This window comes from Sander lucioperca, chromosome 7, assembly GCF_008315115.2.
Source record: "Sander lucioperca isolate FBNREF2018 chromosome 7, SLUC_FBN_1.2, whole genome shotgun sequence".
Lineage (NCBI taxonomy): Eukaryota > Metazoa > Chordata > Actinopteri > Perciformes > Percidae > Sander > Sander lucioperca.
Window position 1 is genome coordinate 19,695,952 of NC_050179.1, and position 127,834 is coordinate 19,823,785.

General features: G+C 39.4%; 4 protein-coding genes and 2 long non-coding RNA genes across 12 annotated transcripts; 2 read left to right on the forward strand and 4 right to left on the reverse strand.

Moving 5' to 3' along the window:
* Positions 1–23,568: 23,568 nt before the first annotated feature.
* Positions 23,569–27,379, forward strand: admb (adrenomedullin b). Its single transcript, XM_031295285.2, has 5 exons — positions 23,569–23,749; positions 24,132–24,247; positions 24,854–24,982; positions 25,354–25,592; positions 25,908–27,379. Exons 2-5 carry the CDS (start codon positions 24,144–24,146, stop codon positions 25,949–25,951), a joined length of 516 nt encoding a protein of 171 aa, XP_031151145.1. The 5' UTR covers positions 23,569–23,749; positions 24,132–24,143; the 3' UTR covers positions 25,952–27,379.
* A 1,971-nt stretch (positions 27,380–29,350) lies between these two features.
* On the reverse strand, positions 29,351–53,640 carry LOC118495420. Its single transcript, XR_004897820.1, has 3 exons — positions 53,477–53,640; positions 43,945–44,065; positions 29,351–29,507 (listed from the first exon to the last, which is right to left on the reverse strand). It is a non-coding gene; the product is annotated as an uncharacterized LOC118495420 (long non-coding RNA).
* Positions 30,353–52,495, forward strand: ampd3b (adenosine monophosphate deaminase 3b). Of its 3 annotated transcripts, XM_031295286.2 has the most exons (17): positions 30,383–30,435; positions 30,477–30,503; positions 37,271–37,334; positions 40,680–40,902; positions 41,069–41,246; positions 41,731–41,896; positions 43,062–43,281; positions 43,513–43,642; positions 43,873–44,067; positions 44,420–44,551; positions 45,356–45,519; positions 45,975–46,101; positions 46,330–46,493; positions 48,052–48,172; positions 48,715–48,888; positions 49,960–50,070; positions 51,636–51,812. In XM_031295286.2, the coding sequence occupies exons 3-17, from the start codon at positions 37,277–37,279 to the stop codon at positions 51,810–51,812; spliced, it is 2,340 nt and encodes a 779-aa protein (XP_031151146.1). In that variant the 5' UTR covers positions 30,383–30,435; positions 30,477–30,503; positions 37,271–37,276. The 3 variants fall into 3 exon arrangements, with proteins under 3 accessions (XP_035858835.1, XP_031151146.1, XP_031151147.1); XM_036002942.1 differs by having other exon boundaries at positions 30,353–30,503; XM_031295287.2 differs by lacking the exons at positions 30,383–30,435; positions 30,477–30,503; positions 37,271–37,334 and adding an exon at positions 37,823–38,157 and having other exon boundaries at positions 51,636–52,495.
* Positions 53,641–57,403: 3,763 nt separating the features above from the next.
* Positions 57,404–58,591, reverse strand: LOC118495419. The gene is made up of 2 exons (XR_004897819.1): positions 58,255–58,591; positions 57,404–58,210 (listed from the first exon to the last, which is right to left on the reverse strand). It is a non-coding gene; the product is annotated as an uncharacterized LOC118495419 (long non-coding RNA).
* Positions 58,592–58,872: 281 nt separating this feature from the next.
* Positions 58,873–65,845, reverse strand: rnf141 (ring finger protein 141). 2 transcript variants are annotated; one of them, XM_031295289.2, is made up of 6 exons: positions 65,735–65,845; positions 63,278–63,481; positions 62,219–62,327; positions 60,902–61,083; positions 60,062–60,169; positions 58,873–59,911 (listed from the first exon to the last, which is right to left on the reverse strand). In XM_031295289.2, the coding sequence occupies exons 2-6, from the start codon at positions 63,406–63,408 to the stop codon at positions 59,761–59,763; spliced, it is 681 nt and encodes a 226-aa protein (XP_031151149.1). In that variant the 5' UTR covers positions 63,409–63,481; positions 65,735–65,845; the 3' UTR covers positions 58,873–59,760. The 2 variants fall into 2 exon arrangements, with proteins under 2 accessions (XP_031151149.1, XP_035858836.1); XM_036002943.1 differs by lacking the exon at positions 65,735–65,845 and adding an exon at positions 64,774–64,795.
* Positions 65,846–70,992: 5,147 nt separating this feature from the next.
* On the reverse strand, positions 70,993–120,193 carry mgat4c (mgat4 family member C). 4 transcript variants are annotated; one of them, XM_031295292.2, is made up of 6 exons: positions 120,058–120,193; positions 107,411–107,504; positions 97,387–97,470; positions 72,822–72,955; positions 72,425–72,572; positions 70,993–72,341 (listed from the first exon to the last, which is right to left on the reverse strand). In XM_031295292.2, exons 3-6 carry the CDS (start codon positions 97,412–97,414, stop codon positions 71,176–71,178), a joined length of 1,476 nt encoding a protein of 491 aa, XP_031151152.1. In that variant the 5' UTR covers positions 97,415–97,470; positions 107,411–107,504; positions 120,058–120,193; the 3' UTR covers positions 70,993–71,175. The 4 variants fall into 4 exon arrangements, with proteins under 4 accessions (XP_031151152.1, XP_031151155.1, XP_031151154.1 ...); XM_031295295.2 differs by lacking the exon at positions 120,058–120,193 and adding an exon at positions 111,937–112,146; XM_031295294.2 differs by lacking the exon at positions 107,411–107,504.
* Between the last annotated feature and the right edge of the window lie 7,641 nt (positions 120,194–127,834).

Below are 127,834 nucleotides of genomic sequence, written 5' to 3' on the forward strand. Positions count from 1 at the left end.
GGTTCACAGTGTTGTAAAGTTGAGGGCTGTTGGACCGCACCAATCAAGTTGTAATATTTTTTTAAAAGCATCAGTTACTGAAATAGCTACAAATAGCTCTTTCTTGTGGCCTTTTTTCCTAACTCTTTGGGGACCATTTTTACATGAAAGTATAAGGGATTTTTGTAAATATTTTAACAATAGTTTTTGTTATCCTTACTAAAGTTACACTGTATGAGGGCAGCATTAGTAGCACCTGGGGATGACATGTCTAATGTAAAGTCAATATTTAACAGTTATATGCAATATAGTTCTAAAATAACATGTACGAGAACAGGTTTGTAAACACTTTCAGAAATAGGGCGTTTAGCCAAAGTCTCACTCCAAACAAGAATGCTAACTGAAAAACATTTATACTGTGTTGTTGTACTGTACTCATCAGTGCCTTTGGTACTGTCGAGTGAAAATTATGATTTCTATATGTTTTGTTTTTTATATATGTAAAAACCTAAAGACTGAACTATGGAATAAAACATCTCAAATAACTATTGACTGTATTTGTCTTTAAATAAATATTTGTCACAGACAAAACACAGCAGAAATTTAAAATATTACACAAACGGTACAGCACAACCAGCCATGGCTACTGAACAAATCCACGGCCAGCTGCACTTGCCTTAACCTCATACGTTCACCAGAGGGTGCTACAGTGCCACAAACACCAAACCACTACAGAAAGCAGCAGAGAAGAGAAGAGAGCAAAGAGAAGTTCAGTATCTCTGATGGCTAATAACCGATGCATGGGGAGCCACACTTACTTTCAAACAGTAATTAATGTGTTAACTGATCTGGGGACAGAATAGTTATAGAGAAATGATGACTTAATTTCCATGACTTCACTGTCTAGACCTTACATTTTCCAAAATAAAGCTGATCACTGTCTTCTGTCCAGCTATGTATGATACAGACTATCTTTAGGGTCATGTGCTGTCTTATAATTGTAATAATGTGTAGCTCAGTTGTCATCCTGTTTTTCTAATGTCTCGTTGATAAGGGACATCAAGATCTGGTGCATGTAGGGAAATTTAAAGACAGAATGAAACATTCCTGCCAATCACAGAGACACCGCAAGTGTTAGATATACTTAGAATGAACACCCTGAAATGTTTTTTTTTATAAACGATTAATTGTTTAAATTATTTATCAAGTCAAAACATCAAATGTGAGGATTTGAATATCTTTATGTTCTGGACATAAGCGAAATGAAGACATCACATTGGGTTCTGAGAAAATTGTGATTTTGACGTGATGACATTTTTCACAGTTTTATTGTGTAGACTTACACACCCTAATTCCAATGAAGTTGGGACGTTGTGTAAAACGTAAATAAAAACAGAATACAATGATTTGCAAATATTTTTCAATGTATATTCAAGTAAATACACTACAAAGACAAGATATTTATTGTTCAAACTGATAAAGTTGATTGTTTTTTTGCAAATATTCACTCATTTTGAATTTGGTGCCTGCAACACGTTCCAAAAAAGCTGGGACAGGGGCATGTTTACCACTGTGTTACATCACCTTTCCTTTTAACACTCAATAAGCATTTGGGAACTGAGGACACTAATTGTTGAAGCTTTGTAGGTGGAATTTTTTGGAACAGTTGCTCAACAGCCGTTGGTGATGGCGCAGTGGATATGACACATGCCTTTGGTGTGGGAGATCTGGGTTTGATTCCCACTGCGATACATTAACCAATGTGTCCCTGAGCAAGACACTTAACCCCTAGTTGCTCCAGAGGCATGCAACCTCTGACATACATAGCAATTGTCAGTCACTTTGGATAAAAGCGTCAGCTAAATGACATGTAATGTAATTTAACAGTCCGGCGTCTCCATTGTCTTATTTTGCGCTTCATAATGCACCACACATTTTCAATGGGAGACAGATCTGAACTGCAGGTAGGCCAGTCTAGTACCCACACTCTTTCACTACGAAGCCACGCTGTTGTAACACATGCAGAATGTGACTTGGCATTGTCTTGCGGAAATAAGACATTTGGATGGCAGTATGTTGCTCCAAACCTGTATGTACCTTTCAGCATTAATGGTGCCTTCCCAGATGTGCAAGTTACCCATGGCTAGGGCACTAATACACCCCCATACCATCACAGATGCTGGCTTTAGAACTTTGCACCGATAACAATCTGGATGGTCCTTTTCCTCTTTGGCCCCTGAGGACATGACGTCCATGATTTCCAAAAACAACTTAAAATGTGGACTTGTCAGACCACAGCACACTTTGTGTCAGTCCATCTCAGATGAGCTCAGGCCCAGAGAAGCCAGCTGCGTTTCTGGGTGTTGTTGATATATGGCTTTCGCTTTGCATGGTAGAGTTTTAACTTGCACTTATAGATGTAGCGTTGAACTGTGTTAATGGACAATGATTTTCTGAAGTGTTCCTGAGCCAACGTGGTAATATCCTTTACATAATGATGTCGGTTTTTAATGCAGTCCTGCCTGAGGGATTGGAGGTCACAGGCATTCAATGTTGGTTTTCGGCCTTGCCACTTACGTGCAGAGATTTCTCCAGATTCTCTGAATCTTTTGATGATATTATGGACTGTAGATGATGAAGTCCCTAAATGTTTTGCAATTGTACGTTAAGAAACATTGTTCTTCAACTATTGGACTTTTTGCTCACGCAGTTGTTCACAAAGTGGTGAACCTCACCCCATCCTTGCTTGTGAACAACTGAGGCTTTTGGGGATGCTCCTTTTATACCCAATCATGACCAATTAACCTGTTCACCTGTGGAATGTTCCAAACAGGTGTTTTTTGAGCTCAAGCTCAACTTTCCCAGTCTTTTGTTGCCCCTGTCCCAGCTTTTTTGGAGTGTTGCAGGCATCAAATTCAAAATGAGTGAATATTTGCAAAAAAACAAAGTTTATCAGTTTAAACATTAAATGTATTTGTGTATTCAATTGAATATAGGTTGAAAAGGATTTGCAAATCATTATGTTCCATTTTTATTTACGTTTTACACAACGTCCCAAATTCATTGGAATTGGGGTTGTAATTATAAACTAGAAGGGCATTCAGGCTTGCCCTATATTTCAATGTTAATGCAGTGTGAATTTTCCCAATTAGGAACTAACTTTTCCTATTATTCCGTGCAGCACGAAAGGCTCAATGGTGTTTTAAGCCCCCAACGTCTCCTTCCAGGCAGCGCTGCGACTGTTGACTTCAAGGCACCTAACCCTAACCATAACCATAACCATAACCATAACCATTGCCTAATTGACTTCAAGGCAGCGCTGCGACCGTTGACTTCAAGGCACTTAACCCTAACCATAACCATTGCCTAATCCTAGTGCCTTCCAGGCAGTGCTGCCTGGAAGGAGACGTTGGGGGCTTAAAACACTGATAAACGCACGAAAGCCCTATCTCGCAATGTTGACAAAAGTGAAACATAATTGGTGTGTCCGCTCCAAACTTTAACGGGTTATTCCTTGGCCCACGCTGCAACCTTCCACCAAGTTTCATGAAAATAAGCCAGTAGTTTTTCAGTAGTCCTGCTGACAGTCAAATAAACCAACCAAAAAACAGACAAACCAAACGGAAAACATAACTTCCTTGGCGGAGGTAATAAAACAAAACGGTTATGATTATTTGATAATGAAAATAACTGTTACCTGCAGGCATTCACGTTTATAAATGTAGCCACACATTCGATGAAAGCTCTTAATACTTGATTCTACAGATATATTCAGACATTACCAAAACATTTATACTGAGCTCTAGTGACAATATAACCATATTATGTTAGTATGTAATGTTGTCTAGATTGATTTTGTTTTACATCAATATTGGAAAATATATTATTAACATGATGTTGACTTCATCTATACTGTCAAGACCTACCTGACCATGATCTCGATAAAAAAAAAAAAAAAGGTATTGGTTGGAGTACCAACTGGGAAGTTGATTGCATCTAGGGAACTTAGACTATACATAGCTGCCATTGATGAACTAAGCAGGTACATTATCAGACTACCCTACTAAGGTGCTTCATGCAGGTTAACTCAAACTGAGAATTAACTGGAGGCTGTGTTTGACAAAGACCTGACTGTCACGCAGTGCTTCACTGTGGTCAATCTGCAGGTCAGGAACCTTTCCTCCACTTTCAAGCACCCTGACAATGAGCATCTAATCCTGACAGGATTCACGTAAATGTCTTAACTGCCAGAATAGAAAAACAGTATCTAAGTGTTATGCAAAACAGACCACCTTGTAAAATCTGCACTTTTAGATTACCCCCCTTGAAAGATCCCCACTAAGTTAATTCACTCCATCCTCCCTCCGTATCGTGCAACCGTCGTTAATTTGAGTGAGACGGGACAGACCAAACAAACACACACAAAATACGTTCCCAAAAATCTGCAGTCCAGATGCGCTTGGCACATACCACAGCTGCACTAACATTGCTTTATGCAACAAGATGGCCTGTCATTAACGCCAAGTGCCGCGCCGGATGCGCTCTGTCAAAACCCCCCTCCACAAACCCCCAGCAGCGTCTGTATCCCATCATTCCTCTCTCTTTTAAACATCCTCACACTCATCAGCCTGAGGTTATGAGGCTTGTGGCACGCGTGCTGCATTCCTGGGAGGTGATGCGAAACAGAAATGCATTAAATTCCCGATCTGGAATCCATCGCAGGGGGTGTTGTATGTGTGAGAGAGAGAGAAAGAGAGAAGGGTAGTGGGGGGTTAGGTGGAAAATAAGGATAAGGCGGGGTTAAGGGGTCTCACTGCCCCCTCGAGTACCAGAGCATCTGAGATACAAAGAGTCTGAAGATGTCTAAGGAATTCAAAATATATAGGGTTTGAAAGTTTTAGGAATTCTGTGTATTTACAGCAAACGGGGTTCTCGGGAGCCTCAGGGCCTGTAGAGGTTTACGGAGCAGAGGGGTACTCTTGGGACAGTAAAATAAAACGCCTGCAGAACATATACCTTCCTTCACAGTATCGCATATGACAATTCATGGACCCCAGGGGTGTGATACGCGCGAATTAAGAGTTCAGGGAAGCATCTGGCGAGAGAGTAGACAAAAATAGCATATCACTGCGTCTTCACATTATAGATCTCTACGGAAGATTAAAAGGTCCCCGGAGAATTCCTGCAAGGGTCAACGACGCAAACAGATGTCCTCCCTCCTCCTCATAAAAATGAAAAACGCCGAAAGTGGGTCCAGAGAGTGAAAAATTAACAGCAGCATTCCACTTCACACCAACAACAATGACTATTACTGTAAAGAGCTGCTCTGCCTCGCTGGTGGAATTTATCCTTCAACCTTATTTTACCTGCATGTCATCCATCTCGTCCACCAGCACGTTTCACTGCATCGCCCTCCTGACATTTCACAACATCACATTAGAGTTAGATTTGTGTAATGTGGGACTTACCAATGGCTGAAGGTTTTAGTTTAGAGATTTCGTGAGGTTCAAGGGTGCAAAGAGACGGAATTTGGGACAAAGGATCTGGCTCCAATCAGCGCATCTGACTGAGGTTGACTCTGCACCCACAGGAAGGCCAAGCCCGAGGCCACAGCGGGGTAATCAAACCCATCTTTCTCAATTGTTCATTCCAGATATAAATATCTTTTGACAATGCAAAGAGCCAAGCTAAAGGTGAGCCGTGTGCCACTCTAACCTCCAATTTGTATTTTTACCCTCATAGGTCGGAGGTTACTGTGGATACATGTTAAAGTACATGCACATACCCACTTACCTACTGTAAATCATATGCAAATGCATGCACACACGAATACATCCACCTACATGCATGTATAGTGTCCACACCTGGATACATAAATGCTTACGCTTAAATGTATGACTTCATGAACATTCACGCCCCAGAAACACAAATGCAGCAGGGCACACAAATAAATACCTATAACTAAATGTGCTAGACATACAAAGATAATGTATTTTTTAATTTAGCCTGATATAATAATAATAATAATAATAATAATAATAATAATAATACATCTTATTTATATAGCGCTTTACATGGTACTCAATGACACTTAGCACATATAGCACATTAAAAACAGATAAGCAATAAAACCAACACATAAAACAAGCATATTAAAATCAATTAAAAAGAATAAAACCAGTAACTATCAGGTGAGAAATGTAAGACTAGTGTATGTGGAAAGCTAATCTGAAGAGGTGTGTTTTGATTATGAACAGTAATAAGGCAGCAGTGAGGTGACTGGGTGTCTATGTCTATGTAGTCCTACTCTATCTGTGAGGAATGCTTTACGTGACAAGATAGAAAGACTTCAAAAGTCAATGTCTCATCCTCTTCCTCCACCATGAACACAAAAGAATGTGTGGCAAGACGCAAATATAAAACACAAGTGTTTCTGTAAAAAAAAAAAAAAAAAAATCCCTACAACCCCCATGGACTGCGCTGCACTCCTGCCAGCACATGAAGTTATTAATTTTTTAGTGGAAACCGTCTGACTTATCATGACTGAGCCAAGTTTAGAGCTGGCATTCTACCAGAGCATTGTTTACCAGTATCCTACTTAATTGCACAGTGTATGAAATCATTCTAAAAATACTCGGGGTGCAGCAGGCTTAAAAGGAAGCATGTGAACGAGTCAGCAGAGCTCTTCTTTATCGGGTGAAAGGCCATGTGCTTGATGAGGCGAGGGTAGAATTACCTGCACGCTCCTGTATGATCATCCCTTCCATAAATACACACCCTCTCTCTTCTTCCAGGTTGAGTGTGTCATCAAGGTAAAACTGCAGCTGCTTTTTTATGACCACAAAGAAACACAACCTGCTTTGTTCTCCTGTCAAAAAAAGACTTAAAGGAGGGAATGAAACCTAATCTTAACTGTCATGATCCGCCTGAAGTGAAGACACTGGCCTGGAGATCCACCACCTCCCTTATTGTTTTTTTTTAAGTACCACAACTTATTCTTAACATCCTTCTGGGTTAATGTGAATTCTCAAATAAGAATTTGAAAAAGTAAATTTTGATAATGAGACACACCCAGTGACAATGTAAAACCCTGTCTGGATAAGCACTCAAATAATTTTAGTGCTGTCAGTTAAACGCGTTATTAACGGCGTTAACGCAAACCCATTTTAATGGCGTCAATTTTGTTATCACGAGATTAACGTTCTTTTTGACATAGCAAACTTTGTAGTTTTTTTTCACATGCTGTTGCAACAACTAGAAAACTAACGTTAGAAAAACTACACCACCACACCGGATCTAGCTAGACCGGAAACTAAACAACAGGCACGCCGCACACACTTGTTTGGGCTTGCGATGCGAGCTGGCCAAAGAGTAGTAGGCTAACGTTACGTTTTGAGTGGATGGCGAGCACAAGACGCCGAAATGGATGCCAATAAGTTTACTTTTAAAAAGTTGCCAAATGGTTCCGTTGACAAGACCAAAGTGATCTGTGTGTTTTGTCGTTGTGAACTGAGCTATCATCGCAGCACGTCCAGTCTGAAATACCACTTGATGGCCAAGCACACAGCTGATGCAAATTCTCCGCTGTCACGATGCCCCCTCGTCAAAGCCAGGCGACAAAAGCACAAAGCAAGCGATCCACTTTTCCATGTTGATAAGAGCATTAAAATGAGAAAAAATAATTGGACAAAAAGAAATCAAGGGACATTTAGAATAAATAAAAATGTGCGATTAATTGCGATTAATTGCGAGTTAACTATGACATTAATGCGATTAATCACGATTAAATATTTTAATCATTTGACAGCACTAATAAATATCACAGCAATTTTACGAGATTGAACCTAGTAACATTTCAAACACACCAAAAGTCTGAACTATGAAATATGGACAAAGAGATGTCTGTCTTTTAGCCTTATTAAAAGCACTATAATATGTTCACTCCGTGGTCTAGTATGTACAAAGAAAATAATCAGTTTAAATCAACCACGAAACACAATGAATGAGCCAACTTTAAGTTAAGATGGATGTATAAATGAATATCCAGCAAAACACTTTACTTACAGAAAGCCAGCGATCAAATTCCCAACTTACCGTCTGGTAACTGAATGCTTGTGTACTTTCAAACTAGAGCTGCAACAATTAGCTGATAAATCAATTAAATTCAATTGACAGAAAACTAATCTTAGACAGTTTTTTTTTTCAGTTATTTGATAAACAATTAATCGTTGTCATTTTCAAGCAAAAATGCCCAAAAAAAGATGATAGCTCAAGGTTCTCAAATGTGAACATTTGCTGCATTTCTTGGTCTTATATTATTGTAGATACATTTTTTTTTTTGGTCAAACAAAACAAGGCATTTGAAGAAGTCATCTTGGGCTCCAGGATATTGTGATGGGCATTGACTATTTTCTGATGTTTTATAGACCACGTGATTAAAATCAGCATATTAATTGATAACGACAATAATCAGTAATTGCAGCCCTATTTTGGACATATAAATATATATAAAATAGGCAGCAGAGTGCGCTATCTAATATCGATGAATGATAAAAGTGACGAAAAAATATTATGGGATATGCTGTGTGAAGTAGGGACGAGTAACACTCAAACTCGTGATGGTCATTAATTAAGGCATCAATGGCTAAATAAGTTTTAAGATCCATTACTTAAGAAGCCTGTGAGAGGACAGAGAACACTCCTTGTTCATATAGATTTTAACAACTTTATAGATCACCGCTGCTCCATCTCATCCACCAGGGGCCAAATATCCTGCAAACATTGAGGCTCTTTCTGTAAATGTCTTGTCATGCCTGCTTAAAGCCGTGAGGAACATTTACATAATTGACAAACATGTCTGAGTGACAAAAAGCCCCCACTTTAACAGACTGATAAAGCTAACAATGTTACGTATTTCATGTCTGAAAAGGGATCAACAAACCTCTAAAATAACTATTTGAAAGAGCATGTCTTAAAAAAGTAAATAAATTCCTCAAGTTACTCAATCCATCTCTCCACTTGAAATGAAAGTGATGAAACATGCCTTAAACCATAAAGTCTAAATGAGGACAAAGTGACAGTAATCCTTTGGCTAGAAAAAGTGGAGATTAACTTCTAATGGTGTGTCATACAATAATTTAGCTCACAAGATTGCCAGAGTCACATTTCAGAGCGTCAGAATCACTTAGCGGGAAGACTAGGGTGAGTGATGGCCAATGATGCTCGCCAGATTTAGGTTTTTGATCTACTATCAACGCAGCATTGGGCGAAGACCGTAGCCTTTCAGCATGCAATGCCTCTGTGACAGAAGATGACTCATGGCAGCAGAATGTGATGGAGAAGGAAACATCACTTGCAATTACACTGTTAACTTCACGGGGATAACTATAGTAAACATGCTATTTTCGAAACACGTTTATGGGCCACTTGAGGGACATCCATCTGTTGGAATTAGAGAAGACAATGTGGAATAAAGCCCCAAAACATCTTGGACATGTGATCTACGTTTGCTCTGCTTGTTGCCTTAGTACAAAAATAAAAAGGATAAACAATTGTAGACAGGGACCAATATATCCTTGCAGTTATACTGTATGTGAGTAAAGTTGTTTTTTAAAGATTATTTTTTGGGCATTTTAGGCCTTTAACAGACAGGACAGCTGAAGACATGAAAGGGGAGAGAGGGGGGAATGACATGCAGCAAAGGGCCACAGGTTGGAGTCGAACCCGCGGCCACTGCGTCAAGGAGTAAACCTCTATATATGGGTGCCCGCTCTACCAACTGAGCTATCTGGGCACCCAGTAAAGTTGGTTTTATTGACGAAAGACAAGGAATGTATACATGTGTACAAAGTGAGAAAAAGTTTAAATTAAGACTAATAACAAGATATATGCAGCAAGAAGATTGCCAGTTAAAATCCCCACCAGTAGGAAAAAAATCTACATGGTGACACCCCCCACACACCACCTACAGTACCATTAGTGCAATCAAATAACATGTGAAATCCCCAAATGTGAAGCTGCTCAGTGGTTACCATATTGAGTACTGGCTGTACTAAGCAGCTAATAGGTGTGAAATGTATTAAACAGGGGAAGCAGGGCGTTGCTGGAAAACAGCACAGCACTTGACTTTTCCTGAATAAAATGAACACTTTTCAAGCCAATTTGTTACGCAAGTCATTGTTTGTTAGCCTGACTCATACAGGTGTTATGATAGTAATTAAAAACGCTATTCCTCCACTGAGAACAGATTGTAGTGAGAGATTTCTTTAAATATTTAGGAGTAAGAAGTAAGATCGTTATTGTTTAACAGTACAAAATAAACTTTATATCTGTAGGTGGTTGACAGTGTTGTTGATCAATATGACATCTCTGCCAGGTGCTGAGATTTTTGGCTTACAAAATCCATTTTCCATCCTGCACCCCACCCACTGGAATTTCAGGACTATCCAAATCCATCCCAGGCGTATTTGTACTTTCAACGCAACAATGAAAGACGTAGTGAGAAACCTAGATCACCAGACACGACAGCTATAAAACATAAACATGTGTCAGTTGCAGGTCAAAAAGTAGATTTTGCATGCTCACATATATATATATATATATATATATATATCCACATTAGAAAATATACCCAAATATCATTGGGTTGTGAAAGCTGTGTCTAATGACTGTTAATACCCTTTAGACTTATTTAACCCAGAAGGAAACACAACACTGACTAAAGCAGCAATCAAAGGGAGCAGTGCCTGTGTTAGTGGACATAACTTCACTGTCGCTTACTGTACTCTGCTTTCAGTGGCAACGTTAAACACAGTTCACTTTGATGAACTAAACAATACCAATTTGTTGATTTTGTTGATTAATCAACAAAATATTACCTGTAACAATTTCATTAAACAATGAAATGTATAGTGCGTGACTATTTTTATGTTTACATGCCATTGCCAAATGAGTTGATACAAAGTTAATTAAGCTCCACAAAACTCTCTGTATTTCTCAGTATGGCTATGTTAGGTGTAGTCCAGCGACTTTCGCGCGCAGCAGCTCGAATGATGCATTTTACGTCACCGCAGAGAAAGGACAACAGCTTTGGAGATGAAGAGGACTGCTGCAACAGGTGAAGGCAGAGATGTCATTTTTTGGAAGTCCAAATCGAGTCTCAAGTCTTTGAGCTTGAGTCCAAGTCAAGTCTCAAGTCTTTGAGGGGCAAGTTCAAGTCAAGTCTCAAGTCTTTTGCCACGAGTCCAAGTCAAGTCTTAAGTCTCTGGCCATCGGTTCGTCCCTAACACTGTATTGTTAAATCCTATGAATTCATGAATATTTGCTGATTTTCCTACTCTTTCCTAAACTTTTATGATAGTGAACATTATATCTGGGTTTTGGTTGTGTTGGTTGAACAAAACAAGCAATATCAAGTCAAATTTGGCTCTGGGAAATTGTGATAGTCTACTCCAAGGTGCTGGAAAGGAGAGTTCGGCTGATCGTCGAACCTCAGATTGAAGAGGAACAATGCGGATTCCGTTCTGGTCGTGGAACAATGGACAAGCTCTTCACTCATGTATGCCCATCCGGTCTACATGTGTTTTGTGGATCTGGAGATGGCGTATATGACCGGGTCCCCCGGGAGATACTGTGGAATGTGCTGCAGGAGTATGGGGTGAGGGGGTCCCTTCTCAGGGCCATCCAATCTCTGTACGACCAAAGCGAGAGCTGTGTCCGGGTTCTCGGCAGTAAGTCGGACTGGTTTCAGGTGAGGGTTGGCCTCCCCCAGGGCTGCGCTTTGTCACGAATCCTGTTTGTGATATTCAAGGTCAGGATATCGAGGCGTAGTCGTGGTGGGGAGGGGTTGCAGTTTGGTGGGCTGGGGATCTCATCGCTGCTTTTTGCAGATGATGTGGTCCTGATGGCAACATCGGTCCGTGATCTTAAGCACTCACTGGACCGGTTCGCAGCTGATGGAGTGCCTACTCTGAGTAGGGAATGAGTCCTTACCCCAAGCGAAGGAGTTCAAGTACCTTGGGGTCTTGTTCGCGAGTGAGGAGACAATGGAGCGGGAGATTAGCCGGAGAATTGGCGCAGCAGGGGCGGTATTACATTCATTTTATTGCACCGTTGTGACGAAAAAGAGAGCTGAGCCAGAAGGCAAAGCTCTCAATCTACCGGTCAATTTCCGTTCCTACCCTCACCTATGGTCATGAAGGCTGAGTCATAACCGAAAGAACGAGATCCAGGGTACAAGCGGCCGAAAAGGGTTTCCTCAGGAGGGTGGCCGCCGTCTCCCTTAGAGATAGGGTGAGAAGCTCAGTCATCCGTGAGGAGCTCGGAGTAGAGCCGCTGCTCCTTTGCGTCGAAAGGAGCCAGTTGAGGTGGTTTGGGCATCTGGTAAGGATGCCCCCTGGGTGCCTTACTAAGGAGGTTTTTACAGGCATGTTCAGCTGGAAGAGGGCCTCAGAGAAGACCCAGGACTAGGTGGAGAAATTATATCTCCACCCTGGCCTGGGAACGCCTCGGGATCCCCCAGTCAGAGTAGGCTAATGTGGCTCGGGAAAGGGAAGTTTGGAGCTGGCAGATAGCTGGAGCTGAAAACACTGACAACATGAAAACTATAGCAAAACGTTTTTTATTTAGCTATACTAGCAGCATGGCATAATATCGGTCGGTCAGTCCACCCCTTGGGTCCACACTGAAACATTTCAACATTTGGATGGATTGCCTTGAACCTTTGCACACACAATCATGTTCTACCGAGAATGAATCCTACTGACTTTGGTGATTCTCTGGTCTTTACTCTAGCTCCACCATAAGGTTGAAATGTTTGGCATTTAGTGAAATATCTTAACAAATATTGGATGGATTGCCATTACAATTAGCGTCATGTTATATTTTTAAATTATCCAACCCACCACCATCAGCCAAACAACCGGCGAAAAAAAAATTCTTACACCTATTTTCCTTAATAAAAAGAAAAATACAACGGTACACCTTCTGAATTCCAGTTTCTTTCCTTAACATAACTAAGGCTTAATTGCCTTGTTAACTCATCGTAAAACACACTTCATTCAAACAGAAACAAAATAAAACTCACCAAAACCATGTAGGTTATTAGTCTTTCACATGTTCCAACAATCACCAACTCTCACTTGACGCGAGTCTGTCCCTGAGTCGTCTTGCTTAGCCAGACAATCTCAACACTTTCTCTCGATCGTTTTTCAGAGGCAGACCATTACATTTACAAAATAAAATGACAAAAATCGCCCAAAAAAAGCAATCGCCAATATATTCGTCCAATTGCCCAACCCTACTACAGAGACTCAATAATGACAATCATGGTAAAACTCCTGACTTTTTAAGAAAAACATGTTTTACACATTTCTGAAATGTCTTAAACTATCTGAGCATCTGGTGTATGATAAAGTTAAAAGGTATAAAACTGGGGGCGATCTCTATCTCACCCGGTAGAGTGTCCCATGTAGGCACAGTCCTTGGCAGCGGCCCAAAATTTTAATCTGACCCATGGCCATTTGCTGCATGCCTCCATCTCCCCCATTTCCTGTGTATCTATACTTTCTAATAAAAAAATGCATAAAAAAGCCCCAAAATAATCTAAAAAAAAGGGTATGAAACTATGGGTACAGTATAAACCACTGAAATTGTAACCATTTATCATCTGTGTTGATATCTGAGTAATTCATGAATCACGGAGGAGCAGCACCATTGAAACACAGACACCACTTCTTTGGAAAATACTGACAATGCTTCTAAGTGGGTCATGTCAAAGCAAAATGGTTAGAATGTTAACTAACATCTGTGGCTTAACAATGTGTTGAGATTTCTGGCTTTCAAAGGTTACTATCTGGTTTGTTTTGGAATAAAATGTCGCCCCCACCCCCACTGATATTCTGACACGCTACTCACATTTTTAACTGCCTAATAATGGAAAACAGTTCTACAATGGAGCTACTAGCAAATAATTTTAGCCTTGAATGATCTTAGTGTTCAAAAATCCAACACTGTCAGCTCTCAACACAGCATTAAAATGTGCACATTGTATGTCATCTTGAGGAGATTCACCTATGAGAAGATATGAGATCTGACGTGCGTCCTGTAGTACCCATCTGGTGTGCTTTTGGTATACACTTGGCAGAAGAGGCCAAATGGCAATGAGAAATAACTGTAACAAATCAGAAATTCAATATCCATAAACAGCAGTTTCATTCAGAATTCCTTCAAGATGCTCCTCATCCTGTCCGACACCCTGCAAAGCAACCTCACATTTTTGGGTCACTACTTGGGGCTTATGACAATAAAGAAGGGTTCAAATGTACAGACAAATTAAAGGTAAACCAACGTAAAGTTTCTTAATAAGTGTTGAACAGAGATGGGGACTCGAGTCGCACTTAAGTCGCACAAACAGCTGACTTCATACCTGACTTGCGACTCGACCCAAAAGACTTCAGACTTGACTCGGACTCGAGTTTTCATGCAATTATTGCTTTTTAAATTAAAATGTATTTATGAATTTCTATTTTCTTTTATTGGTGCATATACGTTGGGGAAACGTATGACGAGCTGCATGTCCCCTGCCCTTTGCCATAATGTGCAACGTAACGCATGCGCTATGCATATGCGCGCACTCATAAAAAATCGCACATTGCGTTTCATTCATTTTTTACACGTTTTTCTGCATTTCCTTTCCCTGCTCTCCTCCGTCTCTCTGTCACTTGTGTCTCGCTCACACACACACACACACACACACACACACACACACACACACACACACACACACACACACACACACACACACACACACACACACACAGCTCCTCCCACCGTGCGGTGTTTGGTGCCCCCAACGTCGCCTTTCAGGCAGCGCGGCAATGGTTATGTCAAAGAAGTTATGTTAGTGGTTGGGTTAGCTGCCTGTAAGGCGACGTTGGAGGCTTAAAACACCATCGAGCCCACAGTGCACACAGCGTCTGTCTCCGTAAAGGAGAGAAGACGGCTGGCAAAATTCACAAGTTCACGAAAGGTTGGTATCTATCTCGTAAACACCTTTACACAATCACACATTCACAATCACCGACCCGACTCTTGGCAAACAAGCGATTGCTAACTAGTCGCAAGTTTGCGTTAAATGCAGTTGGGTTGTCGAGGTCAAAACACTATATGTAGCAGCTGTGAATCAAATAAACACATTATAAATAATGTTATGTCATTTTTTACTCTTACACTGAATGTTTGCTGCTTCAATCCAGATGAGTATTGAAAAGTATTTTCCACGACTGAAAAAGGCACATGTTGAGGATAAGGACCAGCCTGAACCAGAGGTATCAGTCTGAAACACACACACAGTCCGACCAGTGTAATTAGTTATGTTAATAATTTGTTTACAATATTTTCAGGCTTCAACCAGTGAAAGACTCGGTCAGGGAGAGAGAGAGATAGATTCGTTAGGCATTGAAGTAGGAGAGGAGGACAGCATCCAACAGCGTGTCCTCCTTAGTTTTTGATACTTGATTGTTACGAAAATAAGTACCCCTCTCTTGATTTCCACTTCGACATTAGACATTTTTTGGAGTGAAAGAGACATTACATTTAGCATATATCATCACAGGTAACAAGCTAACCATCGCAAAGTGTTGTGCTAATGCTGGGAACAGGCACATTGTATCTTTATGGTTGTATCCATATGATGTGACAGACTTAGGTTAATATTTCTCCAGGTCCGAGGGCTAGAGGGATATGTTAAGTAGACCCCATAAAGTTATCCTACAACGGATTTTGATACTGTAATGTATGGATGGTAGCTACAGGACATGCTTTCAATTAATAAGATTTAACAATACAGTGTTAGGGACAGATCAGATGGCCAGAGACTTGAGACTTGACTTGGACTCGTGGCAAAAGACTTGAGACTTGACTTGAACTTGCCCCTCAAAGACTTGACTTGGACTCAAGCTCAAAGACTTGAGACTCGACTTGGACTTCCAAAAAATGACTTGTGAACATCTCTGGTGTTGAAACACCAGAGCAGTTTCAATGCTCATTGGCGTTGATTCACCAAGTCTCTGAGCTGGAGGGATGTACACAATTCTTCCAAAAGATAGTCCTTCATTTTGTGTTTTGCATAGATGGCCAGTAGGGCCCTTGACAAATTAGGAACTTCAACTTCGTTGCATCAGTTGGGTACAATGTCCCCAGTATCGCTTACCCCCTCCCCGCCTCAAACTCCTTCACTTTTTGGAAGTTTCAAAAAGCCCTAATCCATCACGCCAGTAAGTGACACTGGAGTTGGCTGGAAAAAAAAAGAACAAGAAATATGACACAAAAAAACATGTCTATAAGATTTCCTGTCATCTGCCACGTTACAAAAAAAGGAACACAAATGTCCTGCAGGGGCCATGGATAGATTGACCTTGATCTCTGTGCCAAAGTGAAGTCTTTGTTTGAACTCAGTCACAATGATACTGGAAGAGAAAACTGGACTCTCCACACATCCATCACTTGACACAAGATTTTGTTTATATTCTGACAAAAAGGTTATGCCCAGCCTCATCCTGCTCTAATGGACTAGTCTCTCAGGGCAGCTGTTGGGACACTGCTTTCTGAGTTTATTTGCTGGAATTCAAAGGCAAATTTCTTAGGATTCTCAGGTCCCACGTGGTGTAAATCTGAAACTCACAGTCATAAGCCGGGCTCTCACTGGGCAGGAAAAGCTAAATTTAGATGAGCTCTCGAGAGAAAACTTCAGAATTAACTGTTAGGGGTGTAAATCTTTGGCAGTCTTACAATTCTATTCCGATTCTTGGTGTCACGATTACATTCTCGATTCAAACTATGGTTGTTCAATAAAAAAGAAAAGGGGCACTATATTCTCTTACTCAAGTGCACTTTATTAGTTTTGGTACAAAGATATTTATACTTATGCATCAGACTGACATGCCCCACTTAAAAGCATTGTCAGTATTTTCCAAAGAAGTGGTGTCTGTGTTTCAATGGTGCTGCTCCTCCGTGATTCATGAATTACTCAGATATCAACACAGATGATAAATGGTTACAATTTCAGTGGTTTATACTGTACCCCCAGTTTCATACCCTTACTTTAAATCCTAAACTTAAAAGGTGTTTGTGAGAGGAGAAACTTCAAAATGATAATGACTAAACACGTCATCTGTTATGAACAGACAGCATATTTCCCTCTAATCTAATTAAAGCTGTGCTTTAAGGGGGAGTTAACATTATAGAAAAACTCAAATTCTGACTGTAAAACGCGGCAGTGAAATGGCGATTTATCCCTTTAAATGTGAATAAACGACAGTTACACTCACCGCCAGCAAATGCTCTTTCCGTTGTGATTGGTGGTATCTTGACAACTCGCCGTTACCTTGTTTCCTACAGACTGTGTTGATGTGACTTGTACATTACAGCTCAAACAGGACAGAGTAACACGGCGGATATTTTTATTTTTTGACGACTTAGTTAAGGCGGCAGGCGCGTGTTGTTAAGGCGGCCACCTTAACTGCAAAGTGCTGCGGGAAACCCTGTATAATAATAATATAAACAAGTACTGTAGATGAATTAATCCAGAGCTGTTACTTATATTGTGTTGCTAGCTTGATATTCACTTTTTTTTTAAAAATTAAATTGGAGTCTGAAGTTTAAACTCTTTTGCGGTCAGTCTGAATTGCTCTTGGCACGTCCTGTCCATTCATGTGTTACACGTGTAAACAATAATAATCTTTATTTGTATAGCACCTTACATTAATACAACACAGCTCAAACTGTTTTACATCAAATTGTGTGTAAACAAACACCAAATAAAGAGCTACAGTTCAGACTGTCCTGTTATTTCTCTCTGATCATGTTGGTCAGGAATACTTGGAACATTGACTTTCCCTTGGGCAAATTGATAGTTTCCACCTGTAATTGGTAAATATCTGGTCCTGTTATTTCCACACAAAACAACAAAAACTGTTATTTTCCATTGTAAGAGGAATGTTTGGGCTTCACATTTATCGTGTGCATTACGCTCACAGTGCATTTCCAGTTAGTGTTTCCTTTCAGACCCATGAAGAGCCCCTTGGTATTACATACCAGAGGAGCAGAGTTAATAAAATCCCTATAATTCATGTATTTCTATCTCAGTAATAATAAAAACACAGAATGAAATGTGTAGCTATGAATAGACACTGAATATCTAATAATATCACATAATGGGAGCCTGCCAATGTTGAGCTCACACAGTGCTCTACTGACCTGACTGTGGAAATCAACCACAGCTTAATCCGTCCCCTAACCAAACACCATATTGTCTTGATTACTTGTACAATGTAAAAGCTATTCTTTCAGCAACAAGTCAAGAAAAAAAAAATCTAGGTTTACTGATATGGATACAAAAACAATTTCTCAAAGCTATAGTGACCACCTATGGCTTTGATAGATAGATTTTGATCATGAGTACACTCTGTTTTGGAATAATGAAAATATGCAGCACAAGCATCTAATTTAAGAACGGGAAAGTATCATGTTAAAACACAGATCACTGAATCATCTTTTTGGCCCGTGAAGTTTGCTGTGTTGTTGCCATGACAGCTCTGTGTTTATCTTTTCAAGGCATCCAAATGCATTACTCATGTGCGTCTATAGACCCATCAAACCATTTTGTGCCACTGTGTTTTGTAAAGTCATATCAAAACAGATCTGACATTAGCAAAATTGCGTATAGAAATGTAGCCTACGGACAAGAGGATGATGATGATTGTAGGGGTTGGTAGTGGATGTAATGTGGGCTGGGATTGCATCAGCTGTATGCAGGTCAACACAAGTTGAAGGCAAAAGATTTAGAACAAACTGTGAAGGACTACCAGTACTTTTAATCAACTGTCAATTCTGTTTATCGGAAGATGTGAACGCTAATTATGCCTATTCTTACAGGGTTAGTTTATAAATTCCAGCAATTTGTGTGACATGGAGAAATCAAATGGTCATGCAGCACTTTAACGTTCTTACATGTATATTTGTTTTCTGGTGTCACAACAGCGTACAAAGAAACAAGTAATTAAGGTTTGAGGTTGTTCTTAAAGCTTTAGTGCGTAACTTTTTGATATTAATAAACGTCCGTTACATTCAAGCCATTGCCAAATGAGTTGCTACAAAGCTAATTAAGACTATCGGCTCCACAAAACTCTCTCTGTATTTCTCAGTATGACTATGTTCAGAAGATTGTGTCGTCCGGTGACTTTCCCGCGCAGAAGCTTGAGTGAAGATTATTACCTCTTCTGAAGAGTCCATCATGTTTTTTTTAATCCTCTCTCTTTCTCATGGGCGGGCCAAATTCTCTGGGCGGGCAAAGCAGAGAAAGGGGAGGTAACCTTGCTCCTTATGACGTCATAAGGAGGAGATTCCAGATCGGCCCATCTGAGCTTTCATTTTCTCAAAGGCAGAGCAGGATACCCAGGGCTCGGTTTACATCTATCACCATTTCTAGCCACTGGGGGACCATAGGCAGGCTGGGGGAACTCATATTAATGTTAAAAAAAACTCATAAAGTGAAATTTTCATGCCATGGGACCTTTAAAAGAGAAAAACCTAAAATCATCACCAATTTCTTAAAACTCTATTGGGTAACATGAGTATTTTTGTGCAATCGTGAGTTAGTTTATCAATTAAGTCAAGTGTATTTATATAGCCCAGTTTCACAAATCACAAATTTGCCTCAAGGGGCTTTACAATTTGTAGGACACACGACACCCTCTGTACTTAAACTGGGCCATGGATTCAAAATGCGTACACACTGGTTAAAAGCCTGCCAGTTCATAAACCTCCATTAATTGTTTAACATGTCTTATACTTAATGAAGAAAAAAATCTAATTTGAATCAGAAATAGATCAAAAGTGTAGACGTAGGATATAGAGGAGAGTGACTTTTTTTTTTTGTTTATTTGTTTGTTTTTGTTTTCCTCGAGACCGCAGAGGGTGGGGGGGTGGGAGAGGGTTGTTGTTCTTGTTCAGTTGTATTTGTCTGTTCTGTATGTTCAAAAAAATATAAAAATAATAAAAAGTTGATCTTAAAAAAAGAAAAGTGTAGTCTTAGGGTTTTAGATGTGATAGTGGCCATTTTCCCCCCAATACCTTACCAGACTTTCTGGGCCGGTCTCAAGTTGAATTCAACTGATGGGCCAAACATTTAGAAAGACTTCTAAATTCATCTGTTGCACAAAGCTTTCTAGTTCTTGACTATCTTAAGTAGGACTAATTTGCCATGAATCCTAGGTAAATTAAGACTTTTTTCAAAAACTAAAAAACACGGAGCAACCACGTCAAACCACGTTGCTCCGTTCACTCCAGCAGAAAATATTTGCCTTCTGGAAGAATAGTAGTTACAACATGACAATTTACTGGAAAAGTTCAGCGAAGAGTAGCATAAGATCTGAGAGATGGCTTCATAATATGGAAGGGCTCAGTACTTCTGCTAAATGGTTTAAGTTAAGGTCAACTTTGAGTCTTGAGATGAACTTTGAAGCAAACTGATGCATTAATCATTAAAAGTTTGGGAGTACTACTCAATGTCAAACTTAACATGAAATGTAATGTTCATTTTCAATACATTTCTAAAATATGGTGCCTATTGGTACTTTGTCAATTTCTCGTATTTCTGTAGCTAACAAGGAAGACCTTAATCAATGCATGTTAATCTTTACACATGCAGAACACACTACCTTTGTTTATAATGCTTGAAAGTTACTAGCGGAGGGTGTAAGTAGCACTTAGAATGATTTAACTGGTCATCTGGAGGTGCACAAGTTCAGTAAAAGCACATTCCTTTCTTAAATTTCCACAGTGCATGCAGTTGCCACAACAACACAGAGCTAATTTAAATATACTTAACCTTTTGAAGTGATTTAAAATCACAGATGGCTGACTCACATTTACACCCAACTAAACTGCCTTAAACATGCATGGCAATGATTGCACCATTATCACTCCCAAAACAACCATTTTTGAGACAAATATAAAAAAAAAAAAAATAATTAAAATTTAATCAAATCAGAATTAAGATTCACACTAACTAATAAACATTAGTCACGCTGTTTTATGGATTGCTGACTCGTTTATAATAGGGATGTCACGAGACCAGGTACAAAGTCAGTACCAAAATTCTGAAAACGTGACGGTACTCGTTTTTTCACAGTACCGTAGGTCAGTGTTGGGGAGTAACGGAATACATGTACCGCCGTTACGTATTCAGAATACAAATTATGAGTAACTGTATTCCGTTACAGTTACAATTTAAATAGTTGGTATTTAGAATACAGTTACATTGTTGAAATAAATGGATTACATGACGATACTTCTTTGTTTACCAAGTTTATTCACTCTCTGAATAAATTAAGGTAACTTCCATGCATTTCCCACAAGCCCCAATATGAAAACGAAAAAATTTGCTATTTGCGAGATCACTGATAGAGGTAGAGATGGAACCGGAACTGGCACAACAGAGCCAGGGCCGGAATGCGTTTCTATCTTGGAAATTCAAACAGCATTTCACATTAAAGACAGAACAGGGAGAACGAAATATAACTGTGCAGTGCAACCTCTGCTTGCCAGCAACCAACCTCCTTTCAGCATCCAAATGACTCCACCTCCAACCTGAAGAAGCATCTTAAAGTAAGTTATATTTTTTAATGAGCCAAGGGTAGTCGTCTGCTGTAGTTTTACTGGTCACCTTGCTATTTTATAGTTGACGTGCGACTTTACATTCTCCTATGTGCTGATTTACTATCCCCAGAGCTGTTGAAAGACTGACTAGCCCCGTTTGACATGTTAGCTAACGTTAGCTAAAATTAGTTTGTGGTAGCTTAGACTGCGGTTAGATTTTTGTAGTATGCAGTTCGGGACTACAAATACAAAAATCTATCTGCTTGTTCAGGTACACATTCAGCCAGTTGGAACAGAAGAACACACCAGAATAGGCCTGTTTAGTAAGCTGTATGTGATGGCCGCATACCTACACTTATAAAAATGCAATTCAATGTGTTAGTAATCCAAGTATTCAGAATGCGTTACTCAGATTGAGTAACGTAACGGAATACGTTACAAATTAAATTTTCGGGCATGTATTCTGTAACGGAATACGTTTTGAAAGTATCCTTCCCAACACTGCCATAGGTACAGGAGGATGCAATTATTTCGGACCCGACGGGGGCAGTATACGCCTACAAGTGTTCTAGTCTGCCGCTAATTGCTGAAGAAGAAGAAGAACGCCCACCAGCATCTCCGTTGCCGCCAAGGGGGTAAGTCTCTCTCCACAACGCATACCTCCTATTTTGATGCTAACAAGCAATCACCCGCCATTAGCATTCCATTAACTGCCATTCATTTTGGCGCCACTTTGACAGAGAATAACTTTACATCTGAAGCGTTTAAAGACTATTTGTCCATTGTTTATTTCTAAAGAAACACGACAATGTATAAAAGGCTCCATTACCTTGTATCTGACAATATGGCTCCATAGCAGACGTTTTTGTAAAAATAGGCTAACAATTGTCTCATAACCACACGACTTACTGTCGCATAGTAGAGGAATTACCGTACAGTACAGGAGAAGCTCGCAGGCAGTTTCGACTTACATTAGCTGTTGAAGTTTGATTACTAATGTTAACTAGCATTTTAGTTATCAATAATTAGCCTGTGCCTATGTTATCTCCTTACATATACCTACGCTCTCCGTCTCTGCAAGATTCAGAATGATTGAGATTTCTCTTGGCACAGCTACCAGAAGACTTACAACTTTCAGACAGGTTGCTCACGTCACATTTACGTCGTCTCTCTCAGTTGGAGGCTGCGCAGTAACACTCAGCCATCACCGGAAAAGTGCTTCTAATAGCCTTCACTGGTCTCCGTCCAGAGCAACGGGATCTGTTGGTCCATTTATTTTACTGTCATTGGTTGCCGCTCACGACAGCTTGACCGCAGTCAGCCTCTTGCTTTACCGTAACATTACATCTACAGCAACGGCTTTCCCGACTTCACCTGGACCTTGCAAACCAAAAGCCCGGTTCTATGTGAAAATCAACAACGGCAGAGAGAAACTTACTAACTAAACATGCTTGCTGTCTGGGAATTCTGGGTGAACTCATGGAAGACAGTACTGGCTGTGTGGTGGTGCCAGGCTTCGGCGCAGCGGGCTGTGGGTCCAGAAGACTGACGTTTTCTCCAGATTACATCTAAATAACGTTCTCCTTGCCCCCTCCACTCAACACCAAAACAGTGACAGAAAGCTGAAAAAAAAAAAAAGAGACATGAGACTGACCCAAACAGCCCCACCCCACCCCAAATATAAACTTATTAATGTTTAAATATTATTGTTTTTATTATTATTTTTTGTACACACCGTGGTATCAAGTTTGGTATCGAGTATCGTGTACTTTTGGTGGTACCGACTACTAAATTTTTGGTACCGTGACACGCCTAGTTTATAATCTCATGCATGTTTTTGGATGTAGTGTCTACATGTGGGGTGGGCGGGGTTGACATGAACTGTCCCACAGTCCCTCCCACTGGGTCTGGCATTCAGGTACAGCTCCCTCCCTCCCTCTATAAAGCCTCTCATGTTAGCAGTGTAAACTTCAGACTTCAACTCATGGTAAACTTGTTTACAACCTTGGAAACAACTTACATTAAGTAGTTATTCTTAACTGTTAAACAGCACACAACAAGCTTGGATGTGCATCAGAAATTATCTATATTAAGTTACAAGCTCAAGCCTGAGGTAAGTGATTTTTTCCACAATTTTGAGTTTCGTTCAAGAAATTTTAAGTTTAAGATTGTTTTTTAAAAGATTGCTTAAGTGCTTAACTAATTCTTCAGGTATTTAAGAATGTAAATTGATGTCCTGTGAAATTTGGGTTATGAGTTTGAAAAACCAGGAGTTGAGTAAAAATCTTCATTTGGATGTTTCTTCAATAACCTGCCTTACAAATCCATTACTACTGACTTGTAATTGACAAAGCAGCAGACTGTGAGTCTTAACTACCCTGTTGTGCAGCTACAACGGCTATTCAATGCTGTCTTAAACTAATCAATCACAAGTTGTGGCAGCAGTTCAGAGCTAACCTCCTAAATTTTATTTCTTTATCTTTACAACACTACAGCTCCCAGCCAACATGAAATTAGTCCTGCACACTGTCATCTGCTGCTGTGTTTTCGCCACTGTCCTGCCACTGGTGAAGGATGCCACAGGGGAGCTCAACACCAGCCTGAAAAAAAGGTGAGCTGCCTGATCAACAAGTACTCTGAGAACATTATGTTCATTTACAAAAAAAAGCCTCATCATTTTGTTCTTTAATATTCAAATCAGGTGCTCGCCCCAATTACTCAAGGGGCATTCATATCAACTTATGTCTGTTAGTAAATGAGAACAAATTAAGAAAATATCAGAGGATTTCAGTTTTGCTATAGCTTGACAGATACTGGATTTTTTAGGCCGATACTGATGGATATTTGAACCATATCGGTCAAACACAAAGAAACCATGTTTGATAAGGATCACCAAGTTGGTTACTACAGAACAGCGATAAAGATATGTTGTGAAAGGCATTTTAAACTGTTCTCCAGTGGACAAACTATGTAATAGAAACATTATAAATTACTTCAAACATGTCTTTGACCTTCCTGTACTACAATTTCTTGTTTCTTATTAGAGATAAATGCTGATACGGATATATCTGTGATAAGCTAACATCGGCCTATATATCAAACTGGCAGATCTATCGGGCAGGCAATTTTTGCTTGTGCTCGCATCAAATTATATTTTTTGAAAACAAGTAAAGATGATAATGCTTAATGATCCAACCTACTCTGTTCTTTGTGGCAGGCTTAGAGTATGGCTGCAGAGCCGTATAAAGAGAGACCTGTGCAACAGCTTATTGACAGCCAATGAGCAGCACTCTGATGTTGGACCACAGCAGGACGAGATTGCAAAAATTGTCTCACCTCCATCAAGGTAACAAGAAAAGTTGCATTTTGAGGGTGTTTTGCTCTCATTTGATGACTGACAGTGTAGAGATAGATAGTAAACATGGAGACAGACAAAAGTGTATGAAATGAGCTGGAGCTGGTGTGCTTTCCAACCATTAGGCTACCAGGGGACTCCCAAAGCTAATCTAAATGAATTAAAAATGAAATGTCCACCATGTGAGAAACAAGATATTTTTATGACAACTGAAGACAGTGGATGATTTATTCTCTATTGCACTGATAAATTGACATGCATTTAGATAAATCCTGATGATAATTTGGATTTAAACCTCAGATGTAACAACCCTGGAAATCAGCTTGAAAATAGAGCATAAATATTTATTTTTTATTTTCCAGCTTTGGGCTAAATATCAGACGCAGGAGGTCAACATTGACCAAATCATCCGGCTGCGTCCTGGTCACATGTTCATACCACGACCTGCTCTACCGACTGCACCAGATCAACAACAAGCAAAAAGAGGCCAATGCCCCTGGAGGCAAGCTTGGCAAAACAGGCTATGGACGCCGCCGACGCCGCTCACTCCTGGATGTCGCTCAACTCACCCTCCAGACAGGAAGACGGAGCACTGAAGCTGGTCAGCGAGTCCACAGACACAAAAGCACACGCATAGTGGCCTAAAGACAGGCATGGAAGTGCAAAGGAGAATCCTTGTTGGGGTTATTTGCTCACAGCAGATCAAGATAAGTCCCTTCAAAGGTTTTATTCCACAGCTTCATCTTTACAGTCCATCAGAGGAAGATTTACTCAGGTCACTCTGGATAAAAGCGAGATTTCAATAATAGATTTGTGCATGCTTAGGTGCAGGTTTCAATGTGTCTGAACAAGTGTTGTGATTTATGGATCAAGTCAGACCTGTGAAACTTGACAAGAATGTCCGTTTCTTCTTCAGCTTCCAAAGTGAGCTTGGCAGCTGAGATAGAAGACAATTCCTGAAGATCTTCTCTGAAATACCCATAAACTGAAGAGGAACCGAGGCCGCGACAGGGAGGATTTTGTCTGACATTACTAAGCCCCAAACCACATGCAAGATCCTTTCACAAGTGAACTTGATGTTGTGAACTGCTTGTGAAGTGCAATTTAAACAATATTTACTACTATATTAAAAATGTATAACTATCTGCTTGTATATAAGGATATATAAAGCTACCTTATATTTAAGTATACAACTATATTTTTATACAGCCAAAATACATATTAAACATCCCTCTTTCAAAAAAGAACTTGACTTCAATGAAGTATGTATCTTAACTGTGTCCTGTATTCATGTAAATTAAGTATCTTTTCACTGACTTATGGGTTATATTTTTGTAACATTATTGTGATGATTATACATTATTGGAAACTATTCATATTAGAGATGTTTCGAAGACATTGGATGTTGAAAGTCTTACATAGCAGCCTAAGAACAACTGCAAAGTAGTCATCTACTTTTTGGCTGTGGAGAGTGATGATGAAGTAGAAGTAAAAGTGTTGTGCTGCCATCTAGCGTTACAGTAGGATACATATAACAAATGCAGGCCAAGCGGTTTCAAAATCAACAAAGCATGCTAAATGTTTCATCTCATTTTAGAAATGTATCTGCTTCTTTATTTAAATGTAATAAATCCTAATTTACTCACAGTCCAGCTGAAATTACTTGACATGGTATTAGGCAACATGATTTATGGTCTTGTTGTGGTGAACGTGGCAGGAACTCTAATAGTTTTCAGCTGGCTGTGACGTCCTTGTTTTCAAAAAAATGTATTAGTGCTACAATGAAAAGAATTTGAAGCAACTTTGATGTTATTTGGTGACCTAATATCAAATATTCTGCTTGTGCACACAAGTGACAGTTTATGTGCCCTTTTATGTTGGTATATGTAGGAAAATATTAACTCTTGTGTTGTGTTGAGTGTTATAAAGTCTACAGTGGTGTACATTCCATTCTAAAAATAAGACATGGTTCATCAGCTGCACGCTCTCAAAGAAACACATGTACTGAAACTAAATTTGTACATGTTCCAAAAATTGTGTAATCACAGCATTTCAACAAAAAAATATTTCGGCGAAGAATTTAAGTTTTGATGAATGGAGAGAAAGGAACAGTGTGCTCCGCTTCAAATCAGGAACACTCAAATGACTAGAGCAGATAAAGAAATTAATCACTATGGAATTTGACCTCCACTGATAGTGTCTAGAGTGTTCACACTGTCCTGTAATCATTAATCTGGTTATTTTCATTAAAACATCTAAAAACTCCCTATTGGAATAACAAGATTACATAAAATGAATGGTTTATGTCAATGACTTTCTAATTTCTTCAAATGTAAATCAAAAGTATTTTCAGCAATTTTTGTTCGTAATAAAATCCAGTTTTCTGTTCGTTTCTTCTCTTTGTGAAGTCCATCCATAAAACGCAACATCTATGTCACTTTTTAATAACTAAAACAACATGAATGCAGCTCTCTTTAGAACAATTTAGGTCAACTGAACAATTCACCAAACACATATAATCTACAAGGCACCATTTAATACAATACATTTTCAGCATTTCTTAGTTCTTTATGCCAAGTGGGAGATATCGTAGCTCTCAAAAAGTCCAGATATCTCCTACTCATAATTAGAGGTAAGCTGATAAATCTGCCATGGCAATTATATCAGTAGATTTAGAGATAAGTAATCGTTATTACATTTGCACATTGCAGTACAGAAAAGCCAAACTAGGTTTGAGGTAATTAACTAAGGGTTGTCTCCATTAAATAGTTTGTCCACCAGAGAGCACTGACACAGTGATTATTCAACAGCAACGTATTCACTCAGTATGTATCTTGGTCACAATTATATATATACACTCACCTAAAGGATTATTAGGAACACCCTACTAATACCGTGTTTGACCCCCTTTCACCTTCAGAACTGCCTTAATTCTTTGTGTCATTGATTCAACAAGGTGCTGGAAGCATTCTCTAGAAATGTTGGCCCATATTGATAGGATAGCATCTTGCAGTTGATGGAGATTTGTGGGATGCACATCCAGGGCACGAAGCTCCCGTTCCACCACATCCCAAAGATGTTCTATTGGGTTGAGATCTGGTGACTGTGGGGGCCATTTTAGTATGGTGACCTCATTGTCATGTTCAAGAAACCAATTTGAAATGATTCAAGCTTTGTGACATGGTGCATTATCCTGCTGGAAGTAGCCATCAGAGGATGGGTATACGGTGGTCATAAAAAGGATGGACATGGTCAGAAACAATGCTCAGGTAGGCTGTGGCATTTAAACAATGCCCAATTGGTACTAAGGGGCCTAAAGTGTGCCAAGAAAACATTCCCCACACCATTACACCACCACCACCACCAGCCTGCCCAGTGGTAACGAGTGGTTATTTGAGTCAAAGTTGATCTTCTATCAGCTGGAATCAGTGGGCCCATTCTCCTCTGACCGCTAGCATCAACAAGGCATTTTCGCCCACAGGAGTGCCACATACTGGATGTTTTTCCTTTTTCAGACCATTCTTTGTAAACCCTAGAAATGGTTGTGCGTGAAAATCCCAGTAACTGAGCAGATTGTGAAATACTCAAACCAGCCCGTCTGGCACCAACAACCATGCCACGCTCAAATTTGCTTAGATCACCTTTCTTTCCCATTCTGACATTCAGTTTGGAGTTCAGAAGATTGTCTAGACCTGGACAACACCCCTAAATGCATTGAAGCAGCTGCCATGTGATTGGTGGATTAGATAATTGCATTAACGAGAAATTTAACAGGTGTTCCTAATAATCCTTTAGGTGAGTGTATATATATATATATATATATATATATATATATATATATATATATATATATATATATATATATATAATATAAGGGATCCATGACAAGATTGTATGTTTATGTTAATGTTAAGTGTTTTTTTAAAAGATGATAAATGTGCCACTAGTAATTTTTTAAACTCTTAAATATCAGTAATTGTATTAGACTTAATACTCCTGTGTCAGTTGGGCTATACTTATAATTACAACTAAAAGTGTGACAAATGTTTTGTCTAGTCATATGTAAGGTCTGCATAACATGTACTGAACTCCCATAGAAATCCCCGTTGTGATTTTAAGTGGCGCTCATTTACTTTGAAAACTTTGAGGGAGGAGGAACCGAGTCTTATACTAATTATACATCAGAGTATAATGCAAATGTTGTAATTTTTGTGCCTATTTTGGAGAGCCAGTAGAAAGCAACAAGAAACATTGTGGCTACTTACTGTTAGCTACTGTGTTTGTCTTTATTAAAATATGAAACAAAAAAATTGTAAAACAATGTACTTCTTTTTTTTTTTTTAAATATTGTAACAACAGAAAAGTTGAGGCATAAGTATACAAAATTCAAATTCTCATCCAGCCATTCAGGGGCCGTGAGAGAGACTATCCTAATGGAAGATTTTCCTTTTCTGTCCAGATGGGGGAGTTGTAGGCGTTACTCTGGAACCTCCTCAGCCCCAACTTGTATGGGATACTGCAGGTAGTCCAGAGAAAACAAATGTACCACTGATGTTTGTTAAGATTCATTACATTGACAATAATCAGAAGTAAAGTTATTGCAACTAAGTACTTAAAAGGAATTGGTGGCCTTGGTGGTTGGAGCAAACATAAACAAACATATTGAACATTAATATGAAATAAACAATAAATACAGAAACAAATATATACAAAATACCTTTTACCTATTTTAATAATCCCTTTATACCTCCTGCATCTCTCTAAAGGAGATGCGTCAGTAGGCCAGTATAATTTGTACTCTAAGTAGATGAGAATTCAAAGGGTAATTGAGAGTGAGGTGGGATTTACCTTCTCAACACTGCTGTACAGTTTTGATAAGGTAAGATAACTAGACAATGAAGTAGATCTGGCAGTTAATCATGAGTTGAATCATCAGTGATGTAACTAGGCACCACTGGGTCTTTCAGTATCAGATACCTTTGCCTAGGCGACCAAGTCAAGGTGAAACGGACCCTGACCTGTGTCACATGAGCACTAAAGTTAAGGCAAACTTTTGATGAATTCAACTTCCTTTCCTGTGAATGTCAACACTTACTTCTCTTTTTAAGTGGGTAGGGAAAACCCTGACCATTAGCTCAGCATAAAATTGAGATAAAAATGACTATTAATCTCTAAATAGTATCCGACACAGGTCCTTTATGCACATTATTGTGCAATCCAGAGATTTTTCCTGCACATACACCGTGAATAGACATAGAAGGGTGTGGCCTGTATAGTACATAGTTTCAATCCTTCTGAAAAAAGTGTCTGGTGCTAATACAAGCTTCCTCCAGCACTTCCTCTACTGCACTGAGCAACATTGATATAGATCACTTCCTGAAGTGAAAGACTAAACCGGCTGTGTGTCTGCATGCTAGAAGAGGCTGCTCTGACAAGACTTTGATCCTGTAAGGCCTAATAAGGGTCTCTACAGTCCCAAGAGGTGCCAAAATTGTGCACAACCCTCCAAACAGTAAGTACAATGCTGTCAAGACGATTATTTGCTTTAGCTCTTCTATCTATAGTCACATTTCATAATTTCTTATCACTCTCATATTCTTTAGAGCACTTGCCCTACTTTGTATGGTGTCATCGTGTTACTGAAATAGCTTTGTTGTGCTTTGCCTTGGCAAATATTCTAAGTAAATAAGTGAATATGCACATTTCTAATTCATTTAGAACATTTCTAATAATTACTTGTTTTCCAGATCAGAATAGGAATGCTAATTTAGAGCTTTTTTTCAGACCGATAGCTAGGGCGGCACGATATGACCTAAAATCACAATTAATTGCAGATTTTACCTTGATAATGATAAATGAACGATAATTAAAAAATGTTTTGCTACGGAAAAGGCAAATAATAGAACAGCTAGAACAGTCTGGTAAGTTCAGAAAAGTACATCACTTTACTGTAATGCAGCTTTTAAAACCAGTAAAAGACAACACTTATGTCATATCACAATATTAGGAGATCCAAAATCTAAGACGAAATCTAGTCTCATATCACAAAATCGATATAATATCGATATATTGCCCAGCCCTACACGCTGCGGGCCGCTGTGGACTTGTGTCAGTCCCACATGCGGTTTCAGGAAAGTGGCTGCATGTGTCCGACAATGCACAAAACATCAACACCGGTACAAGGCTACAGCTGTCCGCGGACACGGAGTGCGGAAAGTGTGTCAGAGCCTCCTGGACGGGTGAACTGAGACTCCGTATCCTGCTTCGGTCAACGGTTAATGATCAGTTAACATTTAATTTCATTGAGCTGTCTTTTGGAAGGCTGGCTGCCAAAAATCACCACTTACTAGCTAATTAATTAGCCTGACTTAAACGCTAGCTATCAGTAAACAGAAGGTAGTAGCTGGTGTCTGGTGTGTGCGCCAGTGCTTGTGTCAGTGTGTGTGTGTGTGTGTGTGTGTGTGTGTGTGTGTGTGTGTGTGTGTGTGTGTGTGTGTGTGTGTGTGTGTGTGTGTGTGTCGGCCCTCATAGACCGATCATTACCCGTTAATCAACAAGCAGACAACGGTGTCCAAATTCACCCGTCTGGGAGCACCACCCATAGCATGGCAAAAATGGGTTGATGTTCATCAGAGGACAGTAAAATGTATAGTGCACACTGATCAACATATTAGCCTACTTCTAACTGAACTAAAAACCCCATTACAACTTCAAAATTAAATACCTTTCTAAGAAAGTTTTACATTTCTTGGGAAACTATACACTTTTGCTTATATGGTTATAATTATGTTTAACCAAACATCTTGCTACAGTAGCCTTTGTAGGCGTTTGTGACAACTCTTTAACTTCAACTCTGTTTATAATTTACAACACAATTGTTAAAGGTCCTATGACATGCTGCTTTTTGGATGCTTTTATATAGGCCTTAGTGGTCCCCTAATACTGTATCTGAAGTCTCTTTCCCGAAATTCAGCCTTGGTGCAGAATTACAGCCACTAGAGCCAGTCCCACAATGAGCTTTCCTTAGTATGTGCCATTTCTGTGTCTGTAGCTATTGAGGAGGAGAGAGGGGGGGGGGCAAGGTGGAGGGTGGGGGCGTGGCATTGACCAACTGCCACTTTGCTTGTTTGCAAGCCATGATGTCTCTCTCTCATGGGCGGGCCAAATTCTCTGGGCGGGCAAAACAGAGAAAGGGGAGGTAACCTTGCTCCTTAGGACCTCATAAGGGGAAGATTCCTGATTGGCCCATCTGAGCTTTCATTTTCTCAAAGGCAGAGCAGGATACCCTGGGCTCAGTTTACATCTATCACCATTTCTAGCCACTGGGGGACCATAGGCAGGCTGGGGGAACTCATATTAATGTTAAAAAAACCTCATAAAGTGAAATTTTCATGCCATGGGACCTTTAACAAAAACAAATACACTCAGTCATGAATCATGACTCAGGTTTCCATATATATATGCTTAGTTATTTGTCACATTTTATATTGTGTATGGCCAAGATGCCACACAGCAACATTCCATTATCAGAACAGAACTTGCTATGGAGGTAGTTCCCATGAAATATAAAACCCCTTAACACGCATTTTAAGAGGAAGATAAGTCTGCATTACTGGGGGGAGAAGTCATCATAGAAACTTCTCACAGTTGTGTGTTGCCTATATGTTTTTTGTGGGTCAGAATGGGCTTTTGAGCAGACACATTAAGCGTGGGGTCTGGGGGAATTCAAGCAGTAGGTGACAATTCAAAATATAATGAATATAATGCAGTCAGACTCTCAGGCATTCTGTAATGCTTTTAAATACTCTTATCTCTGCTGAGTCAACACACGTAGGCATTATTTACTGCTCCCTCTTCTTTTGTGTCTTGTTTGGGGAAGTAACCTCTTTAAATGTTCATGTTGCACCTGTTCACATCAATTATGCTTTAATTTAATTTTAATAAAAAGTATTATTAATGCTCTGCTGATAAGGTAGTATCCCCTTCATAACGTCTGACCGACACAGAACCCTGTTTGAGACTCTCTGGATGAGACAAAGTTTAAGCGGCTGTGCGTTGCTCTTCATCGGAGTTTAAAAACTGAAACCAACTAACAACACTTTTGATCAAGCATAAATCCTACCATTGTGTGGCTTATTGTCAGCACAAAAGTTAGTTTCACCACCTCCGATAAAGTGCAGCATACAGCCACTTCCACAAGCTTATCAATGGAAAGCACATGCAGCGACACAGAGCTACAGGTCAGAGGAAAGATGTCACACTGCAGTCCAAACATTTTACAAGTCAAAATAACTGAAGGCGCAAATGCAATTTATCAAATTAGTGGTAGGGATAAATTTAAGGGAAATCTAAAAAGTGGTAGGGACATAACCCCTACAGTTTCTACCATACCTTCCGCAGTGTACTACTGTTCCACTAGCTACATGGAGATGCCAAAGGAGAAGGGGGCTAACACGGCTAAACAGCCCAAAGTGCTGGACAGCCTGACTCTGGACGGTAAAACTTAGATCCCCTTAGCGCTAGCTTCACAGCGAAGAGCTCAGGTCCAGTCAAAACAATGCAGCTAGCTCAGCACCACATGCGGCTGAAGCTGTGTAAAATATAGTTGCTATGGATGAGAGAAGAGTTGAGTGCTGGGAGTCAAAGACATTTTGGCACTGGTGATTTTCCTTTGGCGCAGGCTTAAAAAGTGTGGGGAGGCAAGAAATTCCTCTATGCAGGATCATCATGTTTACATTTCATGTCTGACAGAAGTGACTCATTTCAAAGATAGGACATGCAGATCTCCACATAAGAGAGGAAAGCTGCTCAGACTACCTCATCTGCCACTGTAGCAAGTACATTTTAGGAAAATGTAAATATCTAAAATACACAAAGCTGTTCACATTGATGTAGTTAGTACAGTTACTGCATGTCACTGTAGAGCCTTCAGATAGCAAAACTGTAACAGTGTTGTGGCTCAATGTTGTAATGTTTGGCTGTGTGTACAAGAGCCCTCTGAGAGAAAAAAAAACAGGAAGTTCCAAGAACAACAGAGCATCTAATGTGAAACCAACTGCCACCCTGGGTTTCTCTTTCGTACTCAAAATGGTACACTTCAGACAACTTACAACCGCCACTGTTTAGTCATAATTTAAAGTTTAAAAAAAGTTAAATGCAAAGCTTAAATTACATATGTAGGTCAACCCATTTGTGTGTTTGGTACCCACTTTCTAAATAATAGCCACAAAAAAACAACAGTCATGCTTTTATAAGACAAAGAACCAGTGTTCTGCTATACCTATAATGCTGTTCTTTCAAGGCCAGCTCTTTAATTTATGTTAACAACTTTAACAATAGACATTTCTTGATATTCCAGTTTTTTTTTACATTACAGTTTTAAAACAATGGGGGGACTATTGGGTAATTTCCTAAAGCAAAATATGCAGCATTGCAGAAAAGGTTTTAAAAAAAAAAGGTTTGCAAGAGAGATATGACAGTGGGACAGCCCTGATCCCTCGGGGTCTTAACGGGAATGGACTTCAAAAGTCTATAGGTGGACACTGCGAGTGGATCAAACTTAAAAGTTTTTTGAAAAGTCCAAATTAGTTTCTTAAGTCACAAAACAAGAGAACCCATCGTATTTAAAACAGAGTCATTAGTTCAAAACTCACTTCATAAACTGTTATTGTGTTAGTCTTTTACAGTGTAGAACATATTAACATTTTATAAAATGGACACAAGATGTACATTGGTTGCAGTTTTGGTACTATATTTTCACCTTGTGTCCTAAGATAAAATAAAATTCACCTTGACCTTAATTTCCTTTTTTATTACTGTTTTTACATTAAAAGGATTTGGCCAAAACTAAGATAATTTTCTGTTCCCAATGAAAAAAAACCTGTTTTCTTGATTTAAATAGATTTTTCTTGATACAATTAAAATTACATTTTTATTATCCAATTGTCTTCTGCTCCAAAATTCTTTAGACAAAAGCTATTATATAATTACATTATTGTAGAAAACAAATCCAAGTTCCAATATGAATCCAAATGTTCAAACTCAATATAAGTAGATGGATAAATGATTTGGTCAAATAAACACTTTTTCTCTGAATGTGTGTAATAGATGCAGTAAATTTCATGCAAAAAAAGTATTTCTGCTCCTGATTTTGACTTACTGAGAATGGCGTGTGTTGTGAGGAGACCTGAACTGCACTTTAATCTCCTTTAACTCCACTGACCTCCCCCCCCAGCAGGTCTATCATTACAAACACATGTTGCATGGGCAAGTGCTGTGTAAAGCCTCAGAATCGTGGCAGTTAAGTTAGTATTTTGGCAACTTAACACTACTGCAACACCAACATTTCTCACTTGCACTTTCCACCTGCACGGAATAAATCTGTTATTCTTACAACACTTGGCTCATTCTGCTCTCGTTTTATAGTTAAATATTTTCTCAATCTGAATTCTCACTCTTCTCACGACTTCAGCACCAGCCAAACTTGACCTACATAGGGAGCGGAGGACTCAATACCTTTTTGAAGTTCGAACCTCGGAGAGACAATGTCTTGTTCCATTGGTGGTTTCTTTTAGTGCATTTCCTGAGAAGCTAAAATATGGAACTGCCGTTTTTTGTGAATATTCTTTGTTCAGTGTTTACTATTGCACACGGTAATATAATCTGACAACCTTATAATTTTAGCAAAGATGATACAAATATTATTTTAATAGCATTCAGCAACTAACAGCTAATGTCAATCTTGGCCATAGGCACACTATCAAAACCTAAATGGAGCAGCAGTTGTTTGATGCTAACAAAATAATTGTCTTGACTATGAGGTTCTAAGATTTTATCCAGTATCATGTTTTAGTTTTTCAGAAAAGGGAAATGGAGGTTAACCCTAAGTGGTGCAGGAATTTTGACTTTATAAACACAGTCTTGAAATGTCAAGTCAATTTATGGCGTTTTTCCATTACATGGTACCTGCTCGACTCGCCTTGACTCGCCTTTTTTGTTTTTCTGTTAAATGGTACCTGCTCGATTCGCCTCGCCTTTTTTGTTTTTCTGTTAAATGGTAAGTGCTCGACTCGCCTTGACTCGCCTTTTTTGTTTTTCTGTTAAATGGTAAGTGCTCGGTTCGCCTCGCCTTTTTTGTTTTTCTGTTAAATGGTACCTGCTCGACTCGCCTTGACTCGCCTTTTTTGTTTTTCTGTTACATGGTACCTGCTCGATTTGCCTCGCCTTTTTTGTTTTTCTGTTAAATGGCACCTGCTCGGTTCGCCTCGCCTTTCTTGTTTTTCTGTTAAATGGCACCTGCTCGACTCGCCTTGACTCGCCTTTTTTGTTTTTCTGTTAAATGGTACCTGCTCGACTCGCCTCGCCTTTTTTGTTTTTCTGTTTCATGGTATCTGCTCGCCTCACTTTTTGTTTTTCCATTATGAAAAAAAGTACCTGGTGCTAGTTAACAGGTACTTTTTTAGTATCACCTCCGTCAAGGCTCCAAGCGAGCTGAGGCGATACCAAAAGGTGACGTGAAAACCTGCAGACTACTGATTGGTCAGAGAGAATTGTCACTAATCGCTGCGTCATCGTTGCTAGCGACAGACGGGGGTGTCCTGAACAAACCCGCCATTTTTAAATAGTTTAGCCAGCGGCAGCCTCCAGCTTCTTCTGCAACTAAATTTGTCTTCTGGCTGTGGCAACAGCCACATGCCGAGAATCAAAAACAACACACCTTCGACGTTCTTTGTGTGTGTCGCGTTAGGTCACGGCAGTTTCCTGCAGCGTCGCTATGACGACTAGCCACGCTTGCATCACACATGAGGCGGTACTAAATCTGCAATGGAAAATGGAGGACGGGGGGCGACTTCTAGCTCACCCAGTTAGAGCATGCACCCCATGTAGGCTGAGTCCTTTGCAGCGGCCTGGGTTCGACTCCGACCTGCGGCCCTTTGCTGCGTGTCATCCCCTCTCTCTCCCACCTTTCCTGTCTGTCCACTATCACTATCTAATAAAAGGGAAAAAGCCCCAAAAAAATAATCAAAGAAAAAAAAGAAAATGGACGGGGCACCACGGCCGAGTCGAGTCGAGTCGGGCCGGGCCGAGCCGGTACTAGCAATGAGTAAGCGCCAATACTGTACCCCTTTTCAGCCACTTATGTACTACGTTACTTTGAGCTGGTAGCGATTCAAATCTACAAAACCAGTTAAGCTTAAGCATTAACCTCTAAGTTACTACTCCACCACTAAACTGTGGATTACTCCAATGTTAATTCAAGCTTGCTTTCTTTCAATACAGATCAAAATGAGGAGAAGGGATACACCCCTTTGCAAACAGCAGTCTACACCCTCCTTTGGGAAAGGTGAGTAAATACTACAGTGTAGAAAGTTTAAAAAAAAATATTGGGAGGCAACGTTTCCCCCCACTGTTTTTGGGGGCACCTTTAAGAAATAGTAATTAGCGCATAAAGTTGCTGTTTTTTTATGTGAAATGAGCCCAGATTAAAATGCATACAGTAATCACCACCCTGTGTCAATAATATAAAGAAACAAAAAGCAAACATATTGCTATTATCAGTGCATTTATATGTAACAGAGCTGTTTATGTGAGTGTGCTGGAGAGATGGAAAGTCAACACTGACTGTAGCTGCTTGGGGTTTCAAATCTACTTTCCCAGGGCTGTCTTATCATCTTTGAGCCATAGCATTACATTCCCTCCTCATTGCCCCATCTCACAGATAGCCGCTCACATGTTAGCAGCCAGTTGTGACATATCAGCTTGGATTAGCAGCCCATGTTGCCATGATGTTCTCAACACCCTAAAATAGCGATAGAGAGGGACACTCAACTCAATGAGCAGCTGCATAATATATACACAGGCACTGGACCACATAAACAGCCGAGCAAAGCCTGACTGAGGCAGTCGGAGTGAAACCTCAGAAGGGAAGCATCGTAGATCCGAGAAACATACAGACAAAAGACCTGAGGAGATACTTGACAGTGTCCAGAGGTTTCCAGCAACACAGTGTTCTGAGACAAGACAACAAGTGGCATATGAAAAATAGTGGAACCAAAGCTAAGAGCTAGGGAGTCTAAAAGAGACAGAAGCAGACACATGAAAGCTGAAATACTTGACTCAACAGGCAGAGGCTGAACAGCCAAACATGGCCAAAAACACAGCAGAAGGTAAGAGACAGATAGAGCATCCTCTACTGATAATTGAGCTGTCGTGACACTGAGATTCAATGTGATGTAATATATTCATTGTCTACGGTCTGAGATTTGATGGACGATTCACTTTCTGTAGACAAGTACACCAGCTTTTAGAAAAGTGGCAGCTGAAACAAAGGGGTAAATACACTATAAAAAATGGAGTATTGTGAATTAGTAAAGCATTTTATTGAGGTAAGCATTTTATATTTTAAAACCACAGATCGGCATATTAATGGGACTTTTACTACGCGTGTTAAAAGACCCTCCCGACATATCCAGACTGCTTTTGTGGATCAGGTTTCTATAATAGGTGGATGAAGGTCAAGGAAGCAGCAGCTGTTCCAGTAGAGTGTACACATGCTGAAAGGCACGTCAGGAATGCAGCTAGGAACAGACAGAAGAAGTTGTGCCAATGTGAGGGCAACTGTCAATGGTGTCATCTGTGAAGGCGCCAAGATCGTTCAAAGTTTTCAGACAGATTGAGTTGCATGTGAACCACTTAGGACGGTGAGTATGCAGCAGAGAAGTTTGCTATTTGATACAATGGTACAGCATATCCTGTCTTGCACTTGTTGATTCAAATACCTTCACGGTGTGATTGATGCTGCAACTGGTCAAGTGACCTACTCTGGCTGCAACTTTAATATTAATAGCAACAGAGATGAAATGGTGATCAGAATAGCAAAACATCTCCACTACAGATGGGATGTTGGATAGCAACAGCAGTTTTCACACCAGAGGGAAGCAGGCGTAGCTAAACAACATTGCTGTCCTGATGAAAATATGAATTCACAGGGTCTCAGGTTTAAAAATAGGACCCTAGTCCCTGCATTTGGTATGTAAGAGAATCAGGTCAATATAAATAAACATTGCCTTTTCCCAACCAAAATGTCAAGAGAACCAAAACGCTGGTATGCTAATAACTGCCGCTCTAACAACAAGGTCAGACATTCCTTTTCCATTTACAAATTCTTTTCTGCAGATTCTTTGGGAATGTTTACTAAGTCTGCTGTTCCAAAGCTGATCTGGTTTAGAGTTTCTGCAAACACACAACCTTATAAATTGAGATGTAGAGAAAAATTATTTTGACTGACTTACTATGAATATGGCAAAATGGAGCAACAACGAAAAGCATGAAAACTTGATGAAACTTAATATAAACTGGCAATCAACTGTGAACCAAACTTGCGGCTCCAAATATAGCAGTCATCAATGCAGATACATTACAAACTCATAACCTTATATAGCACCTAAACTGCGTGACAATGACATGCTATTGGATTCAAAGCAACTAGATTGACTCAACAATCGATGCACTGTTTCACGTCAAACAAACTAAAACCAGTGATGCATAAGCAGACAAATAACACAGACTGTGGAAGCAAGATCTTTTCATGTTTTTACTTTTCTTTATCTGTAAAGTGTCCTGAGATAACTTCTGTTGTGGTTTGACCCTATAAATAAAATTGAATTATTTCTAAGCAAGGGTGACCCGTAGTCGGCAAGGGGTTGCGAGGTCACACTGCCAGACTAACACACCTGGGACAGTGATTAACTGTGTTTACTGTAACTTGCCTGACACGTTGGCAGAACATGTAGCCACTCAAGACGTGTTTACTGTTGAGTTATTTGCAAAACGTGCCAAGTTTATTCCTTAACCCTCGCCAACCCCAACCTCATATTCATAGGTCTCATGTTGGTATTTGTATTTACTGTCATCACTAGGTTAATGTTATTTCACCCTCAAGTGCCATATTTCATCACATTTATGAGATGAAATATAACATGTTAGCAAGTTGCTCGGATTCATGTTATGGGAAGTGTAATCTCAGTTTCATGTACACAAACTGTAACATAAAACTACTTAAGTAACTACTGCATGAATTAGGATTCCTTACCAATTACCTTGTAATCACAAATATTCCACAATATCCCAATGAAGCAAGCATGTCATTTCTGTAATTAAATTTTTGCCCAGCACAGGTGAAACGGAGTTTGTGGATTTTCTCTTTTCCATTAAATTGCCAAACTAACAAACTATCTTAAAAACAAGCATACTGTAGCATCTGGTCCCGCACCACCAGGCTCAAGGACAGCTTCATCTGGCAAGCCTTAAGGCTTTCTCTTAAGCTCATCACACTGTCACTTTACCTTTATATACTTTTACTTTCTGTTTTACAAACAGTTTATATATATATATATATATATATATATATATATATATATATATATATATATATATATATATATTTAATGAGCATTGTTGGAGGGAGCATGAGACATTTTCATTGACAAAGACTGCTTTTCTGGAATTGTTGACTTTAAACTGTCAAGCATGAACTATGTCATTTGGCATAACCCAGCATTCACTGTAGGCCTGAACAAGATGATGCTCTCTATACACTCTATACACTCTATCAGAGATACATTTTTTAGCCCAACCTTTTTTGCCAAGAAAAAAAGCCTTCACTTAATATTTTTCTCGACTCCCTCAGAAATGCCACGGCTTTTCAAAAAAATGTCAATGAGTGAGGTGGATGAGAGGGTACGCCTGCGAGCAGAGAAGGTCTACGCCTCTGCCCTGCAAGAGGAAGACACCAAGGATGCTCTGGCACTGTTCAACGTGCCGGAGGACTGTCCCATCGGTCTGCATGAGGACAGGGAGAGGTCGATGCAGAAGGAACTGGCTGCGCAGCAGTCTCAGGAGTCTGCTAAGAAGTAGGAAATGGAAATGTTTGATAAAATATGCCTCTCATTCTGCACATCCTTTGAATCCTAAATTTCCCGAGCAGCAACAGAAAATATTCCCAATGTTTTGTCATGGATCTTTGGCAGATGTGAGCTTTTAGTTAGAGAGTAATCTAGTCCTCCTGTGTGTTACTAGGAAGAAGATGTTCATGTTGAAGCGTTCGCAATCAGTATCTTTGCAGATACCGGTCGGTGGTGACTGGGCCCGGTCTGTGGTTTCCCCAATGCTCTCCGAAACCATACTAGAACCTTTTCCCCAAGAGGACTTTCCAGACTTCCAGAGAGTAACCATCAGTGGAGATTACTGTGCAGGGGTAAACAGGATTAACCCTCCAGCCCGTTGACGCAAACCTACACATTGAACATGTAACTGTAGCTACACACATCTCACTACACTCACACACAAAGTGGGTACCATCAATAAAAGTGTCTGTACACAAAGAACATTTAGACACGCAGCAACCAGACAAGAGAGACCAAGACTAGTGCAGTGCCCCTTTGTGCCTGCTTTCTTAAGGACCAATCATCCAAACAACCTCGCACTTGACACTGCACTTCCTTGGGTCCTGAGCAAAACACCTGCCATGACATGGACTACGTCAAACTGCAGGCAAAAGTGGCCCAAATCTGAGTCCATATGTTAACACTAGAAAGAGCATGCATTTAGCTGTGTATCATAGTTGTAATGAATTATCATATGTCTTAAAAGGAAATTAAAGGACAGGACTTTTGTCTTTATTATTTCTTGGTGAATAAAAATACCAAACTTTAACTGAAAATTTTCCATGACCTTCACAGATCACAGTAGAGGATTATGAGCAGGCAGCCAAAAGTCTGCTTGGGGCACTGTTCATAAGAGAGAAATACTGCAGACTGGCCTACCATCACTTTCCCAGGACCACTGCCCGATTCCTCCGCAACGCCCAAAATGAGAAGTGGAGGGAGGAGGATGAGATTATGCCAAGTAGGGGTATTTATAGAACTAATTTTCCTCAATGGAAAAACGTAATTAAGTTTTTTTTTCCAGTATTTTACTCTTGCACGCTTAATAGAGTTGCGACAGGGGAGAATCTATTTTGGGAGCCCGATTCCAGGAGTTAAGAGCCCTATTCATTTCCCCCATTGACAATGTTACGTGACTAACAGTTGGAGCACTTCTATGGCTTTCAATCATTCAACAGCCAAAATCTGTAAGATTAGTGGTAAAATCTTGGTTGGATTAGGGTAAAGATTGTGATGTCTTAAAATGGAATAACTAAATGTAGCAAGTTTATAAGCTCAAAAAAGAAAAAGAAAATGTTTACAAAGATTATTTTTATTTTGGGATTTGCAGACAAAGTGATACTAAACACTCTGGAAAGCCAACTGAATTTTGAACAGAGAATATAGAGGAACTGCTTTGTTCCTCAATTCTTACCATGACTTGTAAAACGTTAAGCAGCAGCAAGTGTAGTTTGTTTAGAATAAACAGATGACCGAATAGTTAGCGAATAGTTAGCATAAGCAACAGAGAAGAAACTTCAACAACTAAATGAACAAAGCCTACGGATACTTAACGTGGTATTTTACTGGCAGGAGATCTCAGGAACACCACCATAACCTTGTCTCAGTGGCAAAGATGTAAGATGTCAAAAAGAAGGAGTTTAAAGTGGCAAAACTGGTTTCACGTAATAATTTCACAAACCTGACTGGAACAGTAAATTCTACAATTCAGAGAACAGTGACTTTTTAGCATTAATGTCCCGTGTCACACGCTGTTATTTATACATAAAAAAAAAAACCTGCCCTTGTGCAATTCATAATGACTGTGTGCAATACATTAAGACTAGGTGCAATAAATAACCACTTGGGCAAATTGTGCTACTGTCTGTAGAGAATGACTGGGCTACAATAATATTGTAAATAGTCTTTCAACAATTTCATCATCGTGAAATATTTATTATGATACACATTTTTAATCATGATAATGTAAATGTATGTATCAAGTATGCTAATGAGTATTTGATTATTTCTCTAATGATACTGTTTTTGTCCATACAACAAGCCTATTGTAAAGCATTCTCTATAGTTTAAATGACTATGATTATTCCTCATTTGCCATTTTGTTTATTTCCTCCCATCGTCTGTAGACATATGGCCTTTCCCTCATGAAGGGGAGGACCCATACTCCATGGAGTGTATTCCTGAGAACCTGAATTACGAGCTGCAGATGAAGGATGGCATAGTTCATGTTTACGACAATACCGAGGCCCTGAAACAACAGCAGCCTCACAGCCTCCCTTATCCCGACCTTGAGACCTTTGCTATAGACCTGAGCCATGTCCTTGCAATGATATGTGACGGCCCAACGTGAGTACACACACATTTTAAATATTCTTAACATCAATAGGTCTACACAGATTGTAATTGATATTTCACAAAACAAGTGTGAATAGTTTTCCCTTCCTGAACTGTGGGGGCAGTATGCCAGGAGCAGAGGATTAGTAAGCAGCGTGGTGCTAAAGATACCTTTTTAATTTAAATCACTAATTTAACATTTTCCAACATTAAATGTTTTGCTGATATTATGTTGCTTTACAGGAAAACCTACTGTCACAGACGGTTGAACTTCTTGGCTTCTAAATTCTACCTTCATGAAATGATGAATGAAATGGCAGAGCTAAAAGAGCTAAAATGTGTTCCACACAGAGACTTCTACAACGTCAGAAAGGTTGGTTACAATTAATAACTTACTAGAAACTCTGTACTAAAAGTGGTGTAATACAATTCATCTGGCCAACATTGCTTTGGACTGTGCTTTTACTCTGAAGGCCTGTTTTACCACTGCAGAATTTATTTCTAACTTTAGGGCCCTCAGTCTAAATAAACAAGTTGATAGATCCACTGTAACATGTCCAATAGTTATGCACATTGTCACTGTCTGCTCTATGTCAAACACAGGTGGACACACATATACACGCTGCTGCTTGCATGAACCAGAAGCATCTGCTGAAATTTATAAAGACCTCATACCAGACAGAGGCAGATCGTGTCGTCTTGGAGAAGGGCAGCCAAAAGCTCACACTCAAGGAAGTCTTCAACAAGCTTAACATGGACCCCTACGACCTCACCGTAGACTCTCTGGACGTGCACGCTGTAAGAACAAATTATACATAACTGTCAAAGATCTTAAAAACAAACAATTCCAGTAACATTTCCGCTATACAGTCATACATCAGGTAATCACATAATAACTCCATGTGCCTGCCAAGAATTCATTTGTCATTTTCAAATAACTACAGAAGATTGCACTAACCTGTGCTTACTGACACAAGGATGCAATTATGGGTGTTCATGCATTTCATATGGTGTTATGCAATCATTTTTATGTTCCATGCAAGGTCCTCATAATGTGTAACTGAAAATAATCAATATAGTCACTTTGTTGGAATGAGAATGTGATCATCAGTACACAACATTAACCCTCTCTCACGAATTACCCTCCTAGGGAAGACAAACATTTCATCGTTTTGACAAGTTCAACTCCAAATACAACCCTGTTGGAGCCAGCGAACTGCGAGAGATTTACTTGAAATCAGACAACTACATAAAAGGAGAATACTTTGCACGTCTCATCAAGGTGTAGTATGAGTTTAAGTACTAACATCACTTAAAGGCCCTGCATAACAGTGTTTTCATTTATCTGGTCTTAGATTACTGCTCAGGTTGAAGTGGGATAAAGCTAAACTGTAATTATGAGAAGTCAACGACGAACAATAATGAGGGTCAGTGAGATATCAATGAAGTACAGTCTGGCATGGCATGGCTTACTGGGACAGAGCTATTGTGCTTTTCCTTTCAAAATGTCTGCAGTGAAAAAGGCCTATTGTACAACATTTGTAAAAATACCTCTATGGGTGAACCAAGTTGAAGTTTAACTTTAATTCAACTTTAATTCAACTGTTATTTAACTATTTAAAAAAAAAAGTTTTTACAGGATGAGAGCACACAAAGAAACAACAAAACATCATGAAAATAAAATCAAAAGGGCATGGGTGCATAATACATTTTGTAGTTTATTTAAGAAAGAATTTCTCTTTCTCCTCCAAACATATGTGTATGCTAGTGTAAATGTGGTTCAACTTTAGTGTATTTTGTAGAGATATACCAAGGAATTGAACCATCTGTCATAATTGCTTTGGGATAGGTTGTAGTTATCTTGCACCCACTGGTGGCGAACTACTGAAATGTTACTGGAGTACATGCCGTTTCTTTCATGTCTATGTTTCTTTGGAGCATAAAGTACACTTGCTCTGTTGGTATTTAGAAATAACCCTGATGGGACAGAATTAACTTGTTATCTGTCCATTGTGCCATTACCAATTGTCACTTCTGCTTTATTAAGAAACATTTCCAAAGTCCTGTGGTTTGGTGTCTGTTTTAGGAAGTGGCCAGAGAGCTGGAGGAGAGCAAGTACCAGCATGCTGAGCCCCGTCTGTCGATTTACGGCCGCTCTGCCAGCGAGTGGGAGAGCCTAGCAACCTGGTTCATCCAGCATAAGGTCCACTCACCAAACATGAGATGGATGATCCAAGTCCCCAGGATCTAGTAAGTCCTCAGTGAAAACTAAGAGATAGCAGGCACATTCCTTACGATAAAACAAACATGGTTCTATAAACACAAAAGGGTCTGGGTCCACTTACATTTGATAGTAAGCCATATATAAAGGTTACTAATAAAACCAATGTTTCATCTTCCCGATTGTTACATTGTTTCCTCTTTTAAATGAGTGATGAAGCTCAGATAGTTTCTTAAGTACTAACATTTTTGAATTAAAACAAAAATATCTGTGTTCAATTTTGCATTTTTCCAAGTCATAGATTAAGAAATCCTGAGTAGATAAATTCTAATGTCACTGTTGCCAAAACGTTGGCTCTAAACTTGTAAACTCACAATCAACTAAGGAATAATCACATTACTCAATAGACTGTTCTGAATAAGCAAACAAATGCTAAAATGTTTGTATGGGAAGATAAGTTGATTGGATTCCTTTTGTCTTGCAGTGACATTTTTAAGTCAAAGAAATTGATACCACACTACGCCAAGATGCTGGAGAATGTTTTCCTCCCCCTCTTTGAGGCTACAGTCAATCCGCAAAAGCACAAAGTACTACATGTATTCTTGAAATACGTAAGTACTTTCTTGAAGGGTGAACTCTGTGACAAACATAATATTTTGAAAGTGAAATAGCAGCCATATCTGTTAGTTTTGCCCTGATGATTCAGTGATATTTCGTGACACTTCTTTGGGAACAGCCTGAGCACACAAAAGTTAAACTACATATTTTTTGCACTGATGAACAAACATGCATGGTTGTGTAATATCCGTTCCTCAAATGTGTTGACATTATCTTTGTAGGTGACAGGATTTGACAGTGTGGATGACGAGTCCAAACACAGTGACCACATGTTCTCTTACAAAAGCCCAAAGCCTGAGGAATGGACCACAGACGACAACCCTCCCTACACCTACTACCTGTTCTACATGTATGCCAACATCATGGTGCTCAACAACCTGCGCAAGTAAGACCTACATGTTTGTGTATGCATCAATCTTGCAAAAGATTTCCAGAGTGGTTTTATGACATCAAATGCTAATCCATTTAACACATCAGAGTTGTGTTGCTTGCCAGGGTACAATAAAGTCTTCCTGGTAATGTACATGATTTTAATGGGCCAGAATTTAGCCATCTTATGCCTTTTCCAGTCACACATGGGCGGGGGAATTGATCGTGTGGTGACCTGGACAGGCTGCAAGTTAAGGCCCAGACACACAGAGCCGACAGCCAAACATCGGCAGAAAAGGCAGTTGGGCTGATCAGTCTCTCCAAATTGTGTCAAAAAAGTGCCTCGGAACACACCAAAGCGACGAGACGTAATACGTCTCTATAACAGCAGGCGGCGCTAATTTGTATTGTCGCCCAAAAATGAAAAACGGCAGCTGATTGGACGAACGCGTCACGTGGGTCTTGTTTCTCCGGAAATTCAAAGACAGACTGTCATGGCGGCTTGTTCAGAATATGATCTCATATTGTACTAAAATAGTTCACCGAAACGTGTTTCTGAAAACATTTTAAGCGAGAAATAGGCCATGCAGTTGCTGAATCTGTCTTCATTTCAGATCAACAAAGGTCAGTTTAAAAGATTTTCGTCAGATTTTGAGAGACTCTAGTCACGCTCATTCCGCTCCCCGTTTCCGGGTTAGCACTCTACCAATTTGAGTCCGACTGCCGGCAGTGCCCGCCCCGCCGATTATACATGTCAAATCGGCCAAAACGAAGGACGACGGCCCCTTGGACGGACGACGGCACGGAACACACCGAACAGACTCGAGTCACTGACCTCGCCAGACTGTCCAATGGCCGATTATCGGCTCTGTGTGTCCAGGCCATCAGGCGAAATTCAAACTAGATCAGGTGCTGCGGCGAAAACAGCAGTCGTCAGATTAATTTGATTGTAGGTAGTCCTTTTAGGCTGCGGCGGTGGGGGCCACAGCGGGTTCTAAAAAAAACACAGCAGCCTGCGGCAAAAAGTTAAAGCAGGTTCACCTTTGGAGAAACCGATGTCATGCTGCGGTGGCCAATCACATAACCAGCGATAAGACCAGACACAACACAACGGACTGGAGTGTAATGTTATGTGTCACATGTAGTCACCTAATTTGGTATGTGCAACAGTTTAAAATTGTTTAAAATCATTTTGATGGACACCCACATCCTGGTTAATTATTAAAAGTAAATTTGTTTTTTAATCTGTTGATGCAGACCGAAAGTAACTCATAGGACTAGAAGCATGGCTAAATGCTAGCACCATGGGGATCACAATGGAAACACAAACAGGCAACACCCCAACGCACAACCCTGCGGCTAATCGCCCCGTCTGATCCTATGTGAATTCCACCTTTAGTGGTCTGACATAGGTGAAAACTCATAGTTTCCAGCCTGATCTGCATGTTTTGCATATGTAATAAAGCAAGAATGTAAACACCAGTATTGTTAAAAACTGCTATGTATTGTTGAAAGGGTTTTGTCTCAAAAGTTAACAAAAGTACACACTGCCAGTATCATTTGTCCCTCCCCAGGGAGCGAGGCCTGAACACCTTCCAGTTTCGTCCCCATTGTGGCGAGGCCGGCTCCATCACCCACCTGGTTTCCGCCTTCCTTACAGCTGACAACATCTCCCATGGACTCAACCTCAAAAAGGTGCAGTCCTGAATTCATACAAGGGTTTAAAACTCAAGGTCTCTTGAATGCTGGCAGCTCAACATGCTGAAAATGTTGTAATAAATGTTCCTACTATAATAGTAAGTATAATAATTAGTGGAGTACTATCTTAAGGGTTTGCTTGTTCAGAAGCAAGCATCGCTTCGGCATCTCACAAAGAATGCAGTCGCTGGCTGAAAATAGGACAAGGGACCTCATCTTGAAACGCTGTTGATGTATTTATGAGAAAGGCAATGTTCACCTCAATTCTGATCTTGGAAAAAGTCACTTTGATTTATGAACACGCTTAAATGTGATCTGCATTTCTGTAGGTGGCACTCTTTTCTTTGTTCAGACATGGTGGCCAACACTGTTCATACTTGCAACACAGTACTGCTGTTTATTATGGAAAATGATTATCCATTGAAAATTAGCATATTATTCCTTTAACGTCAGATAGCGAATTTTTCTCCAGTAACCCAATTAGATGATACATAGCATTACTCATTACTTTGTTGTCTACACCCCATCCTCCTCCCCAGAGTCCAGTGTTGCAGTACCTGTACTACCTGGCCCAGGTCCCAATCGCCATGTCCCCGCTGAGCAACAACAGCCTGTTCCTGCAGTACTCCAAAAACCCTCTACGAGAGTTCCTACAGAAGGGCCTGTGTGTGTCGCTGTCCACCGACGACCCCATGCAGTTCCACTACACAAAGGTCAGAACCACTTGAAACGACAATAGATCATTTAACTATTTTCCTCACCGCCAGGATCACTTTAATCACCAATTACAGCGGATAAAAGGATGTCTTGGTGTCAGTACGGGTGGGAATTACCAGAGGCCCCACGATATATTATCACAATACTTATGTCACGATACAATATTATTGCGATTTTATACATATTGCGATATTCTGCGATATACTGCAATTTGTTACCGTTTTTCCTCAACTTCAAATTGTGTCCCTAAAGGAAAACTTTGTCAACATCTGTTTAATCTGTGCACCATCTAGTGGACTGAAAAAGCAATTGATTTCATTATTCAAGTACCAAAAAGTTAAATTCTCATCTGCAATTTATATAATAAAAGATCCGTGTAGCGATACAATATTGCCACGGAAAATATCGCGATACTATGCTGCATGTACCCCCCCCACCGCTGTAGTCAGTTTCTGTATTATGTGGTGCAGGGGTAATAGGACCTCACTTAATAAAACATGATTTAATACATAGTACGTATTGCTGCAACAATGATTATTTAATTAATCTGCAAATTATTCTTTTGATTTATCAATTTATCGTTTAGTGTCGATGAAATGTCAAAAAAAGTCAACAAATAGCAATATAGCAATTATAATTTGTTTTCACTATTTTGGCTTAAATAAATGACTAGGGGTGAATAGGGGGGTGTCGAGACACTCAGCTCACGAGACAAAGCAATACATGGCATTGGGTTCACGAAAAGGAGAAAGGATTTTAACACTATTTCAAAGAAAATGTATAGTCTTTTATTCAAAGTCACAGTCTCGTGGGACGAGATGTCGTCCCACCTCTAGAAATAAATAATCAATTATCAAAATAAGTGCTGGTTATTTTTCTGTCTGTCGATCGACTAATTATTTCAGCTCTAATAGTAGGGCATACACAAACAAATTACTCTCATACAAATCAGCCATACATATCCACTTTTAAAGTGAAACAAATTTTACACCAGATCCTCAAATATACTTTATCTGTAAATGTTCTTGGTGACAATTTATCACAAATATTCCTTCTAACCCTTTCAGGAGGCCTTGATGGAGGAGTATGCCATTGCAGCCCAGCTGTGGAAGCTGAGCACCTGTGATTTGTGTGAGATAGCCAGAAACAGTGTGTTGCAGAGCGGACTCTCACATGAGGTAAAGTCTAACTTTTTTAGCTCAATCAGTTCAAAACTTCTTTTTTTGGGGGGGCATTGGAAAGGGGAGAGAGAGGGGGGAAGACATGCAGGAAAACCCAAGGGGGTAAGCTTCTCCTGACAACGCGTAGATCCTATGGCGCCATTTTGATGCTAACAAGCACTCACCCCCCGTTAGCATCCCATTGACTGCCATTCATTTTGACAGCGAATAACTTTACATCTGAAGCGTTTAAAGACTTTATTTGTCCATTGTTTATTTCTAAAGAAACACGACAATGTATAATAGGCTCCATTACCTTGTATCTCACCTTATGGCTCCTAGCAGACGTTTTTGTAAAAATAGGCTAACAATTGGGTCATAACCACACGACTTACTGTCGCATATAGAGGAATTACCGTATAGTACAGGAGAAGCTCGCAGGCAGTTTCGACTCACATTAGCTGTTTAAGTTGAATTACTAATGTTAACTAGCATTTTAGTTAGCAATAATTAGCCTGTGCCTATGTTATCTCCTTACATATACCTACGCTCTCCGTCTCTGCAAGATTCAGAATGATTGAGATTTCTCTTGGCACAGCTACCAGAAGACTTACAACTTTCAGACAGGTTGCTCACGTCACATTTACGTCGTCTCTCTCAGTTGGAGGCTGCTCAGTAACGCTCAGTCATCACCGGAAAAGTGCGTCTAATATCCTTCACTGGTCTCCGTCCAGAGACACCTGTTGGTCTATTCTATATACAGTCTATTGGAAAACCGTCACAGGTCGGACTCGAACCCTGGACCTTCTGCGTCGAGGAATAAACCTCTGCATATGTGCGCCCGCTCTACCAACTGAGCTAACCGGCCACAAACTGGACAAACTTTAGACTGGAGAAATTGTTAAACTCCTTTTCTACATTTCTCCTATTTTACAGTTTAAACATAAACTCCTCAGTGCTCTCTGGTGGACAAACTACGTAATGATGACACTGTTTCTAAATAGCCTCAAATAGATTTCTGCCATTAATAGTTTTTTCTCTTGTCAATACAAATATATCTGTGATAAGCTAATATTGGCCCATCCAAATTTAGTGGTTGGCAGTCTCACAATCGTTCCCTGAATGAGCCAATTACTGTAAGTACACAGAGTACATTATATTAGCCCCACCTGCATTATAATGAGAAGCACCAACGTTATCCAACGGTCCATAAAATCTTTAAACTATATTATAATATATAATATATACTATAACTCACTATAATAAATCTAACTGTTAATAGTATATAATATAATAACGATCTAAAATTAAATCTTGTCGCCCGAGCTCATGGAATAGAATAGAATACACTTTATTGTCCCTGAGGGAAAATTTGTCTTGGTCATAGTGCTACAATATGTTGCTTTACACAAACATGTAACAACGAAACCATTCTAAAATCGACATAAAAACAACATAAGATCAACAAATCTTAGGACATGAAGGGCACATACTGTATGACTGTATAGACAATGCTACTGAAAACATTTTCACGTGTGCAATATCGGCTCTACATATTTCTTTTTTACATTTTCACCCTACAGGAGAAGAAACACTTCATTGGTGCCAACTACCTACAGGATGGACCGGAGGGCAACGACATTCGGCGGACAAACGTGGCACAAATCCGCATGGCCTACCGCCATGAGACACTGTGCAATGAGCTCAGTTTTCTAGTGGATGCAGTGAAGGCAGATATTGGCAATAACCCACCTAAGTGATTTACCAAGCCAGCACAAACTGTGCCGGAGTATGTCCTCAGGGATAAAGACGCATAGGTTAGACGGCACATACAGTACATTTTTCTTATTTTACATATTCTTGTAAAACTTTTTGACTCAGATTTAAAAAAAGAGGGTTCTTATGATTTTATGTGCCTCGTTTTATTGGGATAGAGATTTATTTTCTCATGAAGGGTGTGAAGTGCACTTGTGGATTTGGATTTATGAATGAGCTCTAGCCACAAAACCTGATTTGGAATTGACACATTCATTCAGAAGCAGAATATAAAATGATTTTTACTGAAAAAGAGTTCTTATAACCGCAAAGTTGGCACTGCTTGATGAAAGTTTTCCGTCACTTGCATTTATGCATATTACAAAGGCCTTTATCTGGACTATAGGTCTGAAATGAAATGTACTGTAGAAAAAAGAAAAATACTAATTTAAGGCTACCGTCAGATTTGCCTTTTTACACTGAATTCAGTAAATTGCATGATTTTATCAGAAGTGAATGAGAGGCCAGGCAAATATTCAAAGACGGGAGAGCTTTGTGGTGAAATCAGTATCACAAACCTGTTTTACTTACAAATATGAAAAGACTACCTGATAGTTATTTTCTTTAATGTTTGTCATTTGTAATTTTACATATGTAAATAAAGGCTGCAAAACAGTCCACAATGTTGCTGCATGGCTCTTTTTTTAACTTGTGTATATCCATTCAATCATTTCATTGTTTAATTGCATCACTGTTGGTATTCTATCAAAACTGAAAAAGATAACCGACCAATATTTAATTACATGTTGAGGGGGAATTTTCACATTCAGGTGAGAGCAGGAGAAACTGAAATAACTTACTGTATATTAAAGAAGTATTTTACCGCTAGAGAGAGGGTATAAAACTGGGCTGTCTTTGCAGTAGAATGGCATTTTAAAAGATTGGTGCTGCGTGACCAGAGAAAACTGAGAAAATGAGCTGTGATATTCCCTTTCGCTCATAAAAACCTACAACTACCAGAATGCACTGGCCTGTGAGTAGGGGGGAGATCTGGGCACTGGTCAAATGGAGGGAAGTTTAACATTCATTTACACATACTACTAACATTATTACAAAGTTGGTAGAATATCTATCCCTTTAAGTGTGTAACGTTACTTTGGTTCTATAAGAACAAACAGTTGTTAACATTAAATTAATTATGAATATCTACCTAATGTCCACGTAGCACACATATTGACAAACATTTGCAGAAAGTAGCTTAAGATTTATTTTGGATGGGCAACCTGACACCAATTCAATATGGTTTTGGAGCTAACGTTAATGTTAACATCAGCAAACGGGTTAATTAAATTGGCGTTAACGTTAGCTTACATCCGTGTAAAAATATATTAGAGTATATTCCATTTGTTTTACACATTGGGCAGGCAAAACATTAAGAGTAGCGTTAGCTCCTGTAACATTGGTGGCTAAGCTAGCTACTAATCAATTAGCTAGGGAAATATACTTTCGAAAGAAGACACTGCTGGTGCTAATCAGTGCAAGCTGTTTTACGTTAGCAGTTAGCTAGCTTAGCCCTGGGTAAGTTACTGCACAGTTATAGCTACAGTAACGTTAGTTCGGGCGTAGCTCGGTCTTATAGTGCTAACGTTACATAGCTACGTAAACTCACCCATTTCACGTAGTTAATGTTCATAAACGTTGATACATTATAATTACAAATCACCGGAGGGGAGGTTAACGTTTACTTCTCAGCTACACATCAGGAGGTAAAAAAAAGTCAATCGTCGGGGTGTACGGCATGGATGTATTAAGAGAACGGTGACGGTGTACATTAATGTATTAAGGCAGTGGTTTTCAACCGGTGGGGCCCGCCCCCCTGGGGGGGCGCGAGTAGGCTACAGGATGGGAAGGATGGGAGGAAAAAAAAAAAAAATCACGTAATGTAATGTAACTACACGTCGCTCGGTCGTGGCTGGGTAGCGTAGCATTTCCTCCCCGACTCATTTCCTGGTTCTCCTTCTCCATAAACATGAACTCAAGGAGATAATTAACTTTTCCTGCTCCAGATTTCCCACTGTGGTCAGAAAGAACAGAGGAGACACTTTGTTTCTCTCACTATGACTCTAGAGTCGGTACTCGCTCTAAAGCTAAACGCCGTCACTCTCTCACTTCTCCCTCAACCACCCACACACACACACACACACACACACACACACACACACACACACACACACACACACACACATATATATGCCGGTTCACGCACACACCAGTGCACAAGTATAAACATCAGGCCACTTACGTAGGCTACGGAGAAAGCTCTGTGTGGAGCCTCCGCACAACTGTAAAACAAGTCATCCTCCTGGCGACTTTTCTTTGTCAAAAGTGACTAGCGATAAATCTAGCGACTTTTGCTGGTGTTATTGGAGACTTTTGTGGTGTTTGGAGACTCGAAAACACGTATCACTCTGCAGTTATGTGCTCAACGAGCAGCGGGTGCTGCCGTGAGCCCCTCCCCCGTCCAAAAGCCCTCACAGGCAGTGTTGCCAACTTAGCGACTTTGTCGCTAGATTTAGCGACTTTTCAGACCCCCTTAGCAACTTTTTTTCAAAAGCGACTAGCGACAAATCTCGCGACTTTCTGTAGAAAAGTCGCCAGTATTGTCCAGCGAGCACGCGAGGTATTTCTCTCCTATAGCCGCCTTCTGTTCTGTGACAGAGGAGCAGCGGAGCAGCCTCTCCCCTCTCTCCTCATGTGTAGCAGCACTGCGCACAGTGTGCAGGTAGTTAGAAGGGGAGGGGGGGACAGGGTGTGCGGGTGCTGGTGTAGGTAGGAGAGACAGCGGGACGCGACGGGAGAAAGACTCCGCTGAGCTGGCCTGGCCCTGGGCAAGCCAGCCTTCTTTGAGAATTCTTTATCGATCTTTTTCCCTCCCTTTGTAGAATAACATTTTTTTACTTCAAAGATAGGCTACCTAAGTAATAATTATAAGGTAAAATAAATTCATGTATTGAATTTGTGATTATTTGGCTAAAGAGTTCTATTTCTTTTTATCTACCTTGCTGACAAAACCACTAAGCTTTATACAAATGATTGCGTAATGACGTCGAAAATATGCAAATGAGCGTATGACGTCATCAAACGACTTTTAGCGACTTTTGGAGCTGGTGCTAGCGACTTTCATTGGAAAAGAGTTGGCAACACTGCTCACAGGCGGTCAGTCTCTCAGTAGCCTCGCGCAGCAGTCCCAGCCTGCAGAGAGGAGACACACACCACTCCGCGTCCAGGCTGCACACACACACACTCGTCACATCATAGCCTCAACTTATTGAAAACACAACTAATCCACATCCAAATTATTTCAAAACCAAACAAAAATAGAGAGATTTCTAGTGAGGACCAACAAGGCAACCGACGCACCACCAGCTGCAAAAAAGCTTTGAAGGTACATTGAAGCATACCTGGCTCAGGTCTCACATTAACATCGCCTACCTGCAAGCTTCTGTCAAAAATGCAGATGATATGCTACTACTGTTAATACTGTTAGGCCTAGTAATAATAACAGTAATAAAGCATGAATTCATATCAGAGGTCTGGTGCCAATTCCCAATTATAGCAATAGCCTAGTAATGATAATAGGCCTACTCATGATAATAATAATAATAATGCCTGCAAGCTCACATTAGAAGTCTGGTGCTACTGCCAATTATAACAATAGCCTAGTAATGATAATAGGCCTACCTACCGCTACTGATGACAATAATAACAATAATAATAATAATAATAATAATAATAATAATAATAATAATAATAGTGTGGGCCTAAAAATAATAGCCTAGCCTAGGGCTGGCTATCTATCTATCTATCTATCTATCTATGCAAGGTGGTGTAGTGGGGGTGGCGCCGGGAAGGGGGGGCCCAACTGCAATGAACCAGCTTTGGGGGGGCCCAGCTTGCAAAAGGTTGGGAACCCCTGTATTAAGGTGAACGATCATGGATGTATTTAGAGAACGTGAACGATAGGCGAATTTGTGTTTCCTAGGATGGCAAAGGAATGTCCCGCCCTATTCTGCCTTACTCTGCCTCTGATTGGCTTACCCTTACCCTAACCCTAACCAATCGCACTCCTCTTGCCTAAATTTAACCAACCCAACCAAAGCAGGCATCAAGTCCTAGCTAGTCAATCAGATTAGAGTTTAGATTCTCGGCCCGAGCCCGACCCGAGCCAGACCGGACCTCGGGTCGGGCTCGGGCCGTTATTTTCCGCCACATCCTCGGGCCGGGCCGGGCCCGAGCCGGACCCTTGATCAACCAATTTTTTTTTTATCCATTACCTTATTATCCTATTTGGGTGGGGAGAAAGCTATGCCATAATCAGAAATATTATAAATATATATATATATATAGGCTATATAAAAGTAACAAATGTGTAGCCTACAAAAGTTAGGCTGCAGTTACAAAATGCAGCACTTCATGCGCGGAGTCTCCTCCTCTCGCACGCATCACACCGGGAGCTTGAAGATGTAAAGAAAAAAAGAAAAACAGGAGAATTAACTTTGAGCAAGTGTGGAGGAAAGTCGGAGGTATGGAAGAAGTTTAAACAAGTCGTGGGCAGTGACAACAATATGTTGTTCATCATTGTTTCTTTTTTTTTTTACGTTTCTTCATTGGGATCCACTTGCGATCCGTTCCATTCTAAACAAACAGCGCAGTTTACAGGCTTCGTCCTTGTTGTATTATTCTAAACAGATTTCTGTAGTTCAAACAACTCTGAATTGTAGTTGAGAACGTCAGTTATAACGGCCCACGTATTAAAAAAATTGTCTGATTTAAATCGGGCTCGGGCTCATAATTACAGTTAATGTGTCGGGCCGGGCCGGGCTCTGACGCAACGTGCTCGGGCTCGGGCAGGTTCGGGCTTGATTTTTTGGGCCGATCTAAGCTCTAAATCAGATGGAGAGTAGGGCGGGAATGCCCTGCCATCCTAAGAAAACATTTTTGACGTACGTACACCCATGACGTTCTCCATGGAAGCGCGGGACTTTCATTAAAGTCCATCAGGCACGTTCAAAATCAAATTTTTTTAATTCAATTAAATTTTTGTTAATTTATAAAGTTATTTAATTCATCGATTTATTTCATAATCTTGTTTTTATTGCTTCATATGGTTTTCTTATTGTTTTATTTATTTAATTTCCTATATTGTATTTGTATGCTGCTTAGACTTACAGTATTTGTTGTTTGCAAGTTTTGTATTTGAAAGCATTGAATAAAAAAAACATGTTCAAAATCAAAGACGGCGCATCATTTTTTTCCTTCCACACCATCAATGTTCTCTTAATACATCCATGGTCGTAAACTCTATTACAACAACAGTATTAATGTTTCTTTTAAAAACACAGTTTAGACCGTTTTAAAGTTGGGTCCAGCGGTATCTTCTTACTCAGTTTCCCCCAGTGTTGCCAGTATTGCTTAATATATTCTTGCATGTTTTTTAAATGAAATGGATACATTTCTTAATAATCAGTAATACAACTTGTTTTTAAATAAATTCAGGAAATAAAAGGCATCCTTCTTTCAATCAAACATAACAGTCTTAAAGTGCAAAAAGTGAGTATCTCTTTATTAAGGATAATACAGTATGAATCAATTCAATTTAAATACGGCTCCTTCCATTCAGCAAACTGATGTGTGTATGTAGGATCAGATGCTTTATAGTAATCTATTATGAAAAAAACATTTTCTCATTCTATTACAACTTTGTTTCATACATTTTGAATGGACCACGCAGTAATGAAGAAAGTCTCCTACGGCTGTACATTTTTGGTTGTACTGCTAAAAGGATTAAAGTGTCAGATATTTTTCACCACAAAGATAAAATCATCTGTTGTTGTAGTGCACAAACACCAAGACAGCTACAGTGAGTTTTCAAAGTGTGATTTGTCAGCATCTACAACCAAAAATTGCTTTTGTTCAAATTTAAAATTCACGTTTATGGTCCATTAAATGAAGATAAATCAAATATCTATACAAGAAATGGCTATTCTGTAAAGTTAAAAAACTTAAATTACTTTAGTCTTGAATAATTGTGTACGTTACTGTCTCATAATTGGAAAAATCAGTTAAATGATCTAAATGTGATCAAATGTGAAACTGATTAACTCGCTGAATGTCACACAACAAAACTCTAAATTAGCATTCCATATCTTTACAACTTTAAATAATACATTAGATTTCAGTAAAATAGAAATTCATCACTCAAATTAAAATTATGCTCAATATATTTTCATATTTTTTTGAAATAGTTCAGCATAGATCCAGTCCTTATAAATCACAACCACAGTCCTTAAATTAAAAATGCTTCATGTGATTTATGTGATCTGGAAATCAGGTCGAAATACTTCTTTTTTAAATAAAACTATTTTGTGGTTTTAAATTCTATGTTACTTTATTTGTACATAATATAAGAGTTTATTTGTAACTAAAAAGCCCCCTATCTCAATAAATCAGTAAGTTTTAATCATAGGCATGACAGAGCAGAGCAAAACAAAGACAAGACTTGTCCTTTTGGGAGTGTAAACTAAAAGTACTTCTACAGCAATCAGATTACAATAACGTTAATACAATAACTGTAAATTTAAAAAAATATGTACAAAGTAAAAAGATGAGAACAGCATGACAAATAGTGGTAATTTCCATCAGTGAAGACACCACAGCAAGCCAAGTCATTTTAAATTATATAAAACTATTTAGTTCTGTACACCCAAAAGACTATAATTTGTGTGTGTGTGTGTGTGTGTGTGTGTGTGTGTGTGTGTGTGTGTGTGTGTGTGTGTGTGTGTGTGTGTGTGTCTTCAGCTGCTCCCGTCAGGTTCTGAACTGGATCAGAACATCAGTTTAGAACAGGTTCACATTACACGGCTCATAAGGCATGTGGGATATAAACATGCAGGGTTACATTGCACAGACGACAGAACAGCTTTACGAGTAAGAAGTAAATTTGGTTTTACAGTTTGACCAGAACATTTGTGTCTTAGATTTGCACTTGAAGCACGACATTTTTTGGGAAAAAAACACTTACCGGTATTTACTTTCTGGCGGCGTTAGATGACAAGATTGATACCACTCTCATGTCTGTCGGTTAACTATAAAGCTAGAGCCAACAGCCGGTTAGCTTAGTGTAGCATAAATACTTGACACAGGGAAACAGCTAGCCTGGCTCTGTCCAACGGTAACAAAATCCACCTACCACCACCTCGAAAGCTCACTTCAATTAACACGTCATAAGCTTGTTTGAAACTTTGGTTCTGGTATGGTTAAACAAACAATGTACATGTTAATTAATTAGTGAGCTTTAGAGGTGCTGGTAGGATAATTTGGTTACGCTTGGACAGAGCCAGGCTTGCTGTTTCCAACTCCCCATTTCCAGTGTTTATGCTGAAGGAGAATAAGCGTATTCTAGAAAATGTTGAACTATTCATTTCAATTTCAGGACTATGAATAGATGAGCCATACTTATCTACCATTTCTGAATATGAGGTCTTACCTTAATTCACCTCCTTTGTCCCATTCATATCAACATGATATGAGGATCAGGATTCCTATAATAAAGTGCCTAGTTTATCCCAACGCAAGTCTTCCCTTCCCTCCCATGTTGGTTAAATTAACCCAAAGATTACTGTAGGACCTGTACTTTTGGTTATTATGTGTGTTAAATTATTAGATTATAATTTATTATATCATTTTACAAATACTGAATTATAACTTCAGACAACGTTTTATCACACAAAGTTCTCATTAAGTACCACATCTACAATACTTTGGTTACAAAAAGCATTCTGGGATTTTGTTTAGGACTTAGGAAAAATCTCTTCCTCAGTGAATGTGACATTTTGTGTCTACTTGGTGCGGGTCGATTTCTCTTGTCATCTAATTGGCCCATTGTGTTGTGTGTTAAGGCCTGTGTGGATGACCCGCCTCATCAGCCAAGTTGAGTATGTAGCCAGCCATGTCGTCCTCTGTGGGGAAATCAGGCATTACCCATGATTCATTGGCAGCAGTCACTTGCAAGCGACATATCGGACAGTTTCGGCTCTGCCCACTCCTGCAGAAACAGAAAGAGAGAGTGTAATCATTACTGTTAGTGTTTGTTCATATCATGGATAACTAAATTGTCTCTAGGACAACTTAACATGATTTACAAAGCAATAGAAGATTTATTGAAATTCGTTCAAGCTTTAATCCATCACCTTACCATTTATCAATGCACTTCTGACAGAAGCTGTGTGCGCAGGGCAGAATAAGGTCGGCCTTTCCGTCCATGCAGATACAGCACTCCTCCTCATCAGTCAGCTGCTTCACTCTGCATGAGCACACAAAAAAAGATATATTTTCAATTATTTTCTAAGGAGTAGGGTATCCACTTTTTCCAAAAAAATCTTATTTTAGAATGAAATGCCTGATGTTGGATGAATCTTGATGGCTTACGATCAAAGAATTTGCCTGAGAAAAAATATCTTTCAGTGTTATAAAATGACATGAAAATGCAAAAAATCTCCCTTCAGCCCCCTCGCTCCTTCTATGGATGGGAATTCATCCAGGGGGATAAACATTCATTCTGCTGCAAAATAAGTTGTATAATCCATCATTTAAGTCACTTTGGGACATTTAAGAACCCTTTTTCTGTCGTCCAGCAGCACTGACCTCTGTGGTGAGTAGGTGAAAACTGCATTAATTGATTTCTTTAGCCACTTGGGGGCTGAAGCTGAAAACACAACATTGCATATTCTCAACCCTATGAAGTTGTTATGCTAAATGTGTCCAGCAGTCTGATTGAGCAACATTAGCATTCATTTGGAGTTGTATTTCTGGCCCCCTGATGAATGTCAGTCCGATATTCACTCATCTGTTTTTGGTATTCGCCAACTCCTGATGGAAATGTGGTGGCCATTAATCAATATGTATGTGTGAAACATTGAATGTAAATTAAACTGTTCATTTCCAATAAAAACTCATTTAAAAGGAAAAAGATACATACAGACATGGAGTCTGTTTCTGACTGTTTCAGGGACCACTTCATGTGCACCTACAGTACCTGCCCATCCACATGCTGGCCTGGCAGGAGTCTGTGGAGGGGAGCTGGGCAGACGGGCCCTTGGTGGCGCCCTCTGCAGACAGCACCTCAGCAGCCTGGCTGGTGATGTCACGGTACAGTTGGATGAACTGGTACAGGTTCATGATGCGTGATGCTTCCAACATACCATTTTCCTTGTTGATCTGGGGGAAGGCAAAGCCAATTACAGTATCCTGTATGTACGTCCACATGCAGTCACAATCCTACACTGTTCTTAAATAGTTGGGTTTAACCAGTGTGGGCTTTTGACAGATAGCACAAGTGTTAACTCAAGCTGCTACATCTTTAGATTTGGTGTTTTCTATGTCTAGAAATTCTCAAAGCACTGTCAATGAAACCATCTGAAATAGCATTCAATCATCCTGGGGCAGTAAAACATGGTTAGGTCTTTCCATGGACAATCAGTGTAGTATTAAAATAGAGTAGAACAAAACTCATAGTTGAGTTTTGGCTCTGTTTGGTACAGTTTGGTTATAGCTGGCATGCAAATTATCCCTTAACTGCTCCATAAACTCAACAGTGTGTTCCCATTAAAATTAAATTGCAGAGTGACTCAACCACAATGAGTACAAGTTGAATACTGAGGGAAATATGTAATGTTTCTGCCTGCAATAACTTCATACCCCCTCCCCCCCCTTGTCATCCATGAAGAAAAATACTGACTCGTGTACAGAGAGAAAGTATTAGACAGGGCTGCTCATCTTGTGATACGAGATACCCTAAAGGCTTTGGTTATAATTTTTTAGCAGCCACTGACACTCACATTTTTACAGGCAAATCCTACTAGATTTATTGCAGTGTTTCCCTTCACACCATTTCTTTTATAGATTCATTGTTTAAAACAAGTTTTGAGATCGAGCCACAACCTCTCAGATAATAGACAATAAGCAAGAGATAGCTCATGTAATAAAAAGATCAAACTATAGGAAACAAAAAAAAATGCGGTCACTGAAACTGAAAAAAATGAACAAAGTCAATAGCCAAGCTCAAAACAAACATATTACTATATTTAAAAATTCTAATAGGTTCTAAACCTGTTTCCATTTATTGTTTGATTCTAAAAAGACCAACATGCATGGTAAAGGTACATCTACAAACTAAACTGGTGTAACCATATTAAAGAGACACACATAAACTCAATAATATTCCTGACCACACTTTCTCCCACATATAATCAAAACGTACAGGTTCAATTTCTCCACCCACGTAGGTCTTTCACAAAAAAACAAATGTTTTGTTGGCATGTGATGCGTGTACAAAAAGTAATTTTGGTCTCACCTTGGTACAGAGCACCCTGACAGCCACCTTCCACAAGGCCGTGGCATCGGATCCTGGCTCAACCTCAAACAGCAGGTGTTTCTGCTGTCCTGAAGCTAGCTTGGCCGTACTGAGAGAGATCCAGCAAAAGAGAGAGTGTACGTTCAACTCAATAAACCATTTTGCATCATTTTTACTGTAGTTAGCTATAAACACAGCTACACATGCAAACGCACACAAAGTAACATTGCTACATTTAGCTTTTTCCTAAATTTAAAGTATGTTTCTGACCATAAGTGCTGTATGTTGATTATTGTGTGCACTCTGCAGTTTCGGTGCTGTTCACACACCCTGAATCCTCTGCTGTGAACTGGGCTTTATAGAGTCAATACAGATCTAAAATATGGATTGGTTCAGATCGCAAACCTGCAGATTGGAACTGGATATTCCTAGAAGGGATGATAGACTTCTTAACCACTTACATTATGCTGCATAAATGATTTTATTCAACTTACCCAAATTGTATGTGAGTTTCTTCTGTCACACAGCTGAGAATAACTCACTTTAACCATGTTTTCCTGCCTCTCAGTTACTATCTCTGAGAGCTAGTAAACAAAAATGAAATTGACAGAAGCAGGGATTGGTGTCTGGGGAATAAGATGAACCAAATCCTACTGGAGATGGTGGACTAGTACTGAAGCTAGCTGTGCAGAGTTTATCTCTCAGTCAGAAAGGTGTACCTACAAAGCCAAAAAGAAAAGCATTCATCCACCAGCCAAATTCTGGTAAATATGCAAGTGGCTGGTAGATTTGCTTCACTCACCAGCCAAAAAAAACAATGGTAATCTATTGAGTGGCTGGTACAATTTGAACATTCACTAGCCATTTGACTGGTGGACAGAAAAGTTGATTTTGAACCCTACATTCAGGTATTCTTCGTGAGATAACTCAAGTCAACATTCCTCACAGTCATTTGCCTATACCTGTTCATTCCACTGTCCCTCGACTACATCAACTGGAAAACCGCTGTATTCTATTGTATCTATTATTCCTATTTGTCTGGTACGGACTGTGACTTACACTTCGTTAAGTTCGGCCACTCTTGCCAGAAACTCCTCGTAGGTTAGGTAGCCGCTGTCCCGTACCAGTCCGGCGTGTTTCACCAGCTTCTCAGGCAGATGAGTCATCTGACCTGAGAGCTGCTGGCCCATCCTGGCAGCAGCAGCAGCAGCACTTATGAAACAGCACTGGCAGAAAGCTGCACCTCATTCAGTTCTGCAGAGCCTGGTGGTAAATACACAGTTAAATGGTCACTTGTTTTGTCAGTGTGTGTGTGTATATATTTATTTCCCTGAGTGACGTCAATCTAGCATTTACTCATTTAATATTTTATTTGAATCACTGAAAACATAGATGTGATTGAAACGTCTGGAACCAGGCTAACAATCTACAACAGAGTATCTTAAACCCGACTGCTCTCTCATCAGTCTGTTGCTGTGTCTTGTAGAAATAACCTAAATGCCACACAATTGTGAACCAAATTTCTCGGTCATTTTCAGCTTTTAAAGCCCTGACAGATGGTTATACAAATCTGACAGAAGGTGCTAGAGAACAGCAAGCATGAGATGCAGTATTGTATTACAAATATATAAAAAGTGTCAATATTTACTTATGAACTTAAGATGTGTATTAACAGATTTGATTTGCTTACTTTAATTAGTATTTAATTAGCATATTAAACTGGAAAACAAATTTGCAAAACCAATTATTTATTTCAACATTTTCTGATGAAAGTTAGGTCCGGTTATAGCTGGCATGCAAATTATCACTGAAGTGCTCCATAAACTCAACAGTGTGTTCCCATTAAAATTAAATTGCAGAATGACTCAACCACAATGAGTACATGTGGAATACTGAGGGAAATATGTAATGTTTCTGCCTGCAATAACTTCATACCCCACTCCCCCTTGTCCTCCATGAAGAAAAATACTGACTCATGTACAGAGAGAAAGTATTAGACAGGGCTGCTCATCTTGTGATACCCTAAAGGCTTTGGTTATATTTTTTTTGCAGCCACGTACACTCACATCTTTTCAGGCAAAACCTACTAGGTTTATTGCTGTATTTCTCTTCACACCATTTCTTGATAGTTTCTTTCTTGTCTTTATCGTAACAGCTACAACCTCTCAGATACTAGATAACAGTCGAGAGATAGCCCATGTAATATAAAGATAAAACTACAGGAAACACAAAAGCTTATTTAAAAATAAACAAAATTCAAAAGTCAATAGCCAAGCTCATAACAAACAAATGAACATATTAAAAAAAAAAAACATGTCTTGGTCAGTGTTAACTTAAAAACTCAGGAGCAGCACAACTCATTTCACATAGGTGAAGAAGATTCGGGAGACCTTGATGAATTACACAGGAGCATTTGATGAATTCCCAATTGAGGAGAATGTATAGGATCACAGTACAGTGTCAGTGCCATCCCAACTTCTGAAGTCCCTGTCTTCATAAAAGGTGTATTTAAACTCACAGGCAAAATCAGCCATGATCAAAAATCATGTGTTTACTTTCTCTATGGCCTTGGCAGGGTGAGCAGCACTGTCTTATACCGCTGCTCCGTCTCCCGTCATCTATGGAGGCACAAAGTTGAAGTACTCCTCTGCCTGAAAAAGGTTATGAGCTTATGTTGGACACTGACCTCAATGACACCTGGGTACCACTGTCTCAACTCACATAGCATGAGTTCATAACAGTCAGAGTGACTGAACTTAGATCACATTACACAAACCAAATGACGTTGCCCAGTAACTGGATAACATACTGCATGACCAAAAAGTATGTAACCCATATTTGATTGTTGAACATGTCCCATAAATATAGGCATTAACAATGCTACTTTAACAGCCTCCAATCGTCAGCGAAGGTTTTTTTCTTTGAGATTTGGGGACCTGACTGCAGGGATTTGCTCTAATTGAGCCACGACAGCATTAGTGCGATAGAATAGTGACGTTGGGTGATAAGACATGGCTCAAAGTCTTACGCTCCACTTCATCTTAAAGTTAACAAATCTCAGTAAAACAATTTAAGCTTTAATCGTTAATGGGAACTCAGATAAACAACCGAATACACAAGGGAACTTCTTTCCCTTTTCCTTGCAAATGCATGACGTACTCGCAGGAGCTGGACGTCAACTGTATTAGCTAAATTAGCATTGTGTCATAACGTCCATCTGACCAGTAAGCTAAACGTTAAATATTTTACCCGTCACTCTGGTGAATTAGCAGCATTATTTTCTTTTAAATACACGTTTAAAAACACACATCATTGTAGATACAATCCACCAACAAACCGCAATTCAAACACGACTTGCTAATACAGCTAAGCAACAGCGTCATACTTGTCAACAGGAGCCGCACCACTTTGCACTTCACTAACCATTCAATAAAGCCAAAACCTCTCTAAAGAAAGATACGAAATGTAAATATGATCCTAGTCGTGATATGAGAAAAGGGAAAGTTATTTTCTTACCAAACACTCAACATTAGACGTAGGAGTTGACGTTCAAACTTCACCGACGGTTTCCCTGTTAGCTTGTTGACACAACACGGGCGCTGATTGATGACGTCGTAGTTTTATTTATTTATTTTTTATTTTTTTCATCTTTATTGCAAATCAAGTACAATGACAAATTCCAAAATACATATTTACCAGGGGTTAGGATGTACATAAAATATGAAAGAGTAAAAAAAACTAAAAATACTTTAAATAATTTAGCAGTTCATGCAATTAAGATATTTACAAATATCAAGAGTCTTTAAGGCTTTAGGGTTTGTAGAGTGCTGAATAGTTTGTACTTATTGTAGCATTTCATTCATAAATATTTTAAATAGAGGTGTGAATGTGAAATTTTGCCGAGATAACAAAAAGATTGATGATGTAATACTGTTTATGTTCTAGAATGCAGACATCATAAAAAACCAAACAGCACGACTTTGTACAACAGAGAAAAGTTGACAGAAATGTTACAGCAGATATTTTGGGCAAAGTCTTTCCAAAAAGTGACAGTATAAGGACAGCTCCAAAATAAGTGTATGGTTGTTTCACGATCAACTCCATAGAAAGAGCAGTCAATATCAATGTCATTTTTTAGTCTTTCCAAGTAATGTTTAGCTGGATACCAGCGATGAAGAAGTTTAAAACAGACAACTCGATGTTTGTTTGTGATTAAATATCTTGAAGGTAAGGTCCAAAATTTTCTCAACAAGATATTTGAAACAAATCTTCCCCAGTAATGGGTAACATATGGGATGGTGACAATGTCCTTTTGAAAGAGGGATCTGATCCTTCTGTTTCGGGTTGAAGAACTCGATAAAAGACATATTTTCCCTCTTATTCTGTCATTCAATGACAACAGACAAGGAGAAGTGGGTGGTTCAGTGTTGCCTCTAAATAACATCATCACACCTTTCGGAATGGCATCCATTACAATAGCAAACTCTTTTGGGGTGACAGGGATGTTATACTGTAGAAGGACAACACATCAGAGTAATTAATTAGAAGACCATATGCATTGAATAACTGTTTGACAAATATAATATTATTGTTAAACCAACTCTGGAAAAATAAGGATTTGTTTTTGAATAATATATTCCTGTTATTCCATATCAGATACTTATGCGGAGAGAAACCGTGTTTGTAAATAAGAGACCAAGCTAACAGCATTTGTTTGTGTAAATTAGCTAATTTAAGTGGTACATTTTCAATGTTGTAATTGGACAGAAGCAAAAAGGGACAACCCCCTAATTTAGAAAACATGTCATTTGGAGTAATATTCCAAATGGATTCTGGGTTACACAGACATTTTCTAATCCAGTTGACTTTAAAAAGGTATAGTTAAAGGGGGTAGTAAAATCTAAAAAGTTAAGGCCACCAGATTCAATTGTATTCATCATCAACAGTATTTTTTTATATAATGGTTTTTGTTTTTTCCAGATAAACTTAGCATTTTATCAATAGACTTACAAAAAAAGGAATCAACATTTAAAGCAATTGCAGCATATATTAGCCTGGATATACCTTCAACTTTTGTTAATAAAGTTCTACCTCTTAATGACAAGTCTCTCTGGAGTTTTATTGATAATGGGGATAAAGTTCAAATTGTTTAGTTTTAGTTATCACAATGCCTAAATAAGTTACCTGAGACTTCACGGGAATGCCATATAACGATGTATGTTCACACTGTGTAATAGGATAACAGTGTAATAGGATAACAGCTCACACTTCTTAATATTCGGACAAAGGCCTGATACTGCAGAAAATAATTGAATGTGCTGAATTGCAATAGGAATTTGGTTTGACTCTTTCAAAAAAAGTGTGGTGTCATCAGCCACCTGACTTTTAGTAACCTGTCTGCCAGCAAGAGAAATACCTTGTATAATACTTTCATGAATTAATGTGGAGAGGAGTTGGGCAGCAAAGAGACATAAATAAGGAGAGACCGGACAGCCTTGACGAACGCCCCGCGATAACTGAAAACGGGGGGAGGTACGATATTTAAGTTTGATTGAAGAATTACTGTTAGAGTAAAGTGTTTTAATTAAGTTACAAAAATAGTTACCAAAACTAAATTTGGAAAGTGATTGCTAAATAAATTTGTGTTCTAAGGAATCGAAGGCCTTATAAAAATCTAAAAACAGAATAAAGCTATTATCATTAATCAGTTCAGAATAATCTTATAAATCCAGAACCAGTCTAACATTGTTTGCAATATGCCTGTTTGACTTAAAGCCAGATTGTGATTCGTCAATTATAGAGGCTAAGGTTCTTTTAATTCTATTGGCCAGAATAAGAGCAAGTATTTTGTAGTCATTATTTAGCAAACAGATAGGGTGCCAGTTGTCTATCAAAACAAGTACATCTTTTTGGGGTTTTGGAATGAGAGTGATAAGGCCTTGTGTTAATCTAGGCAGTAATACTCAGCAGCAATACAGCACATTCAGAAAGGACATTGAAAAGAAAAGTGGTCAGTTCATTAGAAAACTGTTAGTCCGCCAATGCCTGGAGATTTGTTATTTTTAAGTTTCAAAATAGCATTCAAAACTTCATCTTGAGTTATTTTGCTGTCACAAAGTGCGCTATAGTCTTCAGAAATTGTTTTGCAAGTTTTAATAGAGTTAAGAAGTTGAAACGTTTCCTCTTCTGAAAAATTGGAAGTATAAAGTTTGCTATAAAACTCTTAACAAAAGGTAGCAATCTCTTTGTGATCATTCACAAGCTTACCATTCATTTTTAGAGCATCTATGGATGAATTTTTTAATTTGGATTTTTCTAAACAAAAGAAATAAGATGAATTTTGCTCACCTTTCTCCAGCCACTTCCTTCTTGATCTCACAAAAGCCCCTTGGGCCTTCTGTTTATAGATATCTAACTTATTCTGGCATTCACTAAGCTGCAGTAACTCCTCCTCAGAAAGGTTTTCAGTAGTCTCATTAGATAAAGACGCAATTTGAGTCAATAGCCTGTCTTCTTCAAGTCGTCTACGTTTGGTTAAATTGCTACCATAGGACCTCATATATTTTCCTATTTCAAATTTTAGGAGCTCCCAATGTTGACTAAAAGACTTATTCCTACAGGCTTCTTCCCAGTGAGTCTTAAGTATGTAATATCGCTTATGACTTTATCATGTAAAATAAGACTATTATTACATTTCCAGCACAAGGCACCAGAATATAAATAGTTTCTTTTTTATGTTGATTGTCTGTTAGTCCACAACGTTTGCTCTGCTGCTCATACTACAAATACACACACTACAAGAATAAGAACACAGATCAATGCTTTTTAAAAATGATGGTTCTGTGATGGTTCTTTTTCTCTGTGCCATGGTACTTTCTAACTGGAGTGCAAATAGTTTACCGTTCTTTTTTTCTTCAAAGTGCAGGATTTGATGGGAAATTGATTCATATTACATATTGCTGCAGGAGGTCGAGGAGGCAGCAGGTGGTAAAAAAAAAACAAGAGGAGGTGGAGAATATAAAGAGTAGAGAAATAGGATGAGGGGAAATGCATTTGAAGGCAGGAGAGGAGATCAGGCCACCTAGGGACAGACATAAAGAGGATGATATCAATTTCAAAGAAGAAAGGCATCAGAGTAAAAGAAACATCTGATGCTTCCCAATGAAGTGTTAGAGTCTTAGCAGAGTTACATAAGTTGGGTGTACTTAGTTATCTGGCAGAAAGTCTATTCTCCACCTGAAAACTCATTTGGGTTTGGCTCTCTCTGCAGCCAGGCCATCTGGTTTAAACTGGCGACCACAACGCCTGAAGGGGACACACATAGAGAAGAGGCTGCAACACAGATGACGCCTATAACTCTATGAGACCTGATGGGAACAGGGACACTATCTTAGATTGAATTTCTTCTGTTTATTCTGTATACACATCTGTTGCATGTCTGTTCATCCTGGAGGATGAATATGTCCTCTGTTGCGGTTCCTCAGGTTTCTTTCTTTTTTTTAATAAATGTTTTATTGTGGATAGATTTCCTTATCCGAAAATAGGGTTGTAGCTGTACAGATTGTAACACCCTTTGAGGCAAACTTGTGATTTTGAGTTATATAAATATAAAAATTGGCTTGACACGAGGAGTGTAAAGATTTGAGGCATTTTATTATTTGTCATCATCATATCATTTATTTATATTTGATTTAATTGTTGATTTATGAGCGTGTTTATGTGTCAATCTGTGAAAGTACCAGTAGGTGGCAGCAAAGGACACCAAACAAAATTAAGCTGAAGTCAGAGACACGGCTGAATTAGGAGAGATTCTTTTAATAAATCAGTTGTCAGAGCCTATGCTAATCATGTATATAATGCAAAATATAAAAGTTTTTAAAATGAAAAAAAATAATGTGAAGCTGTTAACAATGTCAACAGGTTCCAGCACCTTTAATACCAATACTTTAATATCTGTGGTACTTACCTTTGTTCAGCTTTCTTGTCCTCGTTCTCTATTTCTGTGTACGTACATGAAGAGCAACGCAAAGTTAGAGTAAATTCCTTGTATGTGTTCACAATTTCTTGGCATTTAATTCAGCTGTTTGGCCGCCCTGTAAACTCCAGGTTCCCTCAAGAAATTAAAGACATCAGTGGCCACTGGGCAGCTATTTTTTCAATCCAGGTTCAATTACCTTCACTTTTTTAGGAATCAAGATATAATAATAAGATGTTGCCAGTTGATTGTAGGAGTAAGAACTTACATGACACAGTTCACTCATATTAAAGGATTTCTTTTAGCATATTCTCAAACCTTCGAATGGGAGATACTTCTTCTAAATCATTTTCAAGTCCTCAGGCTCGCTCTACCTCAGCTGCTCACAAGTCCTGACAGAAATATACATGAAGACAGTCTAATGAGCCATTACAACGTTTCCTCCTTGGTTCTTTCCTTTCATATCTTTTTTGTTAGATTGTGTATAATTTAAGATGTAGGAAACCATCCTCCCATCCACTGTCCCATCCGACACTATGTAAAAGGCAGCTATCAATTGAGTCTGGGTGAATGGCTTCGTAAACTTTTGATCACTGACAAAAAACTGTAATTCAAGGCGTCTGTTACCAGGTTATAGAAATGTAAGAAAACAGAGTTAAGGTCAACGTTTTGAAGCTTGGATCCTTTGCAATGTCCCTTTAAGGTGCTATGACAAACAAACAAAAAAACAAGAAAGCAGCCATGTATGAACAATTTTATAGACAGATTTAGGAAAATGAACATACATATAAAGGCTCCATACTGTACAGATTTGTCATTTTAATACATCACATTGAAAACATACAGCAGATCTCTAAACAACCCAAGAAAATATGGATTGCTTTGAATCCCTTTAACACCTATTTCCCAGAAGTAGTCCAAAAAGAACTTGCATCCCAAATCAAAACTGTACATAAGGATGATAGTTTAAAAACTTCCTCTGTTACTTTTTAAACTGACTCACAGGTTGTGTGGTCCATAAACTGATAGTTCTTATGATGAGCCATTCTTTCTGACTGGCAGTGACGACGACTCGTACACACTCAATGTCAAAGCCGATCTTGTGATCCACATTGCTAACCTCGATGCTTCCGCCTTTAAACTCTCCTAATGTGATGTAGGATGTACACTGCCTTCCCTGTTTAGTGTCCACAGACTTTTGTCCGACTTCCAGAGCTCCGTGGTGAAGAATGTCATTTTGTCTGTCCTCTGTGCCCGTCAAAATTTTAATTCTGCTGATTTTAGTTGATTTATTAAAGATTATGACAAAGAAGTCTCCCGTGCATGGAGGCTTCCCCCAGAAATATTCATCAACAGTGCTGTAAGCCTTGGTGGCGTCATAGTTTTCAAAGACGTTGATGTTTGTGAAGAGGCTGGCAGGAGGGTTGTCAGGGATGTCTATGGAGTCTTCCTCAAAGTCGTCGTCTTTCAGCTTGTTCTCTGCTCCTTTGTAAGAGGAGTAGTAGCCCATGTGCTGGAACAGCGAGGGCTTGAAGCGGATCACGTCCTTCTGGGCCAGCAGACCCCTGAAGTGGATGAGGAGCCAGTCGCAGGGCATTTCCTGGTAGAACATGAGGAGGAAATGAGCCAGACGGGGCAGGTCTCTGGAGTGGTACAGCTTCCCGATGTAGCCCAGCTTGGAGAACTCCAGCATCACCCAGTAGGAGCCTTCTCTGGAGGTGATCACCTTCTTCAGCGCCGTCAGGAAGTTCCTGGAGCAGCGCACGTCATCCTCTAACATCATGTAGAAGTGAGAGAGGTTTGTGCAGAAGTTGAGGAGGAAAGCGTAGTCCACGTTCTGCTTAGAGCGGAAACGGACCCGGTCCTCCGGGTCGTTGTAGTTCCTTTTTAGCCCGTCCAGAGACGGATAGTACTCCTCTGGTGCCTGGATCACCAGGAGGCGTCCGGCTATGATGTGGTGGGCAAACTTCCTGGTGATTTCCTGCACCAGGTTCTCACACCAGACCAGGTCGAAGTCTGCCAGGTGGACCACAACTACAATCTCTTTGAGTTCCTCGTAACTGGACTGATCAAAGATGGATTTGATCGTCTCTAGTAGATAATTCCCCTTTTTCCTCTTGACAGACGACAAACCAATGGTGAGATACTCTGTGAACAGAAATCACTTTAGTCACTTCATTCTGGAACAAAAACTAACGTCGTAGTAGCATCACTTGGGTGGAAATACCTACTTTTGCGTGGCAAAGGAATTCCCGCAAGGTAGCGATACGTCACATTAATAGTCCCAGAGAAATTAGACAGATCTCTGAATCTGTGGATGTATCTCTCAGAGTTTGCAGGATGCATCAGTGTGTCTCCCAGTTGTCTTTTTTCAGCCTCCTAAAATTACAAAGAACAAGAACACACTGATTCAGTGGTGGAGGAAGTATTCAGATCCTGTGCTTAAGTAAAAATACTAATACCACACTGTAAAAGTCGTTCACTGGAAATGTGAATTTGAAAAAGAATGTAACAATGTTACCTTCACCACTAAGTAAAAGACAAATGGCAAGAGTAATGATTGGACATTAAGCATTCAAAGACCACCATCACAATGTTCAAGTATCAATCTAAGGGGAGAAATCTCACCAGCACATATCCATCATCCATGTAAAGGTTGAAGAAGAGGAGGAAGGTGATGAGGAAGCCGAGGAAGGGGAACATGGATCGTTTCCTGAAAAACCTCATCTTGTCCATGGACTTCCACATGAGCCTCAAGATCACTGCAGGAAATCAGATATAAAACACAGAGTTGGTTATCAAAACATGGATGGAGATAAAAGACAACGATACAAAATGACCCAGGTTCATAATATCAAATATGTCAAATATCGGCTTCTTTAGCTGCTAAATGCTCCATTACGTTCACTAGCTAGTCGCTAACTGTGTTAGAGGGTGAAAACTTTTTCAGGACTCCCGCGGGAATACCGTGACCCGCGGGATTCCCGCAGTACGGGAGTCAATTTCACTGTTGGTAACGTGATAGGGATTGAATAGAGCATAGAAATCAACGAGAGCGGGCGGGAGCGGGCCGGACGGAGCCGGAGATTAAATTAAAAAATGAAGCTGCAATGCGGTGGGTGCGCCCAAAGATTGCAAGGCATTTCGTTTTAGAAAAGAGAACCACTTACAACTCACAATACGTTTGTTGGCTACTGCTAGCCGCAGAATAGCCTATCAGAGCAAGACAAAGCAGCTGCCCTGTTCACAAGCCAATCAATCAGCGTCAGCGACTACACCGAGAGACGGCAAAATGGATTCTGGAAAGAAACTGTTGCAATTGAAAGTGTCATCGAAGGACCCCTCAATCCATTTTCAGGAGCTGTGAGAAGATCTCCGTTAGGAATTACGTAATGAAATTGCTTAGGCCTGCAGTGGGGCAGTCACGTGATCGGTATATGACGGGAGTATTTTCGTGGGCTCGGGATGGGAGTTTTTTTTTTGTTGGAAGCAGGGTTGTTAAAGGCCCTGAACACACCCACACAGGCGTTTTCAGTTAATTTGGCTGATTAGAACTCTTCCCAGGACTGTGTGGGTGTGTCTAGACTGATTGATTGACATCTTTCTGAGTCTCCTGTTAGCGCACTATGAGCCATGCCTTTTACATTACACACACTCATTTGATCCATTGTTAATACAAAAATATCAATTAGTGCAGTTTTAATTAAAAGAATCAGTCGCAGCCCTGAAGAATCAATCACAACACTGGATGGATATTCATCTTTAATTGGGTCGTGATGAGGTGCTCAGCGTGACAGATGTGGCCATCAGCACTGACACAGAGATACAGAAGGTTGATTTTAAGATTTATCATTGGATTAAGCAGAATGATGGCTAATCATGGATCATTTTGGTCGTTATTCTAACTGCCCACAAGGGGAAACGTCAGTCGTCTGTTCAGTTCGTGCGCAGCAGCATGCTGTTTGAAAACTTAATAAACACCAGTGACATCCCTTGATAGAAAACAAATGTCTCCAGTCGTGTTCACTGGGATATTAACTCATGGTGTTGACAGTCTTTTAAGTAAAAAAAGAATTACCCTGCTCACTATCTGTCCTATTTGGCACCTCATCTAAGAAACTACTGATCCTACGACAGCCTCCCTAATTCTGATGTTGCGTAACACAAAAACGAAGCCTTCGATGTGAGAAACCGTGAGCTCCCCAGTGACAGGGACAATTATGGCAGAGGCCTGTGCGGTTGCCACTGGGCCCAATAACTCAATAAACAACTTATTATTCATTGTGTTATTCATTGCTCGAGTTCCATTTTAGGGGAAACCCCCCCCCCCATCTACCATCTGCCAGAGAAGTAAGCCATTTTGTGTTTCTGCCACGAAAAAGCTCCACCTGAGAGATGCAGCGGCAAGAGTAAGTGGAAACACAGTGACAGCTGTGAGTCAATATTATGACATTTCTCACAAAAACTACCTCTAAACACACCCACACACCATTATTTGAGATAGCAGCCTGCAAAATCAGATGTCAAGACCACGAAAGAATATCTAACAAGGCGAAAAAATGGCCACATTATTTGTCTGCGAGAGAAAATACTGCTAAGAAATTAGATTTTTGTTTGCTTTCTCCGAGTGAATCTAAACAACAAACAAGCCTCCCATAGGTCACGTACATTTATATGGAAATGAGGCTAGGTCTATGAATAAATAAGCACCATTTGTTGGGTCTGTTTGCTTTAGTTTAAAATGCTTCTCTACGCCAAGTTTATTTTTTTATTTATTTTTTTGTCCTCCCAAATTTTTAGCGTGTGTGCCCCGTGAGCTCATTTCTACGACTGAAGTCATTTTAGATTAGAGCCAGTAAAATAATAACAGGTAGAGAGGAATACCAATGAGTTTCAGCATGAAAGATTGTTATAAGTCCTGTAGGACGGTTTATCTTTACGAGTGCACATTAACAACAGTCTCTTCAGAGCAGAGAATGAGAGGAGATTTGTCCTGTCCACTAATCTTTTGTCTTATAAATGAAAAAAGGAAATTACAGCAGTACTTAACATTAACACAAGCCTGGTTCTTTTGGTCTACAGGTAAATCTCCTGGATGACAACTAAAGGAAATAAAATGAAGTGGAATTGGCTGATTCAAATATTTCCAGTGTCTACATCGAAGCAGCTTCAACAACAACTTGCAGGCAAATTATGTTTATAGGTACAGACTTGTTCTAAGACATTGGAGCACTGCAGCAAATTTGATTAAATTAGGGGCTTCTACTCACTTAAATTGCACATTAAGGCTGCCAGCAGTCACACGCTCTGTTTATACCGCATCAGAAAGGATCAGTCTGAAGAGCAAAAAACTGCACAGCCTCGTTTCTTTTAACTAAAAATAGAATGAACCAAGTCCCTATAGCCCTAACCATATCTTAAACATAGTTAATTTATCATAACCACTTCTTTTATCCCCAGCTTTCCCTAACTGTAACTCTACTGTGGTTTCCATCCGCAGATATTATTGAAATCAAGAATTTTAAAGAGCCACAGATCCAAAAAAACGAATGGTCAAAATTGTTGCAGCCAGGGCCGAGATGGCGACAGGATGCCATTTATTGTGTATTAAAACGCAAACAAAACAAGTCTACAGTCATGCTAGCAGCTCTTTGAGGCTGTACTTGTGGTGCTTTGATGCTAACGCTAGCAAGGCAACATACTCACAATGAAAATGCTAACATGCTGATATATGGTAGGTAGCCAAATTGTTTACCATGTTCACAAGCCTTTTCCATGTTCGTCTTTGTTTATCATGTTAGCATGCTAACATTTGCTAATTTGCCCCAAAACAAAGTACAGCTAAGTCTGATGGGAAGAGCCACAAAGGATATTATACAACTGTTTTTTTACAAGCTGAGTAGTACTACTCGTGATGACTGAACTGATCTTCATATATTTAATCAGTCGAGTTCCCCTTTAAAGGCTTTAGCATTAGATGTAATCAGGGGTTTTTGACTATCCAATATCAACATTTTTCATCCATTAATAAACCTCACATTGAAAATAAATCTGTCAGGATGCAACAAAGACCGAACCACAGCTGAGAACAAAGCAGGACAACCTCTTTCTGCTGTAGTAATTCTTCACATTCATAGATTTTCTTTCAACATCCCTGTCAGTTCGTATTGGAAACACATCCTTAAAATGAAGATTAACAGCCAAAAAGTATGATTTGAGCAGTAATTTGGAAAATTGACAGCCTGCAGTCTGAATGACAGTTAGAGGAGACAAGCTTGCTGCTGCAGGCTTTCAGAGTCAATAACTAGAACTGTGAACGTCTGATTGTAGAGTGATGCTTTAAATTCAACAACTTGCATCAAGGTGCCCTTCGGCAAGGCACTTAATTCCAGTTTGCTTCAGTAGCAGCAGCAAAGTCTCCACCAGTAAAAGACTGGGGTGGTTGTACTGGGAGGCTCCCAAGTGTGTAACTGTATGAAATGCTGAAACATTGTCTGCTTTCTCAGCAAAAACCTTCCCTGAATAAATTAAGAAATAAGAAAGATGGATGGGATACGTGTTGCTGCTGCGCCATGAGACTCCACAGTGATACATCTATAGGACAGCTGGCACACAGTATTGACTCAATGAACACACATGAACTTTAGGTTAAACCTGTGGTGACTGTTTTACATGCTTCTTCTGCTGTGAGCTCAGTAAAGAAATTCACCAGAAATAGTTTTTAGCCATGTTTTTCATTCACACTCTTAAGGCAAAAGGCACTGGTGGGCATCATAGCATCCGGCAGAGCGGGGTTGGGCTACTTCCCAAAGACCCAGGTGGGCAAGGCCCAGGGCAAAGAGAGACACCGTCTACTCCAGGAAGAGATCCTAGCAGGTGTGGAGGAAGAGCGAGTGAGTAGGGCAGTGGGTCTCTCCACACCTGGGGAAAAAGTGAAACCCCTTCCTGTCTACTTTGCTCTGGAAGAGGCTCTCTAGAACATCTCCTCAGTAGTTGCCCAAAGGCCCTTGCAGATGGCCGCTGTCGTTGGCGCCACGACCAGGTGCTAAAAGCAGTCGCTGAGAGCGTAGCTGCAGCCATCAGCACCAGCAAACACCACCACGCTCCAAAGAAGGCAATATCCTTTGTCAAAGCCGGAGAGAAAACCAGGCCGACCAAGCACTCCATCAGCAGGTCTCCTCTACACAGCCTCTGACTGGCAGCTGCTGGCTGACCTGGGAGGCCCTGGGAAGAGCATATAGACGAAGCCAACGAGAGGAAACGCACATAGTACCAAGAGCTGGTGGAGAAGTGTAAAGACAGTGGCTGGAAGACTTTTTTATGAGCCTATAGAAGTCGGCCGGGGCGCTCACTGTGCAAAGTCCTCAACAGGTTGGGCTTTACAGGAGCGGCCAAGAAAAGGGCCATTAAGTGCGCAAGTGGTGCCGCAGAGAAAGCCACAAAGTGACTTTGGTTGAAAAGGGCTGATCCGTGGGTTGCTGCTGGGACGCAAGTCAGGGGTGATCAACCCTGGCTGGGTCGTATGGGAGAGGGTGTGTGATGTTGCGAGACCCGAAACACCTGATGACCCCATGTCACATCACTGAGGATGCGTCCCAGTGCATCCAGGGGATGTTTCTTGCATAGTTTAGATAACTGGTCGATCTGTATGAGGGACAGGATTTATAAAAATTAGAACAATGGTGACAAAGGTATATTTGAATTGTTACATTTCCTCAAATTCTCCAATTTGTTTGAAAAAAAGCACAAGATAAGAATTTATAATCCAACGTTTGCATTTTTTGTAAGCATTTATCACTTAAAAGGAAAAGCCTGATGTTCTATATTTTCTTATTGTCAACAAATCCCATAAATAGACCAAAACCGACAATGTGATAGTTCGTCCTTTAATACTTTCAGACATCTTTACCCTGTCTGTGGCTCTCAGCCCCAGGTCCATGTGTTTCTATTGAAGACACACATTTAACAGATCATAAATATGTGTTTTTTTTTGTTTTTTTTTTAAAGGCTCAGTAATTTCCTAAAACAGATTGACACTGTAGTCTTCAGAAAACTGTTTCTTAAACAGGAGTCAATGGTACATTTGTTGGGGACTATTTTCAGCTGCAGATTAATACACATTTGGTGCTCTACTGAGTATTTCTGGCAGCACAGTGTATGTGGGAGTATCTTTTGACATTTCAAAGCAAATATATCACTTTATTTGTGCTTTCATCGACTTCTTTTTACAATTTTGTTTTTGTGACTTTCATTCCTCATGATTCTGAACACTTCATTCATGTTTTTTTTTGCTGTCATTTTATCTTGTTGTGCTGTGTAAATGACATAAAAGTGAAGGTTTTATCTACCTTGTATGAATAAAAGCAGATTGAATGAGTGTTTTTCCTTCACAGTTCTTGAAAGTTCAGCGCCCACTGCATCCTGAACAGTAATAATGATTATGCCTCTCTGCAGTAAGATATTTTGGAGCAGATCGTATAAGGATCGCGGCGTTATGATGTGATGTGCTCGGGAATCTGTGCCAAGGGCTGTTAATGGCTTTTTTTTTTTAAATCCCCTCAAGTTTATGAACTTCACACAGCCTTGTGGAACTCTGTGAATATAATTTTACACATATAATGTACATCTTGGACACTATATCCAGCTATTATTCTCCATCTCCATCCTGCCTCAGAGGGCCTCGGGCAGAGAGCTAATGTGGGTCAAAGCACTGACTGCTGAGGAGAGCCCATCCTCATTACAGTCACCACCACTGGGGCTGAAAAAGCCTTTCATGTTCCTCTTTAACCTGAAAGGTAAATACACTCCAGATGCAATTTACATGCACTGCAGGCCTCCTGCACACAAGTGTCACACTTCAGAAGCAGAGAGTTGAGTCTGCTTAGAGCTGAATACACCTTTAATCACGAGTAGGCTACTGTGCAGCTACAACCGTGATCATTAATTACTGAGATCTGAATATAAAAAAATATAAAAAAATGGTCATGATAATCTGAGAAGGTTTAATGCAGCAGTAGCTTAAGGGGTGAGGGTAAAAATTCAATACAGCATAGTATTGCAATATTTTCCGTGGCAATACTGTATTGGAAAATAGATGGCATGTATTGATCTTTTATTATATAATAAAGTGCACAATTTTATTTTGAAATAGCAATATTATCGTATCGTATCATTATCGTCATAGTATCATATAGTGGAGTCTCTGGTGATTCCCACCCCTAAGTAGTATTAGAGACGGTTTAGAACCGAGACGCACCAACTCAGAGTGGTTTTCTTTTCGGTCCTCGGCTGAACCGGATGTTGTTCTGTCCCTCCTCGGTGAAGGCCGTCTCAAAGCTCTTATTTCGTCCCTGAGGACCATATACAAACTGGGAACTATATTCTCAGAAGGCGAAGCACTGCAACTTCTGCTACTTGGGCGGAGTGATTTGCTCGCAGCACACGAGAAGCCCCATGGTGAGGAGCAGAGAGTAACAACGGTGCTTTTCAGGTGTTGCGCTAATCACTCCGCCCAAGTAGCAGTGCTTTGCTTTCTACGAATATAGTTCCCAGTTTGTATACAATTAGAAGACGGCTGTGTCCCATGTGACCTTGTTATTTGTACACGCTGTGACAATATACACATCACAACATGTAAACAGGAACATGTTGGCGTTATTTTGTCACTTATTGGGAGCAGTAGGCTAGTTGGAGCCGGTTACCTCCAGGATCTGTGCTAAGCTAGGCTAGCGGTGGGTGCGCCAGACAGAGTTACGACACGCACGGAGATGAGAAGGGTATGTATGGACTTATCTCACTCTGGGGGTTACGGTGAATAAGCTAAAGTCCCAATAAGTCGGCGTGTTCCTTTAAAGCTGACCCCTTCTGTTTGGGTTCACTTCTGGTCAAAATAACCACAGCTTACCAGTTTGACAAAGCTTAGTCTCCAATCCTGCTACTGCCCTGCATGTTTTAGGTATCTCCCTACTCCAACACACCTGATTCTAAATGATTTGTTCATTATCAAGCCCTTGACAAGCTGCTTGAAAATGAGCAGATCAGTCAAATCAGGTGTGTAAGATATACCTAAAACATGCAGGGCAGTAGCTCCCCAGTCACCTCTTTATTCAGACACACATCCCATCGTCTATGTTTTCTTTTTTTCTTCCTTCTGTGCAGAAATGAGGTACACGTTCCTCCACAGACGCCATGTTTGTTTACTACTGTGGTCGATGGCGATGGTTACCATTTGTGCCAGCTGGGCCAGACGTTGTCATCTGTGTTTGCGTACTTGCAGCAACCATGTTTCTGCCCATAGTGTTGTTCCTGACCAACTACAGAGTGGTTGTATTTTATAAGCAGTATTGGATTTATTCTTATTTGGACATGATGCAAAATGTCAGCATTTTGTTTGAAGAACAAACTGGTTTTGGTGCAACATTGAATGAAGATGTTTCTTATTACATGAAGCCTGTGTGATATAATCAGGAGCCCCAGAACAGCCACTAAATGGACTTTGTGGTTTGCAGTTCTGAACTGCTGTTTCCAGGGTCAAGAATGAACTTTGGACATTTCATTAATTTAGCAGGACACACTGAGCCTGTCTTTACATCACAGAGCAGAAAAGCTTGTGTTTAAAATTCAGCGTTAATCTGCACACTAACACAGCTCTGCCTTTGGCTCATTTCCCGACCGTTTCTAAGCTTCCTGTAACAAGTAACATGAAAATGTAGGGCTGTTATGGTCACGGTGAATCCATATGCAACTCAGAATAATAATGAAGGAAATGCTTTCAAAAAATGCAATTAATCTCTTATAACATGGCTACTCAGTGCTTCTAATGAGATGCCATTTGAAAAAGCCTGTGTGTCGAACAACAGAGCCATTTGGTAAACACTATTGTTTATTTGCCTGCTGACATCCAGACAGTGTATGAAGCGACACGGACCCTGCTGAGTGTTTGTTTGCATGTGTGTCAGAGTTTGTGGGTGTGGCAGGAAAACAGGCAGCAGGAAAACTACTGATGTTGAAGTTTCACTAATGAGAACGTGTTGGCACTGTTTGTTCAAATATTTTTCACTGATTTTAATTGAATGAACTTTTAACACATATCATTTTGCTGATCTGAACGTAACAAATATTCACATCAACTAATGCTGCACATCTTTAACCTTGAGTCTTTAATTTCAGGTGGAGAATGTTTACAATGTTTGATTATATTTGTTAATAAATGAGAAGACAATTAGACTGAACAAACGATTTATGGAACACTGAATAATGTGAGTTAGCAAAATGAAACAACATCATAGTTAAATGGCTTTAACTATGATTTGATTTGAGTGGAACACTTGTTTTAGATATATTATTAAATTGAGACTGAATAATGAAGTAAAACAAAATGCAACTCAGTCTGAATGTCTGGCATGTTTTCATTCAAGCACCTGAATACACGGTTTTCTCCACAATTTTTACCAGCTAGCCGCTAACTTCGTCTGTCTGCTGTTTGCTGCTGGTCAGGTTGCTTTTATCAGACTTTCCTGCTGTAGCTGGAAATGGCAATGCGCTGTGAAACCAAAACAATGAGATGGAAGGTGCTATAAAGCTCTGTAGAGCTGAGGGACCTACAGAATCAGAATAAAGGCAAATACAGAAATCTCTCAAGCCATTGTATTGATGTAACTTGGCATATAATACTTTGTTCCTCTGTTACTGATACAACAGCAGGTTTTCAGGGTTTTTAAACAAAAATTATTTAATGTAAAAAATCTATGTACCGTAATAACGGCTGTTGTGAGTTTGATTGAGGCACTGAAATGCAATCTCCCTGCAAGAATTAAAGTGGATGCACGGATCCAGACTCAGAGGAAAATGTTAATAGAGTTCAGAGGGAGCGGGCGGCAGAATCTTTAGCGAGTAAACAGCATTTCTTCCAGAAGAAAGCATATCTGTTTGCTTCAAGCTCAGAGTTTTACCGACTGCATCTCTGCCTGGTTCGATGTGTTTACTTATTCATCAAGGTGGACGGGGCCAGCTAGTTTCTTAGACTCCAGCAGTTACCCTGTTCCTGCTGTTGGACAAAAGGGGCAGACCCCATTAAAAATGCATGGGAACAGGCACGGCCGCAAGAGCTCCGTCAAATATTCATGCACCAACGCTGCATGTTAGGTTGTGGGCATGCAGAGCTGATGCTACGCTCTCAGCAAAGAGAGGATTGAAGTTATTTTTTTTTTTTAAGATTATTTTTTTGGGCTTTTCCGCCTTTAATGTTGACAGGACAGCTAGGCGAGAAAGGGGAGAGAGAGGGGGAAGACATGCAGGAAATACTCACAGGTCGGAGTCAAACCCTGGACCTCTGCGTCGAGGCATAAACCTCTCAGTATATGTGCACCTGCTCTACCAACTGAGCCAACCCGGCCACGAGGGGATTGAAGTTGATGCAGCATTTTGTATTTGTTGCGAAAAGTTCTTCAAAAAGAAGTGGTTTTGCAAGTTTTAGCCAATTCACTACAAATCATTTACACTTTTCTTTGTATTGAGCATGAGCAGATAGGTTTAAAGGAACAAAAACAAAATCATTTTTCAAAGGTAATGACGAGCAAAGGGCATCTTTCAGCAAAATGGAAGTACAAAGTACAAAAATAAACTTAGCAAAGTTTCACAAAAGAAACCGATTCTCCCTAAACATCCCACAGGTTGGAAATAAACCAGATTAAGGTGGTTTAAAAAATGGCAAACAGGTCTCATTTAAAGAAGTACGCAAGTCTCTAGGGGAATCTGATCTTTTCCAATGTAAAATGTTAAAGAATGTCTTTAAGCCAGTCATTAAAAGGGAGGAGTACTTTAATTTATGTTTTCTTTCAGTGAAAACCAGTTAGCAGATTCTTGAAACTTGCTTGAGTGAAGTCAGCATTATATAAGTTACATTCTTCTTAGCAGTGTAGAAGAAAGCAATATAATAACTGTATAGGTAATACAGTGCAGACCTTTCTGCAAATCAATTGTCACCTAATCACACAACAATAATGTAACATTGACAAAAATCAATGTAGATTGACGTTAGTTGCGACTACACAACTCTCATTTTTTTCTGCCATGGAAATGAATTGAAATCAGTGAATAGACACCAATGGTGGTCAGAAAAATAAAACAAAAATCAAAACCTGATGGTGTGGAATCAAAAATGGCAATCAAAAAGACTACATGATTTATAGTTAAGGAGCTTAAAGTTGCAAACACATTGGTATGGTCCTTTAAGCAATCTGTGGTGTCTGAGTGTGACAATGGATGGCCAGCTGTCCTTCCCTGTCAACATCGCTCGATGGTGTTTTAAGCCTCCAACGTCTCCTTCCAGGCAGCGCTGCGACCATTGACTTTGAGGCACCTAACCCTAACCTTAACCCTAACCATTGCCTAATCCTAGTGCCTTCCAGGCAGCACTGCCTGGATGGAGACGTTGGGGGGCTTAAAACACCGATAAACGTCAACATCGCTGCAACAACTCAAACCTGCAGCTTCATGCTCCACATCAGGAGAATATGTCCATTTCTCAACCAGAAGGCAACAGACTACAGGTTTTGGTCCAATCTCTTGTCATCTCGCAACTACACTACTGCAACTCCCTCCTGGTTGGTCTGCTTGCATGTGTCATCTGACCTCAGCAGCTCATCCAGAATGCAGCAGAATGAAGTTCTCCCACTCTACACCGCTCCTCCGCACCCTGCAGGCTACAGGTGGCGGCTCGAAATCGACTCAAGTCACTGTGTTTAATTTAATTTGTTTCATTAAATATTTAAACAGTCCCTCCAGGATTTCGCGGCTTTTTTGAGATTGTTGCAGCCCAAAATGCCTGATTTTGCGGGAGCTTTTGTAAAAAATTGCAATACAAGTTGCAATGTCTTTTGTATTTTTGTTGCAATGAAGTTGCGAGAGACAATAAAAATTGTAACAAAAACATTTTTTGGGTATACTTCTTTAAAAATAAAAAGGAAACTTGTTTCAGGGAGAATAAAACTACTCTGGGCTGAGTTTTCCTAGGAACCTTACCAAAAAGGCTCAGGATGCTGCAAACGTTGGTATAATATGAAAATGGCTGGTGGATTTAAGACAAAAAATAATAATTTATTGAATTAATCAAATTTGAACATATCTGTCAGTGGCTTGTTGATCTTTACATTGTTAGTTAATTTCCTATCCTGGCCTGGGACACACATTCATATGGTTTGATGAAGTACTTATTGGGGTGGCCTCTAGCCCACCCAGTAAGAGCGTTCGCCCCATGTAGGCTGCAGAGTCCTGCAGCGACACGGGTTCAAATCCGACCTGCTGCCCTTTGCTGCGTGTCATCCGCCATCTCTCTCCCCCTTTCATGCCTATCAACTGTCTCTATGTAATAAAGGGAAAAGCCCCAAAAAATAATCTTTGAAAAAAAAAAAAAAAAGTACTTATTGGACTTTAACTTATCATTGCACTTACAATAACGAGCGTAGCTGGCGACGTACGTGTGTTACGTCAACTCGTTCTCACTCCCGCTTGGTCAGTGGCCCTCAGAATCACATACTGACGCAAAGTCTGGCACGTGGGACTGCTATGCTTGATTGAAGTTGCAGGAAACTCTGGGTATTGGTCAAAATTGCGAGTCGCACAGAATTCACGGTGATTGGTTGAATTCACGTGAATTGTTGCGAGCTTGATTAGTATCATCATTTTAGTATTTTTAGATGCACTCCCATACAAATTTCATTTCTAATTCAATTTGAATTCAATTTTATTTATATTGTGAAATTCTAACAATAGTTAATCTCAGGACACTTTACAGATAGAGTAGGTCTAGACCACACTCTTTAATTTACAGAGACCCAGCATATTACCACAAGAGCAAGCATTTGGTGCGACAGCGGCGAGGAAAAACTTCCTTTTAATTTTTGGGTGGTATCTTCATGGTTTTATACACTTATATAGTAAGTCGTTTTGGATAAAAGCATCAGCTAAATTAATGTAATGCCATGTAATGAATGATGAAAGGAGTATTTCCTTTCTCATCAACACTGTTAATGTACAGCGATAGAAAGTTCAGTAAAGAGACAGAAGCTATAACTAATTAATTAAAGTTTTTTTCTTTGGCAGCAATGATTTCTTTTGTAGTCGAGGGAAGACAATAAAATCACAGCGGGTAGGCGGTGATGCAAGTTTGAGATCTAACATTTGATAGCAGTGAAAAAACAGCAATTAAACAACTGACATGAAACAAACGATCAGCTGTAGAGACCTGATTTGTAAATTACATCATATTGGTGGCAAATTGCAACAAGTTCTTAAAGCCCGAGACACACAGAGCCAATAATCGGCCGTTGGACAGTCTGGCGAGGTCAGTGACTCGAGTCTGTTCAGTGTGTTCTGTGCCGTCGTCCGTCTGAGGGGCCGTCGTCCTTCATTTTGGCCGATTTGACATGTATAATCGGCGGGGTGGGCACTGCCAGCAGTCGGACTCAAATGACCCATCTGATTGGTAGAGTGCTAACCCCGAAACGGGGAACGGAATGAGCGTGACTAGAGTCTCTCAAAATCTGACGAAAATCTTTTAAACTGACCTTTGTCGATCTGATCTTCAGCAACTGCATGGTCTATTTCTCGCTTAAAATGTTTTCAGAAACACGTTTCAGTTAACTATTTTAGTACAATAGAGCTCAACAGTCCCGCCCCTCCTCTGAGAGACCTTGGGTTCCGGAAGTAAATTTCCCATTCATTTCTCCCATTGACGTCTGGGAAAATCCGTATATAAAGAGTTTTAGACCATGCCTTAGGCTAACCAGATGCGACGTGACTCATAAGCATACAACGTATCATTTTGAGTAAAAGAACGAACAGAAAATCCCCAAAAAGTCAAAGGTACAAGACTGTGTACCTATCGTCATCTCAGAGCGAAGGAACTACTCATCCCATAAACCACCGCGCACTACTGAACAAAGGAAGCTAACGTTAGTTTAGCTAACAGCTAATTTGGCTAACCGCTAGCTGAAACAGAATGTAATAACTTTAAAAGACCCTCAAAATAAACCTGAAAATAACCGTTAACATATATAACGGCTGTTACGTCAGCTGTAGACTGCTTTACCCAGTGTTAAGTTTGAGTTAACGTTATTTTAGACTGAATTAAGCTGTCAGCTAGCCGTTAGCCGAATTAGCTGTTAGCTAAACTAACGTTAGCTTACCGGCAGAGGCTAACGTAAGAAGCATGACACACAGATCGTGATTCGTGCAGTGTCGTAAATCCTCGTGACGGATCGTGCAGGCAGCAGAAATCGGGTACTGACACCCCCCCCCCCCCTCCTCACCAGCATGAGTTCCACCAATCAGAGTCATCACTGTGGGATTGTGGGATTGTTCAGGATTGTGGGTAATGGAGTACTTATCCAAGACATCGCGGATAAAAGACATTTATCTCTAAACAAGGTTAGTGCCCCATGATTTTTGGCGTCTATATGAGCATATACAATCGCTTAGTGATGTAGGCAAGCTGGTTTTAAGTCTACCATCGACGGTTGCAATTTTATGGCTTATACCGCAAATGTCAATGGAGAAATTGCATTGTATTTTTACTTCCGGAACCCGCTGTGGGCGGGACTGTTGAGCTCTATATGAGATCGTATTCTGAACAAGCCGCCATGACAGTCTGTCTTTGAATTTCCAGAGAAACCAGACCCACGTGACGCGTTCGTCCAATCAGCTGCCAGTTTTCATTTTTGGGCAACAATACAGATTAGCGCCGCCTGCTGTTATGGAGACGTATTTCGTCTCGTCGCTTTGGTGTGTTCCAAGGCACTTTTTTTGACCAACTCGGGGAGACTGATCAGTCCAACTGCCTTTTCTGCCGAGGGTCGGCCGTCTGGTCAGCGTGTCTGTAGATTAACACGTTCTTTTCACCACTATTTATAGCATAACTATTGCCAAAAGTGATGACCATGTTCCTCTGTTAGCAACTGTGCTTCTCCACCAAAACTGTGTTAAAGAGTCTTTAAAGCTATAATGCTTAGTTTGAGGAATTCTAAGTTATGACAACACTGTTGGGGCATCCACATGACACAAGCACTCGGTGATCATGCACCACCCCCACCCCTCGCAGTTAGTAGCGTTTATCCCGTCAAATCAAGGAGGAGACGGAGGATTAAAAAAGGTAAGGTAATTATCTGGTAATTTTTGTCCTCTTTGGCTCTAAAGCTAAATGACATGAAAATGGTGACGTAAAACCAAGGCTGTAATCAAGTCCACCTTTGTCGAGTCCAAGACAAGTCTAAAACCAGGACTAGTTGAGACTAAGTCAAGAATAAGTCCAAAAAGGTTCAAGTCCAAGTCAAGACCGAGTCCACATGAGAGACAGTCAATACCAAGACAGAAAAAAAAGAATCCTCTTCAAGACCACTCACTTACCTGTTTATAATTTATGTGATGAGAGAGACAGTATCTTCTACTTTAAGATGATAATTTTGCTTTAATATTTGTAATAATCAAAAAGACACACTAGGATCAAATTAGGCTATATTATTTACTTAAAATGTAAATGTTCCCATTCTTGAACTTACTATTTGTCCTGAAGGATTCATAGTACAAAGTGCTTGCTGACATTGTGTCTGTGGCCAAAATGAAAATGATTGATACCTGATGATTGAGGTATATGATGCAGCCAGGCGTATACCAGGCGACCAATCTTGATGCCTGTTCTAGATGGATTCTGAATCAAACTAATACCTGTTTTCTGAACGAGCGTGCTTCATCAATGGTTTTGTTTTGAAGGAGGAAGTTACTTACAAAGTCATATAGTGCTGGACTCGGTCAAGACCAACTAGAAAATTTGGCGAGTCCGAGACAAGTCCAAATACCAAGAATCCGAGACAAGTCCAAATACCAAGAGTCCAAATACCAAGTGTTGAAGACGAGTCCAAGACAACAGAAAAGTGTCTTGAGTCCGGACTCAAGTACTACAGCCCTGGTTCAAGGTTGATCCAATGGAATGTAGCTGAGCAGAATGTACTTACAGCTTGTTTATTTTCCTTCCAGGTTTATGATTGCTTACAATAATAATTTGCAATATTGTCCTGCTTATTTTGGAGCTCCCATCAGTGAATTAAATAACTCAGCATAGATTCAATGAAGTTTTTCCATGTGTTGTTCTAAACACCAACGTGTCTGCAATATCCTTTCTGGGAAAATGCCTTGCAGGTTATGATTTGGTGCAAACAGAAGAAGTGGGTAGCTTATTTATTTGTTATTGGAGGATTTATTCACTACAGGAGCATTTTCTTCAAATGTGACTTAACTAATGGCTAAAACTGCAGATGAAAGATCTCACCATGTTTCTCTCATGATTTTCCACTTTCTTCTGTAACCACTCAAAATCATAGTGTAAATGTTGCCTTGAGAAGTGAAGCATGCAGTCTGTGAAGTTGTTGGATTGATGAATCCATTCAGCCTCTTGTAGGTAACTCTGATAGATAGATAGATAGACACTATTGATCAAATCATCCTAGAAATTAAATATTGATCATTCGTCTGGAAAGTGTTTACACCAGTGATTTGAAGTTACTGGAAGCAGAGGTTGTTAAGCTAAAATGAATTATTTTTACATAATTATAGAATATTTCAAAGATACAATTTGCAGCAACTTTGACTTGTTTTATTAACTGCTAACAAACTGCAACAACATTAAAACATCCGCTCCTAAACTTGAAGCAAAACACGCATAGTGGAGTTTAGACAGGAAGAGAAGTGTTTCAAGATAAATCATTTAATCTCCTGAAAAACATAACACTGATTGCAACGTTGTTTTTATGCTTCAAAAACACTCTTTGCTTTGATCATTTATCAGTCAGCACAACACTGCTGACAATATATTAAATGTAAGTGATGCAGAGAGGGTCCAGGCTTCAACATTAGAGCAGAAATATGGTTTGTCTATCACAATATGAGATTAAGGGCCCTATTTTAACGATCTGAAACGCAAGTAGCTTTGTGGGTGATCTCTGCTATTATACTGCCGGGATAAATTACTCTTGCGCCCCGGCAAATCTAAAATGGGTTGGTCTGAAGTAGCTACATCACTCATAGGTGTGGTTTGGGCGTAACGTGCAATAAACCAATCAGAGCGTTATCTCACATTCCCTTTAAAAGCAGGCGCGCTTGTTCCATGACGGATTGCTATTATATTGGCGGATTTGCTAGGCGCACGCCAGGAGCGATTCACAGCCGAGGAGCCCGACGTTTGCTATTGATTTTTCTTTTTCTCAAAATGTAAATAAAGAAATGTCACAAAAACATACTTTCCGATGTTTTGGGCTCACTCTCACTGAATCATGAGGTTATGAATGCATGGTGATATTTTTGCAACGTAGTCTAACATTAGACCGAGATACCTCACTATAGATGATGCAGCTCTTCTGTCTCTCCTCTCCCGTGCTGCTGCTGGGACATTTGGGTTAAGTGGCATCGGCACATGCAGTTCAACATCACATCTCCTTAAGTCCTCTAATATTTCCTCATTTATGTCATCAACACATCCATGGTTCATGGAGATGTTGTGTAAAACAAAGTCATATTGTTCCTTGTATTTATGTATGGTTTGCAAAAATGGGAACTGCTGGGTCTGTGAGATGAGAGAAGCAAAGTGTATCCGCGGTGTGCACACTCTACATTACGGCCAAGCACGCGCCCTTAAAATAACATCTGAATAACGCACCACTGACTTTAGACTAGGTTTTTCCTGGTCTGTGGCGGAACTGTTTTCTGAAACTGCAAAATAGCACTAGGGAACGTTTGCGCCAGAACACGCCTCCTCTTTTTGCTGAACCGCCCTGGGAGCGCAAGTTCATTCCCTAATTTATCGACGTGAGTCTGTGGAGGGAAAAGTCCGCTGTGCGTCGGGTACAAAATAGGAATGATATATGCGTCGGTGTACAAAGTCAATTGCGCTGGGTGCAAGATAGGGCCCTAAATAGTTTGTTTTTAACAGTGGTGGAATTTTTTCAGATCCTTATTCAGATCCTTTGTAAAGTACTACACTGTGAAAATACTCCAATACTAAGTAAAAGTCCTGCATTCAAAACCTTACTCAAGTAAAAGTATGTAAGTATTTTCAGCAAAATGTACTTAAATTAAAACTCTCATATACTCATGGTTTTACTATTACAATATGATGTTTTTGATTAATGTTACTGCTGCATTAATGTGTATGTTGTATTTTTCAGCTGACCCAAGAGGCTTTTTAAAAGACAAATTTAGTGGAGTAAAAAGTACAGTATTTCCCTCTGAGATGTAGTAGAGTAGTAAGTAGAAAGTAGCATGACATGTGTCACTCTGTCTATTTGAGGCAGCCTGTCTGATTATTATGTAGTGTTCAGGATCGGCGGTGGCCCATGATGACTAACTCACTCGGCTTTTTTTCCCCAGGTTTGTGTGACGTCAAAGCCCAACTGAATGGTGGAGAAATCACAGATTTGGGTGAGAAGCAGTTGAAAGGAGGTGGGTGGTGTGGTGTTTGATGAAGGCAGTCATTTTGAGAAACATGGTCACCTTGGAAACGTTAATAGCCTTTGGTAACATTTTCTTCTTGTGTTGATTTATGCAGGGAAACATACTCAGCGAGGTGCCCTAAACGACCAGCAACTAGAGGCAGGTGCTTTGCTCAAAGGCATGTGAGAACATTTCAAAGCTGACAAAGAAACAGAGATAGAAAAGAGTTGTTTCTGTGTTTCAGTTTGTCACAATTCTCTCTGCTGTTTCACACACAGGTTTCAGATCCATTAAGTTTTACTGATGCTGGCTTCACTTGGCGTGCTCTGACAGACAGTAAAAGGAAGTTTATATGTTGGAGACCTACTGCATGTGAGTGTTAGTCAGCGTGGACTGAGCCCAGCAGTGGAAGAACTACTCAAATCCTTTACTTAAAAGAAAGAATTCCTGTATCTGTATTTCAATGTAAAAAATAAAAGTACTGATAGTGAAATACCCTGTCAGTGTGTTAGATTAATACCACATTAATAAAGTGTAAAGAAATACTGAAAATACCCAAAACTGGAGATAAAAATGACTCCAAAGATATTGGAGGCATGAGAGTGAAGAATGTTGTTTGTACAGCTCAGATTTTAATTTAAAAAGAAAAGAAAAGGAAATACATAAGGAAAAAACATGGGCAGAGGGAAGAAAAGACAAAAACAACGAGGCAGGACATGAAAAGATAAAGGATGATGGAAGAGAAGGAAGAACATAAGGGAATCCAATTAAAAAGAAAAATGTTTAGGGATTTTTGTTTATCTCATGTCAAATCAAAGTTTAACTACAGCCAGTGTTGGGGAGTAACGGAATACATGTACCGGCGTTACGTATTATACAAATTATGAGTAACTGTATTCCGTTACAGTTACAATTTAAATAGTTGGTATTTAGAATACAGTTACATTGTTGAAATCAATGGATTACATGACGATACTTCTCTGTTTCACGAGTTTATTCACTCTCGCAACTCCATGCATTTCCCAGAAGCCCCAATATGAAAACGAAAAAATTAGCTATTTGCGAGATCACTGATAGAGGTAGAGATGGAGCCAGAACTGGCACAACAGAGCCAGGGCAGGAATGCGTTTCTATCTTGGAAATTCAAACAGCATTTTACATTAAAGACAGAACAGGGAGAACGAAATATAACTGTGCAGTGCAACCTCTGCTTGCCAGCAACCAACCTCCTTTCAGCGTCCAAATGACTCCACCTCCAGCATCTTAAAGTAAGTTATTTTTTTAATTTGTCTGCTGTAGTTTTACTGGCTTTGCTATTTAATAGTTGATGTGCGACTTTACATTCTCCTATGTGCTGATTTACTATCCCCAGAGCCATTGAAAGACTGACTAACCCCATTTGACATGTTAGCTAACTTTAGCTAAAATTAGCTCGTGGTAGTTTAGACTGCGGTTACATTTTTGTAGTATGCAGTTCGGGACTACAAATACAAAAATCTATCTGCTTGTTCAGATACACATTCAGCCAGTTGGAACAGAAGAATACAACAGAATAGGCCTGTTTAGTAAGCTGTACGTGATGGCCGCATTCCTACACTTATAAAAATGCAATTCAATGTGGAAGTAATCCAAGTATTCAGAATACATTACTCAGATTGAGTAACGTAACGGAATACGTTACAAATTACATTTTTGGGCATGTATTCTGTATTCTGTAACGGAATACGTTTTGAAAGCATCCTTCCCAACACTGACTACAGCTAATATGGTTCACTTTTAAAAATTTTCACATTTATGCAAAAAGTCAGATAAGCAAACATGTATTTGCACTTGGTGTATGTTGTGGCCTGTTAGTAGCCGGTACAACCGTAAGGCTAAGGCAGTTATTAAATCCCCTAATCATAATCATTTTACTAGTACTACTTGTGCAGTGACAACATGTATTTTCCCAGTTGGGCTGTTGATTTAAATCAGCACCCTTCTACTTTCAGCTCTAATTCTGGGAACATAACTTCCTGCATTTCCCTTTGCATTTCCAAAGGATTGACATGGTTCTGATCTACCTGGGTGGAAATGTGTGTGTGAAGCACTCTGACTCATTAATCATTCATCGGGCAGAGGAGCGTCTGCTGAGAGCTGATTCTTGGCATTTAAACGGGAGGGAGACTACAGTAAACACATTTTCGGAGTGCTGCTCTGTGGTCCACATATAATCAATTCTCCTGTTATTGCGTTTCACTTGTTGTGGGCAATAGGGTGAAGGGATATGATATCATCCACTGACTTGCCAATAATAAAATTCTATCAGCGAGAAAGCACCGGGAGTGGGGGGGGGGGGGGGGTACCGGGAAGTGTCAACCTAGTCTGAACCACATTTACAATAACAAACAGCCCTCCTGTGAGAAGTCAACAATGCCCCAAGGTGAGACGCTTGCTATTTGTCACTCTGGACGCATGACAATGTGTGTTGGATAAATGCAAAATATGTGCTATCCGCCCACGGGTTGAACTGAGATTTCACATCTGAAATGAAACTGCCTGAGAAATACAGAAGTCATTACATATTCTCAAAGCACATCACTTTCTCTCAGCTCTACAGGAACAGGGGAAACCCATGTCGAAGGAGACAGCAGTGAAAAGGGTGCAGTCTCTTTGCCACTAGTTTGGGAGGTGCATGTGTGGTAAACAAAGAGATTTACTGTAGAGATGCAATGGAATATGGGGGGGGGATGTTGGTCTCCATGGCGACAAGTGTGTAATGGAAACATCAGTGGCATTGAGACGCCCAGAATCTTTGTGACTCTGAAACGATCGCTGTAAAATCATCCCACAGCTCAGCTCTGCAAGGAGAGCTGAGAGGGGGAAGGAGAGATGTCACAAAGCTCTGACGCTAAAATTCTCCCAATTTTTGTTTCTTCCACGAGACGATGGTCCAGATATATGATAATTAAGGAACGCAGAGCACAATTCACACTACAGCTGGACATGACCCAATTCAGATTTTCTTTCCCCACTTATGAGGGTGTTAGAGAAAGGGAGGATTTGAGACAACATGCGAACAGCATGACGATAAAGAAAGCCGCATCGTCGTCTACGTGTGACATGTAGTTGAACGTTTGGATGAGAACATTTTACAAGTCCAGTCAAAAGAAAATGCCTCTCTCTTGATGTACAGTATGTGCAAACAATTAAAGCTTCACATGGAAGAAACAGTACTTTCACTAAAACTGAGTGGGTTTGGCCATCACTTCTATTGGGATAACGTACTCACCATAGTAACTACTAAGATCTGAGAAATAGTAATTGGACTGCATTTATAAAGTGAATTTCTAGTCTTAGCGACCACTCAAAGCACTTTACACACTACAGGCACCATTCACACACTTGTGGCCGAGACTGCCATACAAGGTGCCACCTGCTCATCAGATAAACATTCATGCACATTCACACACCGATAGAAATAGCCAATGGGAGCAATTCGGGGTAAACAGTCATGACCAGTCGAATGACGAACGCTGTGCAACCAGTAACCAGTAACATAGCTCAAGCGCGTCGTTCGTCGTTCGACTGGTCGTGACTGTTTTCCCAAGATGGCGCCCGCCTGTATAGTGAACGGTACTGTCTTTATAAACTACCTTTTTAATAAACTGTCTGTACACTTACAAAGTTCTCAATGCTTCGGTTTACATAGGGACCCTCATTATGCTACCGTGGAAGTGTGGTGCTATTTTGAGCCTTGTTAGTGGTATAGAAATAGCGATTTTTTTTTTTACTTTATCCTTGCTCTTAGCTACGGAGACGTAGCTAACGTTATGAATGGACGCTGTTCTGACTTGGGTGCCTGGGTCTGATATGGTCTGTTTCCCGATGCTTCATTAAACTGCCGTTAGCGTCGTTAGCACCCGGCACTGGAGTTAAGTGCTGGCCGGGTTCGGATCACTGTAGCTAATGATAGTGGCTTGCTGCTAGCTGGCTGGGAGCTAATGGTAACTATATGTCCCGGGGCTGTTGTCAGCTGTCATACTGACTGATGTCTCTCTGCGCTGGGGGAGTGAGGCAGACTGACCGGGGTGTGCTAGCTGGCTAAATTAGCATTAGATTTGTTGTCTATCTATACAGCTAACGTTAACTTTACTGGTGAACTTATTCGTGTGTTAGCCCAGTGCTGTTATCTGTGGTCAAAATAATCATACTACAAATAACTTGAGCGTGTTGAACGATGTTGTAACCTCATTATGTTAACGTTACCCACCAAGCATTAGCATTAACATTAGCTACTTGTGAACCAGCACATTGTAGTAACGTTAAGCTGGATCGATATTGAAATGTATCAATAAATAAGGTCTCTGCTGTATTACTGTGTTGCAAAGTTGCATGTAATTCATCACAAAATAATGCTGGGTGGCAAGAAAAAGCAGTATTACGGTTACGAGTATTTCTTTCTGTGACATTGTATGGTTTACAATTACTCTCAAACGTATCATCTGGGTGGCTGCCTGTGTTTTGACGTAAGTTAGAGGAACCAGAGGGGTCAAATGTTATAAAACGCCACTTACAGGCAACTAAAGGAAATGTCCCGTGTCGAAAATAAAATAACAGATTTCTCTGGGTTTGAAATTTAGAGGAAACATTTGGGATAGTGTAAGAACACAACTCAAAAAATATATATAACATAGGTGTGGTCGTTTTTAGACATTTTAATGCAGAAATATTACATACTTTAAAGCCTTGGATGAATTGAAGCCGCCTTTCCTGGTGGAGGAACACAGTTTTTCTTTTTTTTTTTTTTTTTTTTTTTAAATATGTCTAGAATAAGACTATGCATAGTTTAAATCAAAATTAAAAAAATATGTAATAAGAGAAAGTAACAACTTCAGACAACTACAAAATCAGACCAATGAAGAATTTTAAATAGAATAAAGACAGCGTAAAATCCAGAAGAGAAACTAATAAAATCCAGTCGACTTCAACTACAAAAAGGAATAAAATATTGACTACAAAATCAGACCAATGAAGAATTTCAAACAGAATAGACAAAATAAAATTCAGACGAGAAATTAATACAATCCAGTTAAATTTCATACCCTGTCAGACGTCTTTTTAGTGATATTTGCATGTTCCTAGATCTTGGCAATTATCTTGTTAAGCACCACGTTATTATTACCTAAGGTACTTAATTTTACCTTAATAATCTATGTTGTGTTATATTTGTCCACAATACTTTTGTCTGCACTTCAGAGATCATGTTTGTTTCACTCTGTTATTCTTCCATTTTCCACTTGACATACAGTCATAATTTTGGTTATCACCAACTTAGGTGTAAATTTGGAAGCAGTGGAAGCGTGGAGGCTTTTCTTACCCTCTGAACGCTTCGTGACATTTCTGTCAGCTCATATTGATGTCAGATATTTATTAGATACAAGCAGAGACGTAAACAGTGATCCAAAAAATCAGATAGGAGTCAGAAATTTGGAGACGAGCCCGAAACCCCATGTTGTGAATGTAGCCCGAGAGTGCAGAGCAACAAAATCATCATTACTCAGGTGCCTGCCAAGAGTGTACCAGAGAAGCTGCTACTATAAGATGAACATAATAGGATACTAATAAATCCCCTGGAGATCACCGGGAGTTCAAAATGATGTTTCCCAGAATGCTCATCAATCAGACGAGCGAGAGGCTGACTTGCTCTTGGAAGGCGTTCTGTTTCAGCACAGCTTCTATTTGTCTCGTGAACAACCCACACTCGTGTTTTTCTCTAATATCTTAGTTTGATGTAAATTTGATGACTAATGCTACATTCTTTTAGAGCTTCACTGTTACTCAAACTGGCAGCACTTTCTGTCTTGTGCTGGTGTGGACGAGAAGTTTAGGTTTGTATATTCACTGGTGTTCTTGTACTTCTTTAGTGGGTTACTTTAATGCAACTTTGAACCATATGAGCGCCGTGGCTGGATGGCAATGTGGGTTGATCAGTTAGGCCACCACTCAGGTCCAGACTGAAATATCTCAACAACAATGAGAGGGACTGATATGAAATTTTGTGCAGACATTTATGTCCCCCAGAAGATGAATCCAACTTTGGTGATCCACTGACTTCCCCATGAGGTTGACATTTTTGGTTTTGAGTGACTGTTGAATGGATTGCCATGACATTTGGTACACATATGAATGTCAACCTCAAGAGGAATGGTAATAACTTTAATGATCCCTTAACTTTTCCTCTAGCGCCACCATCTTGATGAAAAAAATTGCAGTCTGGCCCAATCTAATGACATTCCCATCAGCCTCAGTTCGTTTTACTATACTATATATTTTTTGCACATTCTGCACACAATCCATTCAGCCTCTTTTTTCTTATGTTAAACAGCTATTTTGAATATATTTGTTTCTGTATTTATTGTTTATTTCATATTAATGTTCAATATGTTTGTTTGTTTGTTTATGTATGCACCACCTGATTCTGATTTTTGTGCTAATTAGATAATGTTAGCATGCTAACACACTCATCTAAGATGGTGAACATGGTAAACATTATTCCTGCTGAACTTTAGCATTTTAGCATTGTCTTTGTGAACATGTTAGCATGCAGACGTTAGCTTTTAGCCAGCAAAGCAAAGCAACGCTGTGCCTTAGTTTTATCCTTATTTAGTCACTTTTGTAACTGTTTGAGAAGTTTATCAAGTTTATGCACAGAAAATCTTTAACATCCACTTACTGGCTTTGTCTGGGGCTTTCAAACACATCTCGCCGTTTCCTCAGCAGGTAGAGTTTTCTCACTTGTCAGTCAGTTGACTTAAACCTAAAAAAAAGAAAAGGAAAATCTGTTTTTATCCAAGAGGATAAAATAAAATTTGATTGTTTCCACTTTGGTCCTCAAAGACAAAAATAACTTGACATGATAAACTAAGCACATTGAATAGCTGGATAATGTAAAACGTCAGCAATTAATTGATAAAGTATCAGCATTGAGGTGGTATTCAATTATCCGGATTGTACTGTATTAACACTGCACCAACCTATTAAATGGAGCTCTTTGAAACGTTCCATTATCTGTGAGTTAATACATGATTAGCTGCTGTAAGCCTTCCTGCTGCAGAAACCAAATGTCATTTATGCCATTAAAAAATGTAATCTATATTAAAAAGGCACTTTTCTGGATGGAACTTTGTTTTTTGTGTTCTTAAAAGGATTAGTTGAGGACAGTGCTCAGTCTCACAGTTTCATCCTTCTAAGTGGAGATATGGATGTGCTGGGAAAAACAAAACATTTTTGGTTTTGTTTGTTGAATTTCTCTCTTGGCTGAGAGCAGCAGCAGCTCTCTCCGTGACTGTTTTTATTTACCTAGAAGAAGCTGTTTTGATGAGAAGAGAATAGGAAACCGAAAAAAAAAACCTCCACACAAACCTCAGCTTCATCAATTAAGATTTTTAAGCCATCTGAAGTCACTCTCATTTCCAATCTTAGGACGGCATGCCTGCCTGGAAGAATAATGAGAGGCTGACTCTGCCAGAGGTTTACTCCGACTACCAGCATAACAATTCACTGCAGGAAGTGTAAACAATCTTTCCCTCTGCTCTTCAGATCAATTCTAATTTTGTTCCTGAAGTCAATATGCTTCTCATATCCCTTTTTTTCATCAGCCACCGTATTTATCGGACCTTTGCGTGCATGCAGAAGTTTAAATCAAATCTCATTTTCTGACTGAGATCATATCATCATATACGATGTACATTGTTTCATAAAAGTGTTTTTTTCCACTTATATTGTCAGATTGGAGCTGACACCTTTTTTGTTGTGATAATCTTGTCTGGTCCACTGGGAGACTGTGGCCCAGCACGTAGAGCAGCACTATTCAGAAGGTCGGTGGTTTGATCCCTGGCTGTAGAGCGCCTTTCCATCCACCTGTTTTTATGCGCATTTTCAATTTGTGCATATAAAAAACCTTAGTAGCAATGGCAGAAATTCAAAAAGAATCCCTCAAAATATCACAAAAAAGTTTTTACACACTGAGGTGAAAAAGTCATTATTTCGACAACACAAAATATGCAACAAAGTGCAACGTAAACCGACTTAGTAAATAAATCATGACATACAGGAAGCATATGACATTAACATCCACAGAAGAGATAAAACCATCAGGCATTATCACAATATATATTATGTTCTGCACTGAATTGGATAGACCTACAACCAATCACAGCAATGGAGACGTCACAGAAGCTGCAAGTCAAAGGCAGAGGCTTTGACAGAGCAAAGGCAGAGGCAGTTTCCGTGTCATGCGGACGGGTGTGGCAATGTGTATACATAAGTGATCACGGTTCTCTGTTCCTCTTTTAACATTAATGCGCTGTCGATATCTTCTATAATAATTCTCCAGCGGCAGCCATCTTTGTTGTAAACGAAATCAACCCAAGCGCTCTTTGATGACATGGTTGATTACGTTACTGTTGATCTTCTGTCCATCATGGTATAAAGCCCGCCCTGACAATTTGATTGGTCCGAACAGCTCTGGTTCAAGTCCTCAAACTTAGCGGGGCTAAGTTTGGCTGGCATCCAGGCTAGTATGTAGCTGCCTGCTGGGACACTTTAAACACAGCAGCAGCTCATACTTTGCATCATCTTACAAACGAGATGTTGAACAAAGCTTACAAAAAAATAAAAAATAAACTATTACTAAACCTACAGGTCCTGTCAGTTTAATATGTAATCTATTTAGTAATAGTATGCATTCCTGCTGAAGCTGACAAAGGAAAACTATCTTCTGCTGTAATGTGGTTATTTGAAACTACTGTTTTACTTTTTTTGTTGTTTTTTTTGTTTAGTTATGCACTGGAGTGGTAGGAAATCTCAGCATATTCAGTCCACTTTCAAAGGCTGCTGGGAGGAATGTCATCACCACAGACTGCCCCACCTACTCACAGAAACAATAGTTTGCCCAAATGAAACTATGGTGTCAGGTAAAGTCACTGACAGAAAATTGTCTCCTAAATCTGCTTGAAACTCTGGAATGGAAACCAAATTATCTCCAAAAAGTGAGCACTCAATCTACAGAAAGCTTCACATTTGACCTTTGTCCTCCCTCATCCCTTTGGTATAAAAAACTGGCTGGGAAACTAAACATGCATGACGCTGTGTGCAGTTTACTGACAGCTATAGCTGTGAACCAATTCAAAGACTGTATCAAGGCCGCACCTCTTGAAGAACAGTTTTCTTCATGGAACTTGAAGGCTGAGGGAAACAGCTTCAAAGATGGCAAAACTAAAGGTGCATTCAGGCGCAACTCATACACTTGTAAGGTCAAACATTTCCAAATCTATCAGCAGGAAGTGGCCCTGAAGCAGTAGAGGTTGTGATGGTTTACTGCAACACATGATGGACAATAGTTTACAGGTTAGGAATAAATACTGTTCAGTATATTGATTTAAATCATTTCAGCAATGTGTTTAGGTTGAAGTGCTCACTATTGGCTTCAATACAAGCAGCAGCAATAGCAGAGATGAGAGAAAATACAGAGCTGGCTACCAAGTTAGCAATTAGCTCACCAGCTACAGTAGCTTACCAACTAGCCCTATGAGGAGCCACTGTGTCACCAAGCTTTTAGAACTTACATTTTTCGCATGGACGAGCAACTGTCACTTGGTGCTTATCACACTGCAGTCTGGGTCTGTCCGAGGTTTCTTCCTAAAAGGGAGTTTTTCCTCGCCACTGTCGCACTTACGCATTCATGCATGCTCTTGGGGGAATCACTGGAATTGTTGGGTCCTTGTAAATTATAGAGTGTGGTCTAGACCTACTCTATCTGTAAAGTGTCCTGAGATAATTCCTGTTATGATTTGACACTATAAATAAAATTTAATTGAATTGAATTGTAGCTACATCACAAATGAAGAGCAAGCATGGACATCACCCATGTTTTACTGAACAGTATTCCAGTGGAAAACAAAAGGATGGCGACATTGTACCATAACCACAGTAGGACCAACACTGCTGCAGCACAGAACAACTGCCAGGTAAAAATGAAAAAGAATAAAACTGAAGTTGAGAGCTCACTAGCAGGCCAGCAGGAGTCTGTGATGAAATCCTCTCTGGGATTTGCAAAACAAGGTAAAAGCGAGCTCTGAATGTCAAACGCTTATCTGATCCAATCACTGACGGGCTTCAGTTTGTGTCAAAGTAGAGGAGCATATCCCTGCTAATTAGTAAAATAATCCCTGATCTGAATCGCCGTCGTAAGCGCAGCACAGAGCATGTGTTGGGAATTTAACTTGTGTGCTCTTCACAGTTCACCAGGTTGCTGATATAAATGCATGATTGATAAACTCCCATCTGATCGTCCTTATGGCTCCAAATTGATGACACACTTAGTGATTACTGAACTGTTAAGTGGCTGATTGGGTTACTGCTCATTATGTACTGTAATATTATTGCTTATTATTTATTTAGATGAATTTGTGTTAGTGCAATTTGACTCTTACATTGTTTTGTGGCGATTCTTTTCTGGCAGCTATGTGCGTCTTCTTGAATTAGATTAAGATTACAATGATTAATATCCATATATATATATATATATATATATATATATATTATTAGTAGTAATAGTATTGTAGTATTACTGATAATTATTAGCAGTAGCAGTGATGCAATGCAAGTACTTTTTTCAAGTAATTGTATGTTACTTTAGTACTTTCCTACTACTTACTACTTCTATAATTCTACTTGACGATTTCATAGCAAAATATTGTACTTTTTACTGCAGCTACTTCTTTATTTGACAGCTATAGTCACTAATTATATTACAGATTTAGATTTGACATACAAAATATAAAATATGATGCATTGTTATTGATTCAATTTCCCTTAATTAAGTAGTTACATTAACTTTATAATGACCAGCTTCAATATTAAGATGCTGCTTCAACAGTAATGCAACATTAATAATAATCCAATATTGTAATTTAATACTGTCAGGAGCAATTCGGCATGAATGAGTACTTTTACTTTTGTAGCTAATACTTCTGTACTAGTATCATTTTAACACAGTATTAATGAATACATGTTTTTACATTTTTATTTTGTAACTTAACCTCTTTGTCAGCCGCCTAAAATTAAAACAAAAAGACTGTTTGTATTTTTTAACCCTGTGCAATAATTTATATTAGTGTTGGACTGCTAAGTTTAGCTTTCAAGTTAACGAGACACCATATTTTAAGGTTTCCATTGCATTCACTGAAAAATAAATAAATTGAAGACGTAATCTTGAAATGATGACATCTGGATCTAGTAATTGTTTAAAGTCAAAACAAAGTCATAATTATGAGCTCCAGATGTCATTATTACAAGGTAAGGTCTCCAAATTTTTTATCTTTGGTCAATGCAATGCGATTCCATACTCTGCTGTTTATTGTAACTGAATTCATTTTACAACAATTTGTTATTTTGGGGAATCACCAAAAATACACAAGCCCAATATATCTATACAATTATTACATCACATGCTCATATTCATGTAACTTTTCCAATCAAGTTTTACAAAGTGCAAGTGTCTGAAGGTGAACAGTGGGTGGTAAAAGGTTTAATAAAACAGAATATTTCTTCTACAACTGACTAACAAGTATTATTGTGGTATTAGTAGATTGCAAGTTGCAAGTGATACTAAGATCCTGACTACAACACACGATTTAGACTATATGGGCCTGAAAATGACAATAATGACAAATATATTTGTATGCCTATATCAGGAGCTCAGTAGGTTTTTTTTCTGGGATTTCATACAAATCCAATAATTAATACAAAAAAAGTCTCTCTAACCCCTCTGCTACTACTTAAAACGTAAAACAGCTTTTCTCTATCTAAACCAATATTCCATTAGTTATGCTATTAAAGCTCTGACATCCTGTTTCAACAGCTCCACAGTCTGGAAGCAAGATGCTCTAAACCACCATTTAACTCTGACTTTAAACATAGCAAATTTTCAGAATAATAATAAAGTAAATCTCTTCAACAGTCACTTGAGCTGCTGAACATTTGACTATCTCCTCCTCAGTCAGCTGGATGGTACGTTTCTCTGATGTTGGTACTGGTCCACTCGTCCTATTCCAGCACTACATGACTTTGTCATAATTACTTTTGCCAACAGAGGTGAGAGCGTATATTTAAATCATTAGACATGGACACCCACCTCTTCTCATATCTGATGTTATCATATATTATCGTTTGATATCGTCTAAGTTTAACCTTCAATGTGGAGGAGGATCACACCATGGGAATGAACCCATTCAACATTTTTCCAAACATCAGTAATAACAATTATGATACTATAATAACTGAAGATTATCATTTTTTTCATAATATTCCAAAATTATAAGTAGATTTATTTTCGGGACCAGATTAGTGCTGTCAAGTGCAAACCCAAATAGCTTTTTCTGTCTGTTAAGCAGCTTAGCCTTATGACATCTCTGTTAAAGGATGCAGTTGCTGTTTTGTAGAAATGAAGTTTTTCTCCTAAAGTTATAAATCAGCACAAAACATCACAGACAGTTTAAACCACTCTGCTCTAGCTCCTCACTGGGTTTAAACAGTCAAATATGTTTTAGGCCTTTAAAAAACAGGATAAATGTTGTTTTACAGGAAGCGGAAAGCAATCAAAAAATGTATAGCTTCTACCCATCAGGTTGGCTACATCTGTGCCAGCACCAAACAATTCAGCCACAACACAAAAACAATCAATAAGAGATGATAGCGAGCATAGTTTGTAACCTGTTCTCTGATAGAGAACCTAAAGACATGTCTGATTGCACAGTGAGGTTCCCAGTTATGAAAGCAGGATGTATTGTGGGCTGTGAAGGCCTTATGATTGGCCCCATTTGCCTTTGTCAGAGTGAGAACATGCAGCAAAGTGATTTTAGTTTCATGCTTTAACAAGGTTTAGGTGTCCTCTAAATGAAAAACTCAGAGAGGATAACACTGTTCCTCTCTAAAGATTCAAACACCTTCAACACCACTGTCTCTTTTCTATTCTGGGTGACATTAATATGCAATAGAAAACCATCAGAAACCATCAGAAATATTTGTCATAATCACTGAGCAAGACTGCTGAGATAAACACACACTGATCAGATCAAAGCAGAATTCATTTTGCCTGCTAAATGAAATGCATTGTGATGTGTTTATTGTGCTGTGTGTCTGTCACATCTTTGTCTTTTGAGCACTTCTATCTCTAAACCATTGCTTTTGTCTTTCCCTTTGACACAAATTGTTGAACTGTCCTTGAGCAAAAATCCCCTAACAATTCTGCAAACTTTGAGGAGGCTCATTACAGCCGAGATGTACTTCAGAAGAAAAAAAAGATGATGATGAAAGAAGAAAAATGTGTCTCTATGGACTAAAACATCCACAAAGAATGTGACTTATATTGAGCCAAAATGTAAGAATGGACTTGGTTCTTAAAATGCCACAAAAAGCTCTGAAAAAGAGTAACACTGCTGCAAAAATTCAACCTTCAACTGTGAGGATGGTACCCTGACCGGTGCTATTTGATGAAAGCCTTAATGTGATTCATGCCTTCAGATGTGTATTTACAGAAGTATGAGGTTTTCCTTTGGGAACAGGCCGTTCAGCAGTAAGGCTCATTTATGCTCCTTTTTGTAAGAAAATAGATACGTCCATTTTAAACAACGTATCCCGCCCACATACTTCCTTATCAGTGGCATGGATGTTAAGCAACGCTGTACATCCACTAGAGGGGGCTTCAACAAATCGGTCTCACACGGACCTCCACTTTTCCTTCGCTACAGCCCAATTCACATTTAATTCTTGTCCAATTTCCTCCAAGCTGTTCTGTAGTAACTGTTTGTCCCTGTGTCCTGGCAAAGTAAAGTAAGTGTAGATGTTTACATTTTCTAACTTGCCCAGCTCCGCCATTTTTTAAATTTCTTCATTGTGTCCTATGGTCGTATCTCATTTGAACTATTGGCTACACTGCACCCACAATTTCCGTCGGTACTGCTCCGTTCTGTTCGTATCCATAATTTATCAGAAAACATGCACAAATACCGACAAAATGATTGCAGAGTACAGACAGAAGGTCAGTATATGTTTATAACTGTGAGCATAAACAAGCCTGTAGGCGATTTCAGAGGGGATGAGGGGGGGTCGCCATCCCTCTTGTAAACAAAATACCAAAATGTGTCCCTCTTGTTAACCTGCCATCCCTGTCCATCCACCCAAGGTCCCTAATAGGCGGACGCGTACGGACAGCATCCCATCCGTATCCAGACAGATAACCGATAACTTAATGAGAATTATTACATTTTGACGAAATGTTTCTATTTTAACGGCACAGCATTTCTAGCTGCCCAGGAAACTCACAGACCAAATGCATGCTTTGTAAATCATCTCACGTGATGCCACTCAGTCAATCAAATCTGTGCATTGGAGTCAGTGATTGAGAACAAAGATGAGAGACGAGACAAGAGGCAACAGCTGGAGAAATAAGTGAGTCAGAGAAAAGTAATTTCGCATGGCGTGCTCTTAAAAGAGAAAAGTAGACAGTGAAAACAGAGCTTTTAATCAAGAAGGGACACACTTGGCTTACATGTTCATTCTTCCCACCGTTAGTTCAAAACCTGTATGTCTGATATCAGCAGGCGATTTGAGGGTGGATGAGGCGGGATGGTGGGCTGTCCCACATTACAAATTAACAAACCGCCTACTGCCGGTCGGTGAGGTCGTGCTCTGCCCAATGAGCTATACAGCACCAGCAGTTTTTGGGCATGGAAAAGAGAAATGGAGAGGATGTGCTCACTCCGCCCGCCTGTCTTTTGATCAGAGGCCAGGTAATATCAGACAATCTCCATTAATCCTACCATCTCCATCCCCTTTTAGTTCCTGTTCTCTTCCAGGCCTCCCCTTACCAGGTTGTTATCAGTCTGGGGGATAATTAAGCCTTGTGGGACTGCTGTAGTCTTTCCTCTTCTAAGTCGTCAACCGTTAGAGGGAGGCAGATCAAACGCCTTTGAAACGCGAGAGAAAATGAAAAGCTCATCTACCAGAGACAACAGACGTATTGTTGGAGATGTTTTTGACTCTCATCTTGCACTTAAAGATACAAGTTCACTTAAACTCTGGGCAGAGTTTGAAATCCTGGCCTTCAAAACAAATGCACAACTAACAGGAAGACACATTAGAGTTTGATGCTGAAAAACATTTAAACAATAGACTTTTGTCCTTAAGTGATTAGTTGATTAGTCCATTACTTCATCACAGAAAATTAATCAAGAACAATTTTGATAATTGATTAATTGTTGAAAATGCTAAAGGGTGGCCACTTAAATGTGAGGATTTGCTGCTTATCCTTTTATTTTATATCGCTTTGATTTGAACATTTTAAGGTTTTAAACTGTCAGACAGACAACACAAGCAGTTTTAAAAGACATCACATGGCTCTGGGAACTTGTGTCAGCCATTTTTCATTATTTTTATGACAGTTAACAGACCAAACAGTTCAGAAATCATTAAGTCAAGTAGAAGTTGTTGCAGCCATTCTTCATTCAGTATCTTCAAAATGTAGTTGATCCCATAAATCAGAGATTAGATTCACAGCATCAGACACAAACTAGAAGAATGAGCTGGAATCCACAAATTTCAGCTGACAAAGAAATAGTAGTACTATAATCCTTTTTTGGCGGGATTAAGAATGGAAATGTCATAGCGACAGAAAAAAATGTGCGACAAGTGCGGATGAGATTGACACAGCTATACAGGTTGTTGTGTGAAATGTTTAACTAGTTGCCCCGAAAACAGTTCATAACATGAATACAATGCCAGGCTGAATAAATTAAGTGAAAATAAAGTTCAGTCTGATTATCAGGCTAAACAAATTCTATGAAAAGACCAAAACCAACAATGTGTTAGTTCATCTCACCCTTTCCAACTTTCCTACCCCGTCTGTGTCACTCACCATCAATTAAAACAACGTATTTTTCCCTCTCAGGATCAATTCAAGTTTAGTGTTGTTAAAATTAAAGGCAGGAAAGTTTATCAAAAAGAATTACCTGTGATTTTTTTTTCCTGCTCAGAAACACAGTTTGGAATCGTGAACACATGCTGTCCTGATCCAGACCAGGAGCAGCTGTTTAGATGAATCTTTAATGCACACGTAGGCCTATGTTGGGGTCTCTCCACAGAAGAACAGTATACCAAACCATGGGAAACTTTTTAATTGTTAAAGTTGCTGTCATTTAGAAAAAGGTGAGTTCTTCTGAATAATTAATGTTATGAACACAACATAAGTGCTTTGTCTTTTCCAAGAAACTCTGAGATGCTGTGCTCAAGCTGCAGACATCTCTTTAACCTCCCTTTTGGGAAGTGATAAATGAGCAAAAGTTACTTTGTTTTAACATTGACTTCTTTTACACTGAGTTTGATCAGAATCACACGTAAAGCAAAAGAAAGTCCAAAAGAGGTTCCATCAACCAGAATGAATAAATGCATCTCTGCTGCTCTAATGCATGAATTACCATTTCAACAACAAGTGTATTCATAGATTTAGCATTCAATTACAACTGAGAATGACTGATAAGAGGCGCTACTGTGGTTCTGGCGACAGGAGTTATATTTGTGCCAACAAATAAAATGTGTGATCACAACTAATTTGACAACAATGTGAGAAAATGCTTCACAATCTCAACACTGTTAAAAACAGTCCTGGAAAACAAACTTTGACAATCTTAAAGTCTTACCTGCCTGCTGATGTGGTCAGGTTGTTGTCAGGGTTTCTTCTGTTCGCTCGCTGAACTGGCATAGATCCTTAATCACACACAAACAAGAGTCGGCCTGAAAATAAAAAGAAACAAAAAGAAACACATCTAAGGTGACGCATTTTGTTTTATAACTCAAAAGACTGTAATGCATTTTCACCCACACATCCTCTAATGAACTGTCTGGCCACTTGGACAGAAGACTCCATGTTCAGTCAGCATTAAACATCAGACTCTCATAAACAGAGCATTGTGCTGCATTACATCTGTACAAGGGTTTAAGAACACTGAGGCACTCAGGAGGGAAACAAGTTTAAAAAGCCTTTATTAGATTTCTTGGCTAAATCATTAAAACAAGGCAACACGTTGAGGCCTTCATCAAGGCAAGTATAAAATGTTTGCGTTTGAATTGTATCTTATAGCCCATTGGCCAGTAGTCACATGGTCAGTAGGTAAAGAGTCACATGATTGTTGTGGACAGGTATAGGTTGTGTCATATGACAGACCATATTCAGCAGTAAATGTATCAGCAATTGTCAAACACAATATAAAGACAAAAATAGCAATAAACGAGGAAAGAAAAAAAGAGCAAAACATACATACCAAACATTTAAACCTCTAAGGCCAAAGTTTAGACAGAAAAAACAGCCTCATCATCAATCATCTCCAAAAGGGTTGTCTTGTACTTTCTATCATCTAAAAAGAAACATGCACATTCTTATATGTGCACTCAAGTGTGTACAAATGTTCTAGTATAGTGTTCCTTACAACTATTACTTAAATACATTTTATATTTTAGATACTGAAAAATTGCACCGCCAGCCCAATAACACCAGGCCACTACATATATTTGTAAGTTTTCATCTTTGAATCTTTATCCTTTAAAATTAAAATTTAAAATTATTAAATTAATTAGATTTTCTCTAATTAAAATTAGAGAAAATCTAAAAATAAAGAGGAAATATGTCACTCAGGAAGTGTTGACACCAAGCAACTTGTGGCAAATCTAAAACTGATTTGTCAAATGCAGCATCTGTTCACGACACCGAAGCCACGCTTGGCTTTTTCACTCGAATTAGCTGTTCGCGCTTAGTACAAGATGCTAAATTGCAGGAGTGAGAGAGAGAGAGTCTGGTTCTTGTGAGGCTGAAGCCTTGATAAAAAAAAGTATTCTGGTGGGAGCAGATGGCCATGTAGACTTTGCTTGCTTGATAAAAAGTAGGCAGTCCACCCACACCACCTTCCAAAATGTTCACACTTTATCTAGTTATGTAGTTTTTTCAGAATTGACCTTTGCATGTTTCATACTTGTTGTTTGTGTTTTGTTACTGATGCCAGATAATGCCAGTAAATTTGTTGATATTAAAATGACTCCTGAATCATAAAACTCAAAGAACATAATTTGCCAGGAGGTTTACTAACAAACAAATTTGATCAGTACTCAATGTGCAACTCTGTCTCCTTAAAAATAACCAATTTGTTTTTGCATAATTGTTGCCTGTGGGTTGTTTAATGGCAATGTTTGTGTAACATTTTACAGAACAAAAGCTGTAGGGAGCTGGTCGAGGTGGATGCTGGGTGTGCAAAGCACCCAAAAGGACACAAAAGGCCAAGGATCAGATCCTGAGACTGGTTTGTGGTTGGGTTTGGGCAACACACTTTGGTTAAGGAAAAGGAATGTGGTTAAGTACTGAAAAAGTAAACACACCCTGCCTCATGCTTCAAGTTCAGTTTTGACATTTTTAATTTTAAAGAGCAACTTAACATTGATTGACAATCTTGTTTTTGCTGACTTCAAGGGGTTTAACTTCTCAGCTGCAGTGATGTGGAAGTGTACTTCAGGGTGTGTCAGTACACCGTGACATTACTGTTGTGTGTACTTCTGACCACACCCAACCAAGTGCGTTGAATGCCTAAACATAACCACGAAAACATTACTCGTGGGGCGCCCTGGTGGCCGAGGGGTTAATGAACTGCAGCATCCCTGGTTCGATATGTCGCGCCATATCTCTCGCCCCTCATTTCCTGTAATATTGTAACTGTCAACTTACTAAGAAAGGTATTAAAAAAGTAACTGTTAATCGTACTTTAGTTGTTTAATTAGATAGAAAAATAAATAATAGGATGTCTGAACATTTTGCAGATGTGTTTAGTATGAACATGTTGTAACTTTGTTCATGTAAAACATTTTCTTACAATGTTGTTATAACATTATTAAGTTTCTCTCAAATTGCAAATGTTGCACATTAATAGTATATAAAGATGCAATGATCCAGCTTTTTCTCTCCTGATACTGATTATGATGCCTCAAATCTGGTTTATTTGTAGAAACCAAGTACCAAATTCAAAATCTGTACACCTCACTGTGTAGAAGTCTTTGGAATCATTTATATTTCGAGTAACATTAGGACAGAGATATCTGTGGTGCTATAAAATGAGTTGGGAGCAACTGTGACTAAATTTCTGTAACTGATAGCAGAAACATTTAATTGTGAAATGACATTGACAAAGAAACTTTATTTAATGTGCATTGGTCATGTTATTGCCAATACCTGATCCCATTTAGTAAGGTTAGTAGGTTAGGTAATTAGTGCCAATATCGATCAGTCATATCAGATCTGTGCAGCCTTTGTAGTAATAAACATCATTTCTAGGATATCACAGTTTGAAAACACACAGGCACATATCTAAAAACACAAAACAAATCGTGACTCATGTTTGCATTTCAGATGTTGCACCCACAAGAGGATTTGCGCCCCCAAATTTGAGCGAGTAATATGGCTTCTTTTACTCACAATAAATGGCCTATAGAGAGAAAACAGTGAGAACAGATTTTAGGATTGCATGCCCCAGTTTATTTGTTTGTCCCTGCATGCTGTGCTCGCTCGATAGTTTGGATATTAACAAGATGACACGGATTTGTAAGCATACATGCTGCACACAAGTTGTTAAATGTGTTCAATAGCTGTATTGCTTTCCCCTCACATTGTTTCTGCCTGTTTATTGATCCTTCAGTGTGAGCTATTTCACCCAGCTGCGGTACTGAAACTTTAATATAATGTCTTGAATTTAAAGATAGGCGATTGTGATTTTTGAGTCCAAGGCAGCTTAGCAAGAAAAATGTCAGTAAATTGAATCTAAAAACACATCAAGGACACTTTCTCTTCCCACAAAGCACATAAATGAGGTCAATCCAGGTAAAAGCCATTTTCCTTTATTGATTCCCCATGTCTAATCTATACCAATCACAACAGAGGGGATGCAAGTAAAGACAAGCAGACAAATCAATGACAAGGATTTCTTACAGGGATGTGGAGAAATGGGCTAAAGACAAGATATGAGGGAGAAGACCCTGATATTTTGTAAATTCAATCAAACTCAACTCAAACTGTGTTGAGGACCTTTTGTGGGCCAGCCAACAAAGACAAAACTATCCTCTGAAGTTGTCCTTTACGGAGAGAGAGAGAGAGTGATGGAGGTGCTCGCTGACGGTAAATCTAGCCCAAGATAAATGTAATTTCTAATTTTAAAGGGTCCATTAATTCTTGTCCAGCATCTCTGCCAGTACTAGTTTTGATGGGGGTCATGAGGAGAGCTAGCATTAATAACAACTGCCATATTACAACTGGATGTGGCTGGCGACAGCGTCCCGTTTGACAGTGTCCTCTTGGAAATAACATATGATGCCATTAGGTGCCATTATAGGTCAAACCCCACACAAACACAGTCGCTCTGACGAGGAGCGACAGTAAATCACTCTAATCCAGCCATGAGATGAAGGCAGGTTATTCCCACATCGCTGAGAGGACGGGGATTTGGGTTACAAGCTGAGCTGAGTTTACCAGCTTGAGTCATGATGAAAGCTGTGATAGAGCTCAGCTGTCACTCAGGAGGGCTGAGCCACAAATCTCTGATCACCTGCCTTCTACACCTCTGAAAAAACCACGGACTCAGTCAGCGTGGACGTAAAGGGATACCCAGGGAAAAGATCCAGCTCTTGTGCCAATGTGGGTTTTCCAGATGCACACGTTTTACCTCCACTGTGTTACAAAACCAGAAACAAAATACAGCGTAAAATCTGACAAGCAGCCAAGGCTTATTTGTGCAGGATTATCTTTTCCTTTTTCTCTGCTCTCGTACAGATCGGGATCATCATCAGCTGATGCTGTTACCCTCATGGTCCCTCAAGCAGAGATTTCGCTCATCTCCCTTCTCATCCTCTTCCAACCCTCAGCTCCACTGAGCCCAGCTGTCAATACTGAGACACTAAATGCTGCTCAGACTGTCAGAGAGAAGCCACAGCATGCCTTTCACATTTCACACAATCCCACTATACAGCCTGTATCAGCACACACTAGAATTGAGTGTATTAAAGGGGTGTATTGGTGAGAAGAGAGACAAATTAAACAAGACCCAAACTCTGCAGAAGTTGTTTGCTTCTCCTCACAGGAGACAGGAAGATACAACAGTGAAATGTACACCCAGAGAGAGATGCTGAGCGAGCTTACCTGCCCACGTCGCAGACACACAAACAGATCTGTGGCTTTCTGCTGCCGCTCCACAACACTCCACTCACCTAAATCACTTCCATGACTCACACAGAGGGAAGATAACCGGCTCCCAGGAAAAGTGGAGTGAACACTCGTCGCGAAGGCAGGCAGGGCACTCACTGCAGCACTGATATCTCTCATCCTCGTCCCTCCTCCTCTGTCTCTTCCTTTCCTTTGATCTCTCGCTCTCTCTCTCTCTCTCTCTTCTCTATCTAGTGGTGCCCCCCTTTCTCTCCATCTCTGCCACCCCCTCACTCTCCACCACAAGGTGTCACAGAGTGTATCTGCAGCCTCTTATTGGCTCTATTCCTCTCTTTAACCCCCCTACTCTTCCCACCATATCTCACACACACACACACAGCTTCTGAAACATTTTTCTCCACAGCGATTGGTAATGCGTGCAGAGGTTAGAATGTAGGTGGGATTTGAACTTTTCTCTCAATACTTTAAATTTAAAGTATGACCCTCTCTCATATCTCAAATATATTTTTTGTCTATTATTTCTATAACATAAATACCTGCTGATTTTTTTAATGTACTGTATTTATAGTTAAAGACATTTATTTAAAAAAAAAAAATGCAAAAATGTGAAATTACTACACTATATGATACAGATATAAAGAAATATAAGTTAAAAAAGCAGAACACCAAACAGCCCTTACTGAGAAGATCCGAGAATTGTAAATATTGAGTGGATGTAGCCTTTAATGATCTGTTCAAACTGGGTCTGTGCCGAAAGAGGGCCAGGAGTCAAGTTGCCAATTTGCAATTATAATTAGCCTTCAAGCCCCTTAAAATGTAGATTACATATATTCTCCAAGCTGCCATTTCCTCATGTGATATTCGTTTTAATTCGGCATGAAAAACAGAGATGTGCTCGAGTTAAAGGCGTGAAATGCTCTCGGTGTGGTCATGTTTGGGTATCTGAAAATGTGCTGCAGCTGTTTTAGAATGTAAGGTCCTAATAAATCATTCAGATCACACCGTGTAACACCACGCATCAACACAGAGTCCCTGCTGTTACAATACTCCTGTAAGCATTAGCCAAATTCAAGTGCAGCAGCTTTGATATGGACAGGAATGCTGGAACATCTGTCCTGCTCTTATTGGGAACTACAGTGTGTTGTAATCAGGAATCAATTGTCCTCCTTGTTAGTTTTTATTTCTGGTTGTTTGACGCTCTGTCCACTGGTCTGTTTATTAGCCTCAAGAAAATCTAATTAAAAATTGGTTGAGATTTGGTGCGAGATTTCTCTGGTGGAGATCCAGAGTTTGGTATGGAATTTGTAGCATTACATGATCTTTATTTTTTTAGTCATGAGATGTATTTATGCACTGGAGGGAAGGTTCAACATCAGAATCTGACTGGGCTTTATTGCCAAGTACGTTTTTTACACATACAAGGAATTTGTCATGGTGTTGTTGGTGCATGTCACACATGCTCTAAATATAAGAAGGATAAAAAGAATATAAACAATATAAGTATAAACATATACACACAGTATGTATTAATAAAGATAAAAAATAAATGTAAAATAAATAATAAAATAAGTTAAACAGTAGTAAAAAGGAACGCTACAGCAGAGTAGGTACAGTGGCATGTAGAACCAGAGGTGGGGTGTGGCGGGTCAGGCTGGGTACCGGGCCTTGTTGATAAGGCTAGTGGCGGAGGGGAAAAAACTGTTTATGTGGCGTGTGGTTGAGTTCCTGATAGACCTCAGCCTCCTGCCAGAGGGGAGTGGCTCAAAGAGTTTGTGGCCGGGGTGGGAGGGGCTTCAGAGTCCTGGTGGCGTATAGGTCCTGGAGCAGCGACAGATTGCAGCCAAACATGTGTAGCTTAATTGGTCTTTATTATGTATGTACTGTATGTAATGTACTATTTATCCTGAAAATAAAACATGGAGGACAGATATCAGATATCAAACAAACATTTTCAGTCTCGGCGGAAGCTGGCCCTTTATAAATATTGTAGTAAAACTGTTATTGTACAATTCTTTTTTACTTCTAGCAGCTTTCGTCTATATTTTAAAGATTAATATTGATCATTTTCCTTAAAGCACAGTTAATTCCAGGGATGAATGAGGTATTTTAACCATCATGTTTACTACATGTTTTTCTAAAGAATACCCGTTTTTTTTTTATTTTTTCCAGCCACTTGTTTCTATTAATTTCCAGTATTCAGAATAATCACCTAAAGACACTGGCCCATTGCTGCATGTCTTCCACCCTATGTGTCTCTCTCCCCACTTACCCATTTCTCTAGCTGCCATTACAAAAGGTGATAAAAGCCCAAAATAATCTTAAATAAAAAAGAGCTTGACATTATAGATTTTTCAAGACTCAGTTTAAGTTAAGCTGTTTTCTTGCTGCTAGCTCAGACTATTTGAACATTCCCTTTTGTGATGCACTCAAGGGCACGCTGCCAGCTAATATTTGATTCACCTGCAGCAATGCAATGCTTGATAGTGTGAGAAAATCAAACCTAGAAGATACAAAGAAATTGTAAAAGCTGTAAAATATCAACTCAAATCTCAGATGTCAGAGAAAAAACATCCCACCCTGCAACCACAACACAATTACCATGCAATAATGTGCAGCTTCGACAAAAAAAGCTGATAAATGTTTACTGAGATGGATTAGGTATCTAAAGCACATTTAGGTCACTGCTAGTTGATTACCATACTGTTGTGAAATGAGCTGAAACCTGGCAGTGATAAAAACAATGAACAAAGGTATGGTACAGAAAAATGTCAGCAGTAATGTATTCAATTGTAGTGAATTCAATTTGTAGTTGATGTGCAAAACCAATTTATGGCCTGTTAACACATTATTAAACTGTAATTCATAACTGTGATTTGACATTAGTCATAAACTTTAGATTGTCACTTTAGTTTGTATTGTTTTTGTTTTCATTATATTACAATATGTTTCATACGAGCTTTAATGCTCCGGTATGTTTCTGAAGTGAAATAAAAATGTTAAAGTGCTATAACTCTTATGACCCCCTTAATGCAATAAATTTATTTTCATTATTATTATTATTATTCTGCTATCTTGTCCAGTGTCCTATGCCTGTTGATGATCTGCTTTGCGTATATAAGGTTGTATCTGCATTTCTATTAACAATGTAGTATTATCATATTTCTTTATATATTTTATATTATATACAGTATGTCCTATGAATTTGTGCTGCATGGTTCACGTGTTTAGTGTGTGATTTTCCCATTTTACTTACTTACTAACTACTAACTATTTCTATTAACATTTTAAGATTAAACATATTGGTTGTTGACATTTAATGCTAATCATACTTAATTGCATGACTACTAAATGGTGGATGTTGTTATTATATTCACTGATTTACTGCTTCCTGTTATTCTGCATATGTACACTATCAGGAGCATAATCATTTTGTTGCTATTGTTGTCATTTGAGCATCTTACTGTCTTGTGTTTATATTTCTTTACCTGTCACTTCATTGGTTGAAAATGTGTGGCACACTGGCACATTTATGGATATGTTAATTAAATTGTGTTGTCCTCATGAATAAATAAAATGAAATGACTTAAATGAGCAACATAACGGTGAGATACTTTGGGGCAAGTTACAGAGTGAAAAATAACTAGAAACTATTACCAATACTAAGTAAGCTGTACCATTGAGGTTCATAATAATAATAATAAATATTACAGGGATGGTTTCTAGGCCCAGAAACTCTTCCAGGTAACACAACAGTAACAGAAAAGGAAGAGTCGGATAAATGATTAGGAGTCATCTTCTGTGGACACATGATGAATATCCACAGCAGATGTATGACTGAATCTCCTGTCCAAAGCTGGATGAGGGGGGAAAGCTGGGCCTCAGACCCACTGAGGTTCACTGCTTGTAAATACGTTGTTGGTAAATGTATTTTAGCCACCTAAAAAAAAGTTCACTTTAAGTGTACATTATATTTAGAATAAATAATTCAAAGCCTGTGGTTGCATGCCAGCCTTTTTTTTTTAAACAAATGTGTAGAAAAAAAAACTTGTAGTTGTAAGAAAAAAATAAAGAACGTTAAAATGTCTGTAAAAATTCAAATTAACAGAGGTTACACAAAGATACAGAAGCTACTTTTTCTACAAAAGAAAAAATACTTTCTCTGCTAATTTTTCTTGTAATTATGTAGGCCTAAATATTTTTGCAATATATATATATATATTGTGTAGAAGCCAGGACTGGCAGAGCAGAGGGCAGTGTCAGGGAACACAGTAAAAGTATTTAAATGAAATAAGCTGGTTTGGCCATGGAGATGGGATATAGTTAGCATGACTGCAGTCGTTAGTTGCATTGGTGGTCAGTTTAGTGTCAGTGTAACATTAGTCTATATCCTTGACGTTCCACTTCCGGGATTGCTCCGGTGCCGCAGGAAATTCCACCGGATGCAAAGTGTCCCAGTTTTAGTTCCGTGCGGCACGTATAAATCGCACAAATCCACAATATCCTCCTCTCTGAGTTTTCGTTCTGAGATGTGATTTTGTAGAAACACAACCCAGACGCATCAATGCCTCGATATTCTCCACACGCCTGATTTAAGCCATTATTTACTGTATTTTGTCTTGGGAACTTAGCTGTTGATTCTAATTTCAAATAACTTCTCTTGGGAACGACTTCATTAAGCGAAAATTTCCCGTCAGCTTCTCTGAGCAGCAAATAACCTGGAACCATTAGCAGCCATGATGATGAGTGACAGTCAGCTGACTATTGATACACCAAGGAAATGCAATTATACATCAGAGGACTGGTGTGTACTTTAGATATGCAGGTGTGCTTTGGAGACAAGCTAAGCTAATTCATGAATAGATGAATAAATCAATTAAAAATTGATGAGGCGACGCAAAGTCCTGCTCAAAGACATCCACGGGTGACTGGTCTCTTGGCGTTGCGCTGCATGACCTTCTTCTCTCTGAAATATGAATATGGATTTCCTGCCTGAGAAATCAGCGGTAAATGTGTCAGAACAAATCTTAATTAACTGTTTTAAAAGTTCAAGTTGCTCTGAGAGCATTTTGAGGTCGACAGATGACACTTTGACAATCGCAAATACAGGAGATGGGAAGGAGGGTCAGGATGGAGAAAGAGATTGAATTGCTTTCGCAGTTCCACAGCCTCGTCTTATCCAGCTGATAACTGATGCAAATTACTATTTCCTCCATCTGGAACTCATTAAAAATAAGATCCTATCATATTTAGCTGCCAAACAAAGTTTAGACCATGACTATAACTTGGTGCATGGCAAACCTTGCAGACAGATATAGAATGAGTAACAGTCACAGTTACAAACACACATGACAAAGTCCAATCGAATGTTTTTGTCTGATTTATGACATCGCTGAGTGATTTTGAGTTTTCAAAGACACTTTGTTCACAGTTTGCTCTCTTTCTTACATATATAAAATAGCCAGTGATGGAAAACAACTGAGTACATTTATAAAGGTCTCATATTATGCTCATTTTCAGGTTCCAATGGCACTGCAGCAGCACTTTCTACCTAAATATAGTAAAGTTATGACATCACAACTGTACGGAAGTCCTGACGGCTCATTTTAAGGTACAGTTTCTGAATACGGACTGGGTGCATTATTTTTAGCACCTCGATCTACTTTATAATAAAAAAAGACAAGGAAATCTCACTTTTACAATATGGGACTATAAAGTACTTTTACTTGAGCATTTCCATGTTATGCTACTTTTTACTCCTTTACATTTATCTGACAGCTGGAGTTACTTTTCAGTTAGGCATATAAGATTAGATGAGTGGCTCCCAAACGGTTTGGCTTGTATCTGGTTGTAGTTCCTTGTCATATTTCAGATGTCTACAGTTTAAATCGTTAGCAGCTCCACCAAAGAGATATTTCCCATTTAAATGTCTGGTTTCATTTTAATAAACAGTTTGAGGCACCCGAGAGGTAAAACTCTCCAAAACTTAATTTAAAAAAATCAAAGATTAGATTAGAATGTTTAAAAAAAATTAATATAGATTTGTGTAGCAGAACTTTTCTTCAATCTAACCACTCAGACTTATCTTGTGATCTTTGGAGGGGGCCCAACCTGGGAACCACTGACCAAACTATAAAATAGTTAAAATTAGCTCAACCTTGCCTAGCTACAACAGTAAATGTGCTGCTTACACATTATTGCATCAGTATTAACAATCTACTAATGTAAGATAAAGTAATATATCAGTTACAAAGGCCTATTTTGTAAAAAAATAGCATTTTCACTTTTAATATTTTAAGTACATTTAGCAGATAATACTTATGTACTTAAGTAGATTTTAAATGCAGGACTTTTACTTTGTGGCACTAGTTAAGTAAAGAGTACATCTTCCACCTCTGAAAATAGCATTAATTCCAGATGCAATGAATGATTAATACGAGACCTTGAGGTATGCAATGAGAGCGATGATTGTACGAGGTGAAAAAAGTCAATACTTTCCCTCATCTCCTCCATACATCATGAGATTTCCAATCAGAGAGGGAACATAGTGGATCATAGCAGCAGTTGAGATTTTGCCTTTCCGGCAGCTGGCAGCACTTTACATCCCCACCATGGTCGAACCTGAGCTCAATCCATTAGCTTGTCAGAAACTTTGAATTGGAATTGATTCCCCTCGCCGTAATTTTTCATCTGTCCCGATTATTTATTGTTGTGAAAATAGAGTAGGAGCTTTTGTGTGTTTGGTTTGATTTTTGGGTGCAGAATTAGAATTCAGACAACGGTGTGAATGGCCCCTGAAACACTGGATACAAATCTGTCTAGAGCAACAGCTGGGGGGTAAGTCAGCCAGTTAAAATCCATTATATCAGTGATTCACAGTGTTATTACATTTATTTGGTCATTTTTCATTGTTGTAGTTGTCCAAGCTAACAAAGGATGTGACAACTGAGTTTTTAAGGCAACATGTTTTTGAGACATATTATATACACTACCGGTCCAAAGTTTGGGGTCACTTAGAAATTTCCATTCCAATCCATTACAGACAGAATACCAGCTGAGATCAGTTGCATTGTTTTTTTTAACTAGGGCAGCAGTTTTCAGATTACATTATGTGCTTACATAATTGCAAAAGGGTTCTCCAATGTTTTCTCAGTTAGCCTTTTAAAATTATATCAGATTAGTAAACAGAATGTGCCTTTGGAACATTGGATGAATGATTGCTGATAATGGGCAATGTAGATATTGCATTAAAGATCAGCCACTTCTTTCTACAACAGTCGAGAACCCTTTTACAATTATGTAAACACATAATGTAATCTGAAAACTGCTGCCCTGATTAAAATAACAATGCAACTGATCTCAGTTGGTATTCTGTCTATAATGGAGTGGAATGGAAATTTCTAAGTGACCCCAAACTTTTGACCGGTAGTGTATATGGAGGAGACCTTTGGTTCTTTATGTGGGTGACAGGTGAATGACAAGGAATATAATACAGCGCTGATTATGAAATCAACAAAAATAGGTCCAACTAAACCAAAACAGTACTTGCTTATCAGCTGGCAAAGTGGTTACTCCTGTGTACTACTGTTTACTTTATCTATGTTTTTGAAATATTTAATCTGCAATAGTATATTCATACTATATATTCATATATATATATATATATATATCATTAACTGATATTCAAAAATCATGAATAATTCCATTTTGATTAAAAGTGCCGATACAGCCCTGTACCGTATTTTCAAGATCCCAATTGTTTCAGTGTTATTTTTATCACCGGTAATGGATAACTGTCCTCCCAGTTACAATGCTCCCCTCTCTATACTGCCAATTGCTGTATTTTCTAACTGCCTGCACCATAATTACATGCTTGAAAGGCGTGAAGGGTAGCCATTAATGTCAGCTTTGTCAGTGTAAAAGGTGAATGCAGTCATGACACGAGCTAAAGGGAAACTCAGTCACACAATCAGCTGTCGAAGCTCCTGCTGTGTTTCTGCTACATCCCCACAGAGATGAGGTCTGAATATTTCATAACTGACCATTTGAAGGGCTGCAAGAGTTCCCAGCGTAAGTAAATATTCAGCAACCGCAACTCACATTTTAACCCGGTGGAGCGAGATGAAAGGCAGCAACGTGGATGAGACGTGAGCCGCTCCTCTTCACCTGAAACACCGGCCAGAATTCCCTCTGTGCTGATTCTCAGGGTCTGGTTTTCTGAAATTAGATAAATTACTCAGTAATATATTTAAAACATCTTTAATTGAAGGTAATAGTAGTGGTCAACATTTTACCAGAGTTTCTAAATCTTCAGGGAGGGACCTCAAGGTCCAATTGATGTGCAGAAGGGTTTACAGAAGATTCAAGACTGATTTATTGGTTTTAATGCTAGTAGTTTTATCACGTTAATTTAATGTCTTTGGGTTTTGGGGTTTTGTTCACACAGATCAAGCAATATGAAGACGTCACCCTGGGCTCAGAGAAAACTGTGAAGAGCATTTTCAATTTTCAGGGGAACATTTTATGCCATTATAAGAGCTTTGACAGAAATGACATGACAGGAAACAATGGAGAGAGAAATGGGGAACGACATTCACCATGGTGCCTAGCCGGACTCAAACCAGTGATGTTGTAATTAATGATTGGTACCTTAACCCCTAGTCAACCAGGGTGCCTCATGTATTAAACCCTAATCAATATGTGTTTGCTATACAGTATATTCAATTTAATAAAAAAAGGCTTGATATAATTGGTTTGATATATTACATTTAGAGATCCTGACATGTTTTGAAAACAGGATACAAACAGAATAGTCAAAAACATATAACTTGATACTTCTTAAGGGTTTTATTTACATACAATTATATACATTTAAATCAATCAAGCAAATAACAAACTATGATAAAATTGGTTATTGTACTTTCCATAATAATGGTAGTATAACAAAAAATTAAAATAAACCTCTGTATTGTAATCCTACTTAAAATCATTTTTAGTTTCCTTTATAGAGACCTGATACTTTTCTGATGCAATGATTTGCATCTTTACTTCAAAGAGCAGTGCTTTTCTGTTTTTATCTTTGACTGATGTTCAGTTCAATTCCAGCATTGCTTTAGAAAAATATTAACTGTTACTGGAAAGTTCAGAAAAGGTGGAGAAACCTGCATTAGATTAACACCCAGCTAGAACGTAAAGGTTAAAACCTTCTGATGTATCCTTGAGCAAGTCACTCAGTTGCTCCGTTTTGTTGCTCATCCTTTAAGTTGACCTCCCTAGAGACAGGCGGCTAGCAGATATCAATAAAGTCTCACATTATCATAATACTGGAACAGCAGCCAAGTCGTTAGTGCTTTGGCTCCACAGCAAGAAGTACCTGTGTATTCTTGTTGATTTCTTGGTGCAGTTTGCATGTTGCAATCTGGTTTAATGAAGGCTTGAATTGGCTCTAGCAACATGTGACAGAAAAACCTACTGGGCAGTGGTGGAGTACCGTACTTTAGGTACATTTCGCTGATAATACTTTTACTTGTAATGGAGTACTTTCAGTGTGCACAGATTAGTGCTTTTACTGAAGTTAAGGATCTGAATACATGTTCCACCGCTGCTACTGGGACAAATACGATCAAAGTCACATAACCAACAGAAGCTCACCGTCCTCCCAGGTTCTTATGCTGGACATTAACACACCAAACCCAAACACTAAATTTAACAATCTTGAACGTAACCAGAACTATTGCATGTATGTGCAAGTGGTTAGTACCAGTATATTTATATGTGCAAGTGAAGTATTTACTTCTGGCCTAGGCTGCTTCTCATGAATGCTTACATCTCGCGCTGTCACAAGCTTCTCATCCATGAGTATGCTTCCTTGTGCACGGTGATATGGTGGGTGTAGTTCTGGAGAAAGAAAATGTAGTAATCTAGACTGATGAATAGCACTACAGGTAAGTGGAAACATATGTACGACCGTTTTTATGGTAATGAAGGTCATTCAGTTTACCTGTTTTTAGTAAATTTGGGACAACATTGGAGCTTTATGGCACAGAGGAGTAAGTTATAACAGGTTGGATACACAGACACAACGATCAATTCATTGTTGGTTTTAGTCTTTTCATTGGATTTGTTGACAAGAAGATATAGAATGTCACCAGACATATGTGAAGAAAAACTCTGTTATGGTCCTTAAAAGTGTCTTCGACAGATAAACTCTCTGATCCACTTTCAAATGGAGGCAGCAGAAATCATTTTACTCTCCAGTGATGTTTGGCATAAACAACTGCAACAGAAAACCAGAAGCTACAGATAATGTGGTGTTGGGGGGAAGATGATAATGATTTTTTAAATGATTTGGGTATTTGTCCCATGTCTAGGAAACGGCCAAACACAGAGGACGTTTCACTGTAGGCCAACACTTCCACTGAGTTCTGTTCTGATCATACCTTGAGGGTCCTCCACAGCCTTTTCACCGACATACACCAACTCATCTGCCTACAGTATGTTTCTGGAACAAAGCATTTGGCTAAACCTCTTATCTGGTAATCAATGTGAAGAGACCACTCAACATAATTGATATCGGATGTGATGATGTATTTTTTTTCAAGACTCAAGCACACACACATGCAAAAAGCTGGAGCACCCGGTGAAGTGGAGATTGAAGAGGAGGGTCTTCTTGTAGAGCATACATTTGAATTTGCATATGAATAACAATAATAATGAATTCCTCCTACTTGTTACTGTTTGAAGTGAAGCAGTACACGTGTTCCCTCTTAAATGGAGCCCCACAATCAGACAGTGTGGTGCTCATGTCATTGTTTGAGATGCATCACCATTGTAGTACATCACAAGCTGTTTTCCATTGTGAATCATTTAGGAGTTGCATTACTTCTAAAACTATATATGATTGCATTTCATACAACTTAAGTAACATTGTGTTTTATTTACATTTGGATAGTTTTCTACTTGTCTATAGGACTAATGACAATCGATAGTTTATGTATTTTTTATTTAAAGCACCGAGTAAGATGAGAAACAGAGATGCTGTAAACAAAAAGCCACATTTGTAACTGACAGTTGTACGTCAATAAGCAAAACATCAGAGCTTGGGGACCTGAATGTGTAAACGTCCTACAATAAGTAACACTAAGCTTTTGCACTGAGAGAGAGCAGAACTCCCAGCGGCTTGTTTGACTCACTCATCTGAGCGAGTAAAATATAACAGAGCAGTGATGGACATGGCTCCTGTCTCAACGGGTTCCCTCCACTTATTCTTCTATGAATTATGGATTAAATATGTAGTCTTCACAAAAAAACGGATGTTCGGAGAAAAACAACCAAGTGTCTTTTTAACCACATTACCATAGTGTAAAGGCCTCAGTGTGACCCAAACAAAGCAATCTGTCTAATACTTTCACAATATCGGAAACCACCCTTCCAACAGGGGAATTCAAGGAGCTGACAATTTTTGTAACTTTGCAGAACATACAATCCAACCATCATGCTGACTTTATGTAGAGATTGGCCAGGTGTGTGGCGGTGAGAGAGTAGGCGGGATTTATACTACTCTCTCAAGCTATCTTTTTTCATCCTTCACACGACTACAGATCTTTGTCACGTCAGACATTTTGACTTGTCACAGCAGGAAAAGCACAGGTAAAAGCAAATTGTGTGTCCCAGTAAGCCATGACAGTGAGCCAGTATGCACAGTACCAGTTCCCTAGAACTAGCTCACCTAAATGGAATGCAGTTGTGTTTAATGTTATTAATTATAGCTGTGCTTTTCTTGCTATGACAATCCAAAATGGCTGCTGTGAAAAAGGTCCCTTTCAATCACTTTTGTGTCTACAATTGAGCGCAACTCTATAAATGCCTTCAATGTGTGGCCCCATCATCAACCCTTACCATGATCTTTGACTAACCCTAACCAGGGGCAGAGCCAGATGTTGTAAACATTCGGGGCTCAGCCCAGACCGAGGGGGGATCAGGGAGATTTATTTTCCCATTTTACAGCAGCTATATGAACTATTTTTCAAGCCATTTGACAATAGAATGCCTAAGAATCTGTGCATCATTTGAAACAAAAAAACAGTAGTTGCCAAAGAAAAACTGCATTTTATTGTCATAAAGTGTGCGTGTCTGTAAAGGGGAGACTCGTGGGTATTCATAGAACCCATTTTCATTCAGATATCTGGAGGTCAAAGGTCAAAAGACCCCTTTGAATATGGCGTGAATGTTTTTCCCTCTACAAAATTTAGCCTAACTTTGGAGTGTTAAGTTCAGTTCAGACCAAAGATTCGAGACGAGACGAAACTTGCAACTACTTGCATTGCACCAGTCTGCAGCGTTCTAAAACATGCTAGTTCACGCCAATGCGACGAGGTGTATCATCTCCATAGCAACGACTCTTGGTACATCCGTTCTAACTTCTGACTTCCAGGCTTTTTGTAGCTGAATATATAATTTATTGCATCTAAATATGAATGTGGATAACATTAGTGATAGTGAGATGCTTGCTACGGTTACATTTCTAAAGATGAATCGGCGAAAACATGTTTTATTTCTCCGATTCATGGCTTTGTCCTAGGCGCTCCCTCTCTTCAGTCACTCTCTAGCTCGCTCGACCACATACTGTGCTTGCGGGTGCATGTTGAGCCTCCGTCTAAAACTCTGCCTTTTTTCGACCAGTTAACAGTTTGTAACATAGAAAAAAAATGGATTATGGATCATTTTATTTCTATAGTTTGTAGCTAACTTTACAAAATGACTTTGCTATTGGCTGTTGAAACAGGTGACAGTCCCTTTCGTTCTACAACCAGCCATTTTTTATTTACATAAATCTCTGCAACAAGGATTTGCTGGTAAATTGAATATCTTTCATATCGAGTTCTGACTTTGCTTAGCCTGCTGCCACTGTGACCTGGATAAGAGTCTGAAAATGGATAGATGAAAGGATTAAAGCTGGAAATGTTTTAAGAATTACAGTTCACAAGTGGCGAAACCGCGCACACCTAGGCCACTACGATGATTTCAGGCAACCACTTTGGTCCCCTCACTTGCCGGCTGAGTGCCTGCTGTGGTAAAGTGCGGCTTCTTGGAAATTGTTTGCATGTCTGGATCACATCTCGAACCAAACAGATCGCTTGACTGCAGCTTCTCACACATGGTTGACATCACATCTACAAGTTCATTTTTTGTTGTACAAGTACTCACATCACACCTATGAGCTCTCACATTTTGCACCATATTTACCTTCATAGACATGCTCTACTCAAAACCCAGCGCATCCAAAGTTCAACTACCTTTGGGTTGAAACTGTGACCACTGAGCGTAAAGAAACAATTTATGGCAGCACACTTTCCCCTCCCCTCACACGTTATGAGCCAGTGTCACCTCTCTTCTATTCAGAGCAGGCAATCCGAACTGATGCTGTAATGAGCTGTTTGTTATGCTACAGGCTGCATTAGATGAGACATGATGCTGTCACCCATGGCACTGAATCACCATCTGAGTCTCTCACTGTCCCTCGTTTGATCAAAGAAAAGTTCTCAAACTATTTCAATGCTATATCTGGTGTAAATGTCCTCATCCTGGCTTTGTTTCTTCTTTTTTATTACGGTTATTAAACCAGAACATGACCTTATTTACACAAATGACTTGGGAAGTTAACTGTGGGGGAGGATGTGTTACACATTATTAATTTGCCAATAACCGCATCTAAAATGATTATGTGCTGCTGGCTACTTTGCTGGAACAGTTGGGGGCAAAGTGCCATGCTCAGGGGCACATACATTATAGTTTTTGACACTGAACCAGACTGACTGAATTTGTACATTGGCCTGAAAGTTTAATGTGTTAAATCACATTTTAAAATACCCACAGTTAGGCTTGTAACTAGTAGAAATGCCAGCAAAATAATTAATGCTTTTCTGAAACACAGTGACCTGACTACCTCCGGTTTTGATTTAAGTGTTAACATGTTTTGTGGTTTCTATATATTTAAACAGTTTATTTGTGTTATTATTTTAACAGTACTACAAAAATGCTCAGGCAAAAAGCTTCTCTGTTATGACATCCAATGTTTTAGATTTCCACTCTGCTGCCCACACAAGTTTGCCCTAATTCATGATAACAGAGTACATCTGTGCAGGCACTTAACCGTACCTGTCATTACATAAACTCTTTTCTTAAAGCTTAGATGCACCTGGTTGAGTATTTACATTGGGTAACTTAGTAGATGAAAAATGACAGAAATAGTTGTGTAAAGGATGGAAAAACCGCTAGTGATAAAACTAGGTGTTAACGTTGGAGCGTTGGTTTCTGAAAGTCACAGAAACGGTTGGACCATGGGTCAGACACAGCCTCCCAAATCTGATGTCGTAAAAGTGTGATGGGAGGGGGTTTCTGAAGCTATTCGACCATCCGACAAGAAATTCTGATGAAGTATACTGGCCCTTTTCATATTGAGACTTGCTAACAAACAAGTCTGCCTTGTTAAAGATGTTTGCTGCTTGACAAATTTTTTGAAAACTGTTTCAACTGTTTGTTTCAATAATTGTTATGTATTCTCTTTGAATGGCGTAAAAAGTAAATATTTTTGCAAGAGATTATAAAGGACATTACTTATTTTACCATGAAAACTAAATAATCGGACACAGGCCCAGATTGGCTAATCGGGAGTGGGCCGGTCTGTTTTTTTTGGTCGCGAGGGCCGCCGGTGTTCAGTCATGGTACTAGTTGAAATCATAGCCGAAATATATCATGGATGCTGTCCCTAGGCTGCCTGCACTCGCAGCCCACTCTTTTTATTTACAGTATTTATTTTTTCTTGCAAACCATCATTCTCTACATTCATGCAGCCCACTCGCAGAGCGCAGTCTGGTTATTATGACGTAATTATGTTTGGAAGGCGGCGGCAGCTTGCTCAAAAAAACAAACAAACCGTCACCTCCTACAGTTCAGTCAATGGTGCTTGGTGGGGACGCGATCCACGAGCAAAAAGAAGTTATAAAAATAAGATATAAGCTAAGATAATAATAAGCGCAAAACTGTGCTGTGCGACAATTAAAAAAAGGAAAGCTCTAGAAAGTGAAAGTGAGATGATGAGCCAGATGATCTTAACTGAGCAACTTTTTCATTAAAGCCAGCTTGCAGTTTGAGTGTAAACGCCAAATGAAGACAATAAGACGGGTAAGCTAAGCTACTTACGAGCAGTGCAGTATGCTAGCGGTCGTGCAAAACATAAGACAAAGTTGCCTGCAAACCATGTTTATGAATCATAATTAACTTTTTCTTGTAGCTCTTCAGCAGCAACCACTAGTCTAGTTTGCTGCTAACAGTGACAATGAAGAGCCAGTACCAAGCAGCAGCCATGAGCTCATAACTCCAGAGTGGGCAGGTGGGATTGCTCATTGATTAAATATTATAAGAACTAGAATTAATATTAATGAAGAGTATGGTGTAGACCTGCTCTATATGAGAAATGCCCTGAGATAATCAATGATGCCAGGTGATTCAGCACTACATTAATGAAATTGACTTGCCTTGATTATTTATAAAATTTATAAAATGTGATTTAGTGTCAGAAGCAGAGCCAGGACCCAGTAGTGTGCAAGAGATAGCTGCTATCAGTGTGGAAGGCACATCTACTGTAAGCTGTTGTAAACAAGCAAACATGATCAGATTAGTTACAATAAAACCACTTTCTATGCCCAAATGTTACTAGCGACCCATTATGCCTTTTATCCTTGAAAGTTGGATAGTAAATATACAAAGCCCACAATTGTAAGGGAATAGGATGAAAGTAATATGAAATATTATCCAAAGAAAAAATAGAAGATGGTGTCATTAGAAAGTGCAATACATTTTATTTCATTCTTTGTCT

What these genes read in the sequence shown, in the direction of transcription:
- admb (XM_031295285.2), top strand. Translation starts at nt 24,144, where the DNA reads ATGAAATTAGTCCTGCACACTGTCATCTGCTGCTGTGTTTTCGCCACT. An exon ending in AACACCAGCCTGAAAAAAAG is followed by an intron (nt 24,248 to 24,853) that starts GTGAGCTGCCTG and finishes TCTTTGTGGCAG; the next exon opens with GCTTAGAGTATGGCTGCAGA. An exon ending in ATTGTCTCACCTCCATCAAG is followed by an intron (nt 24,983 to 25,353) that starts GTAACAAGAAAA and finishes TTTATTTTCCAG; the next exon opens with CTTTGGGCTAAATATCAGAC.
- mgat4c (XM_031295294.2), bottom strand. Translation starts at nt 97,414, where the DNA reads ATGTGTTTGAAAGCCCCAGACAAAGCCA. An exon ending in GAAAGCCCCAGACAAAGCCA is followed by an intron (nt 72,956 to 97,386) that starts GTAAGTGGATGT and finishes GATTTCCTGCAG; the next exon opens with TGATCTTGAGGCTCATGTGG. An exon ending in TGGATGATGGATATGTGCTG is followed by an intron (nt 72,573 to 72,821) that starts GTGAGATTTCTC and finishes TTGTAATTTTAG; the next exon opens with GAGGCTGAAAAAAGACAACT.
- ampd3b (XM_036002942.1), top strand. Translation starts at nt 37,277, where the DNA reads ATGAGGAGAAGGGATACACCCCTTTGCAAACAGCAGTCTACACCCTCC. An exon ending in GGAGGATGAGATTATGCCAA is followed by an intron (nt 41,897 to 43,061) that starts GTAGGGGTATTT and finishes CATCGTCTGTAG; the next exon opens with ACATATGGCCTTTCCCTCAT. An exon ending in ACTCTCTGGACGTGCACGCT is followed by an intron (nt 44,068 to 44,419) that starts GTAAGAACAAAT and finishes TTACCCTCCTAG; the next exon opens with GGAAGACAAACATTTCATCG.
- rnf141 (XM_031295289.2), bottom strand. Translation starts at nt 63,408, where the DNA reads ATGGGCCAGCAGCTCTCAGGTCAGATGACTCATCTGCCTGAGAAGCTG. An exon ending in GTGGCCGAACTTAACGAAGT is followed by an intron (nt 62,328 to 63,277) that starts GTAAGTCACAGT and finishes GATCTCTCTCAG; the next exon opens with TACGGCCAAGCTAGCTTCAG. An exon ending in CAGAAGTGCATTGATAAATG is followed by an intron (nt 59,912 to 60,061) that starts GTAAGGTGATGG and finishes CTGTTTCTGCAG; the next exon opens with GAGTGGGCAGAGCCGAAACT.